Source organism: Lemur catta, chromosome 2 (assembly GCF_020740605.2).
Source record: "Lemur catta isolate mLemCat1 chromosome 2, mLemCat1.pri, whole genome shotgun sequence".
Classification (NCBI taxonomy): Eukaryota; Metazoa; Chordata; class Mammalia; order Primates; family Lemuridae; genus Lemur; species Lemur catta.
The window spans coordinates 40,993,180-41,136,170 of record NC_059129.1 but is presented as its reverse complement, the minus strand read 5'-3'; the positions used below and the strand labels follow the sequence as shown (position 1 = coordinate 41,136,170).

The 142,991-nt window shown below is 45.0% G+C and overlaps 3 protein-coding genes, 3 long non-coding RNA genes and 1 other non-coding gene across 12 annotated transcripts; 3 read left to right on the top strand and 4 right to left on the bottom strand.

Moving 5' to 3' along the window:
* Positions 1 to 8,783: 8,783 nt before the first annotated feature.
* LOC123631679 (non-histone chromosomal protein HMG-17-like) lies at positions 8,784 to 9,252 on the top strand. Its single transcript, XM_045541535.1, has one exon. It carries the CDS (start codon positions 8,883 to 8,885, stop codon positions 9,153 to 9,155), a length of 273 nt encoding a protein of 90 aa, XP_045397491.1. The 5' UTR covers positions 8,784 to 8,882; the 3' UTR covers positions 9,156 to 9,252.
* Positions 9,253 to 22,255: 13,003 nt separating this feature from the next.
* On the bottom strand, positions 22,256 to 23,929 carry RPP21 (ribonuclease P/MRP subunit p21). Of its 2 annotated transcripts, none has more exons than XM_045541532.1 (5): positions 23,819 to 23,929; positions 23,642 to 23,742; positions 23,468 to 23,550; positions 22,556 to 22,681; positions 22,256 to 22,400 (listed from the first exon to the last, which is right to left on the bottom strand). In XM_045541532.1, exons 1-5 carry the CDS (start codon positions 23,873 to 23,875, stop codon positions 22,303 to 22,305), a joined length of 465 nt encoding a protein of 154 aa, XP_045397488.1. In that variant the 5' UTR covers positions 23,876 to 23,929; the 3' UTR covers positions 22,256 to 22,302. The 2 variants fall into 2 exon arrangements, with proteins under 2 accessions (XP_045397488.1, XP_045397489.1); XM_045541533.1 differs by having other exon boundaries at positions 22,340 to 22,400; positions 22,549 to 22,681.
* Positions 23,930 to 24,088: 159 nt separating this feature from the next.
* Positions 24,089 to 25,001, bottom strand: LOC123631680. The gene is made up of 3 exons (XR_006733209.1): positions 24,799 to 25,001; positions 24,577 to 24,660; positions 24,089 to 24,376 (listed from the first exon to the last, which is right to left on the bottom strand). It is a non-coding gene; the product is annotated as an uncharacterized LOC123631680 (long non-coding RNA).
* Positions 25,002 to 25,171: 170 nt separating this feature from the next.
* Positions 25,172 to 41,153, bottom strand: LOC123631674 (E3 ubiquitin-protein ligase TRIM39). Of its 5 annotated transcripts, none has more exons than XM_045541525.1 (8): positions 40,740 to 41,153; positions 40,042 to 40,091; positions 38,391 to 39,229; positions 37,285 to 37,380; positions 31,926 to 32,156; positions 28,587 to 28,609; positions 27,912 to 28,027; positions 25,172 to 27,187 (listed from the first exon to the last, which is right to left on the bottom strand). In XM_045541525.1, exons 3-8 carry the CDS (start codon positions 38,841 to 38,843, stop codon positions 26,640 to 26,642), a joined length of 1,467 nt encoding a protein of 488 aa, XP_045397481.1. In that variant the 5' UTR covers positions 38,844 to 39,229; positions 40,042 to 40,091; positions 40,740 to 41,153; the 3' UTR covers positions 25,172 to 26,639. The 5 variants fall into 5 exon arrangements, with proteins under 5 accessions (XP_045397481.1, XP_045397480.1, XP_045397483.1 ...); XM_045541524.1 differs by lacking the exon at positions 40,740 to 41,153 and having other exon boundaries at positions 38,391 to 38,850; positions 39,097 to 39,229; positions 40,042 to 40,663; XM_045541527.1 differs by lacking the exon at positions 40,042 to 40,091 and having other exon boundaries at positions 38,391 to 38,850.
* LOC123631681 lies at positions 40,693 to 83,123 on the top strand. Its single transcript, XR_006733210.1, has 2 exons — positions 40,693 to 40,956; positions 81,658 to 83,123. It is a non-coding gene; the product is annotated as an uncharacterized LOC123631681 (long non-coding RNA).
* On the bottom strand, positions 65,021 to 65,127 carry LOC123633641. Its single transcript, XR_006733669.1, has one exon. It is a non-coding gene; the product is annotated as a U6 spliceosomal RNA (small nuclear RNA).
* A 15,400-nt stretch (positions 83,124 to 98,523) lies between the features above and the next one.
* LOC123631682 lies at positions 98,524 to 104,395 on the top strand. Its single transcript, XR_006733211.1, has 2 exons — positions 98,524 to 98,609; positions 104,065 to 104,395. It is a non-coding gene; the product is annotated as an uncharacterized LOC123631682 (long non-coding RNA).
* The last annotated feature ends 38,596 nt before the right edge of the window (positions 104,396 to 142,991 follow it).

The window sequence follows — 142,991 nt, the reverse complement described above, 5'->3', positions numbered from 1 at the left end:
TTATAGCCATGACTAAGCATTACAAAAATTATCTGTGTAACCATTTGTACCCCCTTAATATTCTGAAATAAGAAAGAATGCACTTCAGTCAAAAGGAGAAATCCTAGGTACAAGATATAAGATCGCAAAAAGCAAACAGAAAATGAAAATAAATGTGTGGTTAAATTTAAATTAAGGTGAGGTTAAAAAGGATAACATATTAATATAAGTTCTGAGGGAATAAATATAGTTAATTGAAATCTAGATTCTTTCCCTCTTTCCCCCACAATAATGCTGGATTTGTTTTCTTTATAATCTGATTAAAAACTTCAAGATAAATTTCTGACACATATTGTGATCTATGTTGGTGGTTTTGTACATTTCAGTTTAGAGGATATAAAGAGAATATTCCGTGGTTCTTTCTATGTTACCTTTTCAACTTATTGCTGCATTGCTCAGCACTTCAGATTCTCTAATCCTGTAATTAATAAATGTGCAAATTTATTTACAGTTTCCACTAGTGAACAGTTTTCCACAATAAGAATGGCATTTATGGCCAGGCGCGTTGGCTCACGCCTGTAACCCTAGCACTTGAGAGGTCGAGGCGGGTGGATCCTTTGAGCTCAGGAGTTCGAGACCAGCCTGAGCAAGAGCAAGACCCTGTCTCTACTGAAAAAATAGAAAGAAATTGGCTGGACAACTAAAAATATATAGAAAAAATTAGCTGGGCAAGGTGGTGCATGCCTGTAGTCCCAGCTATTCGGGAGGCTGAGGCAGGGGGATTGCTTGAGCCCAGGAGTTTGAGGTTGCTGTGAGCTAGGCTGATGCCACGGCACTCTAGCCTGGGCAACAGAGTGAGACTCTGTCTCAAAAAAAAAAAAAAAAAAAAAGAATGGCATTAAGAAGTTGGTAGGACTTGCCAGTTTGTCTTTCAGAACCATGGACAGATCTATACATCCTGGAACGTGGGAGTTCTTTCAGAACCACGGACAGGTCTACATATCCTGGGGTCTGGGGAGCCAGTGTCCTGTCTCACCTAGATACAATGGAATGTCAGGGAGAAAAGTGTAAGATAAACCCTAATAATCATGGAATTGTGATTGTAAACATAGTAATCAGTCTCAAATACTGCATTCTTTCCATTCTCGTCCCTTAGCCCAATACTCCATTAGCCTTGTATTTCATGATCGCTATAATAGAAGGACCTGTTTGGGCAGAGAAGAAAGCTTCAGACTAGTCTTGGTACAATAATATAGTGGCCGGCCAGGTGCGGTGGCTCACGCCTGTAATCCTAGCACTCTGGGAGGCTGATGCGGGTGGATTGCTTGAGGTCAGGAGTTCGAGACCAGCCTCAGCAAGAGCGAGATCCCGTCTCTACTAAAAAAAAAAATAGAAAGAAATTATCTGGCCAACTGAAAAAAAAAAAATATGTATAGAAAAAATTAGCCAGGCATGGTGGCGCATGCCTGTAGTCCCAGCTACTCGGGAGGCTGAGGCAGGAGGATCGCTTGAGCCCAGGAGTTTGAGGTTGCTGTGAGCTAGGCTGACGCCACGGCACTCACTCTAGCCTGGGCAACACAGCGAGACTGTCTCAAAAAAAAAAAAAAATAGTGGCCTAAGAGCAATAGATCTAGAATAAAACTGCCTAGAACTGAATTATGGCCTCAAATCTTCATAACTGTGTTACCTTGGGCAAGTTACTTAACCTCTCCGAATCTAATTTTCCTGAACAAGTTACTTACAGTTTCTAGATTTCATTTCTTTATCATGGATAAGATTCTTTTTATATGGTCATGGTAAATATTGAACAAATTAGCCCACATAGGTACTTAAGCCAGTGCCTGGAATATAGCAAGTAACATTTAAATGCAGCCGTTATTATTATTATAGTTGTTGCTGCTGTTGTTTTCCATGTAATACCTTCAGGAAGTTTCCCTTTCATAGGTTCCCATATAGGATCTCTGAATACTTGTTGGATCAGCAGTTCTTTTGTAAAATTTGTTGATATTGTGGAAATTCTCTAACCATAGCCCAGCTAAATTTTTATAGAAGTTCTCAGTATCTTACCCAAAGGTTTCCTCTAATTCTACTTCCTCAGCAGGAAGAGAAGAATGTACTAAGGGCAAGGCAGTTAAAGAAATATTTGCTTGCTTTTTTGCCAGCAGTTATAGCTGTGTTTTTATTAGTCAAATGCCTTATGTAGAACATTCTTCCCAATAAATACCTTTATTTTTTATTTATTTATTTATTTTGAGACAGAGTCTCACTCTGTTGCCCGGACTAGAGTGAGTGCCGTGGCGTCAGCCTAGCTCACAGCAACCTCAAACACCTGGGCTCAAGCGATCCTCCTGCCTCAGCCTCCTGAGTAGCTGGGACTAAAGGCATACGTCACCATGCCTGGATAATTTTTTCTATATATATTTTTAGTTGTCCAGCTAACTTCTTTCTATTTTTAGTAGAGACAGGGTCTCGCTCTTGCTCAGGCTGGTCTCGAACTCCTGATCTCGAGCGATCCTCTGGCCTCGGCCTCCCAGAGTGCTAGGATTACAGGCGTGAGCCACCGCGCCCAGCCCCAATAAATATCTTTAAAAGCCTCTGGCCATCACCATCCTCTCAGTCAATTGGGAATAACCTTATAAGCAGAGCAGAAACCAATCATTTTAATGAAAAGTTCAAGCTTCCAATTTTACAGAATAAACTATAATGATAGGAGGATTGGACATAGAGTTCAACATGTATCTTCCATGCAGAAGCTGACCTTTTAGTTTTGTAGTTTATAGTTGCCTGAGAATGTTTTATAATTTGCTTAAAAGAGATGTGGTGAGCACACATTTTATCTGTTGGATACCTTTGCAAAAGTATCTCATAGATGCATTTTCTTCCTTCCTTCCCTCCCTCCGTCCCTTTCCTTCTTTTCTTCCCCTCCTTCCCTCCCTCCCTTCCATCCTTCTTTCTTTCTCTCTTTCTTTCTTTCTTCTCTTGCTCTGTTGCCTGGGCTAGCCTCCCGAGTAGCTGGGACAACAGGCGCATACCTGGCTAGAGATGGGGTCTCGATCTTGCTCTTGCTCAGGCTGGTCTCAAACTCCTGAGCTCAAGTGATCCTCCCTCATTGGCCTTCCAGAGTGCTAGGATTACAGGCCTGAGCCACTGCGCCCTGCCAGAGAACAACTTCTTATTCTCTTTTTACCAATAAATAAAGCTAGGCTCAAAATGTTAAGTAAAATCCCTGAGGTGAGATTAGTGAGCTCCTGGACATACATATCCCCTAACCTTCCAAATCATCCTCTCTCCTCTCCTTTAGAAATGTAGAAAAAAGATCGGATTCATGGCATCTCCCTATGCTAGTAATTAACTGACTGAACTGAAAGAAAGACTGGGATAATGTTGTAGACCACCTGATGTCAGAATTTAAAACCTTATTTTATCTCATCACCCCAAAGTAGTTTTTTAAATATTTATAAGAACGTGAAAGACAGTGTGAAAGACGGTGTTTGGGGAGATTAAATCATAGCACCCAATACAATTCCTCCAATTAGTAAACTGTCAATACGTGTTAAATGTATATATAAGGTTTGCAACTGGACGGGAAGGAAGGGTGCCTAAAGGAAGAACACAAATGCAAAAGCTTCCTTACCTCTTAGGCGAAATGATAAGATGTCCATGAGTGAGGGGGGACCGGTGTGGCTAAGAATGTAGGGGAGTGTTTGGGAAAACTGCCAGAATGTGGTGCCTGAGCTCTCACAGAAAAGAGGGAGAGAAGAAAGGTCGCTCCAAGTCAACTGCATGAGGAGAGCAGAAACTGAGAGCACTGGTGTGTGGGATGGTCGACACCAAACACAGATCCGTGCACTAGTCACGAGACCCCCAGCATTTTTCTAAGACCAAGATACTCTACTTCTGGAGATTTGATTCAGCAGGCCTGGGAGGGGCCAGCAATTTGTGCTTATAAAAGGCTCCATGAGATTTGGCATGAATCTGGATTCTAGACCCTGGAGTCTAGAGTGCAATATCGTCTAGGCCAAATTAGGCACTGCAAGAAGGAGGACTGCATCTGTAGAATGCCCTGGAGAGGCTGAGGGGAACGAAGACAGAGGAAAATCCATTCTATTTGAAACTAGAGGTGACTGCTGACCCTTGAGAGTTGACAGGAAGGTCAGCATGTGCAAAGGTGCAGACACAGAGAGAAGTGTGGATGAGCAGGGATGGCGGGAGACTGCCCTGGCAGGCGTCTGTCCCCATGCTGGGAGCGGGTTGGATCTGTGGGGTGTGAGGAGGCCAGGGCGAGAAGCTTGGGATTATCATAACTGGGCAGCAGTCACTTAAATCTTTGAGTAGGACAAAGGTATGGAATGAGCCACGATGGTGTGCTCAGTGGCTAAGAGACTAAAGACAAGAATGCTTTCAACTCAACCTACCTGAGCTACATGGAGATTTAATAACTAGATGTGAAGTGGAGGGAGATAAATCCCTTACTTACCTCCTCTAGATGACACTTACCAGTTAGCAAGTGGCAGAGCCAGGACTACAGGACTAGAACCAGCTCTTGGGCTGGAGGACAGGGACAGAGAAATTTAGAGGCAGAGATATGAGATGAACCTTGAAAGTGTTATGGTAAGTAAAAGAAGCCAGACACAAAAGGCCACATGTAATTCCATTTACATGAAATGTCCAGAAGAGGCAACTGTAGCGATGCAATACATGTTGGTTTCCAAGGGAGGGGGGTTTGGGAGGAAATGAAGAGTGACTGCTAATGGATAAGGGGTTTCTTTTGGGGCTGATGAAATGTTCTGAAATTGATTGTGGTAATGGTGGCACAACTCTATGTATATACTAAAAACCACTAAATTGTACATTTTGAATCTGTGAATTTTATAGTATGTAAATTATATCTCAAGTGATTATAAAAATGATTAAATTACAAATAAAATTTGGAGTTTTTTGCTCAGAAAAGGCTACAAGATAAAACCACTCAATATATATGTTTATGTTTGCATGAAAATTGAGAAAGTAGAAATATAGAGAGTAGGCTGGTAACATTAATTACCACAGTAAAGTCAGTGTGGATTTAGCCATAAGAGATTTTAAAATATATTTATACATAGTTTTATTTTATTTCCTATGTGATCATGCATTATTTTTACAGTAAAATTTAAAAAATAGAAAGTTAAGAATCTTGAAAGTTTGCTTTATAAACTCTGCATCCAAATAAAAATAGTAACAAACAATGAAGAGCTGTCTAGGATTTCTTCTTGGTGAATTGGCTCAAGCATAGGCAAGGCAAGAAAGAGTGCAATGGCTGAAGAATCAAGGCAGGACTACAGTGCTGGAAGAGAAGAAGAACGCAAACATGGAGATACAAGGCAAGGTAGAGAGAAAAATGACAAATCCAGGAAGTGGACATGAATAATGTAAAAGGCTCCTGGGGAGTCAGAAGACGACTGTGTTCACGGGGGGGAGGGAAATTGCAGCCTAGAGCCCAAGAGGGCCAGACACACGGACGGGGACAGAATAAAAGATGCTTTCCAGTTATTCCCTTTTCTCCTTCCTGCACTGCCCAGCAAAGCCATTGCCTGATTTATAGCTATTACACACTGAGGAATTAGTACCATCTGGAGACTCTGAGCTAACAGACAATTTTTGAACTCTTCTGGGTAGGGAACTGTATCAGTACAGACTTTTTTCAGGAAAACAGACTCAGTCTGATATTTCAGGAATAAAGTGTTTGATATAGGAATAAGAGCCTATATTAACATTTGAAAACCGGGGAGAGGGGAGCCAATACTGGTGAAGTCATGTGTAGGCAGAGTAATGGTCTCCCACAGATGTCCATGTCCTAATCCCTGGAACCTGTGAAGATGTCACCTAATGTGGCAAAAGGAACTTTTCAGATATGATTAAGTTTAGGCTTTTGAGAGGGGGAGATCATCCTGGATTATCCAGGCTGGTGTAATCGCAATGGTTCTTATAAGTGAAAGAGGTAGACAGCAGAGTCAGAGTTAGAGAAGGGGATCTGACAACAGAATCAGGGGTCAGAGTGATGTGACTGCTGACCTGGAAGATGGAGGAAGGGGCCACAAGCCAAGAAATGCGGACATCCTCTAGGAACTGGGAAAGGCAAGGAAACAGATTTTCCCTTCGAGCCTCCAGAAGGAATGCAGCCCTTCGGACACCTTAATTTTAGCCCAGAGAGACCCATTTCAGACTTCTCACCTCCAGAAATGTAAGATAATGTATTTGTGTTGTTTTAAACCACTTAGTTTTGATAATCTGTTACAGTAGCAACAGGATACTAATACTAGTCACCACGGAAACCCTTGGAAGCCGCAGGTGGGAGGTCAGGGAAGCGTATGTTGAAGACCTCAGCCCGAAGCACTGCTGGGACGTTCTCAGAACCCCACTAGGAGATTGCTGTGATTCTCCAGAGCCTCTGAGGAAGCTCCCGTCACTCATCGTGGTCTGCACGGGCAAAGCAGGTGGGTCTCAAGCCTAGCACACTAGCCACTGAGAATCCCACATCTGCCTGCTCCTCTGCCTACAGCCACCCGATGGACACAGGCCTGTCCCTCCATCTCTTCCTTGGCCTGCATCTCTTGTCAGTCTCTCCGGCTGGAGAACTTGAACCAGAATGATACACGGGAAGGGTTACTGGGGGACACAGTCCCTGGTTTCTCTGCAGAGGAGACCGCCCACTTGATGAGACACAATCCTGCACATTAGTTAATAGTGTCAAGGGCAGGTGTACTGTCTAACCCCGATTCACGAGCAAAGATTCCACAGCTGATGTAAACCAGTGATGTATTTAGGAGATCTGTTTAAATTCAGTCAATACTTTTGGTAGGTGTGATGTGTCAGAGATTGCAAAAAGAATGAACTTGTAGTTTGTGCAATTTACATCAGCACTACTGAAGAAGGATTCTAGAAACCCATTGATCCAGCTAAAACTATGTATTTAAATTGGAAAAAGTTTTCTTGTGTTCTCCACATCCTAGGAGTTCATAGGATAACTAGAATAACCTCGTTATAGCGATTCCTAGTTAAGCCAGAAGTTTGAAATGAGTTCAAAGCTTAGGGATAAAATCCCAGGGAGAGGTAGAAAACTGGAAAGTTCATGATTTTTCCACGTTGATCGATCAAGCCCATAAACAATTTTTCACATGTGTTTTTTTCTTTCTCTTTCAATCTAAGTAATTTCTTAGAGATGAGTACCATTGTGAAGCGTGGGGTGGCCACAAAAGACAAGTCACCAGCGCCAGCATCCCACATAGCGATCAGCTGACTCTCAGCCCAAGACCTGGACGGCGACCGCTGTGCCCAAAGGGAGAAGAGGCCATCTGCGGGGCAGCCAGAGCTGCGTCACAAGACGAGTACAGGTAACACCCACACACGGCCCCTGACATGGATGGAGAAGCAGCGTAAGAAGGAAGTGTCCAGATATCCAGAAACCTGTGAATTAACGATTTGGAACTCTCAAAGCCACACTGTCACATCTGTCAAAAGGTCAAGGCTGTGGACATGCGTGGCTGTGGGCGGCTGAGCCCCCAGTGACCGCTGTAGGGGTCAGACATAGTTCGAAAGGGACGAATAACCACACACAACTCCGGCTCTTCCTTGCCGCCCCGCTACCATCCTCTGTCCGTAATCACCCATCAACGCCCTGTCAGTCTTTCCTTTTTGACCAATAACAAATTAGTTGTGTGATTCTGGGCAGAGTACTTCGCCTCTCGGGGTCTCCATTTCCCTTGTCCATTCATGGGAATCACTATTTCGACAAACAAGGATCAAGTACAGACTCTGTTTGAGGAAAACAGTCAGAGCTGGTGTAACTGTCCTCACTGAGCCCAGTGTCCAGTAGGGGAGACGGGCACTTCTGTTAGTAATCATACCTAACATTACACACTTTATCAATTTAACATCTTTAATTTTTTTTTTTTTTTTTGAGACAGACACTTACTCTGTTGCCCGGGCTAGAGTGCCGTGGCGTCAGCCTCGCTCACAGCAACCTCAAACTCCTGGGCTCCAGTGATCCTTCTGCCTCAGCCTCCCGAGTAGCTGGGACTACAGGCATGCACCACCATGCCCAGCTAATTTTTTTTCCTATTTTAGTTGCCCAGCTAATTTCTTTATTTTTAGTAGAGATGGGGTCTCATTCTTGCTGAGGCTGGTCTCAAACTCCTGACCTCAAATGACCCTCCCGCCTGAGTACTAGGATTACAGGTGTGAGCCACCGCACCCGGCCAACATCTTTAATTTTTACGTATTGACTCTTGAGCTCTCGCTATAGAGAGACACTCTCAGTACGCATTGTTTGTATAATATAACAGTCCCCATTTTTCATCTATTCAACAAGTAGAGCTTGAGGACCTGCAATGTGCCAACCTTTATGCTCCTTCCTGGGGGTAGAACAGTGAGGACCATGAACACAGGCATATATGTTCTGGAGCCATAGTGTGGTGGGAAAGAAGTATGAGCCCGGCAAATAGGAGCTACTGTAATAAGTGCTTTGAGAAAGAAGGAAAGGAACTGTGAGAATAGAGAGGAGGAGGACCTAAGCCAGTTTTGGGAAAGCAGGTTAAACTTCCCAGAGAAAGCAAAGCATAACCTACAGACGAGCAGGAATCAGCTAGACCTATGCAGGTGGAATACCTAGTCCAGACTAATAAATAAGAGATTTTGCAGCATATTTGTGCAACCATAAGCAGAATTGCTGGCTGCTGTGAGAGGGAGAGAGAGGAAGCTAGAAAAGTGTGCAAGGTCCTGATTGTACAGGGTTGGGAAAAATGATTAAAACTTTTGGTGTTGAGCAGTGTGAAGAAGAGGAGGCGAGAACGACCCCCGGACCGACCAAAGCCCACGCGCCGCTGCATCCCCGTGTCCAGCGCCTACGTCCCGCTGCCATCGCCACCATGCCCAAGAGAAAGGCTGAAGGGGATGCTAAAGGAGATAAAGCCAAGGCAAAGGATGAACCACAGAGAAGATCCGCGAGGTTGTCTGCTAAACCTGCTCCTCCAAAGCCAGAGCCCAAGCCTAAAAAGGCCCCTGCAAAGAAGGGAGAGAAGGTACCCAAAGGGCAAAAGGGAAAAGCTGACGCTGGCAAGGAGGGGAATAACCCTGCAGAAAACGGAGATGCCAAAACAGACTGGGCACAGAAAGCTGAAGGTGCTGGAGATGCCACGTGAAGTGTGTGCATTTTTGATAACTGTGTACTTCTGGTGACTGTACAGTTTGAAATACTATTTTTTATCAAGTTTTATAAAAATGCAGAATTTTGTTTTACTTTTTTTTTTAAGCTGTGTTGTTAGCACACAGAACACTTCATTGTTGTTTTTTGGGGGACGGGGGCATATGTCACCAATAGAACGTCTCCAAAGCTAGACCCGTATGGGGAAAACACCTTTCCCTTCTAGTTTTGAGAGACTCCCTCTTGGCTCTCAGGAGGAGGGATTCCCTGACGTTGACACAAAGCCACCTTGGCACAAATGCCTTGTGGTGTGGAAAAACTAATCTGTTTTTATGTCCTGTTCTCCCTCTCTGCCTTCAGCATAGTCTTAACTCCCTCAAACCCAGACACCTCTTGGGGCCTGACCTCCAATAATTGCTTACCAGTATGTTGGGTGATCTGGACTTCCCAGTGGCACCCCTGAGACGGTGCCCCTCCAAAGAGCAGCAGTTCCATTTGTAAACTGTGGATTTCAGATACATTCTGTCATTTTCATTTCATTTCCTGAAAGTCAGGTCGGCTTGTGAAAAGTTGTTAAACAACATGCTAAATGTGAAATGTCAACCCTCAGTCTAAAGTTTCCCTGTTCAGAGCATCAAATGAAGACTTCATTGGATTTTATAGTGGCTTTCTGATTTTGGTAGACCATTGAAGAAGGGCGTTTGAAAGTTGTTGTATACTGTTAACGATTGTCTGCCCATGTTCTGCCTGAAATACCATGATTGTTTATGAAAAGTATCTTTAATAAAGCTGGATACAGCCGGGTGCAGTGGCTCACGCCTGTAATCCCAGCACTATGGGAGGCCGAGACGGGCGGATCGTTTGAGCTCAGGAGTTTGAGACCAGCCCGAGCAAGAGCGAGACCCCGTCTCTACTAAAAATAGAAAGAAATGATTTGGACAGCTAAAAATATATGTAGAAAAAAATTAGCTGGGCATGGTGGCTCATGCCTGTAGTCCCAGCTACTCGGGAGGCTGAGGCAGGAGGATTGCTTGAGCCCAGGAGTTTGAGGTTGCTGTGAGCTAGGCTGATGCCATGGCACTCACTCTAGCCCGGGCAACAGAGTGAAACTCTGTCTCAAAAAAAAATAAAAATAAAAATAAAAAAAAAATAAAGCTGGATACAGTTTGGCTTGGGAAAAAAAAATTTTTTTTTGGTGTTATCCTGAGGTTAACAGTGAGCCACTGAAATATTTTAAGCAAGAAAGAGACAAAATTGGAGTTTTTGCTTCAGAAGGATGACTGTAATTGGAATGCATTGAAGGGCTGGGCTGAGCAACATAGAAGGCAATAAAATGGGTTAGGAGGTTTTGAAGGACTCTGAGCAACAGAAGATGGAGACCTGACCCAGGGTGGTGGAGGCCACGCTGGGATCCACGGGGACAGGCACTAGCGATGGCACAGGCTCAGCGGGCAGGGGCGGAGGCTCCCGGCTGTGGAGCAGAGAGAGGCTTTGCTCTGAAGGGGCAGAATGGCAGTGGGGAAGGGAAACCTTGGACTGGGATTTTCCGTGTCTCTGGAACTAGGAAGACATGGACAACACACAGTGTGGAGCCCAGGGTAGAGTAGGGGCAGCACGTGGATTTGCAGCCTGCCACTCAACAGCATGTGCAGAAGCTAACAGTTGCTGCAGCCTGGTGGGTGAAGTCAAATCCAGAGTAGCCAGAAGACACACAAGAAAACACGCCCTGGCTCAGAACCTCTGCACGCTTGAAGGCATTTGGTCTACTTAGTAATGAATTTTCCCATGGGAACCCCCAGCACCACCACTCCCTCCTTTCTCAGGATCCTTTCTACAGTCCGACCCTTTGGTTCTCCCGTAGAACAACCCACCCTGCCCAGCTCCGTGGCTCTTCCATAATTTCTCACTAACCTACGGTGTCCTTTCATTCCCAGGCTGGAAGGGCCTGAACATGAAAGAAACTTGAAGGGGCCAAGATCATTTTCTCCAGCCCTTCCCCTTAGGAGGGCAGGAGGGGATGAGACACTTCAACACCCTGGCGGGACGACACTTGGCACGTGTGATGTGACCCCAAAAGCCTGAGCGAAGGAAGGAGGCCTCAGGACTGTGCGTGCACGCAAGCGTGTGCGACACTGCAGAGTTCAGGCCAGGACTGCAGCCCCTGTGGGGAAACAGCTAACAGCTTGGAACTGAGAATTCCTACAGAAGGTCCCAGAAACACCCTGGGAAGAACAGGGAAATGAGAAGAGAGAATGATAGTGGTTGGCAAGTGAGGATATATTCTTAGGTTTCCAAATTTACTCTTCAAAATCATTGATAATGCATCAGTGATAGATCTAAAAACATTTATTTAATTTCCTCTAGACACAATGACGGACTGTGACAATATAGTGTTCAGAGACTTTGATGTAGTCAAGGAGACCCACCCACTCACTGTAATTGGGATGGTGGCCACAGAGAGTCCGGAAGCAGTCTGTGCTGGAGTGCGTACCAATCCCCAGGCTCCCACCGCAGCTGCCACTGTGCCCTCCACACTGCGGGGCACGGTCTCACCCAGGCTTTCCCCGCATTGCACAGCTACTGGCTACTTCTGGGTCCCCTCACTTGCCTGCCATCTCCTGGCCTCCCTGCGTCACTGACAACTATGCCCTGTAGATGCCATTCTGCAGAACCTAAGATAAAAAAATGCCATGAAGACGACAAAGGAGAAAGGGGAGTTCGTTTGCCCGAACCAGCTTCATCTAGCAGTGCAAGGTAAAGATACCCTGCTGACCGAATTGTGCTGCTGATTTTCAACATCTTGAATGAGCACAAATCCACAGTGGAGTCATAAAGGAGTCTCCTTATCATCAAAAGAGAAAACAGACTTCAGGACCAGTTACCTCAGCAAACACAGGCCCTGGGGGGTCACATTGTCTCATATACCATCACTTCTTTGCAGCAACTTCATTCTGGTTCTATCACGAGGAATCCTTGTGAGAGAGGAAGCCTTTGGAGAGATCTTTGTACACAAAGTCAGATGTTGTGGCAACTCATAGTCACCCCTCAGACAATGGTGCAGACGGTGGGAAATCCATTTCAAAGCACACTTCAAAGTCCTGACTTTATAAGGCTCTTAATTATGGCCAGTTCCCAATCATCGGCAGCAGATACACAGAAGTCTAGAGATTAGATGTGGCTTTATAATCTGGATATAATATGACAACTGCTAAAGCTTGCCTAATCCAACACTGATGCATAAAATGATGACACATCAAAGCAGAGCCTCGAGAAACCTTGAGAGAATCTCGGGGGATACTTTGCCCTGTTGGGCATGTGGGCTGACATTCAGAGACCAGTGTTGAGTGCTGTTCAAGGGAAGCTTGGTATAGATCCACCTGTTTGCCTAGTGAACAATGTCTCCTCCACTGAAGGTGGTCAGTTTTCCCATGTAGAAACCAGAGAACATTACCTAATCCCTGGTCTTCACAAAGCCGCTGAGCACTGCCAGCCCGGGTTTGACCCTGACGGGCCCTCACAGGACAAGTACTGCTGCACTAAGTACCGGCTGCAATGGAAGGAACACAGAGCTCTAGCAGCAGGAAACTGAAATTCCACAGCCAGGCACAGCATGTAGTCTGTCCTTTCATGAGAAGTTGAATCACTAATCCATAATCCTGGTACACTTTTAGCCATGTCAAACCCTAGAGAGAAATGGAGGCTTGGTTACAGATTCAGCATGGTTTACAAACATCAGCCACAAAGACCCAGACTTATCGCAGGGTTTGCTTTTGGCCTGGAGGAACTGGAGATCAGGGTGCGTTGGAGCGCTGCAAAGAACAACATAGCCATCTGTCCCCTGGAGGAAACAGAAAGTCTGGATCAGGCATCACAGGGCCTGAATTTTTCCACACATACTGCAGCCTGCTGAAGGAAAAAGTTCTCAGCAGTTACAAACTCTACAAATTAGTTTTCAAGAAAAAATAGATCCATTTACTACAAGGGAATTTTTGGATCTTAAAGCAAACTTACAATGTCTAATAACAATGTAGGTGGGTTAGTTGGTCTTTGGAAGTTATTAAATGCCCTGAACCGTAGCAATGTTGCTGTTTTTTAAAAAACAAATTACTTAATTTGTGTAATGTTTCATAAATACTTAAAATAATGCATCATTACCTCTTGAGCTTTGCGCCGTCCTGTTAACATCTTATATGGTGATGAAGACAGAATGCAATTCATACTTTTAGATGGAAATAAATGCTTTTGCATCCAAGGAACTTGTATGAATCAAATACTTCTTTCTGCACTTAATGAGATTCTTGCAAACAGGTATCAACTTTTAAATGAGAGACTTGATTTTGCCCTGCAACCATCCAATTGATTGCTTCTTTTTTTTTTTTTTTTTGAGACAGAGTCTCACTCTGTTGGCCGGCTAGAGTGCCGTGGCGTGAGCCTAGCTCACAGCAACCTCAAACTTCTGGGCTCAAGCAATCCTCCTGCCTCAGCCTCCCGAGTAGCTGGGACTACAGGCATGTGCCACCATGCCCAGCTAATTTTTTCTATATATATTTTTAGTTGTTAGTTGTCCATATAATTTCTTTCTATTTTTAGTAGAAATGGAGTCTCACTCTTGCTCAGGCTGGTCTCAAACTCGTGAGCTCAAACGATCCTCCCGCCTCTGCCTCTCAGAGTGCTAGGATTACAGGCGTGAGCCACTGTGTCTGGCCCAAATGATTGCTTTTTAAACATTAGATTATGGTAGTTGTATTAGTTTCCTGTGGTTGCTTTAACAAATTGCCACAAACTTGGCCGGGCGCGGTGGCTCACGCCTGTAATCCTAGCCCTCTGGGAGGCCGAGGTGGGTGGATCGCTCGAGGTCAGGAGTTCGAGACCAGCCTGAGCACGAGTGAGACCCCGTCTCTACTAAAAATAGAAATAAATTATCTGGCCAACTAAAAATATATATAGAAAAAATTAGCCGGGCATGGTGGCGCATGCCTGTAGTCCCAGCTACTCGGGAGGCTGAGGCAGGAGGATCGCTTAAGCCCAGGAGTTTGAGGTTGCTGTGAGCTAGGCTGATGCCACGGCACTCACTCTAGCCCGGGCAACAAAGCGACACTCTGTCTCAAAAAAAAAAACAAAAACAAAAAACAAATTGCCACAAACTTGATGGTTGAAAACAACAGAAATCTATTCTTTCACAATCCTGGAGGCCAGAAATCCAAAATTAAGGTGTGGTTAGGGCTGTGCTCCCTCCAGAAGCTCTCGGGGAGAATCCATTCCTTGCCTTTTCCAGCTTCTGATGGCGGCAGGCATTCCTTGGCCTGTGGCTGCATCACTCCAATCTCTGCCTCCACCTTCACGTCACCTTCTCTGCATGTCTGTGCACCTCAAAACTCCCTCTGCCTCTCTTTTATAAGGATACATGTGATTGCATTTAGGTCCCACCCGGATAATCTGGGCTAGCTCCTCTTCTCAAAATCCTTAACTTAATCGTATCTTTTACCATGTAAGGTAATATTCACTCTTTTACCATATAAAGTAAGAGTTACATGTTCTGGGGATTTAAAGATAGCACATGGATATCTTTTGGAGGGTCATCATTCAGCCTACCAAAGTAGTATATTAGTTTCCTCTGACTGCTATAACAAATTACCACAACTTTGGTGGTTTAAAACAAAACATATTTATTCACTTAGAGGTCTTGAGGCCGTAAGTCCAAAATTAATTTCAGTGGGTTAAAGTCAAGGTGTCAGCGGGGCTGGTTCCTTGTGGAGGCTCCAGGGGAGAACTAACTCCCTCACCCTTTCCAGCCCCTAGTGGCTGTTTATGTTCCTTGGCTTGTAACCCTTTCCTCACTTTAAAAGTGAATCACTTCAATCTCTCCTTGGGTCATCACATCCCCTTCCCCTCTGACTCCTCCTGCCTCCTCTGATAAGGCTCTTTGTGATTATATTGGGCCTGCCCGGCAAGTTCAGAGTAATCTTTCTATCTCTAGATCCTTAACTTAATCACATCTGCAAAGTCTCCTTTGCCAAGTAAGGCAACATGCACAGTTTCTGGAGATTAGGCTGTGATTAGAGGCCATTAACCAGCCTATCACTGACAGCAATTTTTGAGAAAAATTATTATAGAGAAGCAAATTATTTGCATTCTATAGTTTGCAGTGCAGTGTTGCTTATTGTGACTTTGGCATCTATTTTCTGCAATTAAAATGTTTGAAAGATTTATGCTACATATTGACAGCTTTTGCTTCTTTTGTGTTGAAGATTGTATACACATTTGGGACTGTGTTTCCTAGAAACATAAACAGAAATAGAGTATCTGAGCAGAACTCATGAAACAAAAGAGATAAAGAAAATAAGGAAGTGAAACCAAAGCTAAGAGTCCCTAGTTTTCTAGGTTCTCATAGCATCTATTGCAAATGGGACTCAGCAAAAATCCAAAGTGCCCGGGAGGTGCTTTCCTTGAGAAATGCGATAGAAATTTTGATTCTGGTTCTCTGTTACAGGATTCACTAAATTATTAAGAAAGAAGTATACTTGATAACTTTCTCAAAATATTCACAAACTGACTGAAAATACCTTAATCCTTAGGTTGGGTGAGGGAATGCTGTTATTGTGATTTGTGTTGAGCTCACACATTGATCCGCCTTTCCAGATTCCTTTAAGTTGCCTCCCTCCTTCTCTAAGTCAGCGCTCTACCCGGACTGGGTCCACCGGCCTCTTCAGGATCAGAGGAAATGCCACATTGCAAGGCATGGTATAGAAATGCAACTGATTTCTGCTTGTTGATTTTATATCCTGCATTTTGTTTAATTTGCTAATTGGCTCTAACAAGTTTTTGGGTGTGGAATCTTTAGGATGTTCTGCATATAAGATCGTGCTGTCTGCTAACAAACATAATTTTACTTCTTCCTTTTCATTTTGGATGCTTTTTAATTTCTTTTTCTTTCGTAGTTGCTCTGGCTGGAACTTCCAATACTGTGCGGAATACAAGTGAGCATCCTTGTCTTGTTCCTGTTCTTAGAGGAAAAGCCTTAGGTCTTTGGCCACTCAGCAGGACGTCAGTTGTGGTCTTCTCACATGCGGCCTTTATTATGTTGAGGTAGTAAGCCTGCTGTCATGAAAGGGTGTTGAGCTTTGTTAAATGTTGTTCTGCGTCAATTGAGATGATTATGTGGACCACGAAGGTTTTTAAGGCGAGAGACCAGATGACATTTTGCTTTATAAAGATCTCTCTGGTTGCAGGCAGAGTTTTTGGAGGGGAGTAAGACTGGAGACAAAGACACGTGTCAGGTATTGTTGGCAGGAATCTCAGGGACAGATAATGATGGCCTGAGCTAGGGCAGTGGCCACGCCCAGTGGCCACGCCCTGCGATTCGCACCACGGACGGGGGCAGACGCACCAGGTTTGCGGATCCAGGTTTGCGGATCCGGAGAGCGCTGGGAATTCGCGGACTTGGGACAAGCAAAGGCAGAGCGGAGGGCTGGGCGAGGACAGGGCGACAGGAGCTGCTCAGCCGGCGCGGTGGCCGCCCAAGTAGGGACTCTCCGTAGAGCAAAGCAGACCTGTGACCGACGCGACAGCGGAGGGACTTCAGGAAAACACATTTCCTCTGCTTTTTCGACCTATCTGGTCTCTCGCGAACTATTTTCTAGCTCCGGAGCAGTCCCTGGTCTTCTTTTCTTCCTTTTGGCCCTTTCTTCAATTTGACGGTATTTTCCTCCTATTGAGATACTGCGAATCTTCCATAAATCGCGAACGCTGCCCCTTGAGTCTGCCCCGGTTTCTCAGTAACCCAGGCCATCCCACTCTTTCCAGACGCAGCGGGGGGACCCACCCGGGCCGGCCTTCCCGCAGAGCCCAGAGACACCGTACCCGGCCTGTGGCCCACGGCTAATTCCTAGAGCTCGGCACCCGGCCGAGCGGCAGCTGGGGAGGAGGTCCCCACACCACCAGCAGCCCCCCCTGGAGTTTTCCTGCACCGCATAAAGGACTTGGAGTGGGAGGAATAAACATCTTGCGATCGGTAACCGACAACCCACAGACTTCACAGGACGCGTTGGCTCTTGGCGCCGCAAGAGCCACGGGGCACTGAGAATAGAGAATCCTGAATTTGGGGCATAGGCACAGAATTCCGAGACTCTCAGCCCTGGCACACTTTGATGGAGTTGACTGTCCTTAGCCACGGGACCTCTAGGCTCACCTCAGGGTTTACCCCTGGAATGGGAGGGTGGGGGATGGACTGGGAAGCGCGGGGGGCTCTACAGAGTGACGTATCTAGCTGTGCAATCGCTAAAAGTACAAGTCCTTCGTCAGGCACCACGGAAAAGGTTTTTCACCAAATGCTGCAGACTCTTGTTGGATGGAGTGAATCCACAGCATCTACAAAATTCACAAGTTATTTGCAGCTGCAAATAAATCAGTTTTCTACAACAGACTCTGAAGCAAACTAGGAAGTTCTAAGGGCAGTAGGAATGGGGATCACTTAGTATTAATATAGTTCAGCATCACAAAGCTGACAAATAGTGATGTTGGGTCTGGAGCCAGGGTTTTCCATCTCAGCATTGTTTATAATAGCAAAATGTTGCAGATGACCCAAGTGAAGCAGTGGGAGGGGCTGACGCTGATCAGTTGGGACAGTTAAGACAAACCATGGTACATCCTTTCAATGCAGTATCATGCCCAAGAAATAACAGATCTCATCTTTATGCTGACTGCAAATCTGGCTCTTTATAAGACACGTGGAAAATGATGGCAAGAAGTGCCCGGGGGATGGAGCTAGGCCTGAGCCAGGACTGGCCGTGCCATGCCATACCCCTGTGGGGTTCTGGAGACAGGACCCAGGCTGGCTCAAGCCTGAGTCGTCCTATGATCCTAGGTCCTGGTGGAACAAGGTCCTACTGCAGAGACAAGTACAAAGATGCTGTTAAGATGACACAGCTGGAGACCAGTGGCAGGGTCACACTGAGCAGGACTAAGGTTAGAATAAGCTCCAAAAGAAGTCTGGTTGGAGGCAGAGGATAAGGTCTGAGATAGACAGTTTGGTGCTCAAGGAAGTAGTTGTCAGATCATCAAAATTAAAAACTTGTGTTGAAAAGTTTGCATCAAAAGATACTATCAAGATAGTAAAAAGACAACTCATGGAATGAAAGACAATATTTGTAAATCATATATCTGATAAGGGTCTAGCATCCAGAATATATAAAGAATTCTTACAACTCAAAACATAAAGACAACTCAATTTGTTTAAATAGGCCAAAGTCTCGAAAAGACATTTCTTCAAAAACATACATATGGCAAAAGACACATGAAAAGATGCTCAGCATTATTAGTCATTAGCAAAATGTGTATCAAAACCACAAAGAGTTAATCACTTTACACCCACTAGGATGGCTAAAAAAAACAACAAATGGAAAATAAAAAGTAGATGAGGACGAGGAGAAATTTGAACTCTTATGTTGCTGGTAGGAATGTAAAATGGTACAGCAGCTGTGCCAAGCCGTGTGGTGCCTCAAAGAGGGAAACGTAGAACTGTCATATGATCCACTCCCAGGTATACACCCAAAAGAATTAAAAACAGGTACTCAGACAGAAACTTGTACACAAATGTTCACAGCAGCACTATTCACAATAGCCAAAAAGTGGAAACCACCCAAGTGTCTGCTGACAGATAAATGGATAAACAAAATGTGGTATATCAAAACAATGGACTATCATTCACCCATAGGAAGGAATGAAGTACTGATGCGTGCTACAACGTGGAGCAACCTTAAAAACACGCTAAGTGAAAGAGGCCAGACACAATAGGCCACAAATTTTATGGCTCCATTTATATGCAATATCCAGCATAGGCAAATCCATAGGCAGAAAACAGATTAGTGGCTGCCAGGGGCTGGTGTGGGAAGGAACTGGGAGTGACCATTTAATGGAAACAGGTTTCTGTTTGGGTTGATGAAAAAGCTCTGGAACTAGATAGTGGTGCTGGTTGCACAATATTGCAAATATACTTAATGCCACTGAGTTATATACTTTAAAAGTTAAAATGGTAAATTTTTATGTTAAGTATATTTTATAGTACCACAATAAAAACAGTAAGCACAGGAGGAAACCAGGTGAGGATGCAGGGGACCTTTCTGTATACTGTCCGCAGTTTCCAGTGAATCTATAATATTTCAAAATAGTTTAAAAGATTTATTGAGCACTGACCAGGCACAGGCACCATCCTCATGGTGATACAATAATATTTTAAATTAGAGATACACACTGATCTTTTTACAGGGACAGTAACTCAGATTCCCTGATGTCCATGACTGTATTTTAAAATATATTTTGCTACCTGTTATTACTTTCAAAGTATTATGATTACTTATTAAAACACCTTATAATATCCAATTTTTAAGGTGCCTCCCCTTATATTATTTGATGCAACTATGTGAGGTAGACAAAACCAAAATTTTTATTATTCCCACTGTTGAGAATCTAAATAATTTTCTATTATAATTGCCTTCTGAATTCAGAATAACAGTCTCTCAAGCCTTCTTTCTCCCGACAATAATGATACTCACTTTTACAAGTTTTGAAAGTGCCAAATGAACTTAATGTTCAAGGAATGATTAAGGCCTGGTTTCTAAGGCTACTAGAAGTCCTCATAATTCTTTTTTTTTTTTTAAATGGGCCTCAATCTTGGACTCATTTCTTGATTGAATTTGAATGACCTAAGTTTTTCCTCTCTCTTTTGTTTAATTTTATTTAGAGTACTGAAAGGGTATAAATTTTTTTTTTTTTTTTTTTGAATTTTTTTCTTTTTTTTGAGACAGTCTCACTCTGTTGCCCAGGCTAGAGTGCCGTGGCATTGGCCTAGCTCACAGCAACTCAAACTCCTGGGCTCAAGTGATCCTCCTGCCTCAGCCTCCCCAGTAGCTGGGACTACAGGCATGTGCCACCATGCCTGGCTAATTTTTTCTATATATATTTTTAGCTGTCCATATAATTTCTTTCTATTTGTAGTAGAGATGGGGTCTCCAACTCCTGAGCTCAAACAATCCACCTGCCTTGGCCTCCCAGAATGCTAGGATTACAGGCGTGAGCCACCTCGCCCAGCCAGAGCATAAATTTTGAATTACTGAATTGTGAGAAATGCTTGAAAAAGCTATTACATAGTAGGGATTTGGTTTCTTTTCATCTTTGATACAGGAAATCCATCTTTGCATATATTATACAACTATCATGCTATATATATCTATACTAATATTATATAGAGAATATAATTGTATGTTAAATATAATCATATATATTTATGTAAGTAAACATGAAAAAGGATAGAGTTTTGGAAGGAGGAAGAGTGCTATGTTCTTTGGGTTGGAGGCAATTCTGTTGACGGAAACACAACAAATGAAGAAACCAGACTCACAAGTGACCCACATTCCACATTGTTTTGTCTGCCTCCCAGCTGGGACCTGATTCCTATGATCTCTCACACGAGAGGAATCACTTAATGATTGAGTCATGAAATCAAAACTCAGTTTCCCGACTGCTATCCCACTGTGGGCGTGTTCAGTCATGCACAAACATAACACACTCAAGACAAACTTGGCCAAGAATTAGATTTAGCGTATATGTGTCAAAGAGCTCAATCATCTGAAATGAGATTCACTAGAGGAGCCAAGGAAGGTGAGGTGTGGATGCAAAGGGTCCAGGTATGCATGAGATGTACTTTCAGGCTACGTGTTTTAATTGGCTGCCACAGTTGACCCAGGTAGGCACTATTTCCAGAAATAAACTGTCAAAGAATAACTAAGCAACATTTAGTTACTTGCACTGTTTAGTATTTTCTATGCAAATTATTTTCTGACATGTGAAGGAGTCAGTGGAGAGACCAAGTCAGGCACTAAGGCAAAACAAGGATGTGGTAGATTGTTATATTGGTGGTCACCAAGGAACCACCCCGGTGTAGCCCCTTCCACGTTGAATCTGGCCTCGGCCATATGCCTTGCTTTGGCCAAAGAGACATTGGCAAGTGCTACACCAACAGAGGCTTGATAAGAACTTGCATATTGGGATGCTCTCTGTGGAAGCCAAAATGGGTGTAAGAAGTCCAACCACACTGAGACAGCCATGCTGTGAAGATGTCAAAGCTGGCTGGGTAGCAAGTCCACCTGGAAAAGCAATGAGGTGCTAGCCATCCAAGTAAAGCTTCTTGGGTCTTCCAGACCAGCTACCAGACACCAGCTAAATGCAGCTATGACTCCAGCTGACTCCATATGGAGCAGAACCACACAGCCAAACTCTTTCACAATTCCTAACCCACAGAATCAGAGGAAATAGTAAATCATTATTATTTTAAGCTACAACATGATGGAGTCATTTTTATGCAGCAGATAAGTGTGACACAAGATTTATAGGAGAAATAGAAGAAAGAAAATTACATTTTGGGAATACTAAATTTTGTTTGTATACTTTTGGGGTAAACTGGTCAGCTGGCAACCAGCAAAGAGGTCAGTCTGGAAATTCCGTCCTCAGGTAGGCTCTTTACGGATATCAAAGAAACCATTTTAGTTGTTCACACATTCTCAAGAAAACATTGAGAGTCTACCTATGAAATATACTTGTGTAATGTGCAGCATTAAAAGGACATTAAAAGATGTCTGTTTTTTTTTTTTTTTTAGCACCTTTGACATTGTTAGTTCAGGTCTGTACCACTTCTTTTACTAGAATTTTATAGAATACAACTTTGAGATTGAAAAAGACCAACTCTGAGTGGGTCTGGAGGATATGAACACTCCCCCTCATTTAAAAATAGAAACAGTGACGGCATTCTGTCCAGCCCTTCAGTCAACAGTCATGGCTACCTAAACATGGAATGCCCTAAGAAGGCCCAGGACCTTGCAAAGAACGCTGGAGCTTGAGTTACAGACATGGCATTGCACCGAGAAAGAAGGGTGACAGGGAGCTGGAGCCAAGGCTCTGGAAATGGGAGCTGCTTAGTGGGGCCAAGTGGTCTATGGAAACTGGGATCTCCCTGCACCGTGGGAGTAGAAACAATGACCAAGAAATACAGACAGAAACAGAAGGAAATAGAATTATGAGTTGAAATACCCACAGAAAAGCATGTGGCAAAGTAAAACACAATTAAACTTTATTTGGAAGATGGGGTGAATCCATCACTGGTCACTGGTGCCCTGAGGCTGCACTTTCTCCTCAGGAAGGTGGGCTGGAATGGGGTGGGCTATGGTTGTCAAGGGTTGTGGTGGTTTGGGATCTGGGTAGATGAGCAGAAATATAGGAGCAGAATTAGTTTTCTCAGATGGTGGCACCTCACCAACCCAGAATCCACCCATGTGTCCTCTTGAGCTCTTCGTTTTCCATTGTCCCTGCCCTCTTGGGATATCCCCCATTTTCTCTACCACCTCTCACCTGCCTGGCTCCCCAGCTGGGCCTCGGGCCTATCTCCCCAGAGCAGATGCTCTGGGTCATTGAGGAAACGCTGGCTTCGCTGGCACGTTAGGCAGGTCTGTACTGTCCAGCGCTGTCCCCTGCCGCCTAAGGTGAAAGTGGGAAAAAGAAGAGAATGCCCAGGTTTAGAAGAAGAGGTCTCCTGCAGCCAGTTTTGTCTCCACTGGTTTTCAGTAGGAATCCCCCACCCCACCCTAATTCCAATGCAAATTTGATGTCAGACCCCTGCATAAACTCCATCAATTTCTTGGAACTCTTTAAGATAAAATTCAAACTGCTTAACAAGACTCTTCAAGATCTGGCCTGTTTCCCTCTCCAGCCTCATGTCTTGCCCCCGAACTCTCATTCCCTGGACAGCACCACATGCTGGCTTGCCTCAGCGGCCTCACACACGGCTAGAATTTCCATTTCTCACTCCCTTCGCTTATCATGAACCTTACACCACTGGCATAAATAATTTAGCATTCTACTTACCCCATTAGTCTTTTTCTACACTATTTCAGTTGTTCCTTAGTCTGTCCCATCAGGCTGTAATTTCAGTGAGAATAACGATCTAGCACAGTACTTCACACACTTTAAAATGAACGGTGATGGGAATCAGGTGCTCCACGAGGCCAAATAACATCTATTTATCACGCATGGGTGGGGCTGCCTCACAAAGTAACATCATTTCTCTATTGCCCAGATCGGGGGAAAAAGCCAAGCCCACCCCTCATCTTACGAAAGCGGGGGTAGCAACCTAACCCGGGGCTGGAGAAGGCCGACGCCGGCGAAACCCGAGCCCGACAGCCGCCCAAAGCGAGGACGGGTCGTCTGGCCCCACCTCCCGCTCCCGCAGGGCCCCGCACCATCCCGCGCGGCGGGCGCACTCACGTCTCTGGCGCTGAGTGCAGGTGAGGCCCGGGAGGAGCGGGGAGGAGCAGCCGCGACACAGAGTCCTCTTCACCGAGGGGTCCCTGGGGGCGGGGAAGGAAGCTGGTCCCGGCGCCCGCGCCCCTCGCGTTCTTCCCGCGCCCCGCCCGCCGCCAGGGCCCGCGGCAGCCTCACCTGCGCAGGACCAGCCGCTTCGCGATGGTCCTCTCCGTGTGGCAGTAAAAGCGCGCCAGCGCCTGGTTCTCGGGGTCCTGCGCGAGGACGCAGTGGGCGGCCTGCGCCAGGAAAGCGGTCACTCGAGGCCTGCGGCACCGGGACCCGCTCCCCGCCCAGCCGCCGTCGCGGACTCACCTGGTACAGGAAGTTGAGCCTCTGGAAGGCCTCGCGGTCCTTCACCTGCCCGGCCATCAGCGCCGCGCCGGCGCCACCAGGCCGCCCGCAGGCCCCGCCCCCGCCGTCCGCGCGAGGGCCCCCGGGAAGTGTAGTCCCTAGGCCGCCAGCCCCTCCCCCCGCTGCCCGCGCAAGGGCCCCCGGAAAGTGTAGTCCCTGGGCCGCCAGCCCCTCCCCCTCGCGGCCCGCGCAAGGGCCCCCGGGAAGTGTAGTCCCTGGGCCGCCGCCCCCGCCGCCGCCCAGACCGTGTGTTTGTGAACGTGTGTCCCGCAACCCAAGCCCACGGGCCCTTTAGGAGTTGTGTATTTCTTCGTTTTCCTCAAGCCCATGACCAGTTATACTATGTAGAGACTGGAGAGCCTAGTGTAGCAGGGCAGGATCTTAAATTTGCTAAACATTTTCTGGACGGAAGACTGGTCTCTTTATGGAGATAGGTTGGGGAGACGGTTATGTGCAATCTATACCCAGCCAGACCTTCCGCCTTACTTTCCTGAAGCCAAAGGCAGGTGCCTGGAAGATCTACCGACACAAGGAACAGGGGTTATACGTCCAAAAAATAGAAAAAGTAAAAAATAAAATAAAAAATAGACAACAAAAGAAACAACAAAAAAATCACTGGTACCAATGGGGATGAAAGTGGGAAGGGCCATGAGGGTGCTTCAAGCAGGAAAGGGGACGCCTGTCCTCAAAGCATAGCGCACTCCCACTTTTCCACTTACCAGAGAAGCACAATTCCTGGTAGGCAGCGCTGTGCACACAGTAGGTTAGCCTCACTTGCTCAGGGAATGGTCAGCAACCCTAGTCTTGGGTGCAGCACAGAAACCCGTCTACAGCAACCTGTGCCCCTGAAACTTCACCCCACTTCCCACACAGACACCCACTTGACACCCTTTCCTCTGACCTCGTCTCCCGTTTGTTCTGTCTAGCAACCTGTGACTTACAGTTAGTGGCTATTGGTTCCTGAGGTCAGAAGCGCAGGGATGTGAGCTGGAGGGGCAGAACATGGACGAAGCCTGAGACGGGGAAGGCAGCACAAGTCAGGATCTCTCCTCCCCCTCAGACTCCCTGCTAGGCTGGAGCAGAGAACCAGGCCTCCAACTCAGAGGAAGGAAATGGCTGAAGCTTCCTCTGGTGCTAGTTTCACAAGCGTTCTCAGACTCAAAGGAGAGATGTATGTGTGTTTAAAATGTAGATGCCCAGGCCCACCCCTTAATCAACCACTGAGGATGAGACCCAGGAACATGCATTTTTAACACCCAGTGATTCTTACACATCAACACAAGGCCATCACCAAATTACCATACAACACAGAGATCACTTCAGTGGATCCTTTGTTCCATATTATTTTTACCAACCAAAGTATCTTGCCACAAAGAACCACAGTCAAGGCACAAAGGTAAGAGGAGAGTCTGGACAAAGTCCTGTTGAGGTGGTAGGAGGAACTGAAGTGCCCTCAATAAATTGTAGTTTCTTGTCTCAGTCTTCTGTGAAGATTACCCAAAGAGCAGATAATCCAAATCGTTTTAGTTTGGTTTGGCATGCATTGCTCTACCTTTTATGACAACATATGTGCCCTAAAGTTGTTTATTTTGGCCTAACATTGAAACGATTTACATTCTCTGAAAAGGGGACTGGCAAAGGGTGAGGGATGGCAACAAATACGCAACAGTCTGGCTCTTGTGTTCTAGGCCAGATGCACACAGGCCAAAGGAAGTTGCCTTTCTGGCCCTTCCCTACACACACCACCCTCTTCTACCCTGTTCTCAGGGTGAGAAAAATTCCGTTACCTTTCTTGCTTTTGGGCTTGGATACCTTGGCCAGGTAACAAGATTGACAACTTGGGAGTAGCTACTTAGTGACATTCTTTAAGGCCAGGGCTTTGGATAGAAATACCTTTCTCTTTCCTCTAATACTGGACTCTCCTTTCCAAGTTCCCTTGGGAAAACAGTGAAAGGGTGGATGTGTCTTGCAAGATCTCTTCCACCTTGCCTCTGGAGAGGAGCAAAGTGACTGACTTCTTAGAGACAACCAACTGTAAGGAGGCAGGCAGTAAGCCAACTTGGCTGAAGGCTGAGGCAGGGACTTGGGTTCCCCTCTGCTTTCTTCTCACCCTCTCTGCCTCCCCGCATTCCCACCCCCAGCCAATCTTACTCATAATGGCAAACTTATCCTGGGAATAGAAGACCAAAGAAACCCCCCTCCCCTTCATTGGTCTCTAGGAATCTTTTCCTTTAGCCCCCTTCCCTGACCTTCCTTCTAATGTTTTTGATGCCCAATCTCTGCCCTCAGAAAAACTCCTCAACTTCTAGCCCCATGAGAGCAACTGTCATTCATCTTTCTTCAATCCAGAGGTACACAGACCCCTGTGATCTACTTGAAGAAACAAGACTATTCTGAGTCAAAGAATCAGGATGTACAGGGGTTTGTTTCCTCCTCCAGTTTGAGCAAGTCAGAACCTCTCACAGATTTTTTGTTTCTGGAAAAGCCTCTCGTTCCTTCCCAACCCATCCTTGTGCAATAGAAGACCTGATGGACTTCGTGGGAGACAATCCCCTGGGAACCAGCTCCCACCCTGACAGTCAGGAGGGGGACACAGCTATGCTCTCTCATCACAGCCCAGTCCTAACTACTCCACACAAACCATCCTGGAAACCAAGGTGTTTCTCCATGATGATTCAGGGCTGGAACCAGGCAGACACGAAGACGTTCCAGCAGGACATAGGAAGGAAGGCCCACAGCACTTGACCCTGCCTCACCCCAGTTATTCCCACGTCCCAACCCGTCACTCCCAATCTGTCGGGGGCCTGATGGTAAGCGGCGCAGCATTCTTCCGACCAGCCCGGATGCCTGGGTAGAAGAGGGGCCAAAGTTTCTCAGTAAAAGTATCAGTGAAAGTGTAGATATGAGAGCGGTCTGTGACATTGTAAAAAGACAGTGTGCCGGCCTCATAGTCTAGGAATATGCCTACCCGTTTGGGTTTCACTTTGATGTGCAAAGGGGTAAAAGGCGTAGTGGTGGCTGCGTATTTGTCCCCATTCCACAGCCGCACCCGCCAATAGCCAGTCTCAGGGAGTGGAGTCAGCTCGCCCTTTCGGCTCACGGAGTCCCGGCACACACCCACTGCCCAGTGGGTCTTGTCGCCCACTTCCACCTCCCAGTAGTGTCGACCTGAGGTGAAACCCTCGGTAGCCAGGACGCAAGGGTAGAAGGTGAAACGCCTTGGTGTGTCAGGGAGATCTCGGAGTCTTGTCTCCACGAACTTGACGCTCTTACGATCCTCCGACAGGACTAGGTTGGGATGAGCGGTCTCAGGGTCCAGGGTCACATCCGCTGGCGGGAGAAGCCAGAGTGGGGAGCTAGATGAGGATGGGAACAGCTAAACACCCCTGCCTCACTCTACCAGCCTGCCTTTACCGAACCTGGTCCCTTAAAGGTCCCCCGAACACCATGGTTTGGTTAACTTTCTCATTCCATGGTGTCACCACAGAGGGGAGGGAACAATGGTTCACTTCGTGCCCTGACCCTAAAATAAACAGGTAACAATCTCTTGACTCTGCAGGGGCTGTTAGTCTAGGTGGCTGCCTCGTCCTCTCTCCCTCTCCTTCTGACATTGTCATTTATCTCACTGTGTGAAGTACAAGGCACAGTCTGAGGGCCAGAAAGAATGGCAAGTGTTGAGAAGGACACAGAGCAAGGTAGCATATGGTGTAGGGATAGGTGACCATGTGTCTGTTTCCCTGTAACAGGCCTGGTTTATGACTGTTTTCCCTGCATTTTAGTATTAACGACACTCCCTTTCGCTCCCAAGATTGTCTCAGTTTACATGGTAAATTGTACGGTCACTCTACCTGATGACTTAGGCAAATTATTTAACCTTCTTCTCACTCTGAGTTCTGTGAGTCAGGGTCAGAAAGAAAGCCAGGTAAAGGGACAGGTGTAGGCGTGGGCAAGAAAGGTGAGAGACGGGATAACTAAAGCCCATGTAAGATAGGACCTAAAGACTTTCTTCTCTCTAGTGATTCCCTCTGCTAGTTTCCTCTCGGGAACAACTCACCAATTAGCTGTTTAAGGATTTTCCTTAGTGCAAAGTACTGTCGGGGGAAATTGCTGAAGTTCTTTTCCAGCTCTATGGATACTGAAGTCACCTCCATGGTCTTCACCTTCTCACATCTAGGAGGGATAGAGAGATAGGGGAAGAAAGGGTAGGGTCAGGGGAAGCTCCAGCCAAGTGAGTATTCGGATGTTGTCAGCTTCAGGGAGAAACTAAAATTCTCCTTCTTCCCATTTTCTCCCTCCTCCCTGAAGTCGAGTTCACCTATTGTTTTCTTTCATGATCCCCTGGACAGACCTTATCTTGAGAATGGGCCTTAGAACTTTCTAGGCGTATTTTCATATTGCATGCAAATGGATAATCACCCTCCCTGCTCTCCCAGGCCCTTCCTCCTACAATCTTGTTCAGACACAATTCCATCCACAGGGTACAAATCGACTCCAGTTCTACCTTACCATTCTCCTCACCAAGAAGTCCTGATGCTCAAAGGGCAAAAGGAAAGGGATTACTACTCCCAATAATTTGTTCTCTCTTGGCTTCATGGGTGCAATGAACCTTCACTGATACCCTGCCTAGGCACTGCATGACTTTCCTACCCTTACTGCCTCAACTCCTTACTGTACCCCTCAACTCTAAGCCAAGACCTAACTCACTGAAAGAGATACAAGAATCACTTACTTTTCCAGGGTACTTTTGACATCCTAGAAGGAAGGAGAAAAGAAAGCAATATTGGTCCTGGTATTCAATGGTCCTGAAGGCAAAAGGTTCCCCCTCCTCCCAAAAGTTCCAGATCTATAAAATAGGCACAGGGCAAACTGAAGGTTACAATGCAAGAGGAAGAGCTCCAGAGGGATCCAAGTGCATCTCTCCCAGCCAAGTCCCCACTTTCAACTTTAGGTCATCGTGAAGCTTGGTAATTTATATCACTTCCAAATGGTTTCTTATGTTTGTCTTTGTTCCTCAAGGACACTGGGAGCTCGCTGAAAGGGACAGGGATTGTGTCTGCTCTTTACTCTGTCCCCCAAGTACCAACCACATACCTCAGTTTCCTTGAGGATCAGTACAGACAGTTCCAGACTGGTGGCATAGGAACAAATCACACTTTCCCGTTGTGGTTTGGTATCCCCTGTCTGGCATTGGTTAATAAGCATTCATAACTGTGTGCCAATCCTGATTTGAGAATACTTGGGGTCCAGAAGACAAAGAAGACAAATCTCTGTCCCACAAGGATTTCCCAGTTTAATGTGGCAGGCAGAACACACATACATGAAAGGACACAGGAATAAATACCAAGCAATACATAACATTTGAAAAAATGTACAATGAAGCCTCACTGATTCAAATGCTGGTAATCTGATCTCTAAGATAAGAAATATGTTTCCTACAGCTTTGCTAACACAGTATTCATTTGCTTAAGAAAACAAACTATTTCAAACATTTTAGAGGTATTATTTACATATCAAAAGCAATATATTATTTACACATAATTTCAAGTACAGGCATACCCTGCTTTATTGCACTGCGCCTTATTGTGCTTTGTAGATATTGCGTGTTCCACAGATTGAAGGTCTGTGCTACGCCTGTGTCTAGCAAGTCTACCAGCACCATTTTTCCAACAGCATGTGCTCACTTCATGTCTCTGTGTCACATGTTGGTGATTCCTGCAATATTTCAAACTTTTTCATGATTATTATATCTGTTATGATGATCTGTGATTGGTGACCTTGATGTTACTACTGTAATTGTTTTGGGGTGCCATGAACTGTGCCCATACAAGATGATGAACTTAGGGAGGAAGGGATGGGTGAAACCATGCCTAACAAGTACAATATACACTATCTGGGTGATGGGCACACTTATAACTTTGAATCAAGTAGTACAAAAGCAATCCATGTAATCAAAACATTTGTACCCCTATAATATTCTGATATAAAAAGATGATGAACTTAATCAATAAATGTGTGTGTTCGGACTGCTCCACTGACTGGCCATTCCCTCATCTCTCTCCCTCTCCTCAGGCCTCCCTATTCCCTGAGCACAACAATATTGAAATAAGACCAATTATAACAATAATCCCATAATGGCCTCTAAGTGTTCAAGTGAAAGAAACAGTCATACATCTCTCGCTTTAAATCAAAACCTAGAAATGATTAAGCTTATTAGTGAGGAAGGCATGTCAAAAGCCAAGATGGGCTGAAAGGTATGCACTTCTTGTGCCAAACAGCCAAGCTATGAATGCAAAGGAAAAGTTCTTGAAGGAAATTAAAAGTGCTGCTCCAGTGGAAACATAAATGCTAAGAAAACCAAACAGCCTTATTGCGGATACGAAGAAAGTTTCAGTGGTCATCTAATCAGCTACATCATTCTCTTAAGCTAATGCCTAATCCAGAGCAAGGGCATAACTCTCTTCAATTCTATGAAGGCTAAGAGAGGTGAGGAAGCTGCAGAAGAAAAGTCTGAAACTAGCAGAAGCTGATTCACGAGGTTTAAGAAAAGAAACCACCTCCAGAACATAAAAGTGCAAAGAGAAGCAGCAAGTGCTGATACAGACGCTGCAGCGAGTTATCCAGAAGGTATAGCTAAGATCGCTGATGAAAGTGGCTACGCTAAACAACGGATTTTCAAGGAAGACTAACTAGCCTTATAATGGAAGAAGATCCCGTCTAGGACTTTCACAGCTATAGAAGAGAAGTCAAAGCCTGCTTTCAAAGCTTCAAAGGACAGGCTGACTTTCTTGTCAGGGGCTAATGCAGCTGGTGAGTTGAAGTTGAAGACAATGCTCATTTATCATTCCAAAAATCCTAAGGCCTGTAAGAATTATGCTAAGTCTACTCTGCCTGTGCTCTAGAAATGCAACAACAAAGACTAGATGACAGCACATCTGTTTACAGCATGGTTTACTGAATATTTTAAGCCCACTGTTGACATCTACTGCTCAGAAAAAAAGATTACTTTCAAAATGTTACTGCTCATTTACAGCACACCTAGTCAGTTTTGACTTTCAAGTCTTATTTAAGAAATATGTTTCATAAGGCTGCCATAGATAGTGATTCTTTTGATGGACCTGGGAAAAGTAAATAAAAAAACCTTCTAGAAAGGATTCACCATTCTAGATGCCATTAAGAACATTCATGACTCATGGGAGGAGGTCAAAATATCAACACTAACAGGAATTTGGAAGAAGTTGATCCCAACCCTCATGGATGACGCTGAGGGCTTCAAGACGTCAGTGGAGGAAGTAACTGCAGATGTGGTAGAAATAGCAAGAGAACTAGAACCAGAAGTGGAGCCTGACTGGATTAGTTCTTATTTTGAAAGAAGTTCTACTGTAGGTAAAATGCTATTAAATAGCATCACATGCTACAGAGAAATCTTTTGTGAAAGGAAGAGTCAACTGATGCAGCAAACTTTGTCTTATTTTAGGAAATTGCCACGGCCACCCCAACCTTCAGGAACCACCACCCTGATCAGTCAGCAGCCATCAACATTGAGGCAAGACCCTCCCCCAGGAAAAAGATTACAACTCCACTAGGAAACCAAAAATTCATGTGACTTGCTTTATTGTGATATTCGCTTTATTGTGGTGGTCTGGAAATGAACCCGCAATATCTCCAAGGTGTGCCTGTATGCTTTAAACTATGTTTCTATTCTTTTTTAGCGCCAGATAAATCAAGTTCCAGGACTTAAAAGTAATGGTAACTGCATTTACAAAATTTTTAATGTATAGTTTTTCACTTTGAGACTAGACTTCCTTCCTTTCAAAAGAGTGAATTCTTTCTTTGGTACAGATTAAGCACATAATTGCTGACAAAATGTAAGAACACAAAAATGATTAGAAGGGGACAGGAGAAATGAAAGCAGCCTTTCTGTAGAAAACGATCCTTTGAGGATATCTGGAAGAAAGAACTGGATTTAGGGAAGCAGAGCAGAAGAGTGAGCTTCCCGGGCTGACAGAACAGCACGTGCAAAGCTACACTGCACTTGACCTGGGGGGCTATGCAGGGGCAAAGGTCGAACCTTAAGCATCTCGAAGCCCGACTGTAAGCACTTGCCCTCCACCTCGGCAGCCAAGTGGGCCAGGTCCCGGCGCTTGTCCCCAAGGTGAGCAGCGTTTTCTCGGAGTCGCTGTAGAATATCCTGTTCCTCCTCTTCCAGGCGTGAAAGCAACATCTGCTGCTCTTCATCCAGCCGCCTATGAAGCTCTTCAAACTCCCTTAAAATCTGCTGTCGGCGACTCTCCACTAGTCTCTGAGAAAAGAGGGAGGATGTTGTATCAGCAGGGTCAGTGGGGCAAAAGGGAGCCTTTCCCCCACCTACCGTGTGTACAAATTAACACAGACTTTCAGCTTCATTGAAAATAGCTTAACAGGACACTCATTTTTCTCTCCACTGGAATTTCCTTTTGCAAAGAATGGCTCCATCCCTGTGACCCCCACTGATGACTTAGTAAGGAAGTCTATTGGGGAGATTTTAAAAAAAAATCAACGTTTTAAAAAAGTGCTATTTTCTTCATTAAATTAACTTCTAAAAAAGTTGTACTTTTATTTTTTAAGAGACAAGGTCTCACTAGGTTGCTCAGGCTGGTGTACAGTGGCATAATCATAGCTCACCGTAACCTCATACTCCTAGGCTCAAGTGATCCTCTTGGCTCAGCCTCCCAAGTAACTGGGATTATAGGCATGTGCCACCATGCCTGGCTAATTTTAAAAAAATTTTTTGTAGAGATGGGGTCTTACAATGTTGCCTAAGCTGGTCTTGAACTCCTGGCTTCAAGTGATCCTCCCACTTCAGCCTCCCAAAGTGCTGGGATTATAGGTATGAGCCACTCACTGTGCCTGGCCTACTTTTACATTTTAATAAAATATACTTAAGATATAAGGACTCAATGACATGATGGCATTAACTATTGCAGATATCAGAAACATCTTTGTTATTCCTACCTCTGAAGTTCTAGTTAATGCAATCTGTCAAGAAAAGGAAAGTACAAGTACTACAAAGTTAAAGATAAGATTGTCATCATTTGCATGTTATAGGACATCTACCTGATAAAAATCAGAGAATCAACTGGAACAGTACAACAATCAGTAAGAGTTTATTTATTTTTCATTTATTTACTTTTTTGAGACAGGGTCTTGCTCTGCTGCCCAGGATGGAGCACAGTAGCATCATCGTAGCTCACAGCAACCTCAAACTCCTGGGCTCAAGCGATCCTCCTGCCTCAGCCTCCCAAGTAGCTGAGACTACAGGCACAAGCCACCATGGCTAATTTATTGTTTTTTAGAGAAGGGGTCGCTATTGCCCAGGGTGGAAGAATCAGTAACAGTTTAACAACGGGTTGTTACAAAATATATATATAGATTTTTAGGACTGACCTTGTTAAATAGTTTCAAGTCAATTCGGAGAATTGGTAATTCCCACCCCAGGAACAGGTCTCATCCAGAAGTTTGTTTGTAATTTAATTGCCTGACGTTTGCAATATGCTTTCTCTAAGCCAGAACATAGACTTATACCTCTAACGTTTCTGAAATTTCAAAATATAGGACTCAAATACCAGCCATAACACTTTCTGAAGATTATCAACACATCCTTCTGCTCCTCTATTGTAACAAGAAGTGATCTCCCCAAAGGAGGATTCTTGAAGTGTCATGTGACTGATGGGGAAGCACAGTGAGAAACAGAGAATAGTACTCTGGAAGGAAGTGCACAGGGACTAGAAGGCAGGGCTGAGTGTGAAGACAGAGTGGGGATGCAATGCCAGGGTGGGCCTTACAAACCTGGCATTTCTGGATTTCATGCTAGTTCCCAGTACAGGCTGACTAGGTCAGGGCTGATTCTGCTTCACTTTCCACTGCTGCCTTCTCAGGTGTACACTCGGACAAAATGTATTCACATTTGCCCTCAAGTAAAACACAGCCTTTTTTCATGTCTATGTGTGTACTTACATGTGTTTGTTTAGGGGTGATGTATGGGTAGAAGTTTAGGATTCATACCTGTTTTCAATAGGAAGCAAAAAAGCTCTCCCTCTTATAAAGCTATAACCTCTTCTCTTTTTTTCACTCTATATTTGTAGGGCAATGGTTCTTAATGAAGTGGGTTACCTCCCTCTGAGGATATGTTGGAAATGGGGGCATTTTTTTGTTTGGCATGGTTGGGGATGCTCCTGAAAAGGATGCTGGTACTCCTCCAGCATGAGAGACAACCCCGCATGGTTGGCTGACCTGCAACCTTTCTAATGTTCTGTTGGATATTCAAAAATGTAGACCTGGGCAGGTGCAGTGGCTCACGCCTATAATCCTAGCACTCTGGGAGGCAGAGGCGGGAGGACTGCTTGAGGCCAGGAGTTCCAGACCAGCCTGAGCAAGAGCAAGACCCGTCTCTACCAAAAATAGAAACATTAGTGGGGTGTGGTGGCGTGTGTCTGTAGTCCCAGCTCCTCAGAAGGCTGAGGCAGGAGGATCACTTGAACCCAGGAGTTGGATGTTACAGTGAGCTATGATGACACCACTGCACTGTAGCCAGAGTGACAGAGACTGTCTCAAAAAAAGAAAGTATACGTGGGCTTGAATGCCATTTTATACAGTATAACACAGAGTAATTCTTACATGGTTTTACTGTACCCAAATTTTTCAGGAAAGGTTGAGTAAAACTCCTCAAGACTATATTTTATTTTTCTTAGAACTTAAGATATTATTATTATATATATATTTTTTGAGACAGAGTCTCACTTGTTGCCTGGGCTAGAGTGAGTGCCGTGGCGTCAGCCTAGCTCACAGCAACCTCAAACTCCTGGGCTTAAGCGATCCTGCTGCCTCAGCCTCCAGAGTAGCTGGGACTACAGGCATGCGCCACCATGCCCAGCTAATTTTTTCTATATATATTTTTAGTTGGCCAGATAATTTCTTTCTATTTTTTTAGTAGAGACGGGGTCTCGCTCTTGCTGGTCTCGAACTCCTGACCTCAAGTGATCCACCTGCCTCGGCCTCCCAGAGTGCTAGGATTACAGGCGTGAGCCACCGCGCCCGGCCTTAAGGTATTATTTTGAAAAATCATGTCACCAATAACTAAGCAGATTGTGGTGGTTGAGTCATACTGCCATACATCTATCTCAGTCTGAGTTTATATTTATTATATTGTTGATGATGTCACATATATGTGTAAGCATATAACTATACTGTAGAGTCTTTAAGGGTTGTCATACCCAAATATTTACACAATAGATTTTTTTAATTAATTACTTATCTTTTTTTGAGACAGAGTCTTACTCTGTTGCCCAGGCTAGAGTGCCGTGGCATCAGCCTAGCTCACAGCAACCTCAAACTCCTAGGCTTAAGCAATCCTCCTGCCTCAGCCTCCCAAACAGCTGGGACTACAGGAGTGTGCCACCATGCCCAACTAATTTGTCATATTTTTTGTAGATACAGGGTCTCACTATGTTGCCCAGGCTGGTCTCGTACTTCTGGTCTTAAGCAATCCTCCTGCCCTGGCCCCACAAAGTGCTAGGATTACAGGAGTGAGCCACTATGCCTGGCCCAGATTTTATTATAAATTACTTTTTCTTATATTATATTTGGACATAAGTTTCTTTAAAATTATGTAGCTAGGTTATTTTATGTATAATTTTCATTTCAGTATAGTTAATTGCAAATTATTTTTATTTTTAAAAGGGGCATTAAGTATGATGAAGAAGAAAGAGAAGAATTCAGATGGTCACAAAAGGAATGTTGGGGGTAGTTTCACTGAAATGATAATTTACAATTTTAAAAACACTACAGTTGTTCAAGCATTTACAGGGTTTTTAAAATTTTAAAATTTTATTTCCCTCTTTTTGCCTTCAAGAAGATAATCAACATGAAAAGGAAAGTTAATGACTGGTAATAAGCTCTGTTTTCATGTATTTTAAGTTTCTCATGAGGCCTCCGAAAGAACAAAGAACTTTTTAAAAAGTTCACTTTTGTAACCAAAATTAGTTCAAATTTTTAAAAATTCAAATGTTTGCTTTGTTAAAATGTATAAAGCACCCTAGTAATAACACTTGCTTTCTGCTGAAATGTTGTCATTCATTAAAAAATTACTGTTCCTCCTCTTAAAACTTGTGTTTAATTTCTGGTGATCCCTAAATCTCAATTGTAAAAACTCATTACTTCTTCTAGAAACCCTTAATGAGGTCAAATTTCTATGTTGTTTTCTTATGAACTTACAGCTGTGCTTTGTGTGCCATTATCTATTTTCTACACTTGTTAAACTCAAGAAGGGGAAGAACTGTGTTTTTGCTCATCACTGTTCCCCAGTGTCAAATACATAGTTTGGCCTATGCCAGGAGCTTAATAAAGTTACTGATTCATGAAGAAGTAGTATTCCTAGTTTTTTTCCTTAGCCACTTATGTGCTGTCTGATCTTGGACTAGACACTTATCTAAGTTCCATTTCCTGTGTAACCTGGGGGTAATATTACCTACCTTGCAGATTATCTAACTTTACCCCTACATCTTGCCAAAGATGGCCTCAGGATTTCCTTCTCATTTGTCTCTTTGTCTTGTAGCTTCTCTGTGTCCCACTTGTCCCAATGTGGCTTAAACTCTTAGAACTTCAACCTGGGCAGAACCCTAACAACTGTGTAAATTTGGAACGTCACATGGACACTCAATGAATTAATGCACAGGACTCAATTCTACTTACAATTTTTGCTACTAAAAATTGTTCACTGTCCAAAAGAAGAAACGAGACAGATACCAAAACACCATGCTACAAATAAGGTAATGCTATAAAAGAGATGCAAAATTGTATGAAAATTAAGAAAGTTAATTTCTGAAGCGTCAGGAAAGGCTGCATAGAAGTGGCTTTTGCCCTGCCTGAACGATAGGTAAGATCCTATGAGTGGAGGGTGGGGTAGGGACAAACATTCTAGAAACCAACCAATATCATCTAGCATACTCGACCTTACTTGAGTTATGAGAATGTGGCCCTAATGTCACTGGGCAGTTCTGGGACTCTTGGTCAGCTCCTTCTCCCTCCCTCCCCAGTGAACCTTCCAAATTCTCTTCTCCTCAGTCTTCTACGAAATTCCTATCCCTGCATTCTCAGCACAGAGCCTCTTTTGCTGCTTTAACCAAAAAGAGCAGTGGGCATGAATTCCCTCAACTCATCAGATATATGATGGTCCATCAGTTATCTCTTATGCCCCTCTCTTCAATACTTAATTCATGACAAGTAATTTAAGTACAATGTTTAATTACAATCAAGTCTAATAAAATACCATCATTTTTGAGAGAACAGCATTTTTCTAATGAACCAAAATTGGTGGATTAAATAATGTGCGGTTAATTCCCTCATCGGCAAATACCCTGCAGAGCAGCCCGAATGGGATCCCCTGCCTTTACCTTGAGCTCACTAGGCTTCTTCTCCTCAGAGGACTTGCAGCGGGTGATCTCCTGCAGCTTCTGTTCCAGGGGCTCCAGGCACTTTTGCAGTTTTTCCTGAGGGGTGGGGAGGAAGTGAGAGAGGTGATATTTGGGGTTGGCTGCTACACTCATCATTCAGAGGTTAACCCATCTGTTTGCTTCCTAGCCATCTCACCACTCCCTTCCTTGCCTATCATTTGGGATGTCAACCTCCTACAGGTCCCTTCTGCCACAAACTTGTCTCCATCACCTTCCCTGTTTACCCAGTTGTCCTCTCACTGAATCTGAAATAGCTGTCCAGTTGCCAACTCTGTGTCCTTTCCCAGCCCTTTCCATTTTCTTGCTCAGGCAACTGCCTACTACCGTCAACGCAACCTTCTGTACCCTGGTATCTTTGTTTAAACCTGTCCTCTCATCCAACTCTAACCACCACATCTACAATAAAAACTCGATTATTATACTGTAAATCACTTTAAATCTTGTTTTCAAGATTTTATTAATTAAGCAAAGAATATGATAAAGTGCTAAGACATTAACAACTCTGGTTCCCATTACTCAAACATTTACCCTGTTTCCCAGCAGTAAGTTAAATGAGATGCCATGTTACCCATTATTGGAGGAAAATGCAAACAACAGAATTGTTCAGCTTAGTCTGGTGGGTATCAGTTTACAGTGATGTTATCTGTTCCCAATACCAATGGGAAAACAAGGAACATTCTGAGTAGGGAGGCAGAATAAAGAAACCAGACTACTTTTCAGTTCTTCCTAAATTTGATCTTCTCTATGTGGTTTCATTCATTTATGAAAAAATATGATACATCCCAGACCACAAATACCAATATTCACCCATTAATACTCAAATATATTGCAAAAGTCACCAAGGAATTTTGGGGTACTCCTCCACACTGTTCTTTTTCATGCCAGAGGACAATTGACAAGACATATTGTGTGCCCCCTGTGTATGTAGCTCTGAGGCAACTATGGGGTGAGTACCAGGAGCTTACAATTTCTACCCAGGCAATATTCCATCCTCTGCTGCTTCCTCCCTCTTTCCCCACATTAGTGTCACATGTCTGGTTCCCCACCTTGTACTCCTGTGTCGCGTCATCCAGTGGCACAACAGTGTGGGCCCGGTGAGTGTGGGAAATTGCACAAATCAAACACACAGCCTCCTGGTCCTCATAGCAGAAAAGGCTGAGGGCCTCATGGTGCTGAGGGCAGAGGTTCTCATCCCGGATCTTCCGCTTGACAGCTTGAAGCTGCTTGGCAATTTCCACCATACTACCTAGTTGCCGATTAGGCCGCAGACTGCGGTAGCGAGATGTCTTTCTACAGACAGGGCAAGGGAAGTCCCTCTCTAGGTCCTCCCACCAGCGGGTGATGCAAGCTTTGCAGAAGTTGTGCCCACACTCAATGATGACAGGTTCCTTCAGATACTCCAGGCACACAGAACAGCTTGCCTCCACCTGTAAGTTCTCCAGAGCTGCAGCTGTGGAGGCTGCAGAGGCCCCAGCCTCTAACAGACTCGTTTCGGCCATTATTTAACTTGGAGATGAGAAAAGATAAATATTAGTTGGAGGTTTAATTCTTTTGCATCCTTGGCCTGAAATTTACCCCCATACTAAACCCTAACTCCAGATTTAGCCCCAGCTAGTTATTCTTCATCTTTTTTTCCACTAGATTCCACTTCATTTCTCCATTTCCAAAACTTGTGACTCCCAGCCATCAACCTATTTTTTTTTCTCTTCAGCAAACTGACACACAACCCCCATTCTATCTCTTGTTTCTTACCTCTGCTTTCTCTTGTTAGAAACAGAGGCTTCCTTCAACTCTAGCTCAGCATACTCCTCCTGATCCAGCTGATCCCACTTGTATCTTAGAACCAATACTTCCAGCCCACCGTATCCTAGTTTAACATTTGTTTCTAATAGATGAGACAGGAGTTTGGGAAGTAAAAAGTGTCATAAAAGTCAAAGTATTAAGATTTCTTAAATTAGGTATATTTTAAAGTTTATTGTTACAGAAGAGTTTTATCATAATAGTCCACTAGAGCCTAAGCTTGATTCTCTGCCACTGTTCTCTTATTCTTCCAAAGGGTAATAAATTGAATGAGTTAGGCAAAGGTAACACGCATCCTCTTTTCAGGAAAATTTGAAATTATTCTTCCTCATATCAGACTAGCCTGGAAGAAAATGTGCCCTCTTCTTAGAATGAAATGTTTCATAAAACATCTCATTTCTACTTGTGTGCATTTGTAGATATTTGGAACTGTTATATACTGTGTCCCCAACTTATTTGGAGTGGTTCAGAATTTAGAGAAAGGAAAAAGGAAATCTCCCTCAAGTGAAGCATCACAAGAATTGGAAAGGGCATCAGAGAGATTTATAAAGCAGAAGACTGGTTGCCCACTCTATCCTTAAAACGTCAACATTTTTATCCATGAATAAAATTTCTCTAACCTCATAATCCTTTCTTCCCCTGACCCCAAGGGACCTAACAGAAGGAAATTTGGCAGATCTATGTGCTGAGAGAGAAGTGGCTGTATAATGAGCTAATTAACAACGATTATTTATTTGTATACATCGATGGTACAAGCTGATAACTTATTTGGACCTGAATTTCTCCTCTCAACAGTAGAAGTTCAGTCAGATTATTTTTCTCTACCTATGGGAATCCAATTTTGACTAGCGACTCCGCCCCTTCCTCAGTCCTCTAGAAATTAGGTGGCCTCCTCACCTGGGATCTGTCGCATTGCATGCACAGTGGAGCACCGGGACGGATCTAGGCTGGCAGAGAAGTGGCGTGAGAGAGAAATGTGGAGAGGGTTGGGTGGAACGGAAAGGACCTGGAGCTACAGCCACAGCGAGACCTTGAGCGCCCCCGGGCTTGTCCTTCCTCTCCCTCTATTCCTCAGTTGAAGGGCAAACTTCAGAGACGCCCTCAGTTTGCTCCCCCCACTGTTCGGGCTCCCACCTCGCGACCCTCTCCGGAGCCTTGTCCACAACTCTGTCCCACCGCCCCCATCTCCATCTTCTTCCGCCACCTCAGGGGCAGGGGATTGGAGAGAGGGGAGAGGGAACGCCGCGGTCGGCGGGGGAGGGAGGGATGCGTGTGCAGGTGAGGAAGAGGTGTGACGTGAAGGTGGGCTGCCCGCCGCTGTGACGCGGCCGAGAGCGGCGGCGACTGCGTCAGACTTGCCCCCGGGCAGGCGAGCGGCAGCGGGACGGGGGGACCGGCGGGGTAGCCAAGCAACGCCGGACGCGCTGACGTCGCCGGGGCGGCAAAACGTCCGCCCGGGCCCGAAGCGGGCGGAGGCAGCTGTGGTTACGTGCTGGGGGCCGGTGACGCAGTCGCGGGGCGCCGGGGCGCGGCGTGCGGAGCCGGCCGGCGGGGGCAGGCCCCGGGCCTGGGCGCGGCGGCGGGGCGGCACCTACCTTCCCGGCTTCGGGTCCGGGAGTGCGGGGCGCGGAGCCGCCGCAGCGCTGCCTCCCTCCTTCCTCCTCCCCTCGCCCCCGCCCCGCGGCGCCACACAATACTCGCCGGAAGCGGAAGCCGCGCCGAGGCTTGTGTCAGTGGAAGCCGAGGAGTCGGTGGGCGGCTGCGGCCGGTCTAGCGATGCCTGCGGACGAAGGAGAAGGCAGGAGGCCGCAGGTGAGAGCCAGAACGCGGAGGCAAGGGCGAGAAGGGACTCGGAGGGGCAGGCGGCTGAGATGCCGGCGTCCAGGTGACCCGAGGACTCCTCTGGAGAAAGAGGGCCGCGCATGCGCGCGGCGGGGCGCTGAGGCCCATTGCCCGCAGGGCGCCGGACGAGTGCCCGGGCCGGCGAGGCCGTGCTGTCGCGGCTGCGGCCCGGCTCCGCCGACCCCTGGGGCTGGGAGTCGCCGAGGGCGGGCTGTGGACTTATCAGTCACACTCTTCCTCTCTGCGGGCCAGCCCGGGCAGAGGGTGGCTAGTTGAGGCGGCGGCCAATTGCGTGGCGGACCTGCGGGTCTCGGTTGGCACGTCACTTCCGACTAGTTGATTTTTAGCCTTTTAACAGTCAGAGATCAGGCAGGTTCTCCTCTTGGTGGGCTTCAGGTGCTTCCTGTCCCGCCCGGCGAACTGTATCGGAACTGTCTGCCTCCCCCTTTGGGGTGGGAGCCGGGAGAGAGCGGGGCCTGCGACCCTGCTGCTCACCTTTGCAGCCCAAGCCCCTCGCGCGGGGTCTGACCGAAGCAAGCTCCCCGTAAACACTCGGAAACTGGGTGAGAGCCGCGGCCGCCCTTGCTGCTTTCGGAGCTGTGTCTTGAGTTTTCTCCGCAAGGGCAGATGGAACTCCAGACTTCTGCATTACAGTCCCCTAGCTTTGCTCTCCTGCTGCTGGAAGCTTCTCGGGTCTGTGATTTTTGGAGAAAGCGGCTGAGGTGAGAAGGCTGGGGAAGAGTCAGCTGGTGGAGGTGTGATAGGGCAGGGAAGAGGTGCTGAGTAGAGGTGATGGAGCTGGGGAGGAGTTAGTGCTGGCACAGGTGTGAAGGGGCTGGGAGGAGGACCTGGGTAGGGTGTGACACTGCTGGTGGAAAAGAGAGCTTGTCCCCCTCCCCCCACTCCCCGACCCCAACATTTGGCAGGCAGAGTGTTGATTGAAAGGTATGAGCAAATTTTGATGTACTCTTCTTGAAGAGGAAATAGTCTAACTTGTTCCTGTGTGAGTTCCTGCTGTTTACAGACACCGTGCGTTTTCTGGGAGCCAGAAACTATTTCTTGCAGAAAATATGATCAAATGTCTGAGGTATAAAGATTTAGGATCCTACAAGCTAGTTATTGATACAATGGAATTGGTCTACTTTTTCATTACTGTTCCTTTGATTTTTGTTGACTTTTCTTTTTTGATATCCAACGATTTGAAGAAGATTAAATTTGAGAAAAATTACATTTATCAACTTTTTTTTTTGTCATTGCTATTTGGCCGTTAGGGATTTTAGCAGCGGCAGCAGCACTTGTTCTAGTTCACCGACACCTTAATTCTAAGGTAAAGTAATTTGAAAGCCACTAACTGGGTGGTTAGCCTCTTTAGCCTTGGCTTTGGAGGGAGAGTGATGGTGGTGAGATTTGGTTTGTCTTTTGATATGTTAATTTGTAGCATTTAGCACGTTACTAGCTCCTTTCTGGCTTTCTGTTTGTGGATGACCAGGGAAGTGATTACACCAAGGAAATCACCAGGAGGAAATCCAATTCTGAGGACTGAAGAATGTGCTTGTCTAGAGACTAATATTAAGGGAATTTAATGCTGAATATGGAAAGAAGGGGGTGTTATGTCTAGGTAAAACTATAAAATTATGAAGGGCATGTGGTATGACATAGTACAGGGGTTGCAAACCTTTCCTGTAAAGAGCCAGAGAGAATGTCTTTTTGGTTTTGCAGCTCATGCTCAATTTTGTTCTTGTAGTGTGAAAACAACAATAAACAATACTAAATGAGCATGGCTGTGTCCCAATGGAATTACTTATGGATGCTGAAATTTGAATTTCATGTAATTTTCACATGTCATGAAATATTGCCTTTGGATTTACTTCCCAGTCATTAAAAAATGTAAAAACTATTCTTAGTTTTTGTCTCATACCAACATAGATAGTGGGCCATAGTTTTTTGACCCCTGACAGAATAATAATGAAGTACCCAGTATTTTTCACAAGAGAATAATAGGGAAAGAGAGTGAACATAGTGTTATGATCTCTTATTTTCATCTATTTAATAACACAAAATAATGAGAGTCTGAGATCTTAACACAAATTTATTATCACCTTTGAAACTTGGCTGAGATTTATGAATGTACTAGAATACAAGTGTATTCTTTAAACAAAGGAAGGGTATTCTTTACTTAAAACTAAAAAGCATTATAGTTCAGGAAAAATGAAATGATGCTGAGTTTCAATGCTGTACATGCCAAGGGATTTCTAACACAGGAATAAACAAAACAAATTATAATGATGGGGTGAGGTATAATTTAAAAATTTTTAAATACATATTTTTAATATTGTTTTTACTTCAGTAAATGAGTGCATAAGTGATCAGATAAGGTGAGATGAGAGTGCAGAGGGAGGGGAAGAGTAGGGCAGTTTTTCACTGTTCAGACTTCTGGGATTTTTACTTAGCAAAAGGCAAAGCATCTAATTTCCCCTTACCATTTTTTTTTTTTATTTCAGCATATTATGGGGGTTCAAAAGTTTAGGTTATGTATATTGCCCATGCCCCCCCCCCCCCCCCCGTCCGCTTACCATTTTTTTTCTCATTTTTTTCTTTTTTTAAAATTTTTTTTTTCTTTCTGAGGCAGAGTCTCACTCTGTTGCCCGGGCTAGGGTCCCGTGGCATCAGCCTCGCTCACAGCAACCTCAAACTCCTGGGCTCAAGCAATCCTCCTGCCTCAGCCTCCCGAGTAGCTGGGACTACAGGCATGCGCCACCATGCCCGGCTAATTTTTTCTATATATTTTTAGTTGTCCATATAATTTGTTTCTATTTTTAGTAGAGATGAGGTCTCACTCTTGCTCAGGCTGGTCTCGAACTCGTGAGCTCAAACGATCCTCCCGCCTCTGCCTCCCAGAGTGCTAGGATTACAGGCGTGAGCCACTGCGTCTGGCCCTGATATTTTCATATTTCAAAAGAATTGCTAATATTTTTTTTATTTATAATTTTTAATGATTGCATTATAGGTCTTGTTTTGCAGGTAATTTCTTAAAACACTTTTGTCAATAGATAGGCATTTACTTAGTTTCCTGGGGATTCTTACTTAGTTTCCATTTTGCTTTAGGGTTTTTTTTTTTTGTTTGGTTGGTTGGTTTTGTTTTTTTGCTAGTACACAGTGTTACTGTATAGACTCCCGGCACATAGGTCTTTATGTGCTGGTGGATTTATTTCTCTGAGAAAGGTTTCTGGGTTGAAGGATATTGCATATTTCTAATTTAATGGATGTTGCCTTATTGCATTCTCAAGCTTTAACTTCCACATTCCTTATAGCAATGCATGAGTTTGCCCCCTTTCCACATACCTAGCAGAGACAGGTCTTATCTATGTTTTTATTTGTTTTCCAGCCAGTAAAGACAAGTCTTAGTTACTTTTAATTACATTTTCTCTTCCTTTAGTAATTTTGATTATCTTTTTGTTGTTATTGTTTGCTTGTCATTCCGCTTTGTTTATCTGTGGATTTCCAATTCTGTCCTTTGCGCGGTTTTTCTGTTGGGTTGTTTGTCTTTTTCTTATCAATTCTACATACATAAGCACACATGCCTGTGTGTGCTCACACATTTGCATGCACACATACTGTCCTTATTAAGAAATCCATCCTGACCCCCAGCTTCTAATTGACTTTCTTAGCTTTTCTTATATTTGTTATGTCTTACATTTAAGTTTTTATTTTTAAAAATATATGAAAAGCAGCAGTGCTGACCAATGTAAATATAATGCAAGCAACTTACATAATTTTAGGTTTTCTAGTCATAGCCATGTGGAAAGAATAAAAAGAAACAGGTAATATTAACCTTTATAATATATTTTATTTCAGCAGCTTGACCCAATATATTCAAGATAATTATTTTAACATGTAATCAATTTTTTAAAAATTATAAATTAGATATTTTATGTTCTTTTTCATATCAAGTCTTTGGAATCTCATATATATTTTACACTTACGTTGTACCTCAGTTCAGACTAGGCCCATGTTAAGTGCTTATGGTCATGTTCAGGCTCAGAACCAACACCTCAAAAGATGGCTGTTTAATAAACTGAACTGAAGAAGCCTGACAGTCTCTCTGACCTCCCCCTACACCCTGCCCTACCTTTTCTCCCAAAGAAGTTAAAGTTCCTTTATCTGCCTAAGATCCAGAACCCACTAAGGAAAGAAATTGTTTTTTCTTCCCCTTGTTATTAGACCAATAGTATAAAACACTTCAGAACAGACCCTTTCATTGTTAATCTCTGTTCCCAGATCCATTCATTCTCCTTAATAATCCTTTATTGCCCCTCAACAGAATTCCTCTTTTCTCCTCTCCCCATATAACCTGTTTTGCCAGGATGATATATAGGTTTCTGAATCTTGTTTGGAGGTGGATAATCACTCCATGATTCTCCCAGTGTATGCACATTAAATAAATTTCTATGTCTGGCTGCGTAGGGTAGTGTACAGCTATAATTCCAGCACTTTGGGAGGCTGAGGTAGGAGGATTGTTTGAAGCCAAGAGTTTGAGACCAGCCTGATCAACATAGCAAGACCCTATCTCTTAAAAAAAAATTTTTTTTTTTTAATGAGCTGGACATAGTGGCATGCCCCTGTAGGCCTACCTAGCTATTTAGGAGACTGAGGTGGGAGGATCACTTGAGCCCCAGAGTTGGAGGTTGCAGTAAACTGTGATCATGTCACTGCACTCCAGTCTGGGTGACTATTTCTTAAAAAAAAAAAAAAAAAAATTCCTATGCCTTTTCTCTCATCACTCTGCCTTTTGTGAGTTGATTTTTCAGTGTACCTTCAGGAACAGCACTCTCCTAGATGGATGGTTCCTTGTGTGAGCTCTATTTATTAAGTAGTCATCCTCTCATTGAATTGACTTAAACTTGTCATATGTTAAATTGTTTCATTGGAAGATCTGTTTCTGATTTTTATTTCTATATCCTAATCCTTTCGTCTATTTTTCTCTTATACCAACATCATATAAACTCTGTAATGATTTTTTTCCATCCTCTTCTGTCAAAGAAAAAAAAGCCTCTGTTGTGACTCTGAGTGGAAGAGTATTAAGTGTATAACTTAATTTGGGTAGAGGTGGCATTTTTCCCATTCAAGAATGGTATACCTTTCCATTTGTTTGGGTCTTGTTTTATTCAATGACATCTTATAATTTTCTTCTTATTTTTTTTCTTTCTTTTTTTTTTTTTTTTTCATTGAGACAGAGTCTTGCTCCATTGCCCTGGGTAGAGTGCAATGGCATCATCATAGCTCACAGCAACCTCAAACTCTTGGGCTCAAGTGATCCTCCTGCCTCAGCCTCTGGAGTAGCTGGGACTATAGGCGGGAGCCATGATGCCCAGCTAATTTTTCTGTGTTTAGTAGAGACCTTGCTCTTGGTCATGCTGGTCTTGAACTCCTGAGCTCAAGCAATCCTCCTGCCTTGACCTCTCAGAGTGCTAGGATTATAGGCGTGAGCCACCATGCCAGGCAGATACAGATTTTATCATTTTTGTTACTGTTATGAATGGAGATTTCCTCCCCCTGCCCCCAGTTTCCAGTAAGCAAACCAGATGCTTTATTACTTGAATAAAGAACAAATAATTGGTATTTGACTGTTTATCATATCTAGTCCCCCTAACAAAATCTCTTAATAATTATAGGAAGATTTTTTTAACTATAGAGTTTATTAAAGTGTGCCTGGCACTCCATAATTTCAACAGGTTTCTCCAGATAATTCTTATGCATTTGGCCAGAGAAGCACATTAGAGATCTGCTAATGTGCATGCTAAAGATTCTCAAATTTTATTTCCAGCTTATATCTTTCTCCTGAAACCTCAAGCTCAACATGTGTAAAACTGAACATACTATCTTCTCACTAGAACAAAAGAAAGAGATTAGTTTTCTTTTCATATTCTGGCTAAGAGGTTTTGTTTTTCCTTCCCTAAAATTATAAAATTATTTGTTTATTCTTTAGAGTTTTATTGTTTTTACTTAGTCTTGAGTTGAAGCTCATGTTTTTAATTGACACATAATAATTGTATATATTTATGGGCTATAGCATGATTTTTTGATACATGTATATACATTGTGTAATGATAAAATCAGGGTAATTATTATCTATTGCCTCAAACATTTGTTATTTCTTTATGGTGAGATCATTCAAAATCATCTCTTCTAACTATTTTGAAATATACAATACATTGTTTTTAACTATAGTCACCCTACTATGCAAAAGAACACCAGAACTTATTCTAACTGAAACTTTGTACCAGTTGACCAGACTTTTCCCATCCTCCCCTCTCTTCTACTCTCCCCAACCGCTGGTAACCACTATTCTACTCTCTACTTACACAAGATAAACTTTTTTAGTTTCCACACGTGAGTGAGATCATGCGGTATTTGTCCTTCTGTGCTTGGCTTATGTCACTTAACGTAATGTCCTCTAGGTTCATCCATGTTGTCGCAAATGACAGGATTTCATTCTGTTTTATGGCTGAATAGTATTCTGTTGTGTGTGTGTGTGTATATATATATATACCATATTTATATATTTTTATTCCTCTGCTGATAGACGCTTAGGTTGATGTCATATCTTGGCTACTGTGAATAGTGCTGCAATGAACGTGGGATGCAGATATCACTTGGACACACTGATTTCCTTTTCTCTGGATATATACCCAGGAGAGGAATTGCTGGATCACCTGGTAGTTCTCTTTTTAATTTTTTGGGGAACCTACATACTGTTTTCCATAATGGCTATACTAATTTACATTCTTACCAACAGTGTATGAGTTCCCCTTTCTTAACATCCTCACCAGCATTGTTATTTTTTGTCTTTTTGATAATAGCCATTTTAACTGGGGCGAGGGAATACGTCATTGTGGTGGTGGTGTTTTTTTTCTTTTTTTTAAAAGAAAGGTTTTGCTTTGTCACCCATGCTGGAGTGCAGTGGCGATCATAGCTCTCTATGATCTGAACTGCTTGAACTCCTGGGCTTCAGATGATCCTCCTGCCTCAGCCTCCTGAGTAGCTGGGACTACAGGCGCATGCCACCATGCCCGGTTCATTCATTTTTTAATTTTTTGTAGAGACAGGATCTCACTGTTGCCCAGGTTGGTCTCAAGCAATCCTCCCACCTTTCTTTGGCCTCCCAAAGTGCTGGGATTATAGATGTGAGCCACTGCGCCCTGCTTCATTGTGGTTTTGATTTGCATTAGTGATGTTGAGCATTTTTTCATGTATCTATTGGCCATTTGTACTTCTTCTTTTGAGAAATGTTTATTCAGATCTTTTGTCTATTTTATAATTATTAGTATTATTTTTGCTATTTAATTGATGTCCCTATATATATATTTTGGATATTAACCCCTTGTCAGATGCTTAATTTGTAAATATTTTTTCCTGTTGTATAAGTTATCCCTTTGTTCATTGTTTCCTTTGCTGTACAGAAGCTTTTTAGTTTAATATAATCATAGTCATCTATTTTTGCTTTTGTTGCCTGTGCTTTTGAGGTTCTATCCCAAAAAAATCCTTGCCCAAACCAATGTCATGAAGCATTTCCCCTGTTTATTTCTAGTACTTTTATAGTTTTGGGTCTTACATTTAAGTCTTTATTCCATTTGAAGTTGATTTTTATGGGTAGTGAGAGGCATCTAGCTTCCTTCTTTTTGCAGCACCATTTATTAAAGAGAACATGTCTTTGCCCCACTGTGTGTTTTTGACACCTTTGTCAAAAAATCAGTTGGCTATAAATATGTGGATTTATTTTTGAGTTCTTGATTCTGTTCCATTGGTCCGTGTGTCTTTTTTTATGCCAATACCATGCTGTTTTGCTTTGTAGTTTATTTTTGAAGTCAGGTAGTGTGATGCCTCCAGTTTGTTCTTACTCAAGATGCTTTGGCTATTTGGGGTCTTTTTTGGTTCCATATGAATTTTAGGATTTTTTTTCATTTCTGTGAGAAATGTGATTGATATTTTTATAGGGATTGCATTGAATCTGTAGATCACCTTAGGTATTATGGAAATTTTAACAATATTAATTCTTTCAATCCATGAACACTGGTTATCTTTCCATTTATTAATGTTCTCCCAAATTTCTTTCATCAGTGTGTTTTGTAGTCATTGTGGAGATCTTTTACCTTTTTAGTTTAATTTATTCCTAGGTATCTGTGGCTATTATAAATGGAATTGCTTTCTTGATTTTTCAGATTGTTTGGTGTTGGCATGTAGAAATACTACTGATTTTTGTATATTGATTTTGTACCCTGAAACCTTATGGCATTCATTTATTGGTCCTAATAGTTTTTTGGTGGAGCTGTAGGGTTTAAATATCACGTTGCCTGTAAACAGGGACAATTTGACTTCCTCTTTTCCAATTTGGATGCCCTTTATTTTTTTTTACTTGCCTAATTGCTCTGGCTAGGACTTCCAGTAGTATGTTGAATAGAGTGATGAGAGTGAGATTGTTCCTAATCTTAGAAGAAAAGCCTTCAGTCTTTCCCATTGAGTATGATGTTAACTGTGGGTGTCTCATATATGGACTTTATTGTGTTGAGGTTTGGTTCTTCTACACCTGATTTGTTTAGGGTTTTTTCTTGAGGGGATGTTGAATTTTATCAAATGCTTTTTGAATTGAGTCTATGATTTTTGTCCTTCATTCTGTTAATGTGAGGTGATATCATGTTTATTGATTTGTGTATTTTAAACCATCCTTGTATCATTGGGGTGAATCCTACATGATTATGGTGAGTGATCTTTTTGATGTGCTATTGGATTCAGTTTGGTAACACTTTGTTGAGTTTTTTGCATCTATTCATCAGGGATATTAGCTTATAGTTTTATTTTTTTATTCTATCCTTTTCTGTTTTGGTAACAGGATAATGCTGAGCTTGTAGAGTGAATTGGGAAGAATTCTCCCTCCTTCAATTTTTGGAATCGTTGGAGAAGAATTGGTGTTAGTCTTTACATGTCTGGTAGATTTTATCAGGTCCTGGGCTTTTTTTGAAGAGACACTTTTGTTACTGATTCAGTCTTATTACTGGTTGTTGGTCTGTTCAGGTTTTCTAGTTCTTGATTCAGTCATGGTAGGTTGTATGTGTTCAGGAATTTAACCATTTCTTCTAAGTTATTCAATCTGTTGGTGTATCAGTTCACAGTAATCTTTAACAATCCTTTATATTTCTGTAGTATCAGATGTTTGTTTGTTTGTTTAATAAACAGCTCTGTCTCAGGGTTCCAGGGAAGTCTCCATTACAACGAGGCTCAAACTCCTGGGCTCAAGCTGACCTCCTGCCTCAGCCTCTGGAGTAGCTGGGACTGCAGGCTGTGGTATCAGTTTTGAGGTCTCCTTTTTCATCTCTGATTTTATTTATTTGAGTTACCTCTTTTTTTTCCTTAGGTAGTCTAGCTAAAGGCTTGTCAATTTTGTTTATCTTTTCAAAAAACCAACTCTTCGTTTTGTTAATATTTTGTATTTTTTTTTTTTATTAATAGTCACTTTTGTTTTTTCTTTTTTTTTCCCCTGTCACCCAACCTAGAGTACAGTAGCATGACCATAGCTCACTGCAGCCTGGAAATCCTGGGCTCAAGGGATCCTCCTGCCTAAGCTTCCCAAGTAGTTGGGACTACAGATGTGTGCCACAATACCTGGCTAATTTTTCTTTCAATATTTTAAAAGACAGCATCTTGCTATATTGCCCAGGCTGGTCTTGAACTCCTGGCCTCAAGCCATCTTCCCACCTCAGCCTCCTGAGTTGCTGGGATTACAGACGTGAGCCACCATACCCAGCTATTTTGTTTCTTTCTACTCTGATCTCTGTTATTTTTTTCGTTCTACTAATTTTGAGTTTAGTTAATTGTTTTTCTAGTTCCTTGAGGTTCAATATTAAATTGTTTGAGATCTTTCTATTTTTTGATGTAGGTGTTTATTGCTATAAACTGTCTTCTTAAAACTGTTTTTGCTATGTCCCTTAGATTTTGGTTCTACAAATGTGTTAGATCCGCTTGGTCTAAAGGCCAGTTTAACTCTGATTTTTCTTTGTTGATTTTCTGTCTGGATGATCTATTAGTCCATTGCTGAAAGTGGGTTGTTGACATCCCCTATTATTATTGTATTGCAGCCTTTCTCTCCCTTTAGGTCTGTTAATATTTGCTTTATCAATTGGGTGCATATATAATTGTTATATCTTCCTTCTGTATCGTTACATAATTGCCGCCTTTTTTTCCCACAGTTTTTGGCTAAAGTCTGTTTAATCTGAAGTAAGCATAGCTATTCCTACTCTTTTTGCTTTCCACTTGCAAGGCATATCTTTTTCTATCCCTTCACTTTCACTCTATGCATGTCCTTACAGGTAAAGTGGGTCTCTTTTAGGCAACATATAGTTGGGTCTTGTTTTTGTTTTTTAATCCATTCAGGCACTCTACATTTTTTAATTGAAGAATTTAATCCATTTACATTCAAGGTAATTAATTATTTCTAGGTAAGGGCTTATAATTGCCATTTTGTTACTTGTTTTCTAGTTTTGTGTATCCTCTCTTCCTTCCTCTCTTAGAGTCTTCCTTGTGGTTAAGTGATTCCCTCTAGTGGTATGTTTGATTCCTTGCTCTTTATTTTTAGTGTGTCTGTAATAAGTTTTTGCCTTGTGGTAACATGAGGTTTACAGAAAGAATCCCGTATAGCTGACTCTTGAACAACATGGGTTTGAACTTTGTGGGTCCACTTATACACAGGTTTTTTTTTTTTTTTCAGCTCATCATGGGGGTACAAAAGCTCAGGTTATATATATTGCCCGTGTCCCGCCCATCCCCCTGAGTCAGAGCCTCAAGCGTGTCCATTCCCCAGACAGTGCGCCAGGCACTCACGATATAGTCATACCTCCACCCCCTCCCCCCACCTCCCACCTCCCCGAGTCAGCACCTTCAAACATGGCCATTCCCCAGACAGTGCGCAACGCACTCACCATGTAGTCATACCTCCACCCCCTCCCCCCACCCCCCACCTCCCCGAGTCAGCACCTTCAAACATGGCCATTCCCCAGACAGTGCGCAACGCACTCATCATGTAGGCATACACCCATCCCCTCCCCCCACCCCCCGCCTCAGTCTGATATCCAGTTGGTATCATTCCCCAATGTGCATTTAGGTGATGATCAGGGAAACCAGTTTTCTGGTGAGTACATGTGATGCTTGTTTTTCCATTCTTGGGATACTTCACTTAGTAGAATGGGTTCCAACTCTCTCCAGGAGAACCAAAGAGATGTCGTATCACCGTTATTTCTTATAGCTGAGTAGTACTCCATGGTATATATATATATATATATATATATATATATATATATATATATATACCACAATTTACTAATCCATTCATGAATTGATGGGCACTTGGGTTGTTTCCACATCTTTGCAATTGTGAATTGTGCTGCTATAAACATTCGGGTGCAGGTGTCTTTTTTATAGAATGACTTTTGTTCTTCTGGGTAGATGCCCAATAATGGGATTGCTGGATTGAATGGTAGGTCTACTTGAATCTGTTGAAGGTATCTCCGTATTGTTTTCCATAGGGGTTGCACTAGTTTACAGTCCCACCAGCAGATATACAGGTTTTTTTTCAGCCAAATGTGGATCAAAAATACAGTATTTGCAAGATGTAAAAATCGCATATATGGAAGGCTGACTTTTTATATACGCAGACTCTACAGGGGTGACTGTGGTACTTGGCTATGCATAGATTTTGGTGCATGTGGGGGGTCCTGGAACCAATCCCTTGCATATAGTAATACTAAGGGACAACTGTGGTTATTACAAGTCATTTTAAACTGATAACTTAATCTTGAGTACAAAGAAAATAAATGAAACAAAAAAAATATACATTTTAACTCCATTCTCCTTTCTACATTTTGAATTTTCAGTTTGCGATTTACATTTTTTTAATATCTCCTATCTCTTAACAAATTATTGTAAGTTTTACTTTTATCTATTTTTCTGATGTAAAGATATTGTTGAAGATTTTACTTTTAATAGTTTTGTCTTTTAGTCTTCATACTGAAGATAGAAGTGCTTTCCACACTATAATTCCAGTATTACAATAACAAGCATGTTACTATCACTGTCTTTTGATTTAAAGGACTCCTTTTTAGTATTTCTTGTAGGACAGGTCTGGAAGCTATGAATTCCCTTGGCTTTTTTTTTTTTTTGGTCTGGGAAAGTCTTTATTTCTCCTTCATTTCTTAAGGATAATGTTGTTGGCTATAGTATTTTTGGCAGGCAGTTTTTTTTGTTATTGTTTGTTTGTGGGTTTGGTTTTTCTTTTTTTTTTTTTCCTTCAGCACTCTAAATATATCATCCCCTTCTAGCCTGCAAGGTTTCTCTGAGAAGTCTGCTGTCAGGTATATTGCATCTCTCTTACATGCTATTTCTTCTTTTCTCTTGATGCTTTCAGATTCCTCTTTGTTTGACCTTTGAGAGTTTGATTATGGGGTATTCTTATTTGGATTGATCCTGTTGGTGACCTTTGACCTTTCTGTGTCTGGATATCTATATCTTTCTCTTTTTTCTTCTCTGACTGTATTGTCAAACAACCTATCTTCAAGCTCAATGATTCTTTCTTGTTTGACCAGTTCTGCTGTTGATGTGCTCTATTGCATTTTTCATTTACTTCATGGTATTGTTCAGCTCCAGAGTTTCTGTTTTATTATTTTTTTTATTTCAGTTTCTCTGTTAAATTTCTGAATTGTTTGTTTTTGTTCTCTTGAAGTTTGTTGAGGCTTCCTTAAAACCACTATTTTGAATTCTGTGTTTGAGAGATCACACGTCTCCATCACTTTAGGGTCAGTCTCTGGTGCCTTATTTTGTCAGTTTGGTGAGGTCATATTTCCTTGAATGTTCTTGGTGCTTGTGGACTTGTGCAAGTGTTTGTGCATAGAGGGATTAGGTATTTATAATACTACATTCTTTGCAGTTTGGCTTTGTTTGTACCATCCTTCTCCAGATAGCTTTCCAGAAATTCTAAGCAGAATTTGTTCTGTTCCTTGAGCTTCTGACCACCGCAGTTGGTGTCTCAGCTCTGGAGGGTGCTCTAAACCCAGGTTGGCCATGAGTTTTGTGAAGGCTCTGAAGTTGGCACAGCTCTTCAGCCCAAGTGGACCTGGGAAGACCCAAGGAGGCCACTTGGGCTGTGTGAGAAAGCTGGCTGGGAACCTGAGCCTGGAAGACTATTCCGGTGACTCAGACTGGCGTGCCTCCCAGCAGGTTCCTGCACAGCCAGTGGCTTATTGGCTGAAGATCGAGACTAGGCCCTGTGAGGATCTGCTGTGAGACTGAAGCTGAAGAGCCTGTCTCATCTCAGATACGTGCGTGTCTCCCAGCACAGACTGGATAGTGGCTAAGTTTTGGTGTATTCACTTTCGCAGGACAAGACCTGGGATTTTTCCCTCTTACCTCTTACAACTAAATTGTTACTTAGATTCAAGAATTCTTTATTATCCACTGCTGCTGTTCTCTTCTACGTGGAGTTTACAGTAGGCTCCCTGCCCATTTTTTCCCTTTCCATTTCAAGTATAGATTTTATTTTCTTCCTCCACCATTCAGTAGCTCCCCAGTGCCTTCAAGATTGTGTCTAAACTTCTTAACATAGCAGATTTAGCACAATAGACATGATTAGATCCCTCCAAATAACTCATTTTATTTTTTGTTTTATTTTTATTAGAGATAGGATCTTGCTGTGTTGCCCCGGCTGTTCTAGAACCCCCGGCCTCAAGCAATCCTCCCACTTCAGCCTCCCGAAATGCTGGGATTATAGGTGTGAGCCACCACGCGGGGCCTGACTCACTTCATTGTACCACATTCACCTCCCATGCTGAGCTTTACATAGTTCTGTAAGTGCTGTTTTAGTTCTTAATTATCTTTTAAAACTTCATACAGGTGTCATTTCTCGAACATCTAGCTGGTTATCCAAACTCGTTTTCTGGCTCTCAAACACCCATGAATGCACATCCCCCACCCACACACCTCATTTTTGTTTTTGTGTCTCCTTAGCTGTACTGAGCATTTGAGGGATAAAAATGGTCTTTAAAAAAAATAAAAATGGTCTTTTATCTTCATCCCTAGCAACCTAATACATTTTATAGCACATACATCCACAATAAGCATAGAATGAATTCCTCAAGTTCATGATCCCTGTCCCTTTACCCATAGTGATTATCAATAAAATGTTCAAAGTGAGAAGGTGAATAGTGCTTTTTTCAAAAGCAATAAGGAGTTGAAAAAGGAGTTTTTTTCTTATCCTACTGCACAGTTTCTTGTCTAGGAGACTTTGAGGAATTCAGTGGGTGTGACAGCTTTACTAGGGAGAGCAGACCAGGTCTCAGCTAGCAAGGCCTTTGGTTTCCCAGCCTGCTTTGCTTCTTCGTGTGGATTTTCTAGCCTCTCTCATTCTGGAACCTCTGTCATTATGTCATCTCTTTGAGCATGAGATTTTAGCACCTTGTAGTATTCTGAGGAGTTCTCTTGCTTTCCTCACCTCTTCCCACATGTTTTAATTTTTAACTCATTAAGATTGTAAATTACTAATTTTTTTCTAGAACATTATGGGGGTACAAACATTTTGGTGACATGAATTGCTTTTGTACAGTTTGAGTCAAAGTTATAAGTGTGTCCCTCACCTAGATAGTGTGCATTGTACCTGTTAGGTGTGAATTTACCCATCTCCCCCCCCAAATTTCTAAATTTTTTTTTTTTTTGAGACAGAGTCTCACTTTGTTGCCTGGGCTAGAGTGAATGCCGTGGCGTCAGTCTAGCTCATAGCAACCTCAAACTCCTGGGCTTAAGTGATCCTCCTGCCTCAGCCTCCCGAGTAGCTGGGACTACAGGCATGTGCCACCATGCCCGGCTAAGTTTTTCTATATATATTTTTAGATGGCCAGATAATTTCTTTCTATTTTTTTAGTAGAGACGGGGTCTCGCTCAGGCTGGTCTCGAACTCCTGACCTTGAGCGATCCACCCACCTCGGCCTCCCAGAGTGCTAGGATTACAGGCGTGAGCCACCGCGCCCGGCCTAAATTTCTAAATTTTTAAAAGATAATAGTATCATTTATGATTCTACATATAGATAGCATAGGTCTTCCTTGCTGATTTTGTTGCTTCATAATTAAGAGTTGAATTCTAATGTATGTAATAGTAACTCTCTGGTTGTCAGTAGTAAGGAAAGGAAAATAGTGAACTTTTCTTTTGGTGCTAAAAAGCAAAAATCATTTACTCTTGCTTTTTGAGATTTTAGGGGCCCAATAAATAACATTCCCTTTTCTCCCTGCCAGTTTGAAAATACGGGAGAGATGTAGGAGTCAAGCAGAGTCTAAGATACCACTTTTATTAATTTTATGAAATTGTAATTGGAGAGAATAGCTTACAAATGGCCATTTGATTTGCTTACTCTCTCTCGCATTGAACTTGCAGCCCCACCCTACCGCCATCAGAACTTGCTGGCTAGGTTTCTGTGTGGCTGGGAGCAGGTGAAAATCATCTCCTCTGCATGCAGATGTGAAGAGGAGGAGGGCAAGGAGCCGCGCCAAGCATGCTCAGTCCCTGCTCCCAAACTCGCTGGTTAGGTCAGTCTCAGAATGCTAGCGTGAGAGAAGGGAGTTTGGGGATAATCTTTCTCAAGAAAACTAGGAGAATGAAGAATAATTGTTTCTACCTAATTACTTTAAAACTAGACAGGTAGATAATGTTGGGGCTTAGAAAGTAATACCCCAAATTATGGTGCTTTGGCATGTTGAATACTTTGAACTTAAGGAAAGTAGACCTCAGAAGCAAAGTCTCGTATGATTTTCACCTGCCCTCCTTTCCCCTGATTCCTTTTCTCCCCCAAGGCAAGCCGTAGAAAGTAGAATTCCTTCTCCCTAAGGAGGGGTTCATAGAAACTAGAACTTGTCTTCCCCAAAGCCAGCCATAAAACCTAAAATACTACTCTAACTTCCCCTCCCTCCTCCACCTTTTTGTGTAAGAGCTGGCCGTAAAGAAATTCTCTAACCTACCTTGTTTGATGATAGGTCCTAAGACCCTCATTCAAGAAGGGATCCTGCCCCATACCCCATAAGAAGGAATACTATACAGAGTCTAACAAGAATGTGAACAGACAGGCTTTACTGGGTTTCCCCACTCCGTCTATCAGCATCAGATCGTACCCTTGTTGTCCAAGCACATTTCTGTGTGGCTGTCCGTACTTTGTCAGACCTAAACAGAAAAATGAATAGTTGCCCCTGGATCTTTGGGTCTTCATTCTGAGAGTGCCTGTGTCATGTAAAACTTTGATTACATAAATTTCTTATGCTTTTTTCTTGTTAACCCGTCTTCTGCTCTAGGAGTGTCAGCTGTGACCCTGGTGATGGGGGGGGAGGAAAGGTATCACAGGTAGATATAGATGTACTTTTTTAAATAGTGAAATTAACAAAGTCATAAAACTCATAAAACTCAAAAAGTATTGCACAATGATTTTTCACTAGGAAAATCACCTGTTTAACCAACATCCAGCTCAAGAAATAAAACATTGCCAGCCTTTCAGAATTGCCCCCCTTTTCCGCCTCTTGATTATATCCTCTCCCTCTTGTGCAGTTGCCCTGACTTCTACAGTAGTTCTGTCCATGCTTTTCTTTATAGCTTCACTGCCTCTGTACACATCCCTAAACACTATATTTTAGTTCTGCCTGTTTCTCTATTTTTATGTAAAAAAATCATGTATTGAATGCCTTTGTATGTTTGGTTTCTTTTGCTAACATTACATTTCTTATTCACCAGTTGTTGCTTGTAGCTTGTAGTTCCTTTGTTTTCATTGCTTTGTAGTGTGTTATCAGTGTGCCACAATTTATTCCTGCCATTGTTGATAAACTCTGGGGTTCTTTGCCAGTTTTTGACTGCTGTGAGTATTCATGTATGTATCTTACATGAATATAATTTTAGCCATTTTTCCTATCTTCCATGATTACAAATCAGATAGATCCCAGTGTAGATGGACTCTAAATAATAAAAAATTAAACAAAAAAACAAATGAGATAGAATACCTTTTCCTAAGTCTATTGGCCATTTGGTATTCTGTTTTTTGAAATGTCTCTTTTGCCCATTTTTTCTGTTGAGTTGTCAACCTTTTTCTTATGGGGGAGTTCTTTTTTTTTTAAATTAAGAAATAAAATTTATTTCTTTTAGTTCTGGAGGTTAGGAAGTCCAAGGTCAGAGGATACATCTAGCTGAGAGCCTTTTTGCTGGTGGGGAGTCTACAGAGTCCTGAGGCGGCACAAGGCATCACATGGTAAGGAGGCTGAGCATACTGGCTCCGGGGTGTCTTCCTCCTCTTATAAAGCCACGAGTCCAGCTCCCATGATAACCCATTAACCCATGAACATTTCTCAAAAGCCCTACTTCTCAGTATTACCACATTGGGGATTAAGTTTCAACATGAATGTTGGAGGGGACAAACATTCAAACCATAGCATTCTATCCCTGGCCCCCAAAACTCATTGTCTTTCTCACATACAAGTACATTTATTCCATTCCCATATTACCAAGGTCTTAACTTGTTTTACCATCAACTCAAAACTCCAAAGTCCCATCTGTGAAATCAAAACAAGTTATCTACTTCTAAGATACAGTGGCAGGATAGGCATAGGGTAGACATTCCTATTCAGAAAGGGAAGAATAGGGCAAAAGAAAGGGTTAACAGGCCCCAAGCAAGTCCAGAAGCCAAGAGAGTAGACATTGAATCTTAAAGCTGGAGAATAGTCTCCCTTGACTCCATGTCAGCATCCTCTACACCTGGAGGATTTCTTCATACAGTCTAGTTGTAAGCTTTTCCACTCTATGGCTTGCATTTTTCTTTCTTGATGTCTTTTGATGAGCAGAAGTTCTGAAATTTAGTGTGATCCAGTTTATCAGTATTTCTTGTATAGTTAATACTTATTATTTCCTGTTTAAGATGTCTTTTCTCTAGCTTTAGGTCATAAAGAGATTTGTTGTTATTTTCTAGAAGCTTATTGTTGTGTGTTGTACACTAAATCTCACAGTCCACCTGGAATACATTTAAGGAAGTATGGTTCTAGATGGGGATCAAGTTATATTTTTTTCCCCATGAGAACATTGAGTTGATTTCCCACTCTTGAAAAGAGTGTTCTTCTCCTAACTGCTCTGTAATGTCATCATTGTCAACAATCCCTTATCTATATTTGCCTGCCTCTGGTTTTGTGCCTATACCGCACTGTTTTAATTACTGTAACTTTGTCGTAAGTCTTGATAGCTGATAGAAAAAGTCTTCTCACCTTCTTGTTCTTCAAGCATTACTGTGTGCTTTTGAAACATTTCATAAAGGAACAGTTCATAGTAGGAAGAGACAGTGGTGTTAACTTTGTAGAGAAAGGCAGTCTGAGACTTGGTTGGATTATTGGAGAGAGATGGAGCCTCTCAGATTAGGTTTGGCCATATATCATAGACAGAAGATACCAGTGGGTTACACAGCTTAGAGGTTTCTTTCTTATGTAAAACATGTTTGGAGGTAGGCCCACCAGGATGTGTTTGACAGTTCATCATAGTTTTCTGGGACTCAGTTTCCTTCTGGTTTACATTCTAACATCCCCAGGCTGTGGCCTTCTGAATTGTCATGGCCTAGATTTGGTACTAGACTTTTAGCTGTCATATTTGTGTACCCAGCGACAGGATTGAAGAAGGGGAAAACATCTCCCCCTCACTTTTAAGGAAACTTGTCAGAAGTTCTATCCACCCCTTCTGTAAACCCCAAGATACAATTTGGCCATTCTTACTAAACTTCAACTACCAATTTGCTGCTTAAGCTATTCCTGGCATTCTCTCAGGCTTAAGTAGAAGACTCACCTTGAATCTTTTCTTATGATCGTAAACGTTAGGGGAAATATGTGCCATTTCTGTGTGCTCTGGCACTCTGTGAGTACAAAGCACTCTGGAATCGGATAGCTGCTTTTCTTTCAGTTTTGACCCTTCTTTATAAGCAAGGCTTTAACTGTATGCTTTCAATTTCGCCAAAGAAAATTTGTCTTAGTTCCAAACTCTAGCCTAAAATGTCCTGCTGTATGGTACATGAAGGAAAACAAAAGACAAGGGAAATATGTGACTGTCCCCCTTTTTTTTTTTTTTTTTTTTTTTAGAGCTTCTTGCCCAGAGCTTCCCAGGTGGTGCCTGTGGCATCTGGGGCTCCTCCCCTGTTTGGCTCCGCACTGGGAAGGAGGTGTGTTCAGCCCTGTCACAGGGGAGCCTCCGTTTCCTCCCCTACCCTGGGGGGCGATGCAGAGGCCACTGCTGGAAGCCTGGGTCCTGAGTGGTGCTGGCTCCGTGTGCCACAGTGATCAGGATGGCGGTTGGTTGCAGAAACCTGGAGTTGGCAGGCACCAGATCTGAGCTGCACCTGCTCTCCGGTGGAATGACTCTGCATAGACTCTGAGCAGCTCCCCGATCAGCCCAGAGGTCTGCAGTGGAAGAGGGAGACCCCTCACAGATCTAGCTCTCCGAGAGCTCGAGAAAATTTTGTTTCTCTCCTAAGAAGCAGTGTCCACTCAGGTTGCTTCTCTCCTGCTGTCCTCACCCCTTCTCAGCAGTGGGAATTGTATTGGGACGCCCAGCTTAATCTCTGAGTTGCTGGGTGATGTTTGCGAGTAAGAATCTGCCACACCCTGTTTGACTGAGTCGGTAGATGCTGTAATGAGCTGTAGAGTTGTTCCCCCTGCCGGTGGTTGATGCTTGCAGGAAAGAGCCAACTGTAGGGTTGTTCTTTTGGGCCTGTAATAAGCTCTAGTCCCTCAGGAGCACTTGAATGCCCCAGGCTGTGGGAGGGGCCCTGTAGCTCCCAGGGGGTTGCTTGTTCTCCATCACAGCAGAGGTAGGTGAAGGAGTAAGGGCAGGCGTGGTTAGGGTGGGAGAACCTGGGAGGCTTTGCAAAGCCTTGGCAGGGCTCAGAGGTTGTTTTTCTGGTCGCTAGGGGGAGCCGCTGAGAGGAGGGTTGAGATAGGCTCCCAAACCAGGATGACTGCTTGTGAGGAAGCGTCATAATTCCCGACTGGCTGTCAGGAGTGAGCTCTGCCCCTCTTGTGTTACCCCTGCCCGCCGGTGTCTGGTTGCAAATGGGCACCTGAATGCACTGCCCTTGGTTGCTGTGGAGCCGTGGGCAGGGGTTTCCCCCTCTACCTAGGGGACCCCTCCTTAGTCTGACAGTGCAGCTTTGAGCCTCAACAGGGTTCCAGTGTCATTTTCCCGGCTGCTAGGGAAAGCTGCAGGGGGAAGGTGAAGGCAGGCTCTCCAGACTGGGAAGGCAGCTTGTGAGGAAGGGGTTGCAATTCCCCGACTGGCTGTCGGGAGTACGTTCCGCCCCTCTTGTGTTACCCCTGCCTTCCAGTGTCCGGGTGCAAGTGTGTGCCTGGACGCGCCCTACTTGGTTGCTGTGGTGGTGCAGGCTGGGATCTTTCCCGCCAGGGGACCTGCCCTAGTCCAATGGCAAGGCTTTCCTGTGGAGGGACGGGCGCCCCCCCAGATCGCAGTGTCTCAGACCCGTTCTCCTCCCCCCGCCCCGCCGTGTTCTCCTGTCAGTTGCACCCACGTGGGCTCCCTTGCCTCCAGAGGCCAGCTCCCAAATTCCGCCCCCCCCCCTCCGTGTCCCTCAGCACCCCGCTGGAGTCCTAGGGGCACAGGATCCAGTCTGCACGTCTGACCGGCTGCCGTGTGTCTCCAGGAAATGCCGGTGGGCGAGGAGCTCCCAGATCAGGCGCCCGGGGTCCACTGTAGGTCCTCAAGGGGAAAGACGTGGGCCCCACTCTCTGCAGAAACTTCAGACTGGAGGACACGCTGAGTCGGGGAGAGGTGGCCACTCGCCAAATTCTTGGCTCAAACTGCTCTTCCAGTTGTGCTGGGCCGGGGAGGGGCAGGGGAGGCTAAGAGTCTGAATGGAAGAAAGGTGGTTTCCTGCCTCTCAGGTCTGTCTCCCGCATAGAATGTCCAAGCTCTGGGATCGTGCGAGTTCCCCCACGTTCCACGGTTGCTGCCGTGCTTGGGCTCATGAGGGTGGAAAAGCTTACAAGTAACTTGGTAGCCCGCTGATCACCGAAGTAGTGTGGGAAGAACAAGGGGATCCCCCCACTTACCCTTCACTGGGCTCTGAGCCTTTCTGGGTTTGATCCTTGCTGATGTCTTTTTTTTTTCCTTTTTCCCATTCCTTCTCTGCTTCACTGTTTTCCTCTGTAAGGTCCCCGGCAGGCTCCGGTTTTTCTTTCTCTGACCTACACTGTACTGAGCTGTATCCTTTCTCTCCTCTCCTTTATCTGAAACCGTTTCTTCCCTTCAGGATGGCTGGGTGAGCAATGTCTCTAGCTGGCCATCTTGCCCTGTCTCTCAGTGTTGTTTAATAATGTCGAAGCGAACATTGAATAGTCTCCGCATGATAACACTGGAGATTTTTGAATGTCAAGTGATAATGGGAAGCTTCTGATGATCTTGGCTAGGGAGCGAGATGATGAAAATGGAATTTAGAATATTTTACTTAGTAATAGATGTCCAAATGAATAGGACAAAAAAGAGACCAGAGGCAGGACCAGAGGCAGGGATTTCAGAGAAGAAATAGATGCTTAATGTGAAATGAAGGAATGCCTGAACTAGACGAATTAAAAAGCAAAATTATAATACAAATGAAGTCCAGGGAAATGAGGCCTAAGGGTGTGCTGAGCAGTCGCCAGAAGCTTGCTGTGGCTGTGACTGGGGGCCTGCCGGGGCCCAGGCTCTAAGAGGGCTGTTGGAAGGTGGTGGGCCGGTGGGCCAGTCTGCCCTGCCTGCTTTCCTCCTTCCCTGAGACGATGTGTGCGTGGGGTCGGGGGCTGGCAGCTTAGGCAAAGGACCCCGTCTAGTAGGAGAGAAGCAGGGTGAGTGGAGGGGCGGAAGTGGAAAAGGAAGGGAAAATAACTTAGACATAAAAAACCAGCAGTAATATAGCTGTATGGGGCGCTCCATGTTGTAGTGAAAAAAACAGGAGTTTTGAAGTCAGACCATCAGAAGTTCAAATCTAGAAGTCTAGTCATTTAATAGTTTTAAGTAGTCATTTACTAGTTATGTGACTTTAAACAAATTATTTTTCCAAACTTCAGTATTTTTCATCTGTAAACAGTATCTAATAGTAGAGTATCATAAAGGAATTGTTTAGTTGATGCCATGTTTGTAATGTGAAAGTTGAGTTACTTTATACATTGCTGAATATCACTTTTCAAGATAAACTGTCACTTGGTTTACTTATGTATATTTTATTTCATTTAGGCTAACTGCAGCATCCAAGATGCGCAGTGATGCAATTACAATTGGGTTGTGTCTGCACTTCTGGGAAACAAGACTTGAATGCACAGGCAGCACCAGACAAATCTAGAATGCTTTGAAGTTTCTCTGTGTTTTCTTTTTTGTTGTTGTTGTTGTTGTTTGTTTGTTTTTAAGAGACAGGATCTCACTCTTCCTCAGGCTGGTCTCGAGCTCCTGAGCTCAAACGATCCGCCCGCCTTGGCCTCCCACAGTGCTAGGATTACAGGTGAGAGCCACTGCGCCCAGCCCTTCTCTGTACTGTTGTGCCGAGACTGCCTCGTTGTGTTCACTAAGCTAGAGTATGTACATGGAGTTTTGATATTGCTGCCTGCCTTTGGCCAGTGGAATAATCTGCTCTTCCAACTCAAGTGAAAATTCAGGAATTTGCTTGAGTAGACATTTTGACACATGTCATCAAGCTTGGATCTTCCTCCCTCTAGTGCTGATTTGTTACAGTTTCTGGCTCCATCTACATATGGATGTAGAATGTCTGATAAAGTCAGAGAAGCCTGTTACAAATTTTGTCTCCAAATCCAAGGATTGGTACTTTTGCCAGATGGGACTGCTTCTGTTTGAAAAAGAAAGAGGTGGTGGTGGGAGAGATTGCTGGTTATCACCCAATACCTGTCTTCTTTTTCTTCTTCCCTAATAAAATAATTTTTAGCTGGGCACGTGGCTGAGTAAAAATTTCATTTTTCAGGATCTCGTACAACCAGGTATGGCGTGTGATTGACCAGTGAGGGTGAGTGGAAATGGGGTGTGCAGCTTCTGGTTCCTGCCCTCTCCTTTTTTCCACTGTTTGGAATGCAGGTGTGGTGGTAAGCCATCTTGGACCATGTGATATGACCGATTTCTTAGGGCAGTAATCCCTAAACTTTGCTCATTAGAATTTGCTAGGGATGGCCGGGCACGGTGGCTCACGCCTGTAATCCTAGCACTCTGGGAGGCCGAGGTGGATCGTTTGAGCTCAGGAGTTCGAGACCAGCCTGAGCAAGAGGGAGACCCCGTCTCTACTAAAAATAGAAAGAAATTAGCTGGACAACTAAAAATAGATAGAAAAAATTAGCCGGGCATGGTGTCACATGCCTGTAGTCCCAGCTACTTGGGAAGCTGAGGCAGAAGGATTGCTTGAACCCAGGAGTTTGAGGTTGCCGTGAGCTAGGCTGACGCCACGGCACTGTAGCCCAGGCAACAGAGTGAGACTCTGTCCCAAAAAAAAAAAATTTGCTAGGGAGCTTTTAAAAATCCCAATGCCCAGGTCACACCATGTACCAATCAAATGAGAATGTTTTGGAGTGGAAGCCCAACATCAGTGTTTTTAAAAATCTCCAAGTGATTCCAGTGTGTAGCAGAGTTTGAAAACCACTGCTTTGGGGGTTGCAGAACAAGAACACTGAAGAAGTTTATGTTGCTGACAGCATGCTAGTCCAGGACTGTCTAAAGAAGACCGTCACGTGTCAGAGAAATAGACTTCCAGCTTGTATAAACTAGACACCATGGCAATGTCTCGTGTTGTGATCGCCTAAATTGCTGAAAAGTTATAAGGTTTAGTTTCCAGTAGCCCTGAGATTATGGAATTGTGTTTGGGACTCAAGTTCTTATTTTGATTTCATTAAGTATTCCTTGGTGGGATGGGGCTGCACTGTCAGTGCTTTGTTTTTCTTTCTTTCTTTTTTTTATTGTAAAAATATGGAACGCTTCACAAATTTGCATGTCATCCTTGCGCAGGGACCATGCTAATCTTTTCTGTATCATTCCAGTTTTAGTATGTGTGCTGCCAAAGTGAGCACTGTCAGTGCCTTGTGTTCCTAGTTTAACCTAAGTGTCAGAAAGAGCCATCAGTTCCCAGTTCTCAAAATTGGCCTCTTGGCCTTCTTCGTTTCCCATTCTTTGCTTCTTAGGTCAGGGGCTTGATGGTTAGGTGTTCCCAGTACTGTTGGTCCCTTATGCAACGCAGATTAATTTATCCATGACAACTTAGTTTGCTTTCTCCTTTTGGTCAATGATGTGGGGAGTTATCCAGGTAGACATCCTATCCTGTCTTACCATTTGCTAGCTTCTTTCGTACCCTTTAGGCTTGCTGCCCATTAATACATTTTATACATCGTGGGAAAAAACTACCTAAAACAGAAGTAAGACCCTGTAACTGCTACTTAACAGCCTTCAATAACTGCTGTTTGTCTCTCAAGTCCAAATATTTAAGTCATTAAATATGAAATGTCTGGTTTTGACTCAGAAGTTTAGTTTATTATGTCACAAACAAGAAGCGGTATGATTGGTCAAGGTATGCGCCTAAACTATCCACACAGTTTTGCCATCTTAAGGGTAGCTTATTTACACCAGCAGCGTAAGAAGCCTGGAGAGCGAGTGGTGATGAAATCACAAAAGGTGTTTTCCACAGTTTGTTGAGAATTGGATATTGTCCTTGGAAGAAGTGGCAGGAAGTTGGTGCAAGGTCTGGTGAATATGGTGATGACAGAGTTTCCAAGTCCAGCTGCTGTAGTTTGAGCAGCGTTATTTTTTGCAACATGTGGTCTTACAAGAGGATTGGCCTGTCTCTATGGACCAATCTCAGCTGCTTAATCGCAAGCATCATCATTTCATCCAGTTGGTTGTAGTAGACATCCACTGTAATTGATTGACCAGGTTTCATGAAACTGAATGGATAATACCAGTGCTGGACCACCAAATAGACACCATTAGCTTTTTTTGATGAATATTTGGTTGTGGACTGTGTTTGGCACTTCATCTTTATCCAGCCATTGTGCTGAATGCTTGCAATTGTCAAAAAGAGTCTATTTTTCGTCACATGGAACAATACAGTATAGAAATGGTTCACTTTTATGTTGTGACAGCAAAGAAAGGCAGGTTTCAAGATGATTTCTCTTCTGATGCTTGTTTAATACATGCGGTCCAGCTTCTTTACTTTGCCAATTTGTTTCAAATGGTCCAATACTGGTGGGATAGTAACGTCAAACCTTGCTGCTAATTCACATGTAGGTTTAGATGGATTTGCTTCCACTGCAGGTTCCAGTTCATCATTATCCACCTTGGTCTCAGGTCACCCACATGACTCACTTTCAGAATTAAAATCACCAGAATGGAACTTCTCATCAACTGTGTGTTGCTGTGTTGTGCGTTCATTAGCCGCATCCTCCCCAAACGCTCTCATTATATTTCGAGCTGTCTGTGCTGCACTGGTTGCATGATGGAACTGACATTCAAAAATAACATGAATTTTTGAGTTATCTATGGTTTCACAAAAATTGCTCTAAAAAATGTGAAAGATAATCACAAGCCAAAACATGCATTTGAAAGACTGAGGATGTACCTTCACAATAGGAAAAAAAAACCAAGAAGTGTCAAAGTGAAATGTTAGAGATATCAACTGTCAAACTCAGTACTTAAGGAAATTGGACATTTCATACTTAATGACCTAATACAAGGTCTTTCATCTTTCAGATTAAAGAGCCACCAGTCTTTGCCATGGCAATGGCCAATATTACTAATACGTTCATTCCCGTTGAATCCAGATGAGCTTTATTATACTGTGTTCCAAGCAGCCAGTACTAATTAGAGTTGGCTTATGAGGTGAAACCTGTCTTGGTTTGTTTTCCCTGAGAAGCAGACTAGGAGATAGGAATATGAGTACAAGTAGTTTATTTTGGACGTGATCCCAGGAAATGCCCCAGTTACCACTGTGGGCAGGCACATGCACCTCGATCCCACTGGAAAACTGAAAACTAGAATACTCCAGTTAAACCAACCAAGAGATGAGGAAGCTGAAGTATTTATCTACCAGCTCCCACTTTGTCTTTGGTTGAGGTCTGTCTCCAGGAGTATTAAGCAGTTCCTGCTTCCCCTGGGTGCAAGCTGGAGAGTCAGCTAGAAAAAAGGTTGCTGGAAGAGCAGTTTGCAGCCTTCACATAGAGGGAAACGCCTGAGGGGGCTGGCTTCATGGGCATCTGCCTTGTGCAGTTGGCTTAGTGCTCTGCTTCTGCCCTCTTCAAATTCTTAGTAACTTTTTTTTTTTTTTTTGAGACAGAGTGTTGCTTTGTTGCCCTGGCTAGAGTGAGTGCTGTGGCGTCAGCCTAGCTCACAGCAACCTCAAACTCCTGGGCTCAAGCAATCCTACTGCCTCAGCCTCCTGAGTAGCTGGGACTACAGGCGTGTGCCACCATGCCCGGCTAATTTTTTCTATATATACTTTAGTTGGCCAGATAATTTCTATTTTTTTAGTAGAGATGGGGTCTCACTCTTGCAGAGGCTGGTCTCGAACTCCTGACCTCGAGCAATCCACCTGCCTCGGCCTCCCAGAGTGCTAGGATTACAGGCGTGAGCCACCGTGCCCGGCCTTCTTAGTAACTTTTGAATATTTTTTGAATAATGTTTGCACTGGGCTCCACAAATTCTGTAGCCAGACCTGGGTCTCAGGGAGTATGAATGGGGCACCAATAGCTTCTGTTACAAAACCTATTTGTCATTTCTGTGAATTTATAAATGGGCCATTTTTATGCCTGCTTTCTAGTACTATGTTGGACACGCAGTATCCTCAATGAATATGTTTTAAATGATTAAATTTTGTTTTCCATTTTAATTCTTTTTCACAAATGAAAATCTCACAGAACCCAAGGACCCTTATCTCAAGTGTCCTTCCTTCTAGCCACTGATCATCACTGGAGTCCACTCTTGATTCTGCCTAGTTGAGCACCTTCGGGACGTGGCCATCACAGTCTTTGAGCCGGAGGGGAGGACAGCGGCAGAGATCTGTGAATTCTGTGTTCTAGGCTGGGTGAGGGGTTTTAAATTAAACTTGTTCTCAGAGGTGTGTCAGAGGCAGAAGGAAATCACATAGGGAGTTATCTTGTAGGCAGGAAGAATACTTGGGCTTTGAGGATTCTGTTAAAAGATCTTATGTTAGTTATCTGTTGCCCCATTTTACCCCAAAATTAGTGGTAGAAAACAGTCAACTCTTGTTATCTCACAGTTTCTGTGGGTTAGGAATCTGGAGGCAGCTTAGCTGCGTGGCTCTGACTCAGAGTCTAACGTGACTGCAGCCCCAGTCATCTGAAGGCGAGAGCGGGCCTGGAGGCTCCTCTTCCAGGGTGCCTCACTCACGTGCCTGGTGGGGACACCCACACATAAATCTCTTTTTAGGGTTGCTTGAGTATCTGCATGCCATGGCTGCTGGCATCCCCCAGAGCAAGTGATTTGAGAGAGAGAGCAAGGAGAAGGCTACCATGTGTTTATGATCTAGTCTCAGAAATCACATATGGTCACTGATGCCACATTGTTTTTTTAGAAGCAAATCAATAAGAAAAGCCCATGCTCAAAGGGAGGGGAATTAGGCTTTGCCTTTTCAAGGGAAAAGTATTTGTCTCTATATAAAAACAATCACAGGGGTTCAAGAATCTCACATTTCAGAAGTGAATTCCTGTGCCCTTTGCCTTACTGTGCAGTTGCTAATCTGATTTTAATTGTTCCCTCATCCTCCTGTTCTGCCCTGTGCCCGTTCCATGTGTTGACGCAGTAACCAGTGTTGACAACTGCCCTTCTCTAAGAAGATAAAAACGTATCCCAAACACTAGGACACACAGAAGGAAAATACACGTTCTGTGGAGTGGTGGTGGCATGTATTAGTTTCCTAGGGCTGTTGTAACAACGTACCAAATACTGGGTGATTTAAAATAATAGAAATTTATTATCCCGCGGTTACGGAGTGCAGACAGCTGAAATCAAGGTATCAGCCAGGTTGGTTCCTTCTGGAGGCCCTGAGGGAAAATTTTATGCTTCTCCTAGTTCCTGGTGTTTGCTGGAGATTCCTGGTTTGTAGATACATCACTCCAATCTCTCCCTCCATCACCACATCACATTACAGTCTCCATGTTTGTGTGTCTGTGTCCAAGTTTCCCTCTTCCAAGGACACCAGTCATTGGATTAAGGGCCCACCCTAATCTAGTATGACCTCGTCTTAACTTGATTATATCTGCAAGTAAGGTCAAGTAAGGTCAAATTCTGAGGTTCCTGATGGTCATGAGTTTTGTGGGGGGCAAGGGCATTATTTAACACAGGACAGGGTATAGATATTAAAATTCACTGGTGTCTCTAGATACTCTTCACCAGAGAGGAGAGCTTCCATGACACTACAGTAGCCAGGTGTCCCTGACGCAGGCATGGAGCTGGGCAGTGAACTAGTCGAATTGCAGGGGAATGGCTGCTACACGTTCATATGCACATATCTGGCTACAGGAAGCTAAGAGAATTAGTATTAAGTACAAGAGGTTGAAAATGCTAATAGATGTGAATATTATTCCTCAGACCAGTTTTTTGGTCAGTGGGACCTGGGAACCTTACTTGATTTATCAAGTCTGACTCTATGTCATGTTACCACCTTGCTTGAGTACTCGGTGCCAAGGGCATCCTGCCAGAGAGGTGATCCCTTGCATACTCTGGTCTCTAGACAAAGTACAAGACGTGCTCAACTAAGCAGCACTTCAGTGGAAGAATCAAGTGATTGTCAAGTTCTCCTCCACCCCCCTTTACAGGATATTGATAGAAGAAGACTTTTACCTCTTGACTGGTCTTCCATAGGCTAGGAAAGTGCAGAACTTGATTTTCCTGATTCCCAAAGTGGCTCTACTTCTTTAGGAAGGGGACAAAAGAAGAAGCTGCTCATAGTATAGTGAGCACAGAAAAATATTCTATAAATGTTTATTAAATTAAGGAATTTTTTACATACTAGGGGTAGCTCTTGGTGTAATAGTAGCTAGTGATCATCTGTAGTGCTGTCTCATTGGAGTTCCACAACACCTGTATGTGGCAGGTTTTATCACTCCACTGCTCCCCCACAACCCACCATTACAATCCATCAAAACTTAATACGTTATTAGTAGTTCCCTAAATCTAATGCTGTATTTCACAGTTTGATGCCTTTGCTGTTTCTTCTTCCTGAATTTCCCTTTGCTTATACTGTGAAGCCCTCCTAATCTTGCTCCTAGATCCAGGTTATTAATGTTTTTCTCTGTACTACTTTTGTACTTTTAAGTAGTACTGTTAGATTATTGATATTTTCATATATATCCTCTATTAGGCTGGGGAGCTACTTAAGAGCAGACACTATTTTTGTTTTTCATCTCCTAACAGTGCCTGACATGTAGGAGGTGCCCAATTCAAAGAAGGAAACCAAGGATCAGAATAGTTGAGTAGTTTGCCTAAGGTCACACAGCTGGTGTATGGCAGAGCCAGAAGCAGACTCCAGATCTTTAACTACTCACCAACTATAGAGAAGAAAAGACCGCACGCAAGTCAGGATGTCCGAGGGCTAATCCTGGGTTAGCGGCTCCTGTGTTACTCTATGTTGATGAGATGCTTTATGAAATTTTCATTCTTTTTTTTTTTTTAGAGGCAGGGTCTTCTAGGCTGTAGTGCAGTGGCATGATCATAGCTCACTGTAACCTTGAACTCCTGGGCTCAAGTGATCCTCCCACCTCAGCCTCCCAAGTAGCTGGGACTACAGGCACACACCACCACATCCAGCTAATTTTTAAATTTTTGGTAGAGGCTGATCTCAAACTCCTGGCTTTAAGCAGTCCTCCCACTTCAGCTTCCCAAAGTGCTGGGATTACAGACGTGAGCCACTGCACCTGGCCTGAAATTTCTTTATCATGTGCCTTGGAGTATCCTTTCTATGAGGAGGTTGACCGTAGACATACTGTAGGGCCCCTTTTGACTACTATATCCTCAGTCTTACATCCTGAGTCACCTGAACACTCTCCCTTGGTGACTGTACGATCCTCTACTCTTTCTTTCCCTCATCAGCATATTGAGATGTGGCATTTCCTCAGCAGTCTTGGGGGGCTCCTCCCTTGTAGGCCTGGCCATCCTCTGCTGTCCTAGGTCCTGAAGAGATTTCCCCCTGTTTCCTGAAAGTTTCTCAGTTTCCCAAATGCAGATTTGAGTTTTTATTTGTTTTTGAAGAAATCAAAAAGATAATAGGTCATCTGTTAATGACTTAAAGGAAAGCACAGGAGAGTGGAGGGAACTACCCAGGTGGTAGAGTCAGATTTTCTATTTTGCATTTCTCCATCTATCCTTTTAGTCTCTTTCCTTTGGCTGCCAGAGTCATTTGACTCTGCTTCTCTTGTTGCTGCGGTCTCAGTCTTGTGATTTACTCCTGGAGCTGCTGACAAGACTGCTCAGATTTAGGGTTATGGAGGTTAGGAGTAGAGAAGAATTAGGTAGGTCCAGAGGCTGATGAAAAGGGAGTTTTTTTTTTTTAATTTCAGCATATTATGGGGGTACAAAAGTTTAGGTTATGTATATTGCCCATTCCCCCCGCCCCGAGTCAGAACTTCAAGTGTGTCCATTCCCCAGACAGTGCGCATCACACTCATCATGTATGTATATACCCATCCCCTCCCCCCACCCCCCACCTCTGTCTGATACCCAATTGGTGTTATTCCCAAATGTGCACTTAGGTGATGATCAGGGAAACCAGCTTGCTGGTGAGTACATGTGGTGCTTATTTTTCCATTCTTGGGATACTTCACTTAGTAGAATGGGTTCCAACTCTATCCAGGAGAACATAAGAGATTCTATATCACCGTTATTTCTTATACCTGAGTAATACTCCATGGTATACATATACCACATTTTACTAATCCACTCATGTATTGATGGGCATTTGGGTTGTTTCCACACCTTTGAAATTGTGAATTGTGCTACTGTAAACATTTGAGTGCAGATGTCTTTTTTGTAGAATGTCTTTTGTTCTTTTGGGTAGATGCCCAATAATGGGATTGCTGGATCAAATGGTAGGTCTACTTGTATCTGTTTAAGGTATCTCCATATTGCTTTCCACAGAGGTTGCACTAGTTTGCAGTCCACGAGCAGTGTATGAGTGTTCCTGTCTCTCCGTATCCACGCCAACATGTATTGTTTTGGGACTTTTTGATAAAGGCCAATCTCACCGGAGTTAAGTGATATCTCATTGTGGTTTTGATTTGCATTTCCCTGATGATTAGAGATGTTGAGCATTGTTTCATGTTTGTTGGCCATTCTTCTATCTTCTTTTGAAAAATTTCTCTTCATGTCCTTTGCCCACTTTTTGATAGGGTTGTTTGATTTCTTCTTGCTGATTTTCCTGAGTTCTAAATAGATTCTAGTTATCAGTTGAAAAGGGAGTCTTTTAAACCCTTGGACAAAAATTTTGAATATATAACGAGGCTGAGTTTCATCTTTGCAGTTCTTTCAGGAGAAAAATGCAACTCATTTTTTAAGTAAAAAATAAAAGTAATGAGTCAAGATGGATATTATCTGAAAGAGTTTGAGATCCCAAACTTGGGAGGACCTTTGAAAAGTGAGCTGTCCACTTTCTGGGGGATGTCTAACAGTTCACATTATTTTCTTGATGTGTTCTATGGATGGAAACTCCAAGGCTTCCAATGGTTTTCCTTCCTAATGTTTTATCACCCTCATGTGTGATGTTTCTTTTTTCTATTAGCTACTTTATACACACAGAAAACCAATGTTCAGCACTTCCAGTAGCAGGGCTAGTGAAATCAAAACAGAGTTCCACAGCAAGAAACTCAGGATACACAAGCCAAAGCAGTACCCCTTCATCCATGGAGATCTGTCTAACTGGAGGTGAGAGAAAGGCTTTACTCTACAGAGAATTAAGGGAAGGTTAAGACTGCATTTGTGGCATTTTTGCTCTCTCAGGCCCAAATACAGGTTGGAAATACCCTGGGTCCTAGCTGCTCAAAGTGTGGTCAAAAAGGACCCGCAGCATCAGCTTCTGTGGGAGGTTGTATGAATGCAGAATTTCAGGCCCAGCACCAGGCCTACAGAATAAGGATCTGCATTTTAACAAGCTGCCCATAATTTGCTTATGTATTAAATTTCAGAAGCAGTGTTGTAGGACAGCCTTTCTTTAAGTGTTATACAAAAACACCTGAACTCTAACAAAACAAATTCTCAAGCTCTACCCTAGAGGGACTGCAGCTGCTTCTCTGGGTGTGGTGCAGGAGTCTGCATTTTCAGCAAGTGCCCTAGGCTCTTGTGCACACCTGTGTTTGAGGACCCCTGCTTTAGATGGTGGGAAATCTGGGCGGGGTGGGCTGTGGGCTGGAAATGGAACGACGATGTTCAGGAACTGGCACACACATGCCACGGCTCCTGCTGGGAATCAGTGGGGCAGATCCAGTTGATTGTGGAGAACATAGACCTCTCCATAGCCGTGCTCAATAGTCACATGGATGTGATGGCAGGAGACTGCCTGCCACATATGTCCCCTCATTGACCAATCGATGATAGGAACCACACTGATCCTGTTCATTAAAAACTCATTGCTGGGCAGGTACTCAGGCCGTGGGAAAGCCATGTCCATCTCAGGGACACAGGGTCAGCTTGGCCCCTGGTCCCTGAAGACCAAAGAATGGGACTGTTTTCTCTGTAAAAGAATCCTGAAAAGCAAAAATGGTGGCCTCTTTATCTGCATTGGCAAAGGTCACCGCACCTTCTGGGGATTTTGACACAGGGTCAGTTTGGTTTCTGGGGTGGGAGCCCAGAATTATGCCCTGGTGGCCCTCACAGGCCAGAGCCCCTCTTTCTGACAAAGGAAGGTCCTTCCCTTCTCAGTGACTCTCGAGCCATGCCTGGGATGCAGTCTCCCCCTATGACAGTTCCACCACCCAGCAGCAGGTCCCAGAGAAGTGGCCTTCCCAAGGGAGCACAAAGGGGCTGGTGTTGAATCTCTTGGGATGAGCAGACGACCCTCACAGAGCTTCTTGTGGTCACATATTGGCCATCTTCAGAGACCAGGAACTTAGTGTGAGCAATGTCCTGACCAAGGCCACTTCCACAGCTAGAGAAAAAGACCGAGGGTTAGAGCGCCACTGGACTGAATGTGGGAAACCGACATACCGCCCTGGCTAGACTTGGAGCAGATCGCTTCAGCGACCTGTTCCTCAGTTTCCCCCTCCACAAGATGGGGAAAGTCTTTATTATTATTAATGAATACTATTAAAACAACTTAAATTTACATAGTATCTTACAACATGCAAAGAATACAGTGAAAAGACAACTTTGAGAGGCATGGAGGGAGAGAGTCACTGCTCCTTTACAGGACAGCTGAGGCTCAAAGGCTGGGCGGTTTGTGCCTGGCCCCTGGCTACCTGGGATTGTGGAGCAGCTCTGCTGTAACCGTAGCGTTGACCTTTTCCTGTTTCTTTCGTTGTCCAGGTGAGGAAAGGGACTTTCTATGTATCTCTCTCCTCCAATTTTCATCACTCGCTTTCTGTGGCTGCTGCTGCAGAAGCCGTTGCCGACTGATGTGGATGCCTGAACCTGCGGCTCACAAAAGGCCTAGGTGTCTTTGTTCTCTCTCTGGGTTGATGCCCATGGCCCTGGAGGAAATTTTAAAATCATCATCTTATTAAAAAGTCTTAAGTCTGAATTATTAGTTACTTAACCAGGAATCTTAAACTTTTCCCGCTATCCTGTTTTAACCACAGTTGCTCCTCCAACACAGACCTTTGAGGGCCTCTCATGGTTTCCTTCATGAATATTTATTGATGTACAGGAGCCACTAGGAAGGAGACGGGGCTGTCTGTGTTGCCTGTGAACCTTAAACTGGTTCTTAGCCTTGTGCATACAGTCCTGTTCTTGGATGGCGTTCTTGAGCAAGAGGCAAACTGTCCTGAAATTCATCTTCATTGCTATAAGGATTTTACGACTTAGAATACCCAGTCTTCCTAAAAGTTGGGGTATCCTTTTTATATCTAATGTTGATTCCTCATTTTTCCTCTATATTAATAACCTTTTTGTGAGGTGGCTTGAACAGTTTATAGAGAAAACAGAAACCGCCTGATACTTGGCTCCCACCTCTTGCAATGTTATCATCATCTGTGGCTTAAAGCGTCATGGTCAAACACATTAACTCAACTCAACCCGGGTGAGGAACAGACTCATCAGAGACAGACCCGAAGCTTCCAGTCTGAATTTTGGGCTCCATTTGAATCCTTCCTTTTCTATGAGGAAAAGAAGTGGAAGGAGATGAGCCCCAGCCCTTCTGGGCCCTTCCCGCTCTGCCCTTCCTCGTGGCTTGATGGAAAGCGCACTGGGTGAGCCGGGAGGAGCCCTGGGTTTTGTCCACGTTCTGCCACTCGCTGGCCTTAGCGGCCGTTAAAAATTGATTTACCCTCATTAGAAAATTTATAATGATTTTTAAAGTCTTTCCTAGCCCTAAAGTCTAATTTTTCCTGGTAGTCATGACTTTCTGTTGCCTCACCTTCCTCATTTAGTGCGATTTTCTCAGGGCCGCACAGAGGGGAGCTGTCAGGTGGTGCCGGGCACACACCCTGCGGAGGGCAGCGGCGGGTTCAGCCCCTGCTGTGTAGTGGGACCACTGCCTCCCGTCTGCCCCAAGGGTAGAGGCAGCTGAGCCGCCGCGGTGGGGTCAGTCCCTGACGCTCTGCTGGGGCACTGATTAGTGCTATGCCACACACTCAGGGAAGGAGCTACTCTGTCTTTGGCTTACAAACCTCATTCTACAAATCTCCCTCTCCCAGTTTCCCTTTTTAGCCGTTTCCATTGAAGCAGCACTCGCTCCACCTTCTTTCTAAGAGCAGAACACAGGCCCCATTATTGGGAATTATATTCTTGGCTGCCTGGATATAATTATCCACTATAAATATGTGGATGGCAGGCTCCGGACTGCCCCTGTATCACATACTCAGATGGAGATGGCTGTCATCCCTGTCCCTTACCCCCCCCCCCATAACTTCTGTCACCCAACAATGCCAGCGGGAGAGAACAGTGGGCGGAACATGGACGGGGCCACGCCTTACCTGGACTTCCCGTCTCACCAGGCCTGGCGGTGCTGGTGCCCGCTCTGATCCTGGCCTGACCCGTGTCTCCTGGGTCCTGGGCTGCAGGACTGGAGAGGCAGCGTGACTGCGGTGAAGATGGAGGAGGAAGACAGGAATGTGGGAAAGAGGAGAGGACGTGCCCTTGTGGGTCCCTACCCCTGAGTGAGAACGCCCCTCCTCCACCTCACTCTTCAGCCTGTCAGGATAGGTCGGTTCTCTGGGTACTTTGGTGACATGTGCGTCTTTTCCGCTGGTGAGCTCCGTCTCCAGTGCCTCCGTCTGGGCGGGAAGAGGTGGTCCTGGGCTTTGAGAGCTCCCGAGTCTGTCTGTACTCAGACACCCCCTGCTGCTTCTTGGTTGGCATCTGGTTCTAGAGAAGAAATAAAAAGGAAATGATGGTCTGGAACCTGGAGTCCCGATGAACACAACCCATTGAGGAGTACCAGTAATTTGTTGTTAGACCTTGCGGGAGTTCTGTATTTGTTTCCTAGTGTCTAGCAGATGTCACGTAAGCGTATAAGAAAATTAACATAAAAAAGAGGACTGAACTCTAAGAACTGGTTTTCATGGACCATTCAGCATCCTAGGCTCATCATGAGCACTATTTGCTTCTTTGGGTTTTGGTTTTTTTCCAGAAGTCTAGAAAGTATGAACAGATCATTCTGGTGTAATCATGTGAATGGGAACGTTTAGTGGATGGGAATTGAAATAATGGAAATTCACTGAAAGCTGGATTCAAAGGCCAAAAGTTGGAGCTAAAGAAACTTTTGCTTCCTTTTAGATCTTTTGTTGTTCTCCAGACCTGGTGGCTATGACTCTATTTCCTACCCAAGCACACGATGTCAGATCTCTCATATTCCCTTTTAGATAAGAAATTCTCTCCTCTCTTCTCCTTCTGTGACTACTCAGGTCACCATTGGTGAGTGTCATCTTCCTCAGGAAAAACCACCCGAATCTTAGCTGGGAAACTAACAGAAAAGCAAGGCATGGTTCACACACCATTAAAACCTGTGTTGCTTGTTCTCCCGCCTCCTTCATCTTTTTTTTTTTTTGTCTGCCAAGGCAAGGTCTCTGTCACCCAGGCTGGGTGGAGTGCAGTGGTGTCACCACAGCTCCCTGCTGTCTCGAACTCCCAGGCTCAGGTGATCCTCCTGCCTTGGCCTCCCAAAGTGCTGGGATTACATGTGTGAGTCCCCACGGCTGGCTGCTTCATCTCAATCTCTTGCCTCTCTGTCTTCAGACTCAAGAAGCTCTGGAATTAATCCCATGACAAGAGGACGCTCATGTTTATGAATCAAAACATTTTATCCCAACACTTATGTATTTCCAGTATTCATATCATCCTAAACTAGGTTAATGACAGATTCAGAACCAAATTCATAGACATCCAAAGGGGCTCATGGAGAAAGTGAGATAGAAATGGGGTTAGGGAGTAAATTAAGCATGTGATCAGGAATAGGATGAGGGTTCTATAAACTTACAAGTACATGAAGTTGGTGTTGGGGATCGTGAAGCAGAGGGTTTTCCAGCAAATTGTCCCTGATTGACCTGCCTCACTCTAACCACTTGTCTGATGAGGAGTACTTCCCTCGTCTTTTGTTCTCCTGTTGGTTGTGTTATTGGTGGCCTTTTCAGAGAATGAAGTCACATTTAGTGATGGAATCAAGAGCCTGAATCCTGGCACGTCTGGAACTCTGCAGAGCGGAGAGGCTGGCTGAAGAGCAAGCTAGTGGTTTTAACAGAAGGAAGGAGAAAGTCAGGTGTTAAAAGCAAAGAGAAGAAACTATAAATGAGTGAGTCTGTACAAGTCAAGGTTAATACATTTTTGGGATTACAGGTAATTAAAGTCAACAGGAGGTTGGGGACAGAGTTTTATTGTTAGAAGAAAAACTTAGGGGACATTTTATCCAGGATTTCAATATAGGAGTCCCAACAAACAAGTAGCGAATGATGAAGATCTTGTTTTAGGATAGTAGCTTCTTGCCCAGCTTTCTACTCAATGTAGTAAACTTTATTTGTGTGTTTTGATCTAACTGGCACAGGGCCCCATTCTTCCAGGAAGTCCCATGCTGCACCCTCTGCCGGCGTTCAGTTGTGATCAGCCACCTCTTTGGCAGTCCCTGAGCAGCTCCACCCCGTCCCCAGCTACTACTGATCAGTCCACCACGAGCATGGCTAAGGTGCAGCGGCATCATAGTTGGTCACCAAATTTTGTTAGTTCTCCCCTTTTTGGGCACATGGCAGGATTACTTCCTGGGCCTAGCGTGTAGAGGAGGGAGGGATGCCATATTGCTGTCGTGCAATGAGTTGTAAGCAGGGCTGATATATGTTTCTTCTGGGCTAGGAATTTAACTGCTAGTGCAAGTTATTACAGACTCTCTTTGCCACTGGCATAACAATAACCAGTGCTGAAGGTGGAGGCTGTGCCAGAGTCTGGATCTCCAAGTGACTGCAATGAGCAGAGCCCCTCTGAGCAACTTCTGGTAGACAGGTAGCCTGAGAAAGAAAGAAATCTTTTTGGTTTATGCCCCTGAGATATGAGAGTTGTATATAATTGCAGCCTAACCCAGGCTATCCTGCTATACTGCTACAGGAGGATCTTTGACTCCTAGGGCAGCGCCCAGCCTAGGATAGCTTGCTGCTAGCTCGGGCTTCAGCCAGTCTTTCAGCTCTGCACAGTGCTTGGCATGGCAGGATTTAGGCCCTTGGTTCAGAGCTCTTTCCTGGAATTCGCTACTTCGTGACCAGAGAGTAACTCTGTCTTTGTTGGCAAGATAAGACTTAGGAGCCTAGACATGGCTATAATTACAGCTGATACAGGAAATGAGTTGAACAAATTGAGCCAATACAGAGAAGAGGAAATAAGAGCAGATAGTCTCAGTTGCATTCAAGTCCCTTGTTACACCTGAGGTTCAGTTGCTTCCCTGCTTTTCCTTTAGTTTGTTAAAGAGGACAATGAGTCCCCATTTTGACAAGCTAGAGTTATATTTCTATCACTTCTAGCCAAAAATATCTTTTCTAGGAGTAACAGTATTTTTATTTGCCCAGATATTTTAGCCCACCTCAGGAAAAAAAAAAAAAATCTCACTGTGTGATCGCAGGGGAAAAAAAAAAGCCCTATCCATTCAGGGCTTTTTTGCCGTTTTCAACTTTGTCTCCAGTGATGTTTCCTTCACACCCAGAAGCCTCCAGTGGATTCCCAAGGGTGTGTGAAATCCTACAGTGACACTGAAGTTTCCATGTCATGCAGGCAGAGAAATTATGATGCCCTCTGGTGCCTAAGAATTTTTGGAGTGAGATGGTGTGCATTTGCAAGTAAAACTACATAATCCGGATTAAAAGAGAAGCCATTGTTGCATTTAGAACTGTGTTTAGAATACAATAGTCAATTTTTTGGTAATAGTGCTGAAGCCAGTAATGCAGTCAACCAGGTTCCTTCCCAGTTTAGACAAGAGAGCAAAAGGCCTTACCTAACTTGTAGGACCTGGTGTCTCCCTCCTTCCTCCTAGCACCAGGTGATATTTGTGCTCTGTGACATCTTCACAGACCATGCACGCGAATTGCTGGTCCTCCTGGCAATAGAAAAAGGCCTTCCCGGGGCACTCACAGAACCAAACTCCCTGTGCTGGACTCTTGCCCATGGGCTCGAGCGGAGGAGGCTGGAGACCCAAGTGGCCAGAATCCAGTTGGCCTGATGTGCCCGTCTCGAAATGGCTTCTTGCAGAATGGACAGCACATGGCTCCCTCGTGGACCTGAGGGTGGCACAGCACTTGGGGATGCAGGCCTGGCAGAAGCTGTGGCCACAGAAGATCCTCACAGGGCCTCTCATGAACTGCACTCAGACACTGCAGGCCACCTCTTGCAGCAGGTCCCCAGCAGTGGGCCCAGTTGCCATAACTGCTGTCCAAGGTGCTGTCCAAGGTGTGCTCAGCAGTTCCCTCACGACTTCTTGTGTCTGTGCCTGTGTGATGGGAGGAGGATGTGGTCAGCAATGGGCAAAGGAACTGAGATGGGAAGAAGAGTTGTTCAGGACGGAGATAATCTATGCCACAGGTGCTGGCTCTGCGGTCACCTCTTAACTGTCCACACGTACATTCCTACCCTCTGCCATCGCTTCTCCACACTGCGCCCAGAGTGGCCTTCCTCAAAGTGGAAGTCTTATCCTCACTTCTCTGTTTACGGCGCCAGGCTGTGGAAGGCTTACAAAGCCCAGCCTGAGTCTTCAGCCTCCCCTCTCTCTCCTGCCTTGTTTCCCTACAGCTAAGCAGCAAACACGGGTTGAATATCAGCTATGAGCCAGGCTTGTTGTAAACCCTTCACGTGTATCAACTCACAGTCCTTGCAACGTCCCTAACATTTTTCCCATTTTACAGGTGAGGACTAAAGCTGAGTCTGAGAACCCGCAACACTGTCCAACATGCAGGACTTTGCCCCCGCTGGTCCCTCTGCAGGAAACACGCCTCCCTGTCGTACTCAGGGCTCAGTGGACACATCATTTGCTCAGGGAGGATGTCCTGGGCTGCTCCCAGCCTAGGGCGGGCACCTACTTCTATGCTCCAAATGCCTGTCTTTCCAGCTGGGCTATTCAACCTGTGCACTGCTGCATCCCCAGCGCCTGGCAAATGTCCCGCCCAAATAAATACAATTTGAATTAATAGATTATACAATTCCCCAAAAAGTAGTTAGGGAGGGCTTGGGTATTTGGACCAACTCTCCTGCAGAACACAGCGTTTATTGTGATGCAATATACCTTGCTGTCACCACAGAGATTGTGAATATTTGGAGGGCTGTAATGTGAAGCATTATTCTTTCTGATGTAGGGGTCAGAAATTGCTGATTTCTGTAGAAGTATGAGAGATACAGAGTTGGGCTCATCGTGAGGGTCTTTTTTATTTTTAAATTGGACTTAATAATAGAATGGGTGGCCTTGGCAGGTGGTGAGTTCCCTGTCACTAAAGAGATTCAACCACTGGGTCTGAGAATGGGTAGAGAGGGGACACTGTGAGGGGTAAACCACCTGATCTCCCGGCCTTTTCCTCACTCAGTCGCCACTGTAGGTGGAGCACGGGGCGAGTTCAGAGAACGTGGGCCCCGCGAGCTGTGTGCTCATGGACTGGGCGCCTCTGAGTCTCATTCCTAACGTCTGTTAGTTATATAGCAGGTAACAAGGAAAATACACCTGACTGTGCAGAGTTTTGAATGAATTAAACGGGGTATTACATATGAATCTCTGATTTGTTTGCTTTTTTTTGTTGTTCTTTGTTGTGTTTTGCTTTTTTCTTTGTATTATGAAATCACCAGTCAACTTTTTTCCTTCTTCCATTTAAAAAAAATTCACATTATTATAATCATAACAAAAGAATTTTTAAAATGAAAAATAAACTCACCTGCAAACCCACAACCTAATACAATAATCTTTCTTTTTTTTTCTCTGTTTTCTTCCACTGCAGCTGAGGATGGCTTTGGGACCTGACAGGAGGAATTATTCTATTTAATACTGTGTTAACTGAACACAGGTAATGCCAAGCCCTTTGCCACCCGTAAGTAGCTCCACATGAAAGAATAGTAGAATTGGTGGTGGTTTTAGAGAGGTGGAGGGAAAACTGAAGAGAAAGTTGGAATGGATTTGAGAAAGACAAAAAAGAGTGGAAACCATTTTGTCTCCACTCCCCAGCAATCGAGCAGTCTCAGTCGCCCTCCTCTGCCATCCTCCGTTTCTAGGAATTATGTGCAGATTCGTGACTGAGATTCGGGTCTGGGCCTGTCTGCCCTTTTCCTTCCACAAGTCAATTCCAAGAGAACTCATCCTGGACACATGGTGCAGAAGGAAGGAAGGAGACGGAAAAGCTTGGGTCTTGCCTGGGATCCTCCGTTTCCTACAGCCCGGAGTGTTACAACCTGGGAGGAGATGGGAACTCCAGAAGAGAGAAAAAAGGAACTGAAGTTAAACGTCCCTCTTCTGGAACTGAAAAAGACTCTGTTCCATTTCTCCCCTCCCTTCCTAGAACATTAGCCAAATGTTGGGCTAAGTAATTGGTGTTGACCCTGTGTTAATCCTGCGCTTGCAACCTGCAACCGGTTGGGCCAGGGCGCTCACTGCCCCACCCCCAGCCTGACTCCTCCCCCAGCTCCCCCCTTTCAGGCTGGGTGGGGCCACAGGAGGAGGAGTGGACTCTGGGAGGCAGGAGACCCTGCGGGGACTGTGGGATGCAGCGCCCCTGTCGGCCGTTCTGGAGAAGGTGCCGCCTTCACTCTCCTTTCTGGTGGAGGAGCCTGTCCAGACTGTTCTGCATGAGGAATAGTCTGTTTTTCCCCACAGGCGATCAGGAAATGATTCCTTTCCTACCTGGTTCTGTCTCCCGCCTGGGCATCTCAGTGAGTCAGTGGCTCAGGAACTCTCTCCCCTGCTCCTCCCCCCAGTTCAAGCTGCGAAGGGAATTTGATATTTTCATGGAATCTGCCCACACGTGTGCAGCCCAGTAGCAGAACTAGTGTTGGCAACCAAAGCGGACAGAGGATTTGGCTTCATGGAAACAGGCAAAGAAGGAGTGTCGTTGTGCAGCCTTCTGAGTTGGTCCCCATAGGGAGATGCCCACGTGGACAGGTCAGCAGCGTCCAGATATGGAAAAGGGTAAACGTGAGAATGTCATGTGACTTCTGCTACCATATGCCAAATCTAAAAACCCAGAAATTTTTCTAAAATTTTGGTGAGACTCGAATTTTCTTTGTAGCATATACTGGCACCATCTGTGCTATCATCTAACTATTAATATTTCACATTGGAACCATTTTTCTTGAGCACTGATAAGTAAGGCTGATATATTGGTTGAGTTCCTCACTTCAACAAAGACCATCATTCCTGCAAGTCTTACATTTAATATTTGAGTAACTGATTAAAATACATTTTTGTGAAATAGTTGACACCTCACTGATAATGATTTATTGCTTAGATGTATAAGTTTCCATAAAGTTGTCTTACTAGGATATGGTTTGTAACCAGCGGAACCCTTAAGCTACTCAGCAATGATATGCACTATTTATACTCATTTTTAAGGCCTCTTTAGCATGTAAAATGCTCTACTTAATTACACAGTAGGTTGAGACTATGCACTAGCCTGATGGCATGTCTGCTGCTTTATCAACACTGATAAAAATTGTTGGGCAGGCGCGGTGGCTCACATCTGTAATCCTAGCACTCTGGGAGGCCAAGGCGGGTGGATCGCTCAAGGTCAGGAGTTCGAGACCAGCCTGAGCAAGAGCGAGACCCCATCTCTACTAAAAAAAATAGAAAGAAATTATCTGGCCAACTAAAATATATATGGAAAAAATTAGCCGGGCATGGTGGCACATGCCTGTAGTCCCAGCTACTTGGGAGGCTGAGGCAGGAGGATCGCTTAAGCCCAGGAGTTTGAGGTTGCTGTGAGCTAGGCTGACGCCACAGCACTCACTCTATGCCGGGCAACAAAGCGAGACTCTGTCTCAAAAAAAAAAAAAAAAAAAAAAAAAAAAATTGTTTCCGAAGGTTTTACTATTTCAAATACTTTATTGTACAAAGATATTCTTAATATTCTTCACATTTTTATCCTTGATTATTGCTAATTTTTTCACTGAACTCTGACCACTGACAGAATGTGCGTGGCAGTTTCAGCCTTTCACACAGCTTTTGACCATGATTTTCGTCCAGTTACCTTGCTAGCAATAACAAGCCACCTGTGAATCATCAGAGATTTTCTAAATTTTAGAAATGCAAACTATTATTTTTTTTAACCGAGTCTTATACAATAGCAACAGCATTTCCAATGTTACAATTTTTGTACAATGTCAGATGTTCCTGGTTTGATTCATTGTTAATATGGTTGCTTCCTTGTTCTGAGATCCAGAAGATTCATGTTTATAATATTTATAAGGAATGTTAAAAATGTATCCAGACCTCATTTGTCACTTTATTCTTACTGTTAATTTTTAGTATTCTAAGTTTTTGATGTCAGCACACTGCACAATTATGATTTCCACAGGTATAATAACACACCAATGAAAAGAACGAAGTAAAAGCAAATAAACATGCTATTTAAAAGCTTATGACAATATTAGGATAATGATAAACTGACAATTTTTCAAAATCTTAGAGCAAAGAACATAGGACCAGGCTACACTGCTTGTCCAGGCTACCTTTGGACTCAAGCTCCAATATCAACTCTTCCCTAGGTCTCCAGCCTGCCAGCCTACCTTGCAGATTTTGAACTTGGGAGCTCCCGTCTTGCAGGCCAACTTAAAATAAATCTCTCTGTATATACCCACACCCTGCTGGTTCCATTTCTCTCTAGCACCTTAATATGATGCTGTTATAGGCACTAAGAGTTCAGTGACCAATAAGAAAGCAAACTTGTGGATTTGCTGGCAGGTGGATGGTGAACGCGTAATCGTGTGAGGCTCCCTGGCTGTGCTGGGACACAAGGAAGAATTAACCCTGCCTGGGCTGAGGGTGGGGAGTGAGGCAAATCCTCCCTGAGAAAGTAACAAAGTCAGCAGAGACTTGAACAGGGCGAGACCAAAGGTGGCCGGTGGGTGGGGCAGAGGATTCCAGACCAGGGATCAAAAGTTCTGGGCTGGAAAGGACATGTTTGAGGCACAGAAACAAGACCAGGCTGCTGGGACAAGGATTGCTGTAGGCTGTCCCTCATGTCCTGTCCAGGGACCCCTCCCTCCACCTACACCACCTCCCGCATGCTCATCACATATGGCCACTGCTCATCACATACTGCCACCATGTGACTTCAGAAGCCCTGGAATTACAGAATGTTAGAGGAGCTGGAGGCCCTGGGCCTTCAAGCCTAACGGCTTTGTGCTAGACTCAAAGAAGCTGAAGCCTGCAGAGGGCGGTGGCTGCCCCCGAGACACAGCATGTGGCAGGGCCGGAGCTCCTGACTGAGGACAGGGCGTTTCCCACAGAGACACCAAAGGTGGTGTTGGGGAAGAGGACGTTAGGCGGGAGAGGGAGGAACCCTCAGGGGTTCAGATGCTACAGCAGCAGCGGGGGACCTGGAGGCGAGTCCTATGTCAGGGGACTCACCTCAGTCCAAGCCGTGAGACTCTAAGTCTCCTTCACGGTTCTAGATCTCTCCACTCCTCAAGCCCCGTGAAAGAACAACTTCTTGGAAACTTTCTGCTTGAGGCGTTGCACTGACATTTCTTTTTTTGTTTCTCTGAATTCTCTCACTGGGGGTGCCCTAAGCCATGTAGTGTTGTGATTTTTGCAGACTCCTGGTGGTACTGCCTTGGTGAACTTGAGTGAGATACAGGAGAATCCCTGGATTACCAGGCGAAGTCTCTCACTCTCTTCCCTCATTCTCTGTGCTGGGCTGCTGGAGTTGGGAGCAGTGACGTGGGCATTCCTCATGGCCACCACAGCTGGGACTGCACCAGGTCCTACCTGAAGCCAGCGCAGTCTCACCCACACACAGTCAGTGGTGACTGCCACCTGGCTATCTCTGATGCTTATTCAGAGCCCACGGGCTCTTTAGTCAGCAGGCGGTCGATCCTGCCAGAGCTGGGTCCTTCTCTTCTGGGCAGAGGGTTTCCTTCTGGCCCCAGGGGATCTAGAAATGCTGTCCAGGAACTAAGGCCTGGAATCACTGGCTTCAGGGGATCTAGAAATGCTGTCCAGGAACTAAGGCCTGGAATCACTGGCTTCAGGGGATCTAGAAATGCTGTCCAGGAACTAAGGCCTGGAATCACTGGCTTCAGGAGTCTGTTTGGTACTTTGTTTTACTGTGGCTGAGTGGGCACCCAAGTTGCAAGACAGAGACCTTTGTACTCTTCCCTTTCCTTTCCCACATGGTAGATGACTCTCCCCAAGCTGTACTGCCTGGAGTTGTGGAAGGGGTGACACGGGGACTTAGCCGCCTCCACTGGTGTCATCTCCTTGGGTTATTTTTGAAGTCAGGTAATGTGACGCCTCCAGTTTTATTCTTTTTGCATAGGATTGTTTTGTCTATTCGGGCTCTTTTTTGGTTCCATATGAATTTTAGGATTTTTTTTTAATTCTGTGAAAAATGACATTGGTATTTTGATAGGATTTGCATGGAATCTGTGCATTGCTTTGGGCAGTGTGGTCATTTCAACAATATTGATTCTTTCAGTCCGTGAGCATGGGATTGCAAACCAGGAATTTTGATAAGTTGTGTCGTCATTTTCATTTATTATGGTTTAAACTATTTCATGGTTTCACTTGAGATTTCTTCTTTGGTCCATATATTATTCAGAAGAGTAATGCTTAATTTTCAAATACTTGGGATTTTTCTGCTATCTTTCTATTATTGGTTTCTAATTTAATTTCACTGTGGTCTGAAAGTAGACATTGTATGATTTCTATTCTTTTAAACTTGTTAAGGTGTTTTATAACCAAGAATATAGTCTGTCTTGGTGAGTATTGCACATGAGCTGGAGAAGAATGTGTATTCTGCTGTTGCATTAAGTAGTCTATAGATGTCAATCATATCAACTTAATTACGGTGCCATTGAGTTTGATTATGTCCTTACTGATTTTCTGCCTGGTGGATTTGTCTATTTCTGATTGAGGGTGTTGAAGTCTCCAGCTTTAATAATGGATTCATCTATTTCTCCTTGAAGTTCTATCAGTTTTTGCTCCATGAATCTTGATGCTCTGTTTTCACATGCATACACATTAAAAATTACTATGTCTTCTTGGAGAATTAATTCTTTATCATTAAGTAGTATCTCTTTTTATCCCTGCTAATTTTCCTTGCTGTGACCTCTGCCCTGTCTGAAATTAATATAGCTTTTACAACTTTCTTTAGATTAGTCTTAGCAGGGTACATCTTTCTCCATCCATTTACTTTTTTTTTCTTTTTTGAGACAGAGTCTTGCTCTATTGCCTGGGCTAGAGTGCCGTGGCGTCAGCCTAGCTCACAGCAACCTCAAACTCCTGGGCTCGAGCAATCCTCCTGCCTCAGCCTCCCGAGTAGCTGGGACTACAGGCATGTGCCACCATGCCCGGCTAATTTTTTTCTGTATATATTTTTAGTTGTCCATATGATTTCTTTCTATTTTTAGCAGAGACGAGGTCTTGCTCTTGCTCAGGCTGGTCTCAAACTCCTGACCTCGAGCGATCCACCCACCTTGGCCTCCCAGAGTGCTAGGATTACAGGCGTGAGCCACCGTGCCTGGCTCGTTTACTTTTAATCTATATGTATCTTTGTATTTAAGGATGGTTTCTGGTATAAACATATGATTGTGTCTTATTTTTTTAATCTACTCTGACAATCTCTGTCTTTTGATTGGTGAATTTAGGCCTTTGATGCTTAAACTGACTGTTGATATAATTGGATTAATAGCTCCATGTTTTCTATTTATTGTTTCTGTTCTTTGTTCCTATGTTTGTCTTCCATGCATTTTCTGCCTTTTGCAGTTTTAATTGAGGGTTTTATTTGACTACATTTCTCTCCTTTCTTAGTGTATCATTATACTTCTTTTTAATTCTTTTTTGTGGTTGCCCTTTCAAATAACACCATACTGCTTCATGAAGAGTTCAAATACATTAGAACAACAAAATGTTCCAAATTTCTCCCTCCCTTCCCTTGTGTCATTGTTGTCACTCATTTCACTTAAACGTAAACTATAATCATCAAATATATTGTTGCTATTATTTTGAACAATGTGCTTTTGGCTAGATTAATTAAGACTAAGAAAAATGCAGGAGTGACATCAGCATGATGGCAGAATAGTTCTCAGGCTTCACTGCCCTGTATTGAAATCCAACTAGCAGCTCCCCATTGTGAGGCTGAGATACTCCCTTGCACTGCAGAACCAAGAAAAGCTGTGGTCGAATGCAAGAGGAATAGTTCTCTTCAAGTGTGCCACCCCGTCCCCAAGCTGGCGCAGTTCCACACACTGCGAATTCCCCTGGACTCATGGTTTCTACAGTGGAAAAAGTGAGTTGGAGGCAGGTATTCAGCTTCTCCACCATCCTGGGATCCTTCACAGGGGGCTCACTTCTTTTTAGTCCCATAGGAATTATCTGGAGTACCTCCAGGGCTAGACCACTTGAGTTCAGTTAGAAACAAAGAATGGGAGTGGGGCACACAGCAACCAGAGTGCAGATCTTGGTGACTGCTCTGCATTCTGGCCAGTGGAGGTGGCACACCAGAGATACTAGCCAACTGCATCATGCTGCAGGAAACACAGTCCACAGATCTTCCACTCTTAAATCTCTCTGCAGCTTCCCCATACAACTTGTGTACTCACATTAAGTTTTCTCCAGACAAGGAGGCAACTGGAGGTCGTCAGTTGCCTACGGAGGGAGCATCTGGCCCTACCCAGTCCTAGTTGGGGAGAAGTGATCTAATTAATCTCTGGTGCTCCTATTAGGTCTTCCCCAAGCCAGGAGGCAACTATAGGTCAGTAATTATCCACAAAGGGAGCATCTGGACCCACACAACCCTAGTTGCAAAGTGGTGACTCCAAACCTCAATGCTCTGCTTAAGCTTACCCTAGGCTGGGAGGCAACCCCAAATCCACACATATCATGGAGGATAGCCTCTGGCACTGCCCACCCTGTATGGATAAGCAGCAACCCCAAGGATCTCACATAGGCTCAGAGCCCATCACACAATCCTGCCCATCTACAGGTTCCAAACAACAGTACTTCCCTGCCAGGGAAGACACCTGAAACCCTGCCCAGTCAAAGACAGTCACAGAGTCCAGCCAGTAACCTCTCCTGACAGCCAGTGGTCCAGCCATTGGTCTCACTGGAACACAGAGCACAGCCAACAATATCATTTAACCTCAGAGTACAGGAAACAACCCAGTCCAACTAGAGAACCTGACACCAATGTCTGCCTATCTGGTATGGCTATCAGCCAGCCCATGCAGAATCTCAGGCTAGAATTAATAGTGAAGGTCTATCAACACCAAAGGACACCTGTAAAGTTGGGAAGAGGTGTCCATCTCCTGAAATACACAGGCATTAACATAATGATACAGTGATTATGAGAAATCAGGGAGATAGGACACCACTAAAGAAAATAAAACTCCAGTAATGGACCCAGAAGAAATGGAGATCTATGAAATGACTGACAATTCAGAATAATCACCTTAAAGAAGTTTAGGGAACTACATGAAAATAGAGATATAAAATTAAAATATGGAAAACAATTTATGAACAAAATTAGAAGTTTGACAAGTAAATAGAAACAATGAAAAATAGAAACCCTAGGCAAGGTGTGGTGGCTCATGCCTGTAATCCTAGCACTCTGGGAGGCTGAGGTGGGTGGATCGTTTGAGCTCAGGAGTTTGAGACCAGCCTGAGCAAGAGTGAGACCCCGTCTGTACTAAAAATAGAAAGAAATTATATGGACAACTAAAATATATATAGAGAGAAATTAGCCGGGCATGGTGGCACAAGCCTGTAGTCCCAGCTATTTGGGAGGCTGAGGCAGGAGGATTGCTTGAGCCCAGAAGTTTGAGGTTGCTGTGAACTAGGCTGATGCCACGGCACTCTAGCCAGGGTGACAGAGCAGGACTCTGCCTCAAAAAAAAAAAAAAAAAAAAAGAAAGAAATCCTAGAGATAAAGAATACAATAATTGAACTGAAAAGTTCAACAGAAAGCTCAACAGCAGATTTGATCAAGCAGAAGAAAGAATCAGTAAGCTCAAAGACAGAACATATAAAATTATTCAATCAGAGGAGCAAAAAGAAAAGAGGATGGTAAAAAATGACTAAGACCTACTGGAATTGTAGGATACCATCAAATGAAGTAACCTTCACAAATTAGGAGATAATGATCGAGAAGAGGGGAAAAAGGGCTCCTCTCTCTCCTCCCTAAACAAGATATCATATTTATGGAAATAGTGGCTGAAATTTTCCCAAATCTGGAAAAAGACAATATCTAAGTACAGGAATCTCAGAGGTTATTAATCCAGTTCATCCCAAAGAGGAGTTAACCAAGACATACATGTGTAATAATCTAATTATCGAAAATTAAAGACAAAGTTGTTCCATACTTCTGGAGGCTTTCACAAAAAAAAAATATAAAGACAAAAAATACTGAAAGCAGCAAGAGACAAGAAACATTACATTCAAGAAAGCCCCAGTATGGCTTTCAGTGGATTTCTCAACAGAAACCCTGCAAGCTAGGAAAGAGTGATACAATATATTCAAAGTGCTGAAGGAAAAAACTGCCACCCCAAAATACTTTACCCAGAAAGCCTGTCTTTGGGCCTGGTGGCTCATGCCTGTAATCCTAGCACTCTGGGAGGCTGAGGCGGGTGGATCATTTGAGCTCAGGAGTTTGAGACCAGCCTGGGCAAGAGTGAGACCCCATCTCTACTAAAAATAGAAATTATCTGGACAATTAAAAATATATAGAAAAAATTAGCCAGGCATGGTGGCGCATGCCTGTAGTTCCAGCTATTTGGGAGGCAGAGACAGAGGATTGCTTGAGCTCAGGAGTTTGAGGTTGCTGTGAGCTAACCTGACTCCACGGCACTCTAGCCCAGGCCATAGAGCAAGACTCTGTCTCAAAAAAAAAAAAAAAAAAAAAGAAAAGAAAAGAAAAGAAAAAGAAAATGAGACAGAAATAAACATTTTTCCTGACAAACAAAACCTAAGGGTTGTACCACTAAGCCTGCTTTACAGGAATTGCTAGAGGGAATTCTTTAAGCTGAAATGAAAGGCTTCTAATTAATAATAACAAATATATAATAAAAAACAGTGATATAAGTAATACATAGCCATACTCAGAATTCTCTAATATTGTAAGGGTTGTAAGTAAAGTAACTTATCCTTACAAGGAATGTTAAAACACAAAACTATTTAAAACTAGGTACAATAAATTCTTAGGAAATACACATTACAAAAACAAGTGTAAATTTTGACATGAAAATGATAAAAGGTAGGGGGAGGGTGTGAAGATGTAGAGTTTTTGTATGTGATTAAAGGCAAGTTATCAGCTTAAAGTGGACTGTTATAAGGGTAAGTTTTTTTTTTATGTAAGCCTCATGATAACCACAAAGCAAAAAAATAGTTGCACAAAATATAAAAAGAAGGGATTCAAAGCATACCACCACAGAAATTGTCAAACCACAAAGGAAGACATGAAGAAAGAGAGAAAGCAACAGGGACCTCCAAAACAAGCAGAAAATAAATTACAAAATGGTAGTAGCAAGTCTTTACTTATTACTTGAATGTAAATTGGTTAAATGTTATGATAAAAAGATAGAATGTGGCTGAATGGACAAAGATACAAGATCCAACCATATCCTGCCTACAAGACACTCACTTTAGTATTAAGAACACACAAAGAGTAAAAAAGAATAGATGAAAAAAGATATTCTACACAAATGGAAACTGAAAGAGAATGGGTAGCTATACTTACACAAAATATACTTTAAGCCAAAAGCTATAAAAAGAGATAAAGAAGGTCATTACATACTGATATAGGGATTAATTCAACAAGAAGACATAACTGTAAATAGTAATATATATACACTTAACATTGGAGTACCTAAATACATAGAGCAAATACTAAATGATATGAAGAAAGATAAACTGCAGTACTGAATAGTAGGGGACCTCAATACTCCATGTTCAGCAAGGGACAGATCATCTAGACAGACAATCAATAAAGAGCCATTGGGCTGGAATTACACTTTAGACCAAGTGGACCTAACAGACATATACAGATCATTCCAGCCAACAGCAACAGAATATACATTCTCAAGTACACACAGAACATTTTCCAAGATAGATCCTATGTTAGGCCACAAAACAAGTCTTAACAAAACTTAAGAGGATTAAAATCATATCAAGTATCCTTTTGAATCACAATGGCATGAAACTAGAAATCAATAAAAGGAGAAATCTTGGAAAATACACAATATTCGGAAATTAAACAACATGGTCCTAAACAACCAATGAGTCACAGAAGAAATCAAAAAGAAAGTTAAAAGATTATCTTGAGACAAGCAAAAATGGAAACACAACATTCCAGAACTTATGGGATACAGTGAAAGTAGTCCTAAGAGAGAAATTTATAGCAATAAATGACTGCATCAAAAAAGATGATCATAAATAATCTAAAAATAAAAATAATAATCTCAAGAAACTATAAAAAGAAGAACAAAGTAAGGCCAAAGTTAGCAGAAGGAAGGAAGTAACAAAGATCAGAGCAGAAATAAATGAAATAGAAACTATAAAACGCATAGGAAAAAAACCAATAAAATTAAGAGTTGGTTTTTTGAAAAGACAAGCAAAATCCACGAACCCTTAGGTAGACTAATTAGGAAAAAAAGAGACTACCTACTCTAATAAATAAGATCAGAAATGAAAGATGAAACATTACCATTGAACCACCAAAATAGAATCATAAGAAACTATGAATAATTATATGCCAACAATTGGATCACCTAGAAGAAACAAATAAATTCCTAGGCACATAATACCTACCAAGCAGGTGAGTCATGGAGAAATAGAAAATCTGAACAGACCAATAACAAGTAAGGAGATTGAATCCATAATAAAAAGTCTACCGCAAAAGAAAAGCCCATGGCTTCACTGATCAATTTTATTAAGCATTTAAAGAAGAACTAATACCAATTCTTCTCAAACTCTTCCAAAAATCAAAGTAAAGGGAATAATTTTAAATTCATTTTGCAAGGCTAGCATTACCCTGATACCAAAGCCAGACAAGAACTCTACAAAAAAAGAACATAGGTCCATATCCCCAATGAACATAGATGCAAAAACCCTCAATAAAATATTAGCAAACCAAATTCAAGAGCATGTTAAAAGAATCATTCATCATGGTTGACTTTGATTTATCCGTAAGATGCAAGCATGGTTTAACATAGGCAAATCAATGTGATACATTACACTAACTAATGAAGGGTAAATATCATACGATCATCTCAATATATGCACAAAAAACATTTGAGAAAATTCAACGTGTTTTCATTATAAAAACACTCAAGAGTTCCATGGCTCACACCTGTAATCCTAGCACTCTGGGAGGCTGAGGTGGGAGGATTGAGACCAGCCTGAGCAAGAGCAAGACCCTGTCTCTACTAAAAATAGAAAGAATAGCTGGACAACTAAAAATATACGGAAAAAATTAGCTGGGCATGGTGGCACATGCCCATAGTCTCAGCTGCTTGGGAGTCCAAGGCAGGAGGATTGCTTGAGCCCAGGAGTTTGAGGTTGCTGTGAGCTAGGCTGATGCCACGGCACTCTAACCTGGGCAACAGAGTGAGACTCTGTCTCAAAAAACAAAAACAAACAAAACGAGATTAGGTATAGAGGGAATGTACCTCTAGACAATAAAGGCCATATATGACAAACTTGTAGCTAACATCATTCTGAATGGTGAAAAGATGAAAGCTTTTCCTCCAAGATGAGAGATAAGGTGAGGATTCACACTTTTACCACTTTTTTCAACATAGTACTGGAAGACCTGGCCAGAACAATCAGGCAAGAGAAAAAAAGAAAAGGCGTCATAATAGGAAAGAAAGAACTGAAATTGTTTCTATTTGCCGATGACATGATCCACCAAGAAAACCTATGAAAACTGATAAACAAATTCAGTAAAGTTACAAGATATAAAATTAACATACAAAAATCAGTAGTGTTTCTATATACTAAAACTGAACTATCTGAAAAGGAAATTAAGAAAAGAATCCCATTTACAAGAGCAAAAAATTTTAAGTACTTAGATATAAATTTAACAAAGGAGGTAAAAGAGCTGTATACTGAAAACTAGAAAACTTAAAAAAATTACAGAAAACACAGAGAAATGGAAAGATAGCACATGTTCATGGATTCTAAAAATTAATATTGTGAAAATGTCCATGCTACCCAAAGCAATCTACCAATTCAGTGCAATCCTGACCAAAATTCCAATGTCATTTTTCATAGAAATGGAAAAAACAATCCTGAATTTTGTGTGCAACCACAAAAGATCCTGAACAGCCAAAGCAATCTTGAGGAAAAAGAACAAAGGTGAATCACACTTCCTGATTTCAAAACATAAAGCAATTGTAACCAAACAGCATGTTAGTGTCATAAAAACAGACACATCGATCAATGGAACAGGATTGAAAACCCAGAAATAAACCCAGACATTTATGATCAACTGATTTTTGACAAACTTGTCAAGAACACATAATGGGGAAAGGGCAGTCTCTTCAATAAACAATGTTTGGAAAACTGGACATTCATATGCAAAATGAAATTAGGCATGTATATATAAACTCAAAATGGATTAAAGGCTTAAGTATAAGACTTGAAACTGTAAAAGTATTAGAAAAAAACATAGGGGAAAAGCTCTGTGACATTAGACTGAGCAACAATGTTTTTCAATATGACCCTGAAAGCACAGGCAACAAAAGCAACAATAGAAAAATGGGATGACATCAAACTAAAAAGCTTTTTTGCAGGAAAGGAAAAAATTCACAAAATGAAGAGATAACTGACAGTATGGGAGAAAATATATGCAAACCATACATCTGATAAGGGGTTAACAACAAAAATATATAAGGAACTCAATACCAAGAAAACAAATAACCTGATTAAAAAATGGGCAAAAGACCTGTACAGACATTTCTCAAAAGAAGACATACAAATGGTCAATAGATACCTGAAAAAATGCTCAGCCTCACTAATAATTAGGGAAATGCAAATTAAAACCACAGTGAGATATCACCTCACACCTTGGGTTTTTATAAAAATGATGGTAGATAAGTGTTAGAAAGGATGCAAAGAAAAGGAAACTCTTACACATTGCTGGTGGACATGTAAATTAGTACAGCCATTATGGAAAACAGTATAGCGATTTCTCAGAAAACTAAAAATAGACCTAATATACAACCCAGTAATCCCACTTCTGGGTACATACTCAAAGGAACTGAAATCAATATGTCAAAGGTATATCTGCACTCCCATAGTTGTTGCAGCATTGTCACAATAACTAAGATATGGAGACAACCTAAGTGCTCATTGACATATGGATGAATAAATAAAATGTGGTATGTATACACAGTGGGATAATGTTCAGCCTCAAAAAGGGGAGAAATCCTATCATTTGTGACACTGTGGATGAATCTGGAGAACATTATGCTATGTGAAATAAGCCAGGCACAGAAAGACAAATGCCACATGATCTCACTTATATGTGGAATATATTATAATAAAGTTGAACTCAGAGAAGTAGAGGTAGAAAGATGGTTACCAGAGGCTGGGGGAGGAGGGGTTGGGTGGAGGGAATAAGTAGTTGTTGATCAAGGGTACAAAGTTTCAGATAGGAGGAATAAGTTTTAAAATCTATTGCACAGCAGGGTGGACATAATCAATAATAATGTATTATATATTTCAAAATAACAGTAAATTTCACCATAAAAATGATGGATATATTAATTAGCTTGATTTAATTGTGCCATATTATATGCACATATCAAAACACCACATTGTACTCCATAAATGTGCATAATTATTGTCAATGAAAAATAATATAAAAATATAGAAGTATTGTGGGAAAAAAAAGAATAAGAAAAATAGTTGTTTGCATCTTCATTTAATCTTTTTCTAATGCTCTTACTTTATGTAGATTTGAGTTTCTGACCTATATAATTTCTCTAGTCCCTGAAGAATTTCTTTTGACATTTCTTGCAAGGCAAGTCTACTGTCAACAAAGTTCCTCAATTTTTGTTTATCTGAGAAAATCTATTTCTCCTTCAATTTTGAAGGATAATTTAACAGAATATAGAATTCTAGGTTGGTGGGTTTTTTTTTTTTCCCTTTCAACACTTAAATATTTCACTCCTTTCTCTTATTGCCTGCATGGTTTTTGAGAAGTCAGATTTAATTCTTCTGTTTGGTCCTCTTTATATAAGTAAAGTGTTTTCCCCCCTCTGGATTCTTTCAATATTTTTCCTTTTTCTTTTTTCTCCCCCTTTATCTTTGGTTTTCTACAGTTTGAATATGACATGCCTAGATATAGATTTTTTTTTTTTTTTGGAATTGTTAGAGTCTGAGTTTCATGCTGAAAAATCATTAATCTGCCATTCTGCTTCTGTAAAACCTGCTTGCTCCTGCTTGCTACCTCCAACACAGAAATTCCTAAGTGACTACAACACCCATGTTCTGCGTAAAATGATTACAGCTCCCACTTTTTGCATGAAGCTATTACAACACTCATGTTTTGAGTGAACAAGATATGGCCCAGAGCCCAAACTGCCCAGATCCTGTTACACCAAAGAAAAGAAAATGATGTAATGTTTACTCAAGGCTTTTTGTACACGTGCTTGCTCTATCTTAGTAATTTTCCACCCACAAACTTACAATATAAAAACTTTCTGTTTCAAAGGCTCACTGCTGCTCTCTGTGCCGCCTTTGGGTGGTGCAGAGGGTAGTCACTGGCCAGCTAATAAAGACTCCTGATTTGGCTCAATTTGGTCTTTAGGTGGTCATTTCTCGTGTCTCAGACCATAACAGAATTTGTCCTGCTTGGTGTTTTCTAGGCTTTCTGGCTCTGTGGTTTGGTGTCTGTCATTAATTTGGGGACATTCTCAGTCATTATTTCTGTTTTTTTTTTTTGGAGACAGAGTCTCACTCTGTTGCCAGGGCTAGAGTGCTGTGGCGTCAGCCTAGCTCACAGCAACCTCAAACTCCTGGGCTCAAGCAGTCCTCCTGCCTCAGCCTCCTGGATAGCTGGGACTACAAGCAAGCACCACCATGCCCACCTAATTTTTTCTATTTTCAGTAGAGATGGGGTCTCACTCTTGCTCAGGCTGTTCTCAAACTCCTGACCTCAAGTGATCCTCCCGTCTCAGCCTCCCAGAGTACTAGGATTACAGGTGTGAGCCACCTCACTGGCCATTGTTTCTTCAAACAATGTTTCTTCTGTCTCATTTTCTTTCTGGTGTTGCCATTATACCCATATTATACCTTTTGTAGTTGTCCCACAGTTCTTGGTATTCTGTTCCGTTTTTTTTTTTTCAGCCTTTTTTTTCCCTTTGATTTTTGGTTTTGGAAGTTTCTATTCCCACATTCACGGGCTCAGAGATTCTTTCCTCAGCTGTGTTCAGTCTACTAATGGCCTCATCAAAGGCATTCCTCATTTCTGTTATTAATACAGTTTTTATCTCTACCATTTCTCTCTTATTTTCTCTCTCAGAATTTCCATCTCTCTGCTCACATTTCCATCTGTTTTTGTATGCTGTCTATATTTTCCACTGGACTCCTCAGCATATTAATCATAGTTGTTTCATATTTCGTCTGATAACTCCAACATCCCTGTCATATGGGTCTGGTTCTGATGCTTACTCTATCTCTTCAAACTGTATTTATTTATTTTTGCCTTTTAGTATGCCTTGTAATTTTTTGTTGAAAGGCAGACATTGGACATGATGTACTGGATAAAAAGAACTCTGGCAAATAGGCCTTTAGTAATGTGGTTGTAAGATGTGGGGAGGGGGAAGGTTCTACAGTCCCATGATTAGTCTCAGTAAACCTGTGTCCCTGGGCTGTGACTTTCACAAGTACCTCTCAATTTTTTCTTTCTTTTTGTTTTTCACCCCATCTTAAGACTTCCAATTTTGTTCTTTTGTTTTCAAAGTTGTTTACCTCTCCCTACAAATTTTTAAATCAACATGTCAATTAAAAAATAAACCTATAAGGATTTTGTTTGGATTGCATTAAATCTAATTAATCAATTTGGGGAGGGCTTTCATCTTAACAATATTGAGTTTTCTAATCCATATGCATGGTATATCTCTCCATTTTTTATGTCTTCTGTTATTTCCCTTTATGATAGTTTGTAGTTTTGAGAGTAAAACACATCCATCTTTTAAATTAAATTTATTTAAGTATTATTTGTTACTTTTAGGTAAATTTATTTTTTGGAATCATTCTACATGTACAGGAAGTTGCAAAGATAGTACAGGAAGTTCTCATTTACCCTTCACCCGGTTTTCTCTAATGTTAGTGCCTTACACGACACTGCATGTTCGTTATAACTTAACTAAGACATTACCGTTATAACTGACTAAACTACAGAATTTATTTGTATTTCACCAGTTCTTTCACTAATACATTTTTCTGTTCCAGGATCCAATCCGGGATACCAGATTGCATTTAGGTGCATAATTTTGATATGATTATAAACGGAAGTTAAAAAATGACCACTTTCTCCTTTTTTAGCGCCCTCTGCTCGCCGTGCCGCCTGCTGCTCCGCCGCCGCCGCCGCCGCCCCCGCCTGAGTCACTCACTGCGCAGCTGCGGCCGCCTGGGTCACTCACTGCGCAGCCGCGGCCGCCTGGGTCACTCACTGCGCAGCCGCGGCCGCCTGAGTCACTGCGCAGCTGCGGCCGCTGGGCTCCGGGACAGGCGCCGGTGAGGGACGGGCTGCGGAGGGGAAGGGGGCACGAGGCGTTGGTCGGGAGGGGCAGGGGACCCTGAGGCGGGGCCGCTGCTCACACGGGGCCTCCTGGGTCGTCCCGTGGGGCCGGCGGAGTCCCGATCTCACGGCCTGCGAGGCGCCGTGGGGCGGCCAGCGCTTTGTCCCACACGGCTGAGGCGCCGGGCGGCGACCGTCTTCTCCGCGACGGGACGGAGCGAGACCGAGGCTACGCCCCGGTGCTCGGAGAGTCGGGGGCCGCTTATTGAGGGGCCGGGAGTGGGGCCAGGCCCAAGTGTGGAGCCCGCCACCTCCTCCACGGCCCTGCTTTCCCCTCAAAAACAAGCCCCGGGGGAGGCCGCTGGGGGTGGACAGAACGGCGGAGGCTGCAGTTCCCGGGGACGGACGGGCTGTGAGGGACGGGGCCCCTGGGGGGGGGATGTGGAGCCCCCGGGCGGTGGCCACGCTGGGAGGGGGCCCACCTCCCCACCCCACCCCGTTCCCTGGACACGTGGTAGCGGCTGCGTGGCCACTGCCTGGGCCTGACTGGAGACCCCTCCCTCCCTCCTTCCTGTCCTCCCTCGCTCCCTCCCTCCCTTCCTTCCGTCCTGCCTTTGCTGGGGTGTGGAAGGAATAGTGAGCTAATAAGCCCGACCCCTGGGTTTCAAACTTTCCTGCTTCTCTTTGGTTTTAATCTTTTTACTGGTACCAGAGGGCAGTGTGAGTGCTAGCTGGTGGATGATGGGGAAGGGCTTCCACGACTAGGATTTTAAAGAATTAATGCGTGTAAAGTGCTATGTGTTAGCTGTTACTAACTAAAAATTGTTTTATGTTTCCCAAATACAGCTAGAACTTAGATGGATTTCTTGACTAGTGGTTTTTAGGGAGGATGGATCCTAATCGATCTAAACCTCTGAACGGTTTTAAGATGAAAATAAAGATTTTGGCCTGTAAAAAAAATTATCATTTTCTAATTGTTGCTATTATATAGAAATACAGTTAATTTTTGGCGTATTAATCGAGTATCCTGTGGCATTGCTAAATTGATTCTTTAATTCTAATAACTTTTGGGAGTTCCTTAGGATTTTTTATATATGTTTTGTGCTTCCTGCAAATAAGGACAGTTTTACTTCCTCCTTTTCTGTTTATAGGTTTTATTTTCTGGCCTTTTGTGCTGGTTAGGACGTCCAGTACAAGGTTAAGTGAAAATGGCTATAACAGACATCTCTGCTTTATTGCTGATCCTGGGAAGAAAGTGTTGAGCCTTTCATCATTAATATGCTAGCTTTAGGCTTTTAATTAATGTCCTTAACCGTGTTGAGAAAGTTCCTCTCTATTCCTAGTCTGTATCGTGAAATGATGTTAAATTTTGACAAATGCTTTTTCTGCATACCTTGTAATGAACATATGGCTTTTGTCCTTCTTACCATTAATTTGACAGATTGAAGTGTTTTGTTTTGCAAATGTTCAATCAACCTTGATTTCCTATGATACAATAAAACCCAATGTGGAGAAATGTATGTTCCTTTTCATGTATATTTTGGATTTGATTTCCTAACATTTTGTGTAGACTTTTGTGTCTGTATTTATGAGAAATATTCGTCTGTTGCTCTCTTTCTTGTGATGTCTGTCCTTACCTGATTTTGGAATCAAGGTAATGGTTCTCAGGGGTGTGTCTTTCTCATTGTTTCTGTTCCTTTCAGCTGTAGTTCTGAACCCAGCACATACTCATGTCCCTCTGCCAGGATTAGAGATATTTTTAATCTTCACTATTCCTCATCTCTATACCAAGGTACAGCGGCTGCCTCACAAACACAACAGGCCCACACGCAGTCTCATGGGGAATGCAGACACCTGTGTCTTCATAGCTCTTTCAAGGTTTTTATTAACTGCTACCTCCGACCAGCAGTTTCTAACTTGTTATGTTTATGGGGCTGTAAAAAATATGGAGCTTATAATTTTCCTTTACCACAGAAACTAAAACAGGTAATATTTTATCATTCAATACATTAAGCAGTTAAAAGGAGCTAAATCAATATGCATCAACATGAATAGCTCTAACAAGTATACCACTGAGTGAAAAAAGCAAGTCATAGATTATGTGTGTATTTTGGAATATGTGAGCAGTGAAATCTAGAGAAGGAAGTTATACAATGAAGGAAGGTACAAGACCTTGAGCTGGAAAAGAAAAAAAATCACCTCATTTAATGCCACATAGAAAAGAATCAAAGGTCGTATCTATTTATGGAAAATTAATAGAAGACCAGAACAGAGATAAATTTTAAATGCAGTTGAATAAGTTGAGCCAAAATAAGAATACTCCCTCCCTATACACTTAGGAACAGGATGAGTTTATGAAGTGAATGCTGCTTTCCTTCTCTTTTCACGTAGATTAGGAGATGAGAAATGACGAGGGAGATGGAAGGTGAAGAAAGCAAGCACTGTAACACCCATCCAGTGAAGTGCTGTTACAGTGCCTTGCCTTTGCTTCAGCAGAGCATTTGAATAAAGTCACGGCCCCTTACAGACTGCCACCCTCCTTTCAGCCAATTGCACATTCCCACTATTTTGGCAAAACTGAGAACAGGCCGGGCGCCTGTAATCCTAGCACTCTGGAAGGCCAAGGTGGGAGGATCTCTTGAGGTCAGGAGTTCAAGACCAGCCTGAGCAAGAGTGAGACCCCGTCTCTACTAAAAAATAGAAAAATTAGCTGGACGTTGTGGCACGCTCCCTTAGCCCCAGCTACTTGGGAGGCTGAGGCAGGAGGATCGCTTGAGCCCAGGAGTTTGAGGTTGCTGTGAGCTAGGCTGACGCCACGGCACTCTAGCCCGGGCAACAGAGCAAGACTGTGTCTCAAAAAAAAAAAAACAAAACTACCGAGAACAGTGGTCCTTCTTCCAGAAATTGGATCATCCCCCTTGCATTGTGGGAGAGGAAGCTGCACAGAGGTCCTGGATTGCTGTTGTTTCTTTAATTGTGCTCCAAATTTGACTTCACTGTTATGAGTTCTTTAAAAATCAAGTCAAGTAATTTCAAATTATTTATAAATTTATTTCAAATACCAAAGAAAAATATAATATTGTGTATTTAACCTAAATATTTACATTCAAGTACATTGTTAGCCTGTTTTACTTTAAGGAAGTTTCTTTCTATTCCTAGTTTGTAATATATCTTTTTTGTTAATGAAGGTATGCTGAATCTTATCAAATGTTTTTTTCCATATCTATTGAATTGATTGTGTTTTTCTCCTAACATCTTTTAATTAATTACATTAATTGGTATTCAAATGTTACATCTTGGGGTAATAGCTATGTGTTTTTATCCTTATTGCAAGATTCGTTGTGCTAGCATTTTTCTAGGAATTTGTTCATGAGGGAAATTTTCCAGTCTTTTCCTCTTATACTGTGCTTGACACATTTTGTTATAAAATGAGCTAGAGAACACTGTCTGTTTTTTCTCTAGTTCCTGGAGGAATTTGTGAAAGGTTGGAATAATTTCTTCCCTGTTTTATAAAACTTTCCCAAGAAATCTTCTGGGTCCAGGGATTTGGGAGTAGGTGGGAGGAGTAAGGTTTCTACTGATACACTGTCTTTTGTGGTTAAAGAACAACAGAGAAATCAAAATGTCACATTGGGCAGAGATTTGAAAGGTATATTTCATTGCTCAATTTGCCTGGAAGTTGAGCAATGACTGGTATGATAAGATTCTATAGAAATTCACAGGTGGTGACCAGATATTTGGCTGATGTCCACATGTATGGAAGATAAAAACTGGAGGACTAGTCACAGGACCTTTGGAGGTGTTTGTAGGCACTGAATTCTTGGGATGGGCTCAGAATGTGGAAATATGTGTATTCCAAGGAAGTGTTCAACAAAACACCCAAACTGAAGACGAGGCTCAATAGGTGGTCTAGATGACCTTCTGTAGTTGTTAGTCCTTCTTTTTCTCAGCCATCGCAATTTTGGATGGAAAAAAAAGCCATGGTGGCATAGAGACTATGTATGGATTTTCCTTCAGTGAAGGTGGCCCTGCTTGGACCATAGCTGACTACTCAGTTTGCCAGCAATTATGAATCCTAAACCAAACTATGTTATCATATCCAAATGTGGACTAGTACCCCCTAGTGGAAGATTGGTTATATTGGATCCCTTCCACCATGGAATGAGTGTTTATCCACACTGGAATGTATCATTCATTCTGGATTTCCATTGCCTATTCACCTTGCTTCATCTCTGGATTTACTGTTGCTGAATCAAAAAATAAATGATACTGATGGAAATCAGTGTTTTTACCTTTTAGCCTATCATCCAGAAACAGTTGATCTTGGAATAAGCAAAGAAATCAGGACTGTGTAGTGAAAAGGGAAACCTATTGAGTCTCAGCAACTGCAAAATTGAAAAATACCATTATCAATTCATATTTTCATCTCTGCTGTGCCCCTAAAGAAATAAGTTCATCTGTTTTCTTAAAACTGATTTCCTCCTTTCTTCTTTATCTTTTCTACTATTTTATTTAGAGTATGTTGATAGGGGTTAACTTTATGTCATGTAGACTGTCTTACCTCATGTTGCTATTATAGCAGAATACCTGAGACTGGGTAATCTATAAAGAAAAGGCTTATTTGACTCACAGTTCTGGTGGCTGGTGGCTGGAAAATCTAGAATGGGCACCTGCACCTGGTGTGGGCCTCAGGCTGCTTTAACCCATGGTGGAATGGTGAAGGGAGCCAGGACGCACACACAGGGATCACAGGGAGAGAGGAGAAGCAAGGAGGGAGGTGCCAGCCTCCTTTTAACAGCCATCTCTGGGAGGAACTTACAGCTATGTCTCACCCTTGAGAGAGGGCAGGAATCTGTTCATGAGGGATCTGCTCCTGTGATCTAAACACCTCCCACCATGCCCACCTCCAACATTGTCACACTGGGGATCAAATTGCAACATGAGGTTTGGAGGAGACAAACATCCAAACCATAGCGTATACTATATATAATATATGTGCCAATACATAATAAATTCAAGAATTTCAGTGTGAAACCATAATAGAACTACTAAAATAGACTTTGTATCCAAAGATCCTGACCTTTGAGTTAGATCAATAACTGATGAAACTTTGTTCTTTCCATTAGGGAGAAGGAGAACATGTTTGGGGTTGTATACAAGATGCTAGGTGGAAGAATTTTTCCTTTTGTTTGTTGGATGTTTACCTATGGGAAGAAGGGTAGATGTTGATGTTTGGCAGACAAAGAAGCAGAGTATAATTTAACTTTCATCATTCCTTTTAGTCAATGAGCATCTGCTCCCATGACTTGGGACTATTTCACTAGGTGAGTTAGGACCACCATTTATTACAGAGGCTGAAAATACACTGTCCCAATCTCCCTTGTTGCCAGGCACGTGCAGGCACCCTATACTCTGGCAATCAGATGCACTTACACTAGATTTTGATTCCAGAGATAATTACATGAAGAACTCGGGCCCGTGAATAATCTAACAAGTCTGACAACAACAGCAAGGGCAACGTCCAGTTTCCAAAGACAGCAGGAGTTCTGGCAGCAGTGGTCAGTGTCCGACACCAATGTGTTCTCAAGCGGCTGAGGCAGCTGTCTTCATGGGATCATCTCTGTGACATGACTGTGAACACCGTTCCCGGTATCTGGTTAACAAGCTAGCTCCTGGCCCACCAATTCTGTGATTTCTCCCTTATCATTTTTATATGTGCTAAAATTGAAATATCCATAAAAGCTGCAATTTAGTTTGACAATAAAGCACAAGATTTAGAATAGTCTTGAGATTTGAAAGCTATGGAAAGGATTCATTCTGGCTTTTTTTAAATAGAGGGCCCATTTTTCCAAAGCATTATGCACAATTTTAATTAGAATATAAAGCAGAGTGATATTTCTTGTCATGAAATGGTTTCAACAACTCTAAAAATTTACCTGCTACAATGAGTTTGATACAAAATATATGTGTGTAGAAATCTTAAGCCCAGGAGTGCAAGGCTGCAGTGAACTATGACTGTGCCACTGCACTCTGGCCTGAGCAACAGAGCAAGACTCTGTCTCAAAAAAAAAAAAAAAAAGCCTGGGGGTGGTGGCTCATGCTTGTAATCCTAGCACTTTGGGAGAGGCTAAGATGGGAGAATTGCTTGAGACCAGGAGTTCAAGAGCAGCCTGGGCAATGGCGAGACCGTCTCTACAAAAAATAAAAAAAATTAGCTGGGCATGGTGGTGCACACTTGTAGTCCCAGCTACTCGGGAGGCTGAGGCAGGAGGATTTCTTGGGCCCAGGAGTTTGAGGCTGCAGTGAGCTTTGATAATGCCACTGCAGTCTAACCTGGGTAACAGCAATACCCTGTCTCCAAAGTCTCAAAAAAAAAAGAGAGGAAATATATATAATGGTTCCACATTTTAGTGTGTGACAGGTAGGAATCATGATAAAAAAAGGTCAATATGAAATTTTATTCTTGTCACACTAATAACTGAAATGCATCTATTCCCTTTATGACAATCATGTTAGAGCTGGGTACTTTTTAATTGACAAGTAAAAATTGTATCTATTTATGGTGTACATCATGATGTTTTTTCTTTTCTTTTCTTTTCTTTTTCTTTCTTTTTTTTTTTTTTGAGACAGAGTCTTGCTCTGTTGTCCAGGCTAGAGTGCTGTGGCATCAGCCTACGTCACAGCAACCTCAAACTCCTGGGCCCAAGAAATCCTGGGCTCAAGTGATCCTTCTGCCTCAGCCTCCTGAGTAGCTGGGACTACAGGCATGCGCCACCATGCCCAGCTAATTTTTTCTATATATATTTTTAGTTGTCCAGATAATTTCTTTCTATTTTTAGTAGAGATGGGGTCTCGCTCTTGCTCAGGCTGGTCTTGAACTCCTGAGCTCAAACTATCCACCCGCCTCCGCCTCCCAGAGTGCTAGGATTACAGGCGTGAGCCACCGCGCCTGGCCCATCATGATGTTTTGATATATGTATTCATTGTAGAATGGCTAACTCAAGCCACTTAACATATGCATTACCTTATGTACTTTTTGTGGTGAGAAGACTTAAAATCTACTCTTTTAGCAGTTTTCAAGTGTACAATATATTGTTATTAACATGTGTTAATTGTACATTTCAAGTGTACAACATATTGTTATTACCACGATGTATAGAGGTAAGTATTTTTATTTGCACATCTGCTATAATTCCTATTGCCAAGGAGAAAATTCTGTTATCTGCTTTGGAAAAACAAATACACAGAGCAATTTTTCTGCGGGAATTTTATGCAAACCAATATAAAATCTAAATTCTTCACAAAATGTATAAAACAGGAAAAAATGGTCTTTAGATTTATTTTTTAATACTGGCACTTCTGAAATAGGCAACAATCTTCATTCCTGCTGTTAACTGTGGGGCTGGCATCAGATATGATTTCTTAGGCTCCTTTTGCTGCTGGCATTTTTCTATATATGTGTCTAATGATCTGATTAATCTTTAACTTTGCAAGAGATTCTAAAGAGGAAGAGTTTCACCACTGTCTTGCTAAATTCTGACCCTGTTTTGTAACTCATCATATTTTGTTTCGCATTTATTTCTAACCAAAATCATTGGAACATCTACATCCTCTCCCCTTAAATTCTGTTCCTTTGGGTCCTGCAAGTTGTTAAACATGGACTGAGATGTTTAAAAGAATACGTAAGTTAAAACCCTTGGCTTTGTGTCATATGAAAACATCGGATTGTAAATGGCCTTATTCCTGCTGTATTGAGGGGTTGAGCATAGAGTGATGGCAGTCTACTTCCACTTGCTTGTTTGATGGATGTAGATGCAGGATGTAAAAATCTTGTGCTGTTTGGTCACATGTTTAAACAAGACATTCCTTCACAACTAAACTCTCAGAGCAGATTTCCCCATGTCTCTTGAACCCAGGACCACTAGCTCGAATTCATGTGTGGTGTGTTCTGTTTATCTACTGCAAATCCTGTCTCCTCTCAGGTTCTGCTGACTCCTCTACCTCCTCCCCCCTCCCACTGCAGCTCCCACACTGACTCCCTCTCAGGCCGTTTCTGGCAACGTTGAAGTGCCCCCAGAATTTGCACGCAGGTGGACACCGGTGTCCCTCCCCCTTTGCACTCTGCAGGCCCCAATATTGTTTAATAAATTTTCCTGCTGCTAAAATTAGCCACATTTGCTTTCTGCTGTTTGTAGCTGAAACTATTGATTTAAGCTAAATATCTATTTCTACTATGTTAAAACCCAGCTAACATACAACTGACTTCAGGACCCAGTAATTCCCCAAAACTCATATAAGCTAAACCTCCCATGGCTCCCTCCCAACTTCTGTTTTTCCTTCCCCCCTTTTATTATAAAAATTATGAGAACATAGTAGAAATTAATAAGCCAATTCTCATTGTAGATATCTCAAATACCAGAATGTATAAAGTTCAAATGCTTGATCAGGCATGAGTTGCACCAAAATATTTACTATTTTCCCAGATGCTTAGAAGGATGGCAGGAGAAGTTAAGTAACAGGAAACACCGTTGAGAAATCCATACAGATGTTGTAATCAATTACTGAGTGGGAGAGATCGTAACCCTATGACACAGGCACTCCTTCCCATGCCTTTGTCTCAGGGGCAGAAGACAACGACCAAATAAAATAGAAACAAAAGACTAGTAACACATGTTTTAATAAATACTTTAAAGACATTTCACCTCTTCCACTGTAGATAAATCAGATCAAGTATTATCCTTTCCATTTTAGAGACAAAGCAGAGAGAATAAGAGACTCCTGACTACTCCAGTCAGCCTAAGGGGATTCAGAAACCCAGCAGGACAGCCTAGCTGAGCTAAACAGTTGTAAAATATGTAGAGGAATAAGAGACAGATGAAAATACCCAGGGCTATGCCCGTGGGGTCTTTTCTCAGTGTCTCAGTATAAGTCTAAATCTGATGTAATTAAGCCACAGGAAAGGAAAAATTCTCCCAGTGAAGGAAGATGAGAATTCACTGATAAACACTAGCTCACTCTTTCTTTCTTTTTTTCTTCCTTCCTTCCCTCCCTTCCTTCCCTCTCTTTATTACCTCCCTCCCTCCCTCCTTTCTGTCTTTTTCTTTCTCTTGTGTGTGTGTGTGTGTGTTTCCCTTCTCAGATTTAAGCAAGCATAAGTTAAACTCTTGAGTTCTAGCATTGGTGAAGGTTACCTTCCCTCCGTCGTAATCCAAAGCAACTTCAGTCTGCGCTGGACAGTAGGACACGATCTGGAAAGGCTCAGAGCTAGTACGTACATAGACCCCAGCTGACGACAGCTGCAAAGTCCAGAATCCCTCCTCGGGGTGAAGTTGAGAAATCCTCTTGTCACCACTGACTCTCTTGCCACTGCCACCAGGGAGAATGTTGGCCATATTCCATTACGTTGAGACCATTCCTCCTGCAACTCTTCATTCTCATTTCTACATCCAGGAAAACTACATCCAGCAGTGATGAATCCACCAAGATAGCTACTACCAAACACACCTCTGGCTCCACCCCTGCATTTCACTGCTTCTTTTTCCTCCTCTGCTTCCCGCCAGATCCTATCCACTTTCACTTCCCCGCAGACCTTGCCCAGGGGAAGCCCTCGCTGCCTGGCACGTGGCTGGCAGTCAAACTGGCGGGCGCAGCAGGGGCCCTGGCACAGGCGGCTGTAGCTCTCGCACTTGCAGACCCTGACAGCCGCAGGCACCCACGGCCGACTGCGGGTCCAGGGCGACACTCACTGCAGGGACAGGGGAAAAAGTTATAAGGAATAACGTTTATTCTGATAGATAGTGTCAAACAAAATTAAAGTTGCATACATTAGTAACATAACTTGACACCTGGAATTCAGTGTTAAGGGTGACACATTTTCTTGCTTTCCCAGGCTCTGTTAAATCACTGTACCGAAACTGCTTTATAAAACGATGCTGAAATTTAACTTTACTGTTCTCGCTTATGTTCTGATTCCAAACGAAACTTCTCATAAGCTGCTTCTACCTCTGGGTCCACCCATCAACAATATCATGGATCATCAGCCCCCGATAAATCTGTTCCATCTTCTTCATAATCTGGAGGGCAGTCCTCTCTTTCAAGTAATCCCTGATGTTCCTCTTGGTCATCGGGACTGGCCACAGTGAAGGGCACCATCAGATGTGTGACGTTGGTTCACGCGTAAAGTAGTTAGGATCGTCTTCAGGTGCTGCTTCTCTGTACGTTGAAGTTGCATGGACTCTGCCCCAGTTACTCAGCCGGAGTTCTACAAGCTTCCAGAGTTTCTGTTTTGCATCTCTGCTGCAGTCTGCATCTAGGACAACATTTTCAATTCTCTGAACAATTTCTTCCGTGTCAGTCTTTCCTTTTTCCCTCCAGGCATCTCCCGAAAACCCTGTCAACTTCAGTAAATTTACTGCACGAATCAAGTTATCAGCCATAGGATTAGAAAAGAGGATATTCAGTCGGGCACGGTGGCTCACGCCTGTGATCCTAGCACTCTGGGAGGCCGAGGCGGGTGGATAGCTTGAGCTCAGGAGTTCAAGACCAGCCTGAGCAAGAGCGAGACACTGTCTCTACTAAAAATAGAAAGAAATTAGCTGGGCAACTAAAATAGAAAAAATTAGCCGGGCATGGTGGCACATGCCTGTAGTCCCAGCTACTCGGGAGGCTGAGGCAGGAGGATCGCTTGAGGTCAGGAGTTTGAGGTTGCTGTGAGCTAGGCCGACGCCACGGCACTCTAGCCTGGGCAACAGAGTGAGACTCTGTCTCAAAAAATGAAAAAAAAGAAAAGAGGATATTCAGCAACTACCGAAGACCAGCCTGGAGAACATCTGCTCTTGTAACCCGCCCATTTGTTGCCCAGATCTCCAGGTTAAGACGAAGCTCTCTCCAGAAAGACTACAAACGCATGAAACTCTTTGTGAGTAACCTCATCCCTCTGGCAGCTTCATCTTCAACGCCACATTCGGTCCAGCACCTGAGCAGCGGCCCGCGGCAGAAGGCGCCGCTCCGCGGGCTCCTGGTCTGCGGTGGCACAGGTGACTCCACGGGCGGGCGCCCGCGCGAGAACGGGGACAGACGTGGCCTGTGGATAAATGAGTTGCACACGTTCTTGCAAAGCACTGTCTGTTGTAACCCAGCCCTCGGGTCTCTGCAAACTGTTCAGTTTCAGTTTCGACACTGCCAGGCTGCTCTGTAAGGAGATTCGCACAGTCCTGAGCATGCGTGAGGGTCACCCTCCCACCATCCCAGAGGAGTCTGTGCGATTAGAATACCCGGCTCGTGAGACGCGGGGCATTCGCTCACAGCCCCGGCATTAACGCGGGGGCCACAGCCACCCGGGTCCGCCGCGGCTGACCCGGAGCTCGGCTGCAAGATTCCGTCCTGTGAACGGGGCGGACGCTCGCGGGCCCGGCCCACGCCACGGTCCTCGGGGCGGCGCGTGTAGGAGAGGGCTGGGGGCGCCGGCCTCCACAGTCCCAGGGGCGCCATTCACGTCTCGGCCTAGGCCAACGGCGGCCCTCGCCGGTGCGCAGAGCGACCTGCCTGCAGGGCTGGGAGGCAGCAGGGCAGCGGGGCCGAGGCCGAGGCGGCCTCTGGCCTGAGGCTGCCGCTCCGTGTGCTCAGAACGCAGGGGCCGTGAGGCCGGGCAGGCAGAGCAAGCTCGGTTACAGGGAAGGGAGCCGTGAGGACAGAATAGCCAAAGCGGGCAGAGGAGGGTCGGAATAGCAAGCGGAGGTCTCTGTTGCAGGGTCAGAAAGTGCCAGGAGCGAGGGAGCTTCTGGTTCGCAGCTAGAAAACGCTTCCTGTGGCAAGAAGGGCTCCGGGGCCAAGGGAGCCGTCAGGGCGGGGAGTTCTCTACCTGTGACCTGCTTGTGGGAACACCCCCTGGACGCTCACCTGTCTCATACTCCAGTCTCTCAGCAGCTTCCCTGAGGAGAGCAAAGGACAGCAATGACCCTCAAGCCCAGGAAATCCGTGGGTGCGTTTAGGGCTCGTCCCCACGACGACAAGCAGGAGACCCTCGGAAGAGTGAGGCTGGAGAATATGACAGCCAGGACCCCCTCTCTGCACGGTGGCCCCACTGTGACTCCCACCTGCACGCTCTCCCCAGCCCTTCCCCTGCAATGCCCGCAGGCCACCTGCAGAGACAGGAGCTTCTCTGAGAATCCTCCCGTCCTTTTCTTAACCACCCGCGATGGCTTTCCCAATCCAGAGCTTCTTCCGTGGGTACCTAAGACGGTGACAGACATCACGGCCTGTTCCTTAGCTCTTCTTGCTGTTCTGCACATTCATCTCTCAATCCTCAGGACAATTTTGAAGTGGGCGGGAAAAGTATGATTATTCCCAGACAAGGGACAGAAAAACAGGGGCCAGAAGACACCGGCTGAGACGGGCTTAGGACATCGGCGACGCCACGGCCCGAGCGCGCTGCCTACTCGGCCCCACTTTCAGCCTCCCCACTGTCCACCTCAACCAGGGACGGTGGCCGAGGGGCCACGGAGGACGTGCTCAGGGTCAGAGCAAGTCCCCAGTTCTCGAGCACGTGCTCGTCCTGCCCAGAAAGGCGGCAGGATGACCGCAGGATGCAGCCCCTCTGGCGCCGTGTCGCTCCCCATTGATCCAGGGGAGCCGGTGAGGAAGAGGGAGGAAACACGGGACGAGGGGCACTGTGGGGACGAAGCGCTCTCACCTGTTGCGGGAGTCCCTGGAGTCCTGCTGCGAGGGAAGAAAGCACAAGCGTCAGTGAGGACCAGGCACGACTGGAATCCGCCGTGCCCGGCACTGCGCTGGCGGCGGCCCCTTCCGTGTGGGGCCGGCACTGCAGTGGGGGCACTGGATGAAACAAGAAAATAAAATCATCACAGTGACAGAAGCCACCCAAGGTTGGGGACGACAGGGCCAACCCATCTGGGAGACATTTGTACAAGGACGTAAGGATGAGGAAGGTCTGGCCAGGAAAGAGCGGTGAGTGGGTGAAATGGGAGGCGGCAGGAGGTCCAGGAGGGAGGATTGCTTAAGGCCTGGAGCTCAAGACCAGCCTGGGCAACACAGCCAGACGCTGTCTCTACAAAAAAATAAGAAAAATTAGCCGGCTGTGGTGGCAGCCCCTGTAGTGCCAGCTACTTGGGAGGCTGAGGCTGGAGGATCACTTGAGCCCAGGAGTTGGAGGCTGCAGTGAGCTATGATCACACCACTGTACTCCAGCCTGGGTGACAGAGCAAGACCCTGTCTCACAAATACAAAACAAACAAACAAAAAGACCACACAACAACAAAAAAAGCTAGAAGAGAGGATTTTGAATGTTCACAACACAAAGAAATGCTAAAATGTTTGAGGTGATATGATAATTATTAGTACTTGGACTTGATCAGTATTCATTATATACATATTATCACTCTGTATCCCATAAATATGTACAATTATTACAGTGTCAATTAAAAATAAGAGGAAAAAAAACCCAAAAACAAAAAACCCCACCAGTAGCAACGTTTCCTGCACTAGTTTTAAGCAGACACCCATTTTTCTCTCCCTTCCCTTGACCTTACTGAAGCTCCCCACAGGGACAGCCTCAATCTGAGCGCTGAGTCACTGAAGGCAGAGCCTCTGCTTTGGGGACAACTGCTCCGATGGATTAGGAAAAGGCACCGTCCAGGCAGACCCAATGGACTGCAGCCCCCAGCAGCATCCTAAGCCTCCAGCACAACTGCACATCCCCACACGGTGGTGCCTGGGGAAAGGAAGGACGTGCACCCTGAAGGGGAAGGAGGGGAGGAAGGGGGGAAGGAGGGGAAGAGAGTAGGATGAGAGGAAGGAGGGGAGGAAGAGGGAGGAAGGAGGGGAGGAAGGGTGAAGGAGGGAGAAGGAAGGAGGGAAGGGGGGACGGGAGAGCAGAGAAGCGTGAGGAAGCATGGCATCGGAGGGGAGGAGACGCTGGACACACATTCTGGACAAAATGAGGAAACGCAAAGAGCACAGAGGCTAAGAGCTGGGACACGGGGGTCGAGCTTTAACCCAATTCCTGACCTGCCCGTGGCCTGGAACAAACCCCTTCAGCTCTCTGGACCCCATGACTCCATCAGTAGGGGCTGGACTGGAAGAGTCTAAAATCCCCGCCGGTCCCCATTCTGTGCCCCTGAATCCAGGACGCGAGAGCAGGCAGAGGCCACCTGGCTATGCGGTCCGCAATGGCACACGTACTGGGGGAACCTGCCATCCGTCCCCTCCTCACCGTCAGTGTGGCCCATGCAGGCCTGGGGCCCATTTTCCTAGAGACCCTGGGTGGTCCTGCCAAGTGGGGGAGGACCCTCGGGTGGCCCCGCTGGCCATGGGGGCGGTAAGAGCAGAGCAGCCCTCTGCCCCTGCGAGGCTGCCAGCCCTGCTCGGGGCAGTGCGCTGAGAGGTCCCCGGGGAGGAGGTGCGATGGGATCGCATCCTGCCAGCCTGCTCTGCGCCAACCCTCTGCCAGCCGCTCCCTTTCTCCTCCTGGAGGCACCCGGGCCTCGCGCCTGCTCTCCATCCTGCTCTCTGTGGGCGACCGCACGGTCCCGGACAGAACCTCGCCACCCTGTCCCCTTCCCCAGCGCCCATCTCCAGACCCTCCGGGTATCTCAGAGGAGCCGCCAGTCGGCCCTCCCCCGCCACCCCAAGCACGACACCATAAAAAGCTTCACGGGACAAGTGTCCCTCACTGACTTGCTAGATGGCAGTGATGCGAATGGAAGACAGTAATATTAGTAACTTTCCCTTCCGTTTTTAGGCTTTTAAATGTAATATTTTAAGCATATTTTTGTAGAAAATTTATTTTTTGAAGTGACATCATGCCAATTATTTCATTTTATGCTCATGCAATTTTTGAAATAAATGGGAAGGTTGAAGATTATCACCCCCATATTTCAGAGGAGAAAACTGAAGCCTCAAGGGACAGTGACCTCCCAAGGTCCTACAGTGAGTGACACGGCCGGTACCCTGCCAGGGTCTCTCACCTGCGTGAGCTCCGCGGCCGGCTGCAGCGCCTTGCCCTCCCCCATCATCACCACTGCGTCCCTCGCACCAGTGGGCGATCGGCTCCAGACCCCCCTCCCCCGAGGATACCAGAATCTGAAGGTGCTCAAGTCCCTGATACAAAAGGGCACAGTGTGCGCACAGCCTCCGTCTGGATTACCCATGACACCCCGTACAATGAACACGCTGTGCAGTCACTTGTTACACTGTCCTGTTTAGAGAAAAATGACAAGAAAGTCTGTACATGTTCCGTAGAGACGCTTTTCCTTTTTCTGAGTATCTCCACTCTGTGGTTGGTGAGTCCACGGGGGCAGAGCCCGCGACACGCGGGCCGGACTGCGCTGGCGACCGCGGCCGGCCCGTCTCCCCAGCACGGTGCCACCAGAGCTGGTCAGGCCGCCTCGGCCCCTCAGTTCTCACCCTGGAGCCAGCTCCCTCTTGCCAAACCCTCCGGCTTCCCTCCGCCCTCAGCAAATTCTGTCCTTCTCCCCGTCTTTGAAAGAAGAATGAAGCCAGCCCTCCTCAGCCACCTGGCAGAAGACAAGCAGCTGCCAGACATGGACCCTGGAGCTGAGGTGACAGTCCCAGAGAAGGGAAGGGACCCCGGCTGACATCCAGGCGACCCACTCACCTCTCAGACGAGAAACAGGCCCAAGGCCACGCAGCTCAGACGCACAGAGCCTGGGCTAAAAGTCAGGTCCCCACTGCCAGCCCGACGCCCCTCCTCCCCGTGAGCGGTCCCCGGGGACCCTCCCCGCAGGTCCTCTCACCCGGGCTCCCCGGCCTCCCAGCAGCCTGGCTGCCCCGAGCAGCCGACGTCAGCGTCTGCCTTGGCCTGGAAGCGCTGGATTTTCTCTGTCCCTCCTCAGGGTACTCGGGTGGTTCGGGACTTTTCCTGCGGGAAGAGAAGCGGCGGGGACAGGTGGATGCTGTGGGCTGGGGCAGAAGGCCGGACTCGGGGTCTCAGGAGGGCGGCAGCGCAGCGTGCGGGGGCGGCAGGGCCGGCGGGGCGGGGCGGCCCCCAGGAGCGGCCGCGGGGCCTGTGCGCCCGCACTCGCGCCACGTCCCGCAGCAGCGTCCCGCCGCCCGCGCCACCGCTCCCGCTGCCGGCCCTTGTCCGCCTTCGGCGCCCGAGGTTCCGCCCGGGCTGGCCGGCTGCCGCGCAGGTCGGGTGCTCCCCTTCGCAAAAGGCTTCTTACCGAGCGGGCACGCGGGCGACCCCCTGAGCTGGGGACCTCGGCGGTGCAGCTGCGGCAGAAGACGCGGCCACGGTCGATGGTCACAGGGTCCCGCAGGTATCGAGGCAGATGGAGCAGGTCACCTCTTCTTCCAGGCTCCGCGGTGGGGCTGACGTGGCCGCGGTGCCCTTAGCTGACAGGGTTCTCCGTTCACCGGTGGGGCCTCTTCTCCTCGGAGACCAGACACGGAGTCAAGAGCAGGGACAGCAAAAGGGCAGAGGTGGCGGCCTGCACAGGGCCACCAGCCCCAGACACCGCCAGCTCCCACAAGGCTCACACTGTCAGAGTGAAAGGGACCTTGCCCATCTCGGCCAACCCCCCGTTTGCAGGGCCAAGCTGGGAGAGAGCAGCTCGGCAGAGTGAAGAGCGAGACTGTCACCCGCGCACACCTTGCTGTCGGGAAAGCGGTCCCCTCTCGACACCCCTTCCTGCCTTCCGCTGGGGCACCCCTCTGACGGGCCAGCGGTGATAGGACCATCGATCACCACCTGCTAGAAGGCTGTCATGATAAATCCATCCCCTTTGAGGGTTTCCCTGGGCTGCTTTGTAGCTCTGGTTTGGTTTACTTCCCCTGCAGGCTGGACTCCATCTACACTCACCCCCAGAGGGGCACAGCTTGGCCACCGTGGACTCGTTCTCAGCTGCGACTCCCCCTCGAGCTGAGCTCACGAGGGGACCATCTGGGGACACAGGGGGCCGTGGCTGCCGTGAGGGAGCACAGAGCCCGCGTAGAGAGGGCTCTGCTCCTGTCTACCTTTGCAGTCCTGGCCCAGCTCCTGTCTGAGGTGACCAGCCTCCTGCCCCCGACTGTGACAACAGGAGTCATTCAAGTACTGAGCCTCAGTTTATCCATCTTCAAGGGTTTCTAAGCAGGTCCTGTGAAAGAATTATGTTGAAAGTACTAAGCCTGGTACACAGGAGGAGTCTAGAAGACCCCAGAACGTTTCATTCCCAAATCCAGTGAGTGCTTGAATCACAAAGAGAGTTCACATTCAAAGTGACAGCAAGGGAGGGAGTGAGCAGGAGCAGCCACACGACACAGGTGCCACACAGTGTGAGATGCTCACAGGGCAGGGCCTGGGGACGTGCTCTGCCACAGACCCGGAAGCAGCCGGAGTACCCTGGGAGGACAGCCGGCAGGGCGCAGAGGCTGGAAGGAAGCCCCTGGAGCCACAGCAAATCGATGCACGAATGATTACGTGCCGTGGAAGTCTGTCACAACAGGGCTCAGTGGCCTTTGTCGGTGGTGACATTAATGGGACAGAAATAAAAACCCCAGTCTCTAAGACCCAAAAGTAAACAAAACAGGAATATAATGTGTACTCCTTGATGATCTAATGCTTTACAAAGTCAAAGGAATGCACAGATTTAGGGATTATTAAACTGCTGATCCTAAGTCCCAACTGGAAGCACTAATGGATCGAGATGTGTGACTTTTAGAGCTGTAACGAGGTGAAAAACACGTACGTTCAAAGCTCATATAAAAGGATCAGGAATTGACTGTTACATGAAGGCAATGTACCAAGTTCCTAGGATGTTAGTAAGGCTGGGAGAAATGCCGGGAATGAACTGCTTGGCCCAACTCCCTGGCTCTACTGTTGAGGAAAAAGCAGGCCCAGTGCTCTACCACGCCACTTTGTTGGATGGCCTGGAAGTTTAAAAGCTGAGGTTGTTTTTTTGTTGGGGGACAGCATGTGTTATCTTTGGGGATAGGGATGCATTTGGCAATTTACTGGAAGAATGAAAGGACTGAGAAGAGCTTGGCCACAGCTCCCCTTCCACACAAAATATGACTCCGTCGTCACTTGGAGCTGACATCAGCCAGGCTCCATGCTGGGCTTCAGTGGTCTCTAAACCTGCTGACACTGTATAAAAATACTGTATATGAACTAGATAAATAAAACTGCCAAGGGGATTACAGAAGAACATTAGCCAATAAGTAGAGGGGTAACAGAATCAGAAAATCATTTTGCAACTGCCATTATAATAGCACAAGGATCATCAACACATGATGCTAAAACCATTAAGTAAAAGGTTCTGGGAGACAGGATAGTTCCCGTGGTGCCAAAGTACCACCCAGTGGATTACTTCCTAACATACCTTGACGAGGGCGAGATCTAGCGGTCACCTCAACCAAGTGACCAAACCTAGCGATACTAACAGAAGAGCGACGTGGCACCATATGAATCACACAGCATTACCTATGAAGCTTTCATGCCAAAAATGTTTGACCTGAATAAATCTAGTGAAGCCTTTAGATTTAGTTTCCAGTTTACAGAAAATACGAAGATAAATGAACACTTTGCAGTATGTTACAACTGGAAACTGCTGATAGAGGAGTTAAATCACACCATGAGGAAACAATCAGATTAAGTCCAGAATGTGGAACATTCCACAAGATAACTCACCTGGTCTTTTAAAAAGTCCATGTCATAAAAAACTTGTTCTTGATTTCAGAAGACTAAAGAGAAATAATAACCAAATGCAATGTGTGAACTGTGATTAGATTCTAGTTTTTAAAAAAAGGCTATAAAAATAGTCTTGGGACTATTAGGGGAAATTTGAAAATGGATTGAGTATTAGATATTAAGAAATTATTTTATTAATGGTATTTATTGAGGTTATATGTGAGAATGTCTGTACATTTAGGCAATAGATGCCATAGTATTTAGAGCTTCGTGACTACAGCGTCATTTGAAATGGTTCATCAAAGCAAAATAAAAAGAACAGTTTTCTGGGGAGAGGGCTTAGAGTTTTCTATCACATTCTTACAAGGGTCTGTAACCATCAAACATGGTTAAATCCCTGAGATAGAGATCACCGTGCTTGACACCTTGTAGAAAGAAGCTCAATACACATTTGTTGAACAAATGAATGGATTTAGAGGAATTGAAGTCAATGTTAACCATATAGAACCATTTGTTTTTGAGAGTCTGCTTTAATTTGACAAATGAAACAAAATACCACTGTGATAAGCAGATGTAAATTCTGGTCTCTCCAGTTAGGCAAAAGGCCAGAGTCCACCCCAGATGCAGAGAAAAGAAAGAAGGTCTCGTGATTATTGACTGTGTTGATGATTATCTGCTAGCATAATACAATGGGTGCATAATCAAAGTGACCTAAGGCAGGTCCTAGGTCCAAGGGAAGGGGGAGTCGATTTAACAAATACTGCCCAGCTATATGAAGTTAAACTTTACAATTCTTATTTAGGTTGTAGGAAACTGTACTTTGTTCTAACTGATGCTATCTGCTTCTGTAAACCTGCTTGCTTTTTACTCAACTGTTTAAAACAGTTAATCAGATAGGACCGGAGGGTCTTTGGATGATCTCATAACCTTAAAATTGGAAATTGTTGCCTAAGATGTCCCAAGGTGTATATGTTTAACGTTCCATATGGTGCAATGGTGAAGGGTATATAAGTTGTCACAAAACCCGTGCTCAGGGCCGCACTCCGAGCTCGGTGGGATTCCCTGCCGGAGAGCGTGCCGCTGGCCAGCCAATAAAGACTCACTAAATTTCAATCAGTCTTTCGTGGTTGACTTTCTGGCTCTGGTCCATAACCTCTATATTCAGTCCATCGCTTGGGTATACGGACTCCATCTTAACATATCATAGCACGTATAACACACTGGACGATGGTTTACTGTGGAATTACCGAATGCACGTAAGAGCCGAGGTGTAAGTCCAAGGGCTGAACACTCAGCTTCAAGTTAGGGCTCTGGAACCAGGTGACTAACACCTTCTTGGCAATGGCATTTATGTAGGACTCGCCATATCTGCATTTCACAGCTTATGATACATCATGCTGAGGACACTCTTCTGAGGAAACTGAGGCTCAGCGGGGTGACGCAGCTTGCCGGGGGCACATGGCTAGGAAGCAGGGTCCGGTGCCAAGGCCTCTGCCCAACCCAGTACGCTCCCTCCCTACCCAAACACGCTGTGCAACGGGGTCTAACACCAGCTCCTTTGTCAGGAAGCTCAGATGAGGTCACCTACATGGAAGGGCTTTGTCACCTGAGTAGTGCTGACGAAAGAAAAGGGACATGTACTCTGCTGATTCCGGCCGAAAGCACCCTGGCCTCAGCTGTGACAGACGTTAACACTGGGGGGACCAGGCACCCCCGCTGGACAGCAGCTTTCTTTTCCGTGATGGAAGGAGGATCTCCAGATTTCAGATCTGCGGGAAGTGAGGTTGAGCACGAGCCGTGGGCAGACAGGGCACTGCTCCCTCTCCCCATGCGCAATTCTGCCAGATCCGATGCAAAACTCACCCTCTCCAAAGTCTCTCCTTCAATGTACCACATCCCCCCACGACTCTGTCCTTCCTGTCATGTATGCTTCACCGTGTTCTCTGATTATCTCGATAGTTTTCTACGGTGAGGGACAAAACCGTTACTCTCCTCTCCATGCCTGGCTCCTGGGCACACAGGAACCGTAAGGAGTCAGAGCCAGACAAAATCTTAGAGATGTCACGGCACAGCCCCATTCCCTTTACCCAGATGAGAATCCTGAGGCCGGAGGTCACTTCGTGAGCTGCCCTGCACCAGAGGTCACACGCCCCTGCTGGGGGCGGGGGTCAGTTCTTCTGTCTCTTCAGTAAACCAGAAGCTAGCTGCGCGTCTCCAGAACCGGGAAGATGCTCCAAACGACAAGCCCTACGACGTCCCGGTGCCCTCCTCGCAGACAGTACTGGACACACCTCCTCCCTTTCTCTAAGAGGCTCCCCTCTCCCCAAAATCCACCCCTCCCCTGTAAGTCTCTGGATCTCATAAAGACCTAATCTGCATATGTCAACGGACTGGCCAAGGTGACACCATGTAACTTCAGGATGTGGACATGTGCACAACTCTTTGCCCTGAGAATAATCACTGTGAGCTGCAAAAACTAGCTGAAGCGCCGCAGTGAACATCCACACCCCGGAGACACTCGCACACCTCACCTCTGCCCTGCCCTGGCCCAATTCGGAGGGAGAGGACCACACCTGTGTCCCTGCTTAAGGGCCACCAGCTTCTGCTCCCAGGGCGCTAAATTCTCTTCCACATGTGTAGCTTCTGCCGTCCCCCCTCTAGCACTTCTACTGCATCCAGCGCTGGCCTCCTGCTGCCTCAGGCTCCGGGATGCCACCCGCAAAGGTGCCCAAGGAAGACACTGAAGCCCAGATGGGGACCCCGGGCCCCAGTGGAGCCAGTGCAGGGGCCTGGGCTTGCAGCCAGGCCTCCAGGCTACCAGTGCAGGGCTCTCTCGAGTGCCCCAGGCTGCTTCCCAGGCACATGCTGGGGCCTCCAAACAAGAGCCCCTTCTTCCAGCAATCCCAGGCACTTAGCCTAGGGCTCCACTCCCTGTGGGAACCCACGCAAGGGCTCCTGGCCCAGATTAAGCTCCATTCCTTCATCTGAAATAAGCAAATTCCCCTAGAAGTAAATTTCCACGAGGCACTCCTAACAAACCTGGAGAGGACAGAACTCAGGGCAAAAAGCAAGTGATCCGGAAGGGCACACTAGAGGACGGGGCGCACTCTTGCTGACCAGGCCAAAGGCCTGGAACTCCCAAATTTTACAACGCTGGTTGTGGCTGTGGGCTGGGCACCAGGCTGTCCCAGGAGGCCCCCGTGACCACGGACGGGGCATTCCTGTGGTCGCACGTGGGCTACTTTCCCCACAGGGCCAAGCACCAGTGGTGCCCTGAAGCACAGAAGGCCACGGAAACCGCCAGGGCCAGACCCCTGACATGCTCGGGACAGTGGACATCCCCACAGGGCTCAGAGAGGGGCAGGGGGCAGCAGCCAGCTGGGACGCAGACAAGAAAGGCTATGAAGTGCCTCTGTCCTGCGGCTGACCCACCGCGGGAGTCGGAAGTTCTCTGCGCTGTGCCTGGATATTAGTCTGACACTGAATCACCAACAAAGCTCTCTCTGGCCCAAAACATCCCTAGGTGTCCTTGGGTGATTTGCACCAGAGGGTATAAGAAGGAACCGCTGGGAATCCTGACTACACATAAGAACCACCAGGGGAGGCTTCAAAACATACCTAGACCAGCTGAATCTGAATCTCTGAAGGTGGCCGAGGTTTGGTATTTAAAAAACCAAACTCCCCAAGTGACTCTAATGTCTTACCAGGACTGTGGCACTAGCCAAAGCCCCTGATTCATAGCCCAGGAAAGAGAGGGCAGAGCCGGCTGGCAGCAAGGCAGGGTGAGGGGCACCTCCCAGGTCAGCTCCTTCCGCCCACAGCACTGCACTTGGCGCCTGGAAAATGAACTTTCCCTCCCCCCTAGGGACTGATGTGGAGAGTGAGGCGACCGTGGAGAGCCAGGGTAGTGGTGCATCTGAGGCACTGACGACTGGCCAGATGCAGGGTGAGGGGGCAGCCTGCTGGGGCTCGAGCAGAGGGAGGGCGGAGAAACAGGGGGGACAGATTATGCAAGACTCTGGCCCACGTTAAGAACTTTGCACTTTATCCTAACAGCGCTGGGCAGCCACTGAGGGTTTATGCAGCAGCGTGTTAAAATTCACTCAACACTTAACAGACATTTATTAGGCACCTACTATGTGCCAGGCACTGAGGTTATGGCAGGGAACAAAAATGGCGAAGTCCCTACCCTACCAGAGATCACATCTAGTGACATAATCGAGGAATCCTTTAAAAGCTGAAATCAGATCCAACCGTGGGGATTATCAAACCTTCAAGGGTTTCCTGCTTTACCTAAACCTCTCTCTGGTCCTCCATGCTGCAGCCATTCTGGCCTCCCTTCTGTCCCTCAGACACACTTGCTCCCGTGTCAAGATGCCAGTTTGCACGTAACCGCCCCTGTGAAGCCCCTCAGTGGCTTTCTGGTGCTCCAGGAATAAAGTCAAAACTCCTTCCCTCCTCTGTGAGGCCTCAGAGAGCCACAGCCCCGCCCTTGTCTCCAGGCTCATCTGCCACTCCCCACCACAAACTCAACCTCAACTCCACCGCCAAATGGAATCCCTCTCCATGCCTCAAACAAAATGCCATGCCCTTCCCCACGCGGGCTCTGCAAAATGCTACTCCCTCTGCCTAGAATGCCATCCCTTTTCCACTTAGCAAACTCCTTTTCCAGCTTGAAAGCTGCCCTGGCAAATCTCTCCTGACCTGTCAGACTGGGCCCACACACGCTCTCCCTCGTACAGCCCCAAAGCACCCACCCGCACCCTGTACTTCTCTGCAGTTATAAGTCCTGATTGATTACTTGCTGAACACCAGGTTTTCCCAGCAAACAAGGACAGAGACCGTGTCTGTCTTTCCCCAGAATCTAGCACAATACTTGGCACACAGTAGACAATAAAAATTGGGGAAACAAATGAAGCACAGGCATGGAGTATCTGATGCAAAGATGCTTCCTAAATGTCTGCTGACACAATGCCAGCAATCTTAGCCACTTGTCCTTCCTCTCCTGCAAGATGGCAAATTACTAGAGAGAAGCAATTTCTTTACAGTCCCTGTAGCAGCAAGAACAGTGGGCTGTACCTCACCCTCAGGGCACCAGAACCCCAGCTTGGCTCTAGGAACTTACAGAAATCAAGGGAGGAAGAAAAGCTGTGTCCGCAAAGATGGCTGTGGAATAAATTATGATGATGATAATCACTCCTTGCCTTTTCTTAATTTTAGACCTAGGTATACATCCATAAAAAATATAGCTTATTTTTCCAGGTTTCTTTTTTTTTTTTTTTTTTTGATACAGGGACTGACTCTGTCACCACAGTGGCATCATCCATCATAGCTCACTGCAACCTCAAAGTTCTGGGCTCAAGTGATCCTCCTGCCTCAGCCTCCCGAGTAGCTGGGACTACAGGCGTGCACCACCACACCCAGTTAATTTTTCTATTGTTTGTAGAGACAGGGTCTCACCCCTGTTCAGGCTTGTCTTGAACACCTGGCCTCAAGCAATCCTCCCACCTCAGCCTCCCAAAGTGCTAGAATTATAGGCATGAACCACCGCACCCGGCCTTTTTCCATGTTTCGAGCCTCAAATGAATGGAATCATATTGCATGTTATTGTAGGGAGGGGCTATCAACATCATGGTTGTGAGGTTCATTCATGTGACTGGGAGCCGATTTTATTTATTTTCATTGCTCTTCTATAACTATACAATTCTTGAAAGCAGTCTACTTCTGAGAGCCATCTGGGTTGTTTCCAGCTGGAGACAACTGCAAATGCTGCTTCTGTAAATATGTCTGCACACGTGTCCTAGCCCACACAGGCAGGAAGACGCATCCTCAGTGTGACTAGATCAGGCCAAACTGTTTCCAAATCGACTACCCTGCCTTGCGCTCTCCCCAGCAGGCCACCGGCACTCACGCGCCAACACCTGGTACTGTCAGCTCCCAAATTTTTGCCAATCTGCTGGCTGGGAAATAGAATCTCATTTTGTGTGTGTGTGTGTGTTTAACACTAAAATAAAGAAAGAGCATGGGAGAGGCCCAGTACCAGGCTAAGGAATACTAGAGCAGCGGAGCGGATACTGTGCTCCTTGAGCCAACCAGCAAGCGCTGTCAATGTTTATCTTTTGGAGGAGGGAGAGGTGGGCCCAGCCTCTGTTCTTCCTTCCTTTGGTACCTTCACATATGTGAGCTGGTGAGATGGAGATATTCTAACCATTCACACCCAGAGGAGGGAGGGATCTAAGCCATCAGCTAGGGAGTTACTGTTTTTCATCAAATGAGACACCTATGACATCACATGTTAGCATCTCTGAAGTGGTGGGACTGGCTGTCATAGTTTAACTGGCAAAATATTTTTTCTACGTGGAACATAACTGGTGGTGCTACGGGTTGAATGTGTCTCGGGAAAGTCCACGTTTTGGAAACTCAATTGCCAACGTAACAGTATTAAAAGGTGGAGGCTTTAAGAGGTGACCAGGTGACGAGGGAACGGATTAATGCCCTTGCTGGAGTCAGCTGCTACAAAGGCTAGCTTGGCTCGCTCGTGGCAGTCTCTGTCCTGCTTGCTGGCTCCCGCCTTGCACATGGGATGACCCTTCCGGATGCCGGCACCACGCTCTCGGGCTTCCCAGCCTCCAGAACCGTGAGCTGAGTAAACCTCTGTCGTTCCTAATTCACCAAGTCTGCTGTATTCTGTTCTGGCAACAGAAAACAGATTGAGACAAGCGGCATCTTAGCGTCGGTGAGATGTGGCGCACCTCCTCCACAGCGCGGCCAGAACAGTTTTCCCAGCACACGAGGTCTCATCCTGTGGTTGTTTCAGAACTCCTGGCTGAGGTCAAAACTGCACAGGAAGGCCCCTGACCCCCACAGTCTGCCCCAACTTACTTATCCAGCCCCTGGACAAGTAACCCTGCCTCACCCTAGCTAGTTCTCCGGCTGCTGGATACACGGAGCCAGGAAGACAGCTCCCCACGTGTGCCCTTGTACACTGTACACGCTCTTCTCTCAGGCCCCGCTCACCATCGAAGCCTTCGTCCCTTTATCCGGGAGGTCCTTCCTGTGCCCACCCCACCCCCAGGTGAATGAATCCCCGCCCAGGACAGCTCCTGCAGCTCTGCACACGCCCACCTCTCCGACAGCACTGTCACACTGCTCCACGCAGCAGCCCCCATGTCCTATGAGCCCTCGTGGATGCCTGAAACTGCAGATTTACCAAGCCCTGTGTATACTATGTTTTTTCCTATACATAAACACCTATAATAAAGTTTAACTTTTAAACTAGGCACAGTAAGAGATTAACAATAACTGATAGAACAATTATAACAACATACTGTAATAAAAGTTCTGTGAATGCCGTATCGTACTGCACACACCCTTCCGGTGATGAAGGGACAGCAGCACAGCACAAGACTGCATCACACTACTCAGAACAGCGTGCAACTTAAAACTCATGAATCGTGTATTTATGGAAGTTTCCATTTAATATTTTTAAACCGATGTTGACCGTGGATAACTAAAACCATGGAAAAGGAAACCACGGATAAAAGGGACTACTATATACAGGTACCTGAAAATCATTTAGAGTGTGTGTGTGTGTGTGTGTGCATAAATATATAACTATACAGAAGCGACTACTGTAATTAATATTTTTACCTGTCTCCTCTCTCCACAAGAATGTGAACCCAGGGCCATGCCTCACTGATCTTTATCCTCAGTATCTGACACAAAGTAGGGGGTCTGTAAACGCTAGTAGAATTCACGTCACCCTCTGATTCCAGAGCCCTGCTGTCTTCTCCGTTCTCCCCACTCTCACCGCACTCCCTTTTCCACCTCACAGTTCTGCTTCAGCAGCAGGCTTCCAGGGCTCTCCTTGGATTACACAGTCTTGGCCACAAACATTACTCAGGTCTCCTCTCCCTCCCTCCACACACACAGTTGGGTGGGAGGGAGGTCCACATTCCATTTCTGCCAAGGGCCAGGCACAGTGGCTCACGCCTGTAATCCTAGCACTTTGGGAGGCCGAGGAGGAGGCAAGATCTCGCTTGAGGCCAGGAGTTCAAGACCAAGCTGGCAAGTTCTAATTCATCCTGATGCCAGCCAAATTATGGTTTTGTTTTCCCAAAGACAACTCCTTCCCATTCTCCATGTCTTTTCTATTCTGAGCCTAAACGTCCAAGTCTGAAGTCACCCCAGGGAGCCTCAATTCAGACCACAGGTACTTTTCTGAGGTTTGAAGTCTTCTGTGATGGTCAGATCTGGTCTGAGTCCAGTCTGCTATTCCACTGCAGGAAACGACATCTAAGAAGTCACCTACTACCCTGGGACTCAGTTTCCTTACCTCTTAACAAGGGGAAAATGTTTTGCCAAGTTCATCAAGCTGTTTGAACTTGAAGTGAGGTCACATAAGTAAAAGCATTTCCATAACAAAAAGCTCTATAAAAATACATGCTAGGAAGGAGCACAGGAGCCAATGTGAAAGAGTTCCCAATGGCCAAAGCTGCAATAATTTGAGCAACAAAATAAAGGAGTGTTATAACCCAAAGTATAAAATAAATATCCCTGAGTCTATGCTGACATAAATAATTTAGTAAATTAATAAATGGGGCAGAAGAGAGAAACAAATCTTCCATGCAGAAGAATCCCAAATAATATATGTAGATACTTGCCCCTAAGGAGGGGGAGCATCACTCCCCACTCCCGGGTATGGGCTGACATAGCGACTTCCTTCCAAAGACTACAGTATGCAAAGAGTGGAAAACAGAATAACTTTACAGTGGAGAAACCAGACAGACGCTGTCTCAGCCACGTGATCAAGACCAACATTAAGTCATAAATCACGTTGATAGCATGTGCCCTTGAATGGTGTGATGCACAGGGCAGCCCACCTCTGTGGTCTTCTCAATAACCCGTAAGACCAGCCTCAGGAGAAAAACACCACACAAATTCCAGTAGAGGGGCACCCTACTATATACGGGCAGTACCCTCCAAACCGTCAAGGTCCTCAAAGCAAGTAAAGTCCGAGAAACTGCCACAGCCAAGAGGAGCACAAAGAGACATGACAACTAAATGCAATGTGCTAACCTGGATGGGATCATGAAACGGAAAAAGTGCTTAGGGAAAAACTAAGGAAATCTGAAAACACTATGGACTTTGGTCAGCAATTATGCATCAACATTGGTTCAGTAATTGCAACAAATGTACCACACTGATGTAAGATGTTCATAACATGGCAAACAGTTTGGGGTATATGGGAACTCTACTATCTTCTCATTTTTTCTGTACATCTAAAACTGTTCTTAAAAATAAGATCTATTTAAAAAATAAAGTTGCAATTTTGGGAACATAAAAAGAACCTATTTTTTTAAAGGTGATTTCTTTTTTATTTGGGGAAAAAACATGCTAGGGATTATGACTTTAGGTAACAGTTAAAACAGGAGGTTCAGGCATGCATGAATGAACGTCATTCTCCACTCTTTTGATGCACACGCAAATCCTGGTGTCAAAATCTGGAATCTACTAGGAATTTGGAAGCGTTTCCCTCCCACTTACTCCGCAAAGTTAAATGTGCACTTTTTTCCTAAGGCCAAACAGGGAGAAAATCGGCAGGAAAAATGCTAATGCGGTGGAGGAGGGAGAGAATGCACAGTTCCAAGTATATGCGGCTAAACCGGTTTGCTCCGACCAAAAAAAAAAAAAAACAAAAAAAAACAAAAAAACCACGACTTCATGGCCCTGGTCACAGAGCTGGGCTGGCACTCCATCTACCGGGCTCCAAGCAACCGGACCGCCATCCAGGCCCCGCTTACTTCTGGTTCTGCAGACCAGAACGGATGCGAGTCTGAGCGGGACACGGGAAGCGAGAAGACCCGAGAGGAAGGGGAGAACCTAGGGTCAAGCAAGCAGGAGGGATCAGGCTCCCAGGGAGGACGCGGCGAACTTGGCCTTGGCCCCCTCCCCGGCCCGCGGCCGCGGAACCCGGGGCCGGTGTGTGGGACGGTTGCTGCATCGCCCACTGGACCCCTACTCACCGGGCCCGAGCTCCGGGCCGCGAATCCAGGGTTCGGCCCCTGCCCGCTCGCGCCGGTCGGTTGCGGGTCCCGCTGCCCGCAGCAACCAGCGCGACAGCTCGTCCCCGCCCGGTTAATCGCCCGGCTCTTCGGGCCCTCGGCCGAGGTTTCTCCCGGCCCGGCCCCGGATTGGCCCTGCCGAACCGCGCCTTCCAATGGGAACCTCAGTCTCCTTCGCGTCACCGGTCTCCGGGCAGGCCCGGGCGGCCGCCGGAGGTGGGGCAGCCGGGCCAGAAAAGGAAGCTGGAAGCGGGCGCGGCCGGGCTGCGCGGACGCCGCTCCGGTTTGGCGCGTGACCCGGACGCGCTGTTACGGGCTCTAAGGGGGTAAATGCTGGCGCCTGATGAGGCCCGTGTGGGACTCCGGCTGGGAGCGTCCTCCCCTCCCGCGAGACCCCTCCGCCGCCCGGCTCCGCCTCGCGCCGGGGCGGCCGTGGGCGCTGGGAAGGGAAGCGGCTCTCGCCGGTGCCCAGCGGCAGACGCGACTCCCCGCCCCTCCGTGGCCTAGACCTGCCCCCGGGACATTACACAGCAGGTTGGGGAGGTGGGGCTGGAAACACCGGAGGGCTCAGATGCGTGTTGGAAGGTCCTACAGGCTCCACAGTGCACGCCTTGCCCCTGACACTCCCGCGAAGAAGGGGCCTGACAACAGCCTGAGCACCGGGAGCCGCAGCCCCGGGACGGTTAGGAACTTCCAGCAGGGACGGCCAAGGGAACTGACTGCTGAGCGCACTGGGCCTGGGCCTGGGCCCGGACTCCGCGTCTCTCCGTCCCTCGCCCCGCTGAGCCCTGTCCCCAGCGCTGCCGGGCAGCGCGTCCTCCGGTTCAGCTCTCTCTAGGGCTCCGTGTTGGAACCGCCCCGTCTGGGGAGTCCCCCTGCAGCGCCCACCGCCCCACACCGTCGGGGAGCAGGGGAGGGCACGGGTTTGTGGGGTTTGAAGCTTACACCATGTTGGGCCTCTTCAAGGAAAAAGACACAAAAATAAAATTAGGACAAATAAAATTAGGAACCAAAGTAAATATTGACTTAGAATGGGAAAAGCACCGACAAATTATAAATTTTAAAAATCTGACACAGGCTGGGCGCAGTGGCTCACGCCTGTAATACCAGCACCTTGGGAGGCTGAGGTGGGAGGATCGCTGGAGCCCAGGAGTTCCGGGTTGCAGTGAGCTCTGATCAGACCACTTTGCTCCAGCTGGGAGACAGAGCAAGACCCTCTCTTTCAAGAAAACAAAAAAACTGATAAATACCACTGTAAGGCTGGTGGCAGGCATCCCTCCCTTCTCTAATGAAAGAAGAAGAAGCCCCTCCTATTCCTCAATACCCGCCCCAAAACTGAAACAAAGAATTTCCTTACTCCTCGCGCCCTCATTCCCCAGCCCTAAAAACATATATAAGCCCACTCAGACTTTTGGGCGGGGCAGCTTCTCTGGTCCCACTCCGTGGGACTATGAAGCTCGCCCGGGTCCCTCTCTTGGGACTCGTTACCTCCCACCCGGGAGCGCTCCAATAAAGCCTCTTTACTTATCCCTTTCAACTCTGTTCGTCTTTCTTTCTCTGGCACTGGCCGCTCCAAAAAACCTTACAACCACAAACATCAAAAAAATCCAAAAAAGTAATATTTCTAACTGCCTGAACCACACCTATATTTTCACTATATTTTTAGCTTTACAGTTTTTGACAACTTTTCATTTGACAACATTTCTGTAAGGCATTTTCTTGGATGAAAATGAATAATTTGGTATTTCCTCTAGCATGTTAACCAAAATTTATTTTTTACTATTAAAAGATTAGAAAAGTTAATATCTGTTTCACAATTTTTAGTGCTGTTAACTTGGGGAAGCCTCTGTCAATAGTTTCCTACTGGAGTCTAAGATTTTAGAGGATTTCAAGTTTTCTTGGGCAGTGACTAACCTTAAATACTCTAAATTTTAAAGGTCATTGACCTTTTTATTGCTGTCTTTGTCATAAAGGTTTATTATGAGATTATCTTTGTAGATGCCAATATTTTATGCCAAAACAAGAAATTTTTAAAAATTTTAATGTGTTTATATGGTTTATTCTTCAAGTGAGTATCAAAAAAATCTAGGCATCTGTTCAGTCTATTTAAAATTTGTCTCTTCCCCTCAATGAATTACTGTTTTTGGTTGGAACTAAAAAAAATGTTTTCTTCAAGTTTACTTTTTGATGTCAGAATAACTTGTGTTGATTTCATATAGAAATATGTAAAAAATAATTTTATTTCATGATGTGTGTATAATTGTATAAGTTGCATTGTTAAATATATTCCTGAAGAAGAGAACTTTCATTTTGACTGGCCTTTGATGAGACTGAATTCCACACTTATGATTTTCTACATCTAGGGGTTCAAAGGATTTATTGGCTCCACTGTCCACAGACTTCTGGAGCCTCATGTCATAAGGTACATTCTTGTCCTGACCGGTCCACTGACCTTGCACTGTAGTCTCTGACGTCAGGTGAGCTGCCCCAGTGGGTGGTGGAGGTTGTTCCTGGAAGCCATTTCTATATCGAAACGGCAATAACTTGACTGTACATGGAAGTGCTTATGAAGCACGTATCTTGGTACACCCAGACCACGCGAGCTCAGCTCACCTTCCCCTTAGGTAGATCCCCAAAATGCCACCTGATACAAGAGAAACTATGACAGGGAAGTTGGAGTGGAAAGAGGCAGCAATCCTAACTGTGGTGAAAATGATACATTTGCAAATTTTACAGAATAACTAGTGCGTAGACCTTTTCCCTGGTTTCCCTAGAGAGCCTGTCGCCCGGGTAGCTGTGTCATACAGCGGCTGCTCGTCTGGGATGGACGGTGTTGAGAGCTGGGACCGGGACGGGTTTCATCCAGAGACACGATTGCACAGCAGATAACTTAAAGTCCGATATTAGGCTTTTCTGTTCTTAAAAACTCTTTGGCTATTTCTGCCAGGGGACAGTTTTCACGGGCAAACTTTGCTCTTGGTCCCCTGCCTTCTGCTGCCCTGCAGGCTCTGTCTCTCCCGGGCCACCCCGCTTCCTCCTGCGCGGTTTTGTGCTTTCCCTTCCTTTCTCCCCACGCCCCCACCTACATTTACCGCGGCTGACTTTCCACAGCCAGACACTTCTGCCCTGAGGAATGACACTGCCTGTGTTCAAGCCACCATTGTTGAAAGAAATATCCCCCTGCCCTGGGTTTGGGCCCGGCGGTGCCTTCCAGAGGCGAGGGGCGAAGCTGGTCCTGCCTTGCAGACAGCGCCACCTGCTGCCCGCCGGGAGACAGCGCCCCGAACAGCCCAAGGACCCCCTCACTGCCTGTTTGGGCAGGTGGGCGGATAATCCAGATAATGGAACGTCCAGGATGCGCAGGAGTTTAAACTCAGCAAGGAGATCCAGACCAGGAATAAGGATCTGGGTGGCATTGGGGGCAGGAGGGTTATGGCACCTGCATGTGGTTAACAACCGTGCGGGGCAGAGTGGGGGTCTGAACCGACCCCTCTGTCCTCCAAGTCCACGCAGTTCCACCTCCCTGCGCGGGGAGCGAGTGGATCTCCTTTTACGGATGACCAGAGAAGTGAGAGGACCCCAGAGCCAGTGGAGAGGAGAATCTAAAGGAGAGGACTGCTGCTGATCTAACGTTTGACTTGTCAGTTTGGATGTGGACTGAGAAAACAGCACTAGGATTTGAGTTTAGGGTTTAGTTGGAGATCTTTGAGAGAGTGGCTTAAGGTGCCCAGCCCTGGGCTGGGCATAGGAGGGTATGGAAAGACAGGAAGACAGTCCTGTCCGTCATGGAGCCAAGTATGAGCCAAAGCCAGGGAAACTGGCAAAAACCAAATGTTCATAAATGAGATGGTGGTTTAGGAAAAGGAGATGCCCATAGACCTGCAGGCTCCCCCAACCCCTTTGTGCAAATTATGCTGGGCCCCTCTTCTTCTTCGGGGCCAGTGCCACCCTGAGCCAGGGCCCATGGCTTGGCAAGCAGACTGTGGGCTGGGTCTCAGTCCCCACTAGCCCCCTTTGCCAGCGGCTCTTCTTGCGCAGTGAACAGACTGCCCAACTGTAACTGCAGGCCCTCGATGAAGAATGAAGGCGGAGTTGTTAGGAAAGTTTCATGCAGGAAACTGGGACTTGAGCTGGGCTTTGACCGGTGCGAAGGGTTTAGAGCAGCTGCAAGGAAGAGGTAGGAGGCCTTTTCTGCTGGGAAGAGGCAGAGCAGAGGCAGGAGAGAAGCACAAAGGAGAGGGAGAAAACGAAAGAGCAGAAAACTCTTGGCTCCAATATTTTTGAAGCAAGTAAAGTTAGGTAAGATCACTCATTTTAAAAGTTATTGAGCACCTAGTATACGTAAGGAGCTGTGCCGAATAGGCTGACTCGGGAATAATAACCTGACATTGTGCACTGGTTTGACGTTTATGAAGCACAGCCGTTTCCAGCTGTGACACGCGATCCCCTTCCCTGTGAAGGCGGCTGAAGCTGTGGCTGTCCCAGAACACGAAGCTCCAAGCTCTGGAATTAGGCCTAGAATCCAGATCTTTTGACTAGTCCAGAATTCCTTTCATTCTAGCCACTGATTCCTACTCTTCTTAAACATTTCAAAATATAAGTAATTGTTTAAAAAGATGATATACTTTCTGGTTCAAAATTCAAAAGGAACACATTGGAAAGTGTCCCTCCCACCCCTGGTTTCCAGACATCTAGTTTTTCTCCCCAGAGGCAACCTGTTACTAGTTTCTTGACCTATCCTTCCAGAAATATTCTTTGCATAAAAAGTATGTATTTATTCTTCCCTTGTTTTACACAAAAAATAGCACCTTATCCACACTGCTCTGTACCTGGCCTTTTTTCTGATGTATCAATTTACCTTGGAGATTATTCCAATAACAGAAGTTCCCTCCTTCACCCTGCCCCCTGCCAATGGCTGCAGTGTCCTATTGTACGGACGCAGCTGGTTTATTTAGCTTAAACTTCACTGGTGAACATTTAGGTTGTTTCTAAAATCTGATGCAAATGTTTCCAAAACATCGATGCAATGTTTATATAGATATACTATTTCATATATGCATGTGTATACCTGTATGTTAAATTTCTAACATCAGAATTGCTGGTCAAAGAGAATGTGCATTTGTGATCTTGAAGGAAATTATGAAATTACTACTCCCTAAAGGAGGGGCGCTAACTGACACTCCCCTCAGCAGTGTGTGGGAGAGCTGTCCCCTCACAGACTCCCCAGCACTGCGTCACCAAACGTTTGGATTTCTGCCGGTCTGATAGGGGAAAATTGTATTTCGGTGTCATTTTAATTTGCCTTTTCTTCATGTGAATGAGACTGAGGATCTTTTAATGTTTTAGAGACTTTTTGTATGTTTTTTTCTATGAAGTGTCTGTTCATTTCTTCTGTCCAATTTTCTCCTTGGTAATTGATAATTTCTTTCTTGTTTGTAATGGCTCCCTACACATTAGGGAAATTACCCTTTGATTTTGATGGTAGTTGTAAATGTGTTTTCAATTTTTATTTGGTCATTTGTCTCTTGACATTGCTTTTGTCGGTTTTTTTTTTTTTTCCATTCAGATCTTTTTAAAGATCTTTCCTGTAGTGGCTTCTACATTGGAAACATTCTCAAGCTAGTGTTACTTAAATACAGTGGATTCCTGCCTTCAGGTGGCTCAATAAGCTGGTAGGAAAATCAAGAAAATTATCTAGTAACCATAGTAGAAGTTGCTGTATGACCAGTACTGTAAATTGGTACAGAGTGCTCTTTCTTCCTGTGTCTACCCATACATACGGTTACCAATCTGTCTGTCCATTTATCAAGCCTTCACTCAACTCCTTCCAAGGGCAAGGAAAGGTAGGAAGAGAGGTGACCTTTTCCGGTGATGCAGCTCGCGGGCGGGATGACAGACACCCAGCTCTGAACCCCGTCTCTGTTTCCCCGCTGTGCCTCGGGCAGGCCACTCGGTCTCTCCACATCTTTGTCTCTGTATTATCCCACAAGCCATGCAGAAATGTAGAACCGGAGGGTGGCAGCGCAGAGGTCGAGGAGCAGCTGAGCGGCGAGCGGCCTGGGAGAGAGCCGGCAGCGGGCACGGCGCCTGCACCCGCGATGGCGGTGACCGTTCCCGAGAGCGGGCACCAGGGAGGTGGCACTGGATGGGAGCGGGACAGGGAACCGAAGGGCTCCGTGTCGGACGGTCGTCCGTGTAGTCCTTAAAATCCCCAGGATGATGGCGGAACGCGGCGGGACAAGCCAAGACGAGCGCGGGCGGCGGGGCGGCGGCAGGGGACGGCCAGCGCGCCCGCACGCAGCTGGTCCTGCGGGCTCCCGTACTGGCGGTCGCACAGGGGTAGCATGAGGTGAGGAAGGTGCCCACCCCCCTGGGACCCCGAGGTTCGAGGGCCATCTCCGAGAAGAAAGCCAAGGGACTTTGGGGAAAGGACTTTTTAGGAGCAACCGGAAAGAACAACTGATGCTCCGCTCACAGCCCTTCTGACGCCAAATGTGTGGGGGGAGTTCTCCCCCACCGTCCACGCTGCCAGCTCTGACACCACCTGGTGTCCTATAATTTAAGTCACTTCCAACACTGGCCACCTGGAGTTAGCTCAGACCCCACAGGTTGGGGGCTCAGTTCCACAAAACTGCTCCCACTTCAGGTGCCAGCTGCCGGTGCTGGTCTCCGAGCCCCCCACACTGCGCTGACCCGGCTACAAATCAGGGGTTCTTGTGGCCCCTCCCTAGGTTGGGTAATTTGCTACAATGATTCACAGAACTCAGGAAACACTGAAATTACTATCACTGGTTTATTGTAAAGGACACAAAAGAGCAGCCCGGTGTCGAGGCACACAGGGCAAGTCCCAGAAGGGTCCCGAGCACAGGCACTTCTGTCCCCCGCAGAGTTTGGGGTGCCCCACCCTCCCGGTATGTGGACGCATTCACCAGCCTGGAGTCCCTCCGAACCTTTCGTTTAGGGTTTTAGAGGCTCCATTATGTGGGCATGATTGATTCAGTCACTGGCCACTGGTGATTAGCTCCGGTCCCAGGCCCCTCTCCCCTCCCTGGAGGTCAGAGCTGGGGCCAAAGTTCCAGCCTCTAATCACATGGTTGGTTCTCCTGGCAACCTGCGCTCGTCCTCTAGGAGTCACCTCATTAGCATAGACTCAGGTGTGATTGAAAGGGGCTTATTATAAACAATAAGAGATACATTTATCTGAACATAACCCCATCATAAGGGGCATCTGGACTTAGGATGGTTCAACTTATAATTTTCAACTTTATGATGGATTTATTGGGGTATTAAGTTCATATTCAACTTTCAACATTTTTTACTTCAATCGGTTTATTAGGATGTAACCCAAGGAATCGTAGGCCAAGGAGCATCCATCCAAGGGTTTTAGGAGCTCTGTGCCAGGAACTGGGGATGGGGACCAAATATATATATTTTAAATTATATCACAACATCACACAACCCCACAGCAAACAGTGACAAAGTTGGACTGAGGGAGGGGCTCTGGGGTGAGACTTTTCAACAAGAATCTTGGACCCTTAAAAGCCTCAAGTGGTAGCGCCAGTTCGTGCCCCAGCCCCGAGAGCTCACCCAAAGTCAATGCCAAGACCAGCCTTACTGGAAGGGAGTTGGAGGACCGAGGGGTGGGCGGTTGATGTCCCAGCGTCATGAATAGGGGCCACAGATCTGTGATGTCCGGATCCTGAGGCTCCCTAAGCTGGGGTTCTAGGGTCCCCAGGCTGTGAATCCAGTCTCAGTTCCTGCCCTATTTATGTCAAAAGGCCAAGACTTTCCTCCTCCCCATGAGCAAACGAGCCACACCCTGCCCCAGCCAAAGTCCATCTCCCCATCGGGCTCCCCCAGGTCATGGGGAGTTTCATTTCCTGGTAATTCCGTGTTTCCAGGACCGGGTGAGCCTGTCCAGCTCCCCACCCCAGTTTTACTCACATAGGAACATACACAATTGGCACGACTTAAGAATCACTCACCTGCTGGCCATGTCCCCAGGGCTGGAGCCTGAGAAAATGGTCTGAAATTGTAGCGGGGAACTGAGGTAAGATACTAAGAGGGCGTTTTGGGAGGAGGGCCAGGCCAGAGGCGGAGCAGGAGGCAAGGAGAGCAGGAGGAAGGCCCAGCATTGGAGGGAAGCGGCGGGGGAGCTTCCTTCTCTGGCTCATCTTTGGAAGCGGCTTGACAGGAAGAAACAAAGAGGCTTCACACACTATGTGAGTCTCTGGGCTGTTCCGTGTCCTGTTCTCTTTCTGTTTCTTTCACTGTGGGATCCATCTGACCCTGGACGGGATGTCGGGAGAGCGACTGGCTGGTGGGGATGCTGCTGCAATGGCTGGCGGTGACAGTGACAGCCACCCAGCATGGCCACGTGGGCCAGAGCAGTGCAAACTCCCGCCAAACTCTCCCACTGACAGCAACCGGGGAGACTCCAGCTGTGACTTTGTGACGGTCCGGCTGGCTTCTGGCCACGGCAAGGACAACCTGGCCTTTTAATTCGGGGCTATAAAATACTCACAGAAAGCTCTCCAGAGGAAAGCAGAACTGGTTCTTGAGTCGCCTGCTTCCTCCAGGGGTATGAAAAGTACAGACTTCGGGTTTAGCGAATAGAAGGAAACCAGAGGGAGCGTGTCAAAGCCGACGAGACATTTCGCAAGCCCGTGGGAATCACGGTTTGTGCGGTTCCTGCGGCGGCGCCCCTGATGGAGGGAGGGCGGTGCCCTGGAGCGGGAGCCTGAGCCTGGCCTCCCGCTGCCCGGGCCGCCTCCTCCCTGGGCCTCTTGTCTGGGACTGGTGAGCGCAGCAGGCCTTCCGAAGGCCCGCTGGAGAAGGAGGCCCCGCAGACAGAGGCTGGTGGGGCAGGAGGAGGCCGTGGTCCCTTTGCACAAGGACAGCCGGGAGGACAGAATCTGCCCCATCTGCCAGGCGTGCCTGAAGGAGGCCGCGAGCACCGACTGCTGACACTTCTTCCGCCGAGTGTGCCCGGCCCAGCACGGGGAGAAGGCCTCGGCCTCCCGAGTCCTCTGCTGCCCCGTCTGCCGGAAGCCCTATTCCGAGGGGGTGCTGGGGACAGGCCACGTCTGCCTCAGCCGCCAGAAAAGGGTGCGGATATTCTGTGAGGAGAGGAGACTTCTCCTGTGTGTGGATCGCCTGCTGTCCCCTGAACACAAGTGTCATCGCGAGCTGCCCGTTGCAAACGCCATCAGCCACTACAAGGTGAGGCTGGGTCACCGTGGCCAGCCCCCTGCCCCACCTCCTTGCTTCCCCCCTTCCCACCTGCTCACCTGTTCACCTGGCACCTCAGAGAGGCTCGGCAGCTGACGCCGACCTTGTCTCTTCTGCTTCGCCCTGCTGTGGACCTTGTCTTTGCTTTTCTGTGCCTAGTTTGCTACTGATGCTCGAGTTTCAGGCATCAGTGTGAGTCTGTCTAAAGGAGGAAATTGTCACTGTGATGCCAGATTCCCAGGAAGCGTAAGCCACTCTCAGCCTGCTCATCTGCAGAGGGAAGGACATGGGCAGGATGATGCCAAACCCTTTCAGGACTAAGACTATACGGCCCCCTGCTTGATAATGCTAGAAACTGGGCTGGAAACGTCATCAGATTTTACATGTGCAATAATTCCCCTGCAAATACTGAAAGCTGGAAATTAGTGCACGAGTCTCTCTCTTCTTCCTGCGTTTGTCTTTTATTTCCCTTTTCTTTCCTTTCATCATGATTTTTTATCTTCTTTTATTAAATTTTAATCATAAAAGTTACACATACTCTTAGTATGAAACAGTAATACTAAAATGTATAAAGTCAAAACTAAACATCTTTGCTTCCTGCCTCCCTCCGTTCTCAGCCCCCAGAGGTCACCAGTGTTAGATTTTTGTGTATCCTTCCAGAAAATCACACTCTTAAAACATATGCACACACACAAAGAATTCCCTGGTTTTTTTTTTGTGACTTGTTTTTATCATCTAAAATCATCTTGGACATTTTCTCATTTTCCATCAGTATGTATAGATCTTTTGAATTCTTTTCAACAACTGCGTGATGTTGAAGTCTGCAAATGTATCATGAATTGACAGACATTGTGTTATCTCAGGTTATTGTTTTGTTTTACGATTACACACAATGTTGCAATGAATACCCTTTAACATACTTTGGAGGACATAGGTAGGAATTTAACTTTACTTTTTCCCAGCTGTAGTCAATCTGTCCTGTCAGCATTTATTGAATAAGCCATATAGTTTCCCCACTGACTGGATGCCAACTTCGTAACATGCCATATTCGTATTTGCTGGAGTATTTCCTTTACTCTCTATTTTGTTTTATTCTGTCATTCCTGCCTATGAGTCAGACCATCTTATTATTTATTCTTTTTTGTTTGTTCTTACAAACCCTCGTGTCGAGGGCTGACCTGCAACAGATCGCGGTGAGGGAGCCACTCTGCTGTGTCCGAAACCCCCACCCAGAAGCGGGTTGTCCACAGTGGTCTAGCACCAGAGTCAGACCGATTCAGACATTAAACTTTTGTGATATGTTTTAGTGTCAGGTATCATGATAGACTCCTCATAATACTTCTATTTTTCAGAATTTTTGTAGATACTTATATATCTTTATTTCACCAATTAACTTTAGAATTATTTTTAGCAACCTTTCCCCCCACCTCAATCTAGTTAATATTCGATTGGTTGGAAATGTGACAATATTTCCACATGGGGTCTTTCTATCCAATGGTGAAGGCAGAATTTCCAAAGTCTTCTTTCAGGTGCTTGACTTTTGGAGAACATGTTGTGACACAGGGTGAGAAAGGGGGACGTCCAGACTGGAGGTAATTATGGAAAGGTGGGGAAATCGTTCAAAAAGCCAAAGAGACAAAGTTCTCTTGGATCCTAATGTGATTCCCTCGAGGTGCAGCATCCACAGGAGAGGGAACAGGCGTGAGATGGAGAAACCTGTTCACTCGCTCAGCGATTTGTCCAGGTCTGTGCTTTGTGTTGCATGTTGTGCCAGGCACTGCAGGAAGTGCAGCGATGACTCACAGTCCTTGTCCTCAAGTCCATCTTTAAATGAGTATGAGAAGCCTAGAACAAATAAATAACAACATTTATTCATTAAAGAAAATCTTAAACATTCTATAAAAAAGACATCTGCACTCGAATGTTTATAGCAGCACAATTCACAATTGCAAAGATGTGGAAACAACCCAAGTGCCCATCAATACATGAGTGGATTAATAAAATGTGGTATATGTATACCATGGAGTATTACTCAGTTATAAGAAACAATGGGGATATAGCATCTCTTATGTTCTCCTGGATAGAGCTGGAGCCCATTCTACTAAGAGAAGTATCCCAAGAATGGAAAAATAAGCTCCACATGTACTCACCATCAAGTTGGTTTCACTGGCATCAGCTAAGAGCACATTTAGGAATAACATTGATTGGGTGTTGGGCAGATGTAGTGGGGGAGGGGATGGGTGTATACATACATAATGAGTGTGATGCATACCGTCTGGGGGATGGACACACTTGAAGCTCTGATTCGGGGTGGGGGCAAGGGCGATATACATAACCTAAACTTTTGTACCCCCATAATATGCTGGAAAAAAAAAAGAAAAACTTACATTTCTGCTGTGTGTTAGGAGCAGAGCACAAGCTGGGAATCAACGATGAGCAAGGCAGAGGCCATACCTGGCTGCCCGGAGCTTGCGCTTTAGTGAGGGGGACAGACAAATTAGAGATCAAATGAGCTGTGAGTGCTTTATGAACTAGGAAGAAAACAAACGAGGGTCTGAGATGCAGAGTAACGGGTGACCCATGTGAGTGTGGGCAGTGAGGGCTTCATGGAGGAGGTGACAGAGAAGCTGAGACCTGGACCGACACACAGACCGGGAGGCAGGGAGCACATGCAGAGGCCCCGTCTGGAGAAGTCTTGCCGTAGTTGAAGAATGCACCATAGCGTCTGAATGGACAGGATTTACTGGTGCACCAGGAGTGAGGTGGTGGTCTGAGAAACCAAGTGGATGACGTGAAAGGTAAGGACTTGGGGGAACAGAAGAAACTTAGATACGCAATTGGATATAAAATCCAGATCTCCAGAGTCTGGGGTAGTATTTCCACAGCCTAGAACAGAGATCTAGCAGAATAAAGACAGTATTTAAAGCCAAGGGAACTGATGTCATATCCTCAGGAGAGAATCTAGGGAGGAAAGAAGTTCCAGAAAGGGCAAGGTCCTGGGAAAGGCCGTCGTTTAGGCAGAGGAGGACCACCAAAGGAGAGTCACCCTAATAAGCCACAAGAAAGGCGGGAGTAAAGGAAGGGGAGTTGTGTATGTTAAGAAGTGACAGTAGATTGAGGTGAGCGAAGCTGCAGGCAGTAAGACGTCCAGGAAGATGATGGCAGAGAAGCGAGTCGGGCTGGGAGGGGACACCCTGTAGCACTGTAGCAGCAGGGAACAAAAGAAGGTGTCTGCCAGCGTAGGAACTCTGCAGTTTTGGAGATGGCTCGGGTGTTCTGGTTTTTATTTCCTCAGTGACACGTGAGGAAGGAACGCCAGCAGTGTGGGTGGAGGTCAGGGTGGGAAAGCTCTGACAAGAGAGGAGACCGTGGGATATAGTTTGGGAGAGTGAACCTACGAGAGACCGACTAGTGGTGGGAGGCGGTTTGGAGCACCAATTTGAGGCTTCAAATTAGGGATTTAACATGTTTCAAGAGGCCACTTGAGGGCAGACAGTCAGCGAAAAGGTGATGGTTCCTTTACCCCAAGGATAAAGAGTTGTCTGAAAAATAACAGGGAGAGGGAGAGGCAAGTGAGTTGGGGTATTTCTGAAGAAGTGACTCTAATAACAGATCCTGTGTGCGCTCGTGGATGTTGATAGCACAGTTCTGAAATTAAGGGGTTTCTTTTTAATGATTTTTTTTCTATGTTTCTATTTATTTGAAGTAAAATTGAGATTAAATATTTTAGTTTATGTTCTTTTTAAAGGAATTCTGTAATCCCTGACTGTACTCTAGGGAGACTGAAAAATTTACAAATCTGCACGGTCTTACTTGTATACCTGTCTCCTCCCTGAGGGACCAGTGTTGGTGCCAGGCCCTGCAATGCATCCTGCTGGTTCAATCAGTGTGTGACAGCCACTCAGCTGTTCCACTGGGCTGGGTTATGAACGCTGCGGGCGAGGCTTCTGTCCCCGAAGACTCCCTGTCACACGTCCGCCAGCACCAGGGCAGGAACTTGACGTGATTGGCCAAAGGCGTTTATCTTTCAGATAATAAGCCACATGAGTTATGCCTCACCTAAGTTTTTCTTATTCTGTTATTTCTTTTCTTTTTAATTGCATTTTGGGGGCAATAATTTTAGAAATTTGTATTTAAGTGAGTTCTATTCATTTTAACAACTCAATCTCCATGTCTTGAGTACTCAGAAATTTATCTAATAAGATTATACTGTCCTGGCTGGGCGCGGTGGCTCACGCCTGTAATCCTAGCACTCTGGGAGGCCGAGGCGGGTGGATCTCTCGAGGTCAGGAGTTCGAGACCAGCCTGAGCAAGAGTGAGACCCTGTCTCTACCAAAAATAGAAAGAAATGATTTGGACAGCTAAAAATCTATATAGAAAAAATTAGCTGGGCATGGTGGTGCATGCCTGTAGTCCCAGCTACTCGGAACGCTGAGGCAGTAGGATCCTTTAAGCCCAGGAGTTTGAGGTTGCTGTGAGCTAGGCTGATGCCACGGCACTCACTCTAGCCCGGGCGACAAAGCGAGACTCTGTCTCAAAAAAAAAAAAAAAAAAAAAAAAGATTATACTGTCCTGTGTTATTTTTAAAGATTAATACTTGGTTTATTTGGAATGTAATATAGCATGTTGTATGAAGAATGACTCCGTGTTAATTTTTCTTTATTCTGGTATCCAGTTGTCCCCAACATTTCTATAGCAGTGAGGGCTCTCCCATTCATATGGTGGTGTTCTGGCATGACATAAATTAAGTTCTTATAATGGAGTTTTTATTACTCCGCTCCATTGATTATTTTCCTGTTTTAAGATTATTATTATTATGTAGTTTTATTTGTTTGTTTGTTTTAGAAAGATAAGATATTGCTCTGTTGCCCAGGCTGATCATAGCTCAGTACAACCTCAAACTCCTGGGCTCAACTGATCCTCCTGCCTCAGCCTCCCAAGTAGCTGGGACTACAGGCCCCACCATGCCCTGATAATTTTTTATTTTTTTATTTTTTTGTAAAAACAAGGTCTCTCTATGTTACCCAGGCTGGTCTCCAACTCCTGGGCTCAAATGGTCCTCCCACCTCGACCTCCCAAAGTGCTGGTATTGCAGGTGTGAGCTGCTGTGTCCAGCCATTATTACATAGTTTTGATACTTGTTACTTTATGGTTCATTTTTAAATCTAGCAGCATCTTTGCCGTTTAATTTTTTTTCTCTTCCATAATATTCAGAGATTAACAATTTTTTGTTACCTGATATTCTTGTTGACTGTCCTTTCAGATGAATGCTCTCATACAATGTTTCTGAGTTTTCTAGAGCATTGCCTGAGATTTTAATGGTCATTGCATTAAATTTGTTGATTACTTTAAGAATCATGAGTTTTGGGGGCTTATTTAGTCTTCTCAACCAGTAGCAGGATATATCACTAAGAGTTTTCCTTCACATATATGAATCAGATGTTAAATTGTCCTTATTTAAACCTACCGACTCTATTAAGAGTAGCTATATAGTTTATAACATTAGTTTTTGGCAGTTTGTACTTGTAGATTCAAATGAGAGTCTTTGCCAAGCTCATATGTTTATGCATACTTCCTTTAAGTTAATCTCCTGACATTTTCTAAATCAGAATCGTGGGTGATATCACTTTTATCCATATTTCTGGACACTGTTTTTTCTGCAAAGAGCATGCATTTTGAAAGTTGATATTTTTTTTACTGTGTCAGAGATAGGAACTTTTCATTTAACAACTTTTTCTTTTATATATTTTGTTAGTAAATTGAGAACAAATTTTAATGTTGCTAAGTTCTCATGTTTCATCATTATTTAATGCCCTTTTTATCAAATTTTTTTTATTTTAATATGATTTCAAATGTGAAGTCACATTTTATCTGGCAGCTGACAGAATGACAAACTCTTACAAATGTTCATTAAGGCAAGACAGGTCTTGGACTATTTTCTATATTTCAATTTATCTTTTTTTTCTCTAAGGAATTTTTTGGTAAATAAAAGTTTATAGAATTTTGCTTTTTAATTACAATGAGTATCTTATTCACCTGATATGCACCCATTAAATATTATTTTAATGAAAAAAAATGATGAATAAGTACTTTTAAAAACAGAGGACTTTACCTTATTCGTTTTGAATATTGTAAATGATATGTCTCTGTTACCTTCAACTGTTCCATGTGCTATCTTTATTGCTGTTGTCTTTGCTTTTGTCTTTCTTTTTTCATTTACACAGTGTCTGTGGTTGCCTTTATTAAACTTTACTCCCCAGGTGATAGGACTGTGGCTTTTGAACTGGCCCTTAGCAAACTGACTCTGACAGGCAGGACAAGAGCGTTCCTGGTGGGGGAAGCAAAGGTAAGCATGCGGGGGCGGGTGCAGGGCGCGTCCAGGCAGCTGAAGCAGCCCTGCGTGCTGGTGACAGAGGGCAGAGGAGCTGTGAGGA

Coding starts and splice junctions, on each gene's coding strand:
- LOC123631679 (XM_045541535.1), top strand. CDS start 8,883: ATGCCCAAGAGAAAGGCTGAAGGGGATGCTAAAGGAGATAAAGCCAAG.
- RPP21 (XM_045541532.1), bottom strand. CDS start 23,875: ATGGCCGGGCAGGTGAAGGACCGCGAGGCCTTCCAGAGGCTCAACTTC. Junction 23,743..23,818: donor GGCTCAACTTCCTGTACCAG/GTGAGTCCGCGA, acceptor TTCCTGGCGCAG/GCCGCCCACTGCGTCCTCGC. Junction 23,551..23,641: donor AAGCGGCTGGTCCTGCGCAG/GTGAGGCTGCCG, acceptor CCCCGCCCCCAG/GGACCCCTCGGTGAAGAGGA.
- LOC123631674 (XM_045541525.1), bottom strand. CDS start 38,843: ATGGCCGAAACGAGTCTGTTAGAGGCTGGGGCCTCTGCAGCCTCCACA. Junction 32,157..37,284: donor AGAAGCCTAGTGAGCTCAAG/GTAAAGGCAGGG, acceptor CTCTTTTCTCAG/AGACTAGTGGAGAGTCGCCG. Junction 28,610..31,925: donor CGGGCTTCGAGATGCTTAAG/GTTCGACCTTTG, acceptor CCTTCCTTCTAG/GATGTCAAAAGTACCCTGGA.